Below are 144,179 nucleotides of genomic sequence, written 5' to 3'. Positions count from 1 at the left end.
GTACCTGCCCCCCGGGCAGCGGGGTTCCTGCTGCCTCGTGCCTCCGGGGGCCAGCGCCAGCCCGCTCTCCTCTGCTTCCCTCCCCGCCCCTGGCCACTGACTTCTGTCCTTGCCCAAGTCCCCCAGCCACCAGGGCTCAGGGCAGCCGTGAGCATTGGACAGTCCCGCTCCGAAGGTGACCACCGAACGCATTCACTGCATCAGGTGTGCATCACCTGGCCGCCCAAGGACCCCAGCATCCTAACTACCACTCGGCCCAGCCTCCGTCCAAAGGCTCCCCACACCCAAGGCCCTGAGACCTAGAGAAGCATGTCCAGCTGCAGAGACCACCCCCTGCCACGGCCACAGCCCAGAGCACTCCCGGCGGCAGCCTAGGGAGTTCAAGGGGGTTCCAGGAACACCCCTTGGGAAAAGCTCTCACCCACAGTGACTAACTCCACCCTCGATGCCTCCACCTCTGCGTCAAGGCCCTTTCGGGGGTACAGTGTGGAGGCTGGCCCAGTCCTAAGGAGTGACGGCTCCTGGTGCAGAGCTTCGGGGCGCAGGGACCCCGCAGGCTGCTGCAGCAGACGACAGAGGCCCTGGGGGCACACGGCGTAGGTCTGGAAGCACTTAGCGGTCCTGGGGAGAAGGAAGGCGGCGTTCCCCTGTTCCGCATGTGCTCAGTCCTGTCCGACCCCATGGAAGGCAGCCCGCCAGGCTCCTCTGTCCATGGGATTCTCCAGGCAAGATTACTGGAGTGGGTAGCCATTTCCTCCTCCAAGGGATCTTCCTGACCCAGGGAATCGACCCCACGTCTCTTGCATCTCCTGCACTGGCAGACAGATTCTTCAGGAAGCTCTAAGCCAGAGAGGGCGCACCGTTGGACCCCAGCAGCTCTGGGACTCAGACGCAGACTCCTTCTCCGCACTGGATGCAGGTCTGGTGTCAGCACCGGCTTCTTGTTCTGCCCTCCGAGCTTCTACTACCCCTGTGTCCGCCCTCCTCAACCCCCGTGCTCCAGACCACGTCCTGAAGATTGCGCGTGGGGCCCTCCGGTCACAGAGCCAACGGTGCTGGGCTCCGGAGCCCCCTGGCACCCCAGTTATCCCCCCGACGACGTCCTCGACGCCCAGCCCCCCAGGCACCGGGCGGATGCTGGGTCTGCACCCTTCCCTGCCCTCCCCTCCAGGAGGATGGCCGTCCTCTCCACGGTCCTCGGCTGCCCCGTCAGTCTGTTGTCGGTGTACAAGACGAAGGCAGTACAGCGTGAGGCAGGACGAGACGCTGCTGCGTTTTCTGCCCCATTAGCCTCGTGGCTGCAGCGCGTGGGAGCCCTTCCTGCGTCCTAGTCAGGCCTCCGCGAGGGCTGGGTTGGGCCTGGCGGCTGCCATGGTTTAATGAAACTGACTGCAGAAAAGCACACGGGGACTGCCGCGTGCACGTCAGACACGAATTTGAAATCGCCCGCAACAACAAGGTGGGGCCGGCCCGGCAGGTCCCGCTGTAGGGGCATCGGCCGCAAAGGCTGCCAGGGTCAGTGGGGATGCTGGCCAGCATGACGCATGAGCATGCGGATCTCATGTGTAATGGACGCGGCTCTGAACAGGAACAGGGGTGGCCCAGGTGCAGGGGGCTGCTGGCTGAACAGACTCATCTTTCATTTCCATCCCCTCCTAAGGGGACTCACCTTCCACGAAGATGTCACTCTGGAGCCAGCCCAGGATCAACATTTGTTATCCAAACAGGCTGGTTAAGTTCGTTCATCCCTACCATTGACAGGACACAGCAATATCTTCTCCTGCTTCAGAACAGGCAGGACCACACCACTGTCACCATGGCAACCAGTTTGCAGGGGATGGGCTCAGACCTTGCAAGTGCATCTCTGCCTCCCACCTCTCCCCAGAGTGGCAGTCTCCAGCCCCACCAGGGTCCTGGATCAGACCTCCTTCCAGTCTTTGGGCAGCTTCATGTTACCCCATGCATGCCATAGTTGCCTCCAAAACCTTGCACTATTCTCCATCAAGCTTCTTAAAAAACCAATCTATTCTCAACCATCCCCACTCACTCTTCAACCCACTACTGTCCACTTGATGCTCTCCAGCTCCATGGAAACCGCTTTCACAAAGTTTTTTGAAACCCATTTTGCCAATGAGCTCCCATTTATAAAAGTCTGTCCTTTCTTAGCCTCTATCGCTTTGCCTTCTCCTGGTCTCTCAGGCCCCACCAACACTTTCTTCTTTCTCTCCTCCATGCACTTCTAAACACTCAGTGACGCTCACTGAGATGCCATCTCAAGCCCATGGACCTTTTTTCCTTGCCCTCCTTGGGCATAGCTCATAACTTAAAGAAGTCACCACTTAGCCAACAGAGGCTGCACTCCATCCCGTCTTTAGCTCTCCCCTGAGGGTCGGATGCAGACACCTGGCATCAGCCAGAATCATCCATGGGACGCCTCCATCACAATGCTGCCAACGCAGCCAGGGCCTACCCAGCTCTCCTCCTCCATCTCCACCTTCATCACCCTGCTCCTCCCTGGTTTTCCAAAGGGTTATTTTTTTAGTATAACCATGGCTCATATGCAGATGATACGACTCTAATGGCAGAGAGTGAAGAGGAACTCAAGAGCCTTTTGATAAGGGTCCAAGAGGAGAGTAAAAAAGCTGGCTTAAAACTCAGCATTTAAAAAACTTAAGATCATAGCATCCAGTCCCATTACTTCATGGCAAATAGAAGAGGAAAAAGTGGAAACAGTGACAGATTTTATCTTCTTGGTCTCCAAAATCACTGCGGACAGTGACTGCAGCCATGAAATTAAAAAGACACTTGCTCCTTGGAAGGAAAGCCATGACAAACCTAGATAGCATGTTAAAAAGCAGAGACTTCACTTCACCAATCAAGGTCTGTGTAGTCAAAGCTATGATTTTTCTAGTAGTCATGTACAGATGTGAGAGTTGGACCATAAAGAAGCCTGAGCACTAAAGAATTGATGCTTTCAAATTGGGATACTAGAGAAGACTTTTGAGAGTCCTTTGGACAGCAAGGAGATCAAACAAGTCAATCCTAAAGGAAATCTACCCTGAATATTCATTGGAAGGACTGATGCTGAATCTCCAATACTTTGGCCACCTGATGCGAAGAGCTAACTCATTGGAAAAGACCCTGATGCTGGGAAAGATTGAAGGCGGGAAGAGAAAGGGATGACAAAGGATGAGATGGTTGGATGGCATCACCGACTCAATGGACATGAGCTTGAGCAAGCTCAGGGCGATGCCAAAGCACATCTCAGTCTTCAGCACACACAGGGCAGCCCAGTGTGTGCAGTCCATAAGGTCTCCAAGAGTCAGACACGACTTAGGGACCGAACAACAATTGCCTGTTACTATGGAGTTCTTTCCTTGAGCTTTTCATTTTTGCACACAGCCTGGCCCCCATGGGAATTTCGGTAGCACAGTCAAGGCCCAACAGACATCTCTCCCGTCCCAGGCAGCCCAGAGGCGCGGATCTGAGCAACGGCAGGTTTCTGCAAAGACCTAGGCTCAGGGGTGCTGCCCCTTCGAGAGGAGGTTTCCGTCCTGGTGCCCATTCCCGGGGTTTTAGGAAGCCTCATTCCCGGTCACCCCTCTCCTGTGCTCTGCCCTCTTTTAAGCTCCGCTGTTGTCCCCAGCCCCCACCCATGCTTCCTGGATGGAGTCCTACAAAGCCATTGTTCCCTCCTGATGGAGTCTTGTAGGCTCTGGACTCCTGTGAGTGCAGGAAGAAATGGTCGGAAGCTGCCCGGTGGTCTGGCTTCAGGCCCAGACTGTGGGATTTATTTTGCCGTAAAAATCCCATCTTGTTCTCTCTGTGAGTCACATTACAGAAAGTCTCTTCTCAACTGAATCTAACAACACAGAAAAAGGATTATACAGCATGACCGAGTGGGATTTAGCCCAGGCTTAACATCCAAAAATCAATTAATGTAATACACTATATCATTAAAATAAAGGACAGGAACCACACCATCATCTCAACAGATGCAGGAAAAAAGCACTTGACAAAAGCCAACACCCCTTCATGATTAAAAAAAAAAGAAAGAGAAGGAAACTTCCTCAGCCTGATAAAGAGCAACTACAAAAATTCCAGAGCTAACATCATCCTTAACGGTAAAAGACCAGATGTTTTTCCCTTAAGATCGCCTCTTTTCAGTTCAGTTCAGTTGCTCAGTCATGTCCGACTCTCTGTGACTCCATGGACTGCAGCACGCCCGGCTTTTATCCAGCATTATATTGGAGGTTCTCACCAGGGCAATCGGGCTTCCCCAGTGGCTCAGCAGTAAAAAATCTGCCTGCAGTGCAGAAGATGCAGGAGATGTGGGTTCAATCCCTGGGTCAGGAAGATCCCCTGGAGGAGGAAATGGCAACCCACTCCAGTAATCTTGCCTGGGAAGTCCCGTGGGCGGAGGAGCCTGGGGTCGCAAAGAGTCAGGCAGGACTAAAGCAACTGAACAGGAACAGGCCCCAGGGCAGTCAGGGAAGAGAGCTAAATAAAAAGCATAGTATGGAAAAGGAAGAAATAAAACTATATTTGCAGATGACATGATCTTGTATATAGGAAACCCAAAGGAATTCACTAAAAGCAGTTTTAAAAACTAACGAAAACATTCAGTGAGATTACAGGGTAAGATACAAGACCAATATACAAAGTAACTTCCTTCTATACACTTACTGTGAAAAAATTAGTATTAAGAAAACAATTCCATTTATAATAACATTCAAAACATAGGAACAGACTTCACAAAAGAAGTGGAAGACTTCTACTCTGAAGACTACAAATCAAAGTTGCTGAAAAAATAATGAAGACCTAGATAAGTGGGAGGATACATCATGTTCGTGGATTGAAAAACTTAATACTGTTAATATAGCAAGAATCCCCAAATTGATCTACAGATTCAGCACCGTCCCTGTCAGGATTCCAGCTGGCTTATTTGCAAGAAATTGACAAGCTGATCTTGAAATCCATACGGAAATTCAAGGGACCCAGAACAGCCAAAACAGTCTTGGAAAAGAACAGAATTGGAGGACTCTTCCCGGTTTGAAAACTTACCACAAACCTGCAACAATCAGGACAGTGTGATGCTGGCCTCAGGAAAGACCTCTCGGTCAATGGAATAGAACTGAGTCCAGAAATAAACCCTCACATTTACAGTCAATTGATTTTTTTACAGAGGTGCCCAGACAATTCAATGGAGAAAGAATAGTCTTTTCAGCCAATGCTGTTAGGACCATTGGACTGCCACCTGCAAAAGAATGAGGTTGGACCCCTACCTCACACAGTTAACCAATAATGCCTCATAGACCTAAAAGAAAGAGCTATGCCTATAAAACCCTTAGAAGAAAATAGAGACATGAATCTTCGTGACCTTGCATTAAGCAGTGTCTTGGACATCACATCAAAAGCACAAGCAACAAAAGAAAGCTTAAATGGAACCTCATCAAAGCTAAAAATTTTTTGTTGTAAAAGAAATCATCAAGAAAGTTAAAAGACAACTCAGAATATTGGCAAACCATTTATCTGACAAAGAATTTGTATCTAGAACATATAAATGATCCTTGCAACTCAACATTACAAAGACAAATAACCCCAATTTTTTAAAGGGCAAAAGATCTGAATATACATTTTTCCAAACCAAGTATACAAATGGCTAATATCATTAGCCCCCAGGGAGATACAAGTCAAAATCACAATGCAATACCACTTTACACCCATGAGGATGGCTAAATGAAAGGAAAAAAAAATAAGGAAAACAAACAATCACAAGTGTTGGCAAGAGTCTGAAGAAACTTAAATCTTCTGCTCTCTGCTAGGATTGTAAAATGGTGCAAATACTTTGAAAAAGAGTCTGGCATTTCTTTAAAAGGTTAAATGTAAGAGTAACCATATGACCTAGCAATTCAAAATGAAAACATTAGCGCATACAAAATCCTATACACAAATGTTGATCGTGGCACAATTCAGAAGAGCCAAAAAGTAGAAATAACCCAAATGTCCATCAACTGATGAGTGGATAAAGTGTGGCATAACCATACAGTGGATATCATTCAGCAATTGAAATACTAAAGCATACCACAACATGGGTGAACCTCAAAAATGGCATGCTAAGTGAAAGAAACCAGACACACACACACACACATGTTTGAATGATTCTATTTATGAAATATCCAGAATATGCAAATCCATAGAGAGAGAAAGTAGAGTAGTGATTGCCTAGGATTGGAGAAGGAATTTGGGGGAAAGTGGGCAGTGACTACTAATGGGTGAGATCTTTTGGGAGCAAATACAAAAATGTTCTAAAATTAATTGTGGTGATGGTTACACAACTCTGTGAATATACTAAAAACCACTCAGACATTTTCTTTTTTTACTATTTTAATTTAATTGGAAGCATGTGTTTTAAATAGGTGGATTATACGGCATATGAACTATATCAATAAAGCTGATCTATACCTTATCAAACCAGTCAATGCTAAGTGAAATCAACCCTGAATATTCATTAGAAGGACAGATGTTGAAGCTGAAGTTCCAATACTTTGACCACATGATGCAAAGAGCTGACTCATTGGAAAAGACCTGATGGTTGGCTGGCATCACAGACTCAGTGGACATGAGTTTAAGTAAGCTCCGGGAGATGGTGAAGGACAGGGAAGCCTGGCGTGCTGCGGTCCACAGTGTCGCAAGGAGAAGGACACGACTGAGCGACTGAAAAACAAGATATCACAATAATGCTATAAATATATTAACATATAATGTAATAGTAATAGATCTTTTAAGTCTCCTTTGCAGCTCTCAATTGCTGTAGGCCCTACACAGGAAGGGAATTGGAGGGGTCAGCGGAGAACAAGACCCCTGGCACATCCCCCCGAGAGACAGGGCCCCCCAGAGTAGGGTGGGGAGCAAGGTTCTGGAGTCACCACCTCCATGCTGGCAGCCGGGGTCCTGCTCATGAACTCTGAGTAGATCTCTAGACCGCCTGATGCCTCAGGCCAGCATCTCCCCAGTGAGGGTGAGAACAAGTCCCTCTAATGGGGTGCCTGTGAGGATCAGGTGAGAGAGTCCACGCCAGGCCCTGAGCAGGGCCCTGGAGCCCCGCAGTTGGTGCCCCCAGTGCTGTGCATGCAGGCTGGGCATAAGTGATGAGCAAGGCAGACGGGCACGGAAGTACAGCTGCCCTGTCCTAGGGTCAAGGCAAGCCCCAACCCAGGGCGCCCTGGGAGCCGACGTTCCTGCAGCTTCCTGCTGGGCTTTGCTCCTAAGGGCCCCTGGGCAGGGGTAGTGCTCCTTCTCAGCCTCTCATGGTCTTTTCCCTGTGCCCTGTGAAACCGGGCCCTTCCACAGGTCAGATGTGGGAAGGAAGGAGGCACTCAGCCCTGGGGCCCCTGCTTGGCCAACAGCCCTGCCCCTCCCCTCCCCCCGCTGACACCCACCCCGTGGGCTGCATGCCAACCCCCACCCTCCGGCCCTCTGCCCAGCAGGCTGGCCATCCCCCAACACACAGTGGCCTTGTCCCCAAGGCCCTGCAAGCCATACACAGCTCTGGCACCCCCACGCCCCCTCGGCCTCCAGTGCCCTCCTCTGTTCACTTTTGTTCCCGAGGATGGAATTTATCACACGCTCCCTCCCTTCCCTACGCGTCCCCAGCCCCATCCTGCAGACAGGCGTGCAGGGCTGTCTCTCAGCCTGAGGGTGCAGGACTCACAGGGCAAACATCAGGTGGCCTCATCTCTGTAGAGGAGCTCACAGGTGCCGGGGCGTTTCCAGGAAACCCCAGCCTAGGTGAGATCTTTAACTCTGTATCTAAGTTGCCCCTGAGCCAAAGGGGAGCGGAAGAGGCTCAGATCATGCTCGGGCATCTCCATGGAGGCTCCCCACCACCCCTCACCGCTTCCTCTCCTCTTGCTGCCCTGGTTGAAGGCCCGTGTGTTGCCATGGCAACGTGGCCAAATCTGCTCACCACCACCCCAGGCCGGAAGTCCTCCTCCCTCCAGTGCCTCACATCTTGCTCCTGACCCTCAGTTAGTGAGGAGGCTATACTGAAATAAAACAGCTTCAGACTACATACAGACTGCTTCTGGTATCACACCCCGTGTCACGGGGTGTTTTCAGACCTGAGATCCGGGACCTCAGATCCTCATTGTCATGGCCATCAACAAAGGAAGTCTTGAGTTCACCTGCAAAACAGCTCGGAGGAACGCACCAGAACCCATTGTCAACCCCAGGCAGCTTCCTTCCACTTGGAAATCCGCCCCGTTTCCCATGCTTAGGGCTAAGATGCTAGAACGTTCGGTCAGGTGCTTCCCTCCTTCCCCCTGTCCAAATCTGAACACCGGATTTGAGGAAAGGAAGGGCCAGCAATTCAGACCACGCCAACCAGGAACCACGTCCCGAGACCTGGCCCAAGGACACACTCTAGGAAGGTATGTCCAGCAGCCCTGAAATCACATTAGTAAGGGCATCCCACAGTGCATCCGAGGCTGGATTTTCTTTAGCTCTTAACTCTTTTTTCTATATGTGGGCTCATTTCTTTTCCTCTCTGTTTCTCCCAGATGGACCCTAAGCGTCTGAAAAAGCAGCTTCCCAAAATGCTGAAACTCCTGAAACCAGACGACAGGATTCTGATTGTGGGGACCACAAAGCGACCTTTTGATGCGGAACTTCAATCTTTCTGCAAAGTTTACCAAAAAATTATTTTGGTTCCCAGACCAGACTACGCTTCCAGATATGGCGAGTACCCCCTCACCCCTTCCCGTGTGCAGCCAGCGAGGCTGGGCCATCCGCGATGGCCGTGCTGCAGTGAGGGGCCGGGAGGGTAGCCTTCATCCCCCAGGAGCATCAGAAGGGGGCGTGAGGCCCAGTGTGCCAGGGTCAGCTGGACTCTGAGCTACAAATGCGAATACCAGGCCAGAGGAGCAAAGCGTACACCTCTGTCCTATTGTTAACGTGATCGCTCTCCCCTGGACGGAAAGAAACTGGACAGGGGTTACTATTTTGAGCCTGGAAGGACACAGAAGCCTTGAGGGTGTGAATTGATCTTCCGACAGGTGGATTCGGGTCCCTCCTTTTGTCCCTGTGGTGGTGCTGGCTTTCATCCGGCAGCATTTCTTTTCACGAAGTCAATTTTTACCCCCCAATCTTAAAATATTAGTTCAGGAGAACATTGATTGACTTAAACGCTAAATACAAGAGCTTACTTTTTTCCATTTTTTTATTCTTGAACAGACAGATTCAAAATCCACGTTTTTGGAAACCTATTATTAACAGGGAACCATACCAACAAGGGACCCTGGGAGACAGGGCAGTGAAATGGGGAAGAACCGTGAGATTTGGGCTCTGGGCAGACCTGGGTCTGATCCCAGCATGGCCTCTGGATCACTGGTGACTTTGACAAGTGGGCTCACCTTCTGAGCCTCCCCGCTCTCTCACCTGTAACATAGGAGAACTGTGGAGTTCGCAGGGCGGTGGTGACCCTTATGTGAGATGGCTGGAATGCCCAGCACCATCCCAGCCCCGCAAGAGCACGGGTGGTGGTGGAGGAGAAGGGGGGATAAGGTGCTGGTGGTGGTCGTGGAGGAGGAGGATTTCCACGGCCGGGTGGTAGGTGGCTCGGGAGCCGGCAGTGGTGATGATGGGGTCTCCACGTACCCTGCCGTGTGACAGACCTCCCCAGAGGCTGGAAACAACAACGTGTGCCTCTGGTGGTTCTGAGGAGCCACTGGGTTCAGCAGGGGTTTCCCTCCCCCCGAGGCGTTTCATGACAGCGACTGGAGCTTCAGTCGTCTGAAGCCTGGATAGGCCTGGACATCCGAGACGGTTCCCTCTGTGACTGGATCAGCTGGAAGCTCAGCTGGGCTGGGGGACCAGCTCTCCATTCCCCATGGCCTTCTGCACAGCACCTGGGTCCCCAAAAGCACATTCTGAGAGCAAACGTTTCCAGAGATTCAGGCGGAAGCTGAAAGGATTCTTGTGACCCAGCCTCAGAAGTCACACAGGGTCATCTTCACCACACTCTGCTGGTCAAGAGAAAGTACCAGGGGCAGCCCAAGGTCAAGGACAGTGGACGACAGAGCCTGTGGAGGCCAAAGGGCAGCTCCTTGAGGGGTCATCTTGGCCAGTCGTGGTGGTGGTGGTGGTGATAGATCTGGTTTAAAGATGGTGATGATGGTGATGGTGTCAGAAATCGTGGTGATGGTGACTGCAGTCCTGAGGTTGGTGGTCATGACTGCAGCCTGAGGGTGAGGAAGATGCTGGCGGTCACAGTGGTGCTGGCAACAGAGGAGATGGAGGTAGCAATGGTACGGCAGCAATGGTTAGCACTGATGATAGTAATAAGATCTACTAGGTCAGACTTGGTTTCTGTTAATCCTTCACAGTAACATCACCAAAACAGGATATATGGTCCTTTCTGGTTGTTCTTCAGCTCCTGGCTAATGTGATTTGCTGAAAGAACAGCCCTTTATTCCGCATACATGAGAATCTCTTATTAGCCACTCGGTTTGTAACATGCACTCATTTCTGTCTCCATGAACTGTGGTCCTGACTTCATAAATCAGTGTTATACACAAAGCCCTGGAAGACTTTGGATGCAGTTACTTCTCCATCACCTAGGGGCTTCTCTGTCTTCTGGGGCCTGCAAGCCCTCCACTGGATCCTCTGCAGCCAACCAGCATCAAAGGGAGAAAAAGATCATGTAAATGATCTCTCAGGGGATTTTAGGAACCAGACCCAGGTGGGGCCCACAGCACTTCTACCCATGTTGGCCAGAATGACTTATGTGATCTCAGGTTCGAGGGGACAGGGCCGTGTAGTTTAGCCCAGGAGATGGGTGGGCACCAGCATGCTCTGCCCACCGTGAGTCACTACAGAAGACTCCTTGCTTCCAGCTTCATCGGAGCTTCCTCAGCTCGTTAGGATCGCTCTCTCTCTCTCTCTCTCTCTCTTTCTCTCTCTCTCTGCATTGTATATATATTTTAAGCTATCTTAATGGAATAGAGTAGTGTATTATTAATTTTCAGGAGCTAGAACGTTATTCTTGACTTTGGATTCAGTAGGTTCCACTGTTTGACAAAACCAGAGGCCCTTTAAAAATGGAGCTATTGATGTCTAACGAGGACAATTGTGTTCTTTTGATGAAGCACCAGGCCTCTCTGGGGACTCAGATCACGTGACAGGGTCCAGCCTGAACCCCCTCCCGCAGCCACGAGGGAGAGGACGAGAAAGCGTCCCTTCACCTGTGAGCAGATGATGAACCCGCCATGGCAGCTGTCTTGGGCTCAGGGCTCTGTCCACTCAGCCACGTGCATCTCACATATCTCTTTGCTGGTGGGTGATTTGTGGAGGCCGCCATTCTTGCCAACGTCATAAATGCCGCCTGCTTCCTCCAGTGACCTTGAAGTTACCATAGCCACACTGACTGGGACATCTATCTTAAAGAAAGACTATTACTGTCTTTGCAGTGATCAAAAATGGTCTCTCACAGCCCGTAAAGCCTGGCCTGCAAATTCATAACTTGGGCCCTTGCTTGTCCATCTGTTTGCAGGCAGCAGAGCGCTGAAGGTGTGTGCAACAATCACCATCCAACTTCTCAAATTCCTCCAGGCGGGGAGGGGACAGGTGACGGGGCTGAGAAGCTAAGGGTAGATCAGCCAGAGGAAACATGGTCCTTAAGGTTTACCAAATATAATTCAATATCTACCTCCTTTCCCCAAATCAAGCTGTTTCCTTCAAAATGTCTCTGCAAAGAAAACCCACCCCCTGGTTGATGAATGCCGTGTCTAGTCCCCAGAAATCCCTCTGGGCTTCCATCTCTCCACGTTCCTAATGCTCTACCTCCTGCCTCTCTTCCCTGGGGTCTGTTCCACTAATAACCCAATTCATCACAGGCTCCCCACCCTGGACCCAGTGTCTGCTCGGAGGAGTCCAGCTCGTGTCTTTCGATTTTTCTGGAATTCTAGACTGCAGAGGCCAGAAGCTCATCCAAATCGTATTATTCACCCCCATGTGCTTGTGCAAGACCCCAAATGAAACTGAACTTTAAGAGGTGGTGTCCTCTCAGCAGTCAGGGTGGAATCAGTTTGGAATGGCAAAAGCAGAGCTGTTGCCATTCAGTCGCTCAGCTGTGTCTGACTCCTTTCGGCCCCAGGGACTGCAGCACTCCAGGCCTCCCTGTCCGTCACCAACTCCTGGAGCTTGCTCACACTCATATCCGTTGAGTCGGTGATGCCATCCAACCACATCATCCTCGGTCATCCCCTTCTCCTCCTGCCCTCGATCTTTCCCAGCATCAGTGTCTTTTCCAGTGAGTCAGTTCTTCGCAGGGGACCCAAAGACCAGATTCCTTTCAGTCTACAGAAGGGGAAGGGGATGTAGATCAGCCTGAAGAACTGAGAAGCCCTCTGCATGCACGAGAAGAAAATGAAATACAGCACCAGCTGCAGAGAGCCCCTTGTCTGCCCTCCGCCCTTGAGACTGAAGCTGTCCTGGGTCCCAGTCTGGGGTGTTTTCTGGCTCCTCAGCTTTAGGGGTTTTCACCTGTGCCATAAGGCGTCTTCCCTTCTCAGCTTCCAAGTCACCACTCAGACCTGTTTGCACAGTTTTTAGATGTTATGAATGTGGACAAGAGACAGACTAGATCCCAAGGGGCGGTGTGGTCTGGTGGTGGTTGTTGCTGTGTATTTTTACCACGGGTTATGTTTTCTGATCTGTGACAGTTGTATTTAGATAAGGGTAATCGTTAGCTGCTCCAGGGTCTTTACACAAATATGCTTAGCAATACTCTGTAGTTTATTTCGTGTTAGCTTTGATATCAGTCATTGCTGTTTTAGTGAGTGTTAGCAAACTTTGGTACAAAATGCAGTGTTGCTGCTCTTCAGGTGCTCAGTCATGTGACTCTGCAACCCCGTGGACTGTAGCCTGCCAGGCTCCTCTGTCCATGGGATTCTCCAGGCAGGAGTCCTGGAGTGAATTGCCATCTCCTTCTCCAGATGGTCTTCCCCACCCAGGGATTGAACCCATGTCTCCTGCATTGGCAGGTGGGTTCTTTACCACTGAGCCCCCTGGGAAGCCCCACAAAATGGAATGACTAATAGTAATTACAGAAATAGCAGTAATAAAGCTATAGAAAACAAAATGCCCACGGTGTATCAGAACGGTTTCTTCCAGTTGCTTTCTATACTTTCTTGTCCTTATTTCTCGCAGGAGCCTAAGGATTAAATCTTTCTACTCCTATTTACAGGTAACCTTAAGATGACTTCAGGTTTAAATAAACCCTCCAGGTTTAAATAAACCCCCAGCGTAGATGCAGGGGGTAGATGTTGCTTTAGGTCAGATTGGGGGCCCCTATAGCCCTCGCAGGCTTCACTGTGGCCCTCAAGCCTCGAAGGCTAACCTCCCACAGCTAGAAGACACCACAGGCCCCGTGGTAACATACCCACTTCCCAGCAACTCAGCTCACCTTGGAGCCAAGGATCCCCCACCAAGGAGGACAGAGAAATAACTTGGGGCCCCAAAACCAGACTCTCTTGTGTGGGTCATAGTTATGTCCCAAGTCATTCTATTCCTTGACAGTCATTGGACCGTTTCATTTCACCCGGTATTTTGGGGTCAATGTGTTTGGATGATGTAGTCATTCCACACGCCTGACAGTGCTCAGATCATGCAGGAATCTTCATTTATAAAAGACTGTCTGTGACCTTCCTCAAGGACGGTCGAAACTCTTTAGAGACATTTAGCCCAACCTTCGCCGTGCCAGGGCTGGCTCTGAGATGGACAGCCTTGTCCCTGCCCAGTCCCTTCCTCACTGTCTGAACACATCACAGTTCAGTTCAGTTCAGTTCAGTCACTCAGTCGTGTCCAACTCTTTGTGACCCCCATGGACTGCAGCACGCCAGGCTTCCCTGTCCATCACCAACTCCCAGAGCTTGCTCAAACCCATGTCCGTTGAGTCGGTGATGCCATTCAGCCATCTCATCCTCTGCCGTCCCCTTCTCCCCGCCGCCTTCAATCTTTCCCAGCATCAGGTTCTTTTCCAAGGAGTCAGTTCTTCACATCAAGTGGCCAAAGTATTGGAGTTTCAGTGTCAGCATCAGTCCTTTCAATGAACACCCAGGACTGATCTCCTTTAGGATGGACTGGTTGGATCTCCTTGTGGTGCAAGGGACTCTCAAGAGTCTTCTCCAACACCACAGTTCAAAAGCACCAATTCTTGAGGTCTCAGCTTTCTTTATAGCCCAACACTCACATCCATACATGACTACCGGAAAAACACATCACAGCAGGTCTCAATTTATTTCCATAGAACCTCTCTTACAGAATGCACACGGTATTTGAAGTGTTATGTCTCAAATGTTGTGTGGGAGACCATCCTGTCTCTAAGGTTAAGAAGTACCAGGGATTATTTCTTCATTTGTCTTCACAGCATCCCCATGTCATAAGTAAAATCTCCCCGTTACCCAAGGTCCCACCCACCCAGCAGCCACAGGGCACCATCCAGTAGATCCGTTCATCTGTGCATGTTTGCCGTTGTTGGGGGCAGAGAGTATACGTCTGTTCACAGGACATGTTCTGCAGTGTCGTACGCCTAACAAAACCAAGCCCTGCAAGGCTGATGGAAATCGGACTGTGTTACAATTCCACACGTATAAATCACATACAGAATGACTTTTGTAACTCAAACAAGTCAAGCTCCTACTTAACCGAACGCTGTAAATTTCCAGTTTTGGAAGAAATTTTGAACATCTTCAAAGACTCCACCCTAAATCTCTACTGACCTTTTTTAAAGATTTATAATTGGAGTGTAATTGCTTTACAAGGTTGTGTTACTTTCTGCTGTGCGGAGTGACAGCTAAATATATACATATATCCCCTCCCTCTTGGACCTCCCTCCCCCCCTCCCCACCCCACCCCCCTACGTCATCACAGAGTCCCGAGCAGAGTTCACGGTGTTGTACAACTGCTTCCTGCTTGCAATCTGTTGTATTAATACACATGATAGTATATTGGAAGGAGGTGTATATAGTCACTGGAAGGAGAGGTATACCGTCCCTTTTTAAATTTTTTCTTGTCAATTCACAAGGGACTCAGGGATCTGTAGAACTCAGGGCCATTGATGTGCATGCCTTGTGGGTGAAAAATCCCTCAAGGCAAAGTGTTTGGTTCTTTGGCTCCAGGCTCATACGAATTGGAGCAGACCCCCTGTGCTCTCCTTTCTCGGTGAGAGGCAGGTTTGTCCCGGGGACTGGGTTAACCCTGTTTTCTCTCTGCTGACTCTCATTCTCTGTCTTTGCCATCATCTTGGACACAACAGTTCTGTGGAAGGAGATCATTCAGCGACACGGCGGTGTCATCACAGACACTCTGAGTGTCAGTTGCCTGGCGAAAATCACTGACGGCTTCACACAGGGACACATTGTCCAAGTGGTGAAGGAGGTGCTCACGGAGCGGAGAATCCGCCAGCAGCCCAACAAGCCGCTCACCGCCCTCGAGTTCATCGCCTCTCTCACCAGCATGAATCCCGTCTACCAGGAGGAAGAAGACAGCTTTAAGGTAAATGCAGCACCTGTCTCATCAACAAAGGCTTGTCACACGCAACACCTCCTCCCTCCTCCATTCATGCATTTGGACTCTGCCATATCCAGTGAAATTTGGAAATGTGAAATTTGGGGTCCACAGTATCTTCTGGCCTTAGCAATAAAGTATGTGTCTTCTAAATCTTAGGAAAATTGTGATCCGTTACCTTATAAGTGAAAGTGAAAGTCGCTCAGTCGTGTCCGACTCTTTGTGACCCCTTGGACTATACAGTCCATGGAATTCTCCAGGCCAGAATACTGGAATGGGTAGCCTTTCCCTGCTCCAGGGGATCTTCCCAACCCAGGGACTGAACCCAGGTCTTCCGCATTGCAGGCAGATTCTTTACCAGCTGAGCCACAAGGGAACCTTATAAGAGAACAGTCAAATTGCAGGATTGAGTAGCAGCTTCAAAACTATTGGATTTGCACACACACACACACCCTGTTCTCATTGGTTTTTACTTTCACAATTCACATAATGGAACAGGTTTTGCCTGGAGAAAACCATTCCCTGAACAGTGTACTTCTGGCCAATGCTGATTTGTCTCATATGTGCCCGGGTTCACTTGTGGTAGGAAATTATGAGAAAATCCAGCTGAATTTAGTTTTCTAATTTTTGAACACATTCTGAGATGTTCACAGAATTGTTTTCTTCCAGATCCCTCTGCTATAGGAGGAAAAGAACTAGCCAAGAGTGATGTGCCTTCTCCAAGCACTGTCAGAATTAGCACCCTCACCCCCCAAGGCCCAGGCCAGCAGGCAGCCCTCCAAAGCCTTTACATAACAATGAGTACCGTAGTGTTCTCTTTCTGGACCGGAAGGTAGTTTTCTTGGCCAGCTAGGAATAGAAAGAAGGAAAACTGTATCCATGAAATTATATCTACCACCATCTTGGCCATTCAGTCACCAGAAAGAGAGTTGGAATTTTCATTCAAGCCTCTCATCTCTCATAGCCTGCCTGGGATTAGGAAAATTCCCTCTACAATGTGTCACCTTTCCACCAACTCTAGGAACTGTTCCCCTTCTGCTTTGCCAGTGATGGGTTAATGAAGATGGAAAATATTCACCACACTGGTTTCAAAAATAACCATCTACACAAGAGTTGACAGACTTTTTCCTTAAAGGGCCAGATAGTAAACGTTTTAGGCTTCAAAAACTACACTGTCTCTGTCACAACTATTTAACTCCTCATCCTGCCTCAAAAATGTCCAGACACAGTAAATAAATGAATGGGTGTGGCCGGGTGCCAATGAAACTTTATTTGCAAAAACAGACAACCAACCAGCTTTGGCCCATCAGCCATAGTTTCTTGATCCTTGCTCTGGAAAAGTCAGAATAAATATTTCCAACTCCAAGTTGAAGTTTTTGCTAAGCATCTGAATTATACTCATTAACTATTTAAACCTTATTAGTGTTGATTGCAAATATTAATTCTCTTCAAGTGATATATTCTTGTTAGAAATTCCCAGGTTATTTCTCCTTTGTAAAATGATAATGTTCCTCCCTATTGTGAGGAACTAGGTTTAGGTATTTTCTCTTAGTTGGGTTTTTTACTGTCTGAAATAATCTCTAGAAGCTTTCTACCTGTTACAGGTACTTGAGATCCAGTGACTAGAATCCATCATATTAATCAAAAGAAGGAAATGCTGCCATTTTATAACCTGGGGTGAGAATGCATATGTTTCTTGCATATGCTTCTCATACTCGTTCTTGTTGGTGGTTTTTTTAACTCCAAACTTTTGTATTTTGTATTGGGGTATAGCCGATTGACAATGTTGTGATAGTTTCAGGCGAACAGTGAAGAGACCAGCCATGCAAATACATGGATCTTTTCTCCCCCAAGCTCCCTTCCCATCCAGGCTGCCACATAACACTGAGCATAGTTCCATCACGTTCGTTTTTCAAAGGAACTAAATCATTTTACCACCATCATCACTAACCCACCCCCCCATCCATTTCCACTTCCTGTCTTTTCTCCAGGATTCGCACAACAGCTGGCCCCACCTAGATGTTCAGTTAATTTGTTTAGCGGCACATGGATTGAGCAGATGGCTAGAAGGAATGACACTGTCGCTCTTCCGATAATGAGATTCCGTGGCTGTAGATGCTGGTAACCAGGTCCATCACTGTTACCTTGAGAAGTTTCACCAAACTCTGCTGCTGACAGTTTGTCAGACTGAGGTCTTTCTTGTAGGTTCTCCAGACACATGTACCTGCTCCACGGACGTGATGGAGAACATACTGAATGATAAGAATGTGATAGTCATAAGAGTGTTAGTTAACACTGTTGTGACTATTAGCCAGGCACCCTATGAATGCAGACCTCACCATTGCTCTATTTTGCAGATGAAGAAACTGGGTTATAGTCAGTTTCAAAGAGGTCTACACCCAAGTCCCTGGAACCTGGGCATTTGTCAGATTACATGGCAAAGGGGAATTCAGGTTTCAGACGGAGTAAGGTTGCTAATCAGCTGACCTGAAGACAGATCATCCTGAATTGTCCTCATGAGTCCAGTGTGATCATAAAAATTAGAAGAGGGCATCAGAAGAGAAACAGAAAGAAGGCCACATGAGGAGTCACTGGACCTCCAGGTAGCCCAACACTGCTGCCCAAAGGTGGAGATGAGGCCACCAGCCAGGAGAGCAGGTGGCCTCTGGAAGCTACAAGAGACAAGGGGACGGATTCTCCCCTGGAGCTCCAGAAAGGAATACAGCCTGCAGACACCTTGATTTTAGCCCCATGAGACCCATTTTGGACTTCTGACCTACAAAACTGTAAGATATTAAGTGCTTTGTTTTAAGCCACTGTGTAGTAATGTGCTACAGCAGCCAAAATACAACAGAACCAGGAAAAAAAAAACCACAAGAGGCAAAATGGCTTGTTCCAGGTGACACAGCTTAAAAGGAGCAGAGTTGCAGTTGAAACCTTACTCCGAAGCCAGTGCTGTTGAACACAGTCCATCCCGTGTCTCAGTAAATCAGGAATCTGTCACCTTAAGTGCTTGGCTGCCTCACCTTGCATTGAAAGGTAAGCCAAAGCTAAAAGAAGAATGACAAAGTCCCCAAGTGCCAGAAACAAAGATAAATCCCAAACACAGGGACAGCCAGATGTCTGGCATGCAGCATAGAGAGAAATAGGAATAGAAATCAAAATGGGTTAGGAGTCGTGGAAGATACAATGACAAATCTGATGTCTCTATGACTAGACCTTTGACATCCCAGTATCACCAAGGAGCATCTTATAAGACTTCTAAACATCCTATAAGACTTGGTTCTGAATGTGGGTTTAGGGAACCACATGGAAGCAACTTCAGTACTGCTCAGGAGCAGAGACATAATGAGAGAAAGAGAGGCCAAGACAAACCTGAAAATCAAAATTCCACAACATTTCAGAAAATCTAGTGCTGAGTACAATCTTCAAACAAATATGATCAAAAGACAATAGTTTAAACAAAAATCTAATTACGTTAGATTTTTAATCCATTATGTTAGATTAGATTAATATATTAGATTAATATAATGAAACCGTAGCTTCCATTAGAGAAACATACAAAGTTTTGAAACAGACAGGCAGAAATGGAGTAAAAACAGATAATTATTAAAAAAAAAACACACACAGGAAACTTAGAAATGAAAAATATAGTCACTAACATAAAAAGTCAAAAAACAAGAGAGATGTGAACTCTAGACTGGAGATGGTCAAAGAACAGATTAGTGGAATGGAGGATGGTTCTAGGGATCTCCCTCAGAAGGCAGCACAGAAAAATAAACAGATAAAACCTATAAATGACAAGTGAGAGCCTTTGAAAACATTGGCACCCAACTAATAGTTTTGGAAGAAGAGAGGAAATACCAGAGGAATGATTATTTGAAGAAATACTTGCTAAGAGCTTTCTTAAGTTAAAGACATGCATTCTTAGACTAAAAACAAATTCCACGTGCCCAGCCGAATAAGTAAAACAGATCTACATCTACATGCATTATTGTCCAACTGAGAACAAGATGACAGGCCAGTCTTATGATACCAGATTACCTGCAGAGAAGCAATGGGGGAATCAGATGTCTCCTTGGCAATGATTAATGCCAGAAGAAAGTGAAAGCCTATCTTCAAAGTGCTGAGGAAAAATAACCGGCTGCCTAAAATCTATATCCAGCAAAACTAGCATCCAGGGGATTCCCAGGAAGCATAGTGGTAAAGAATTTTCCTGGCAATGCAGGAGACGCAAGAGACACAGATTCAATCCCTGGGTCGGAAAGATCTGCTAGAGGAGGAAATGGCAACCCACTCCAGTATTCTTGTCTGGAGAATCCCGTGGACAGAGAAGCCTGATGGGCTACAGTCCGTGAGGTCACAAAGAGACATGACTGAGCGCACAGCACACATACATACATACAAACTAGCATCAAGAGATGGGAGAAAATACAGACATTTTAAGAGAAAAACAAAGACTGAGATAGTGTCCTACTCACACCCCTTCAGAGCACGGCTTGGAAATATCAGATAAAATTGAAAAGTCTCATGACCTACCTACAACCCCAGGAATTCTTTTTCTGGGTATATGTCCCAGAGAAGCTTTCTAATATAAGCTTTCTCATATATATTAAACTTGTGAATTTCAACAGTGTTCATAATGACAAACAATTGAAAATCACCTATAAGTCCATCAATAGGAGAATTGATAAATAATGTTTATTATAGTCATTTAAGGGCTTCCCGATGGCTCACTGGATAAAGAATCCACCTGCAGTGCAGGAGACACAGGTTCAATCCCTGGTTCCTAAAGATCCCCTGGAGGAGGAAATGGCTTTCTCCTTGGAAGAAAAGCTATATTAGCCTAGACAGCATATTAAAAAACAGAGACATTACTTTGCTGACAAAGGTCCGTCTAGTCAAAGCTATGGTTTTTCCAGCAGTCATGTATGGATTTGAGAGTTGTACCATAAAGAAAGCTGAAGAATTGATGCTTTTGAACTGTGGTGTTGGAGAAGACTCTTGAGAGTCCCTTGCACCACAAGGAGATCCAACCAGTCCATCCTAAAGGAGATCAGTCCTGGGTGTTCATTGGAAGGACTGATGCTGAAGCTGAAACTCCAGTACTTTGGCCACCTGATGGGAAGAACTGACTCCTTGGAAAAGGACCCTGATGCTGGGAACGATTGAAGGCGGGAGGAGAAAGGGACGACAGAGGATGAGATGGTTGGATGGCATCACTGACTTCGATGGACATGAGTTTGAGCAAGCTCCAGGAGTTGGTGATGGACATGGACTCCTGGCGTGCTGCGGTTCATGGGGTCACAGAGAGTGGGACACAGCTGAGCGACTAAGCATAAGCACAAACAATAGTCATTTAGTGAAATGTGACTATAGAGTTTGTAAGCCAAAGTGTTTCTCAGATTTCAAACAAAAGTGAAGGTTGAGAAAAATGTCATTACAGAGCCAGTTGTGATTATTGAGTGCTTTTTTGATATTTTGGCTCCAGTGTTTCTGTCATATTTTCAACAGTCTCCCTCAGAGTGTTTGAAGCCCTCCCAAGGTTCATAGTTGAGTCATCAGTCCAGCTGATGGTCTTGTCTGAACCACAGGGAGCTACTCACATTACCAAGAAAACCTTGGTAACTTGGGATTAGAGCAAGACTCCCAGGAAGTCAAGTGACTTAGCGGGAAGGGCTCTTGGTTTGACCTGGCGAGTGGTCTCTCTGTTAACTCTTTAAGGTGAAAGTTTCAAATAGTGTAGAAATATACAAAACCCACTAAGAAAGAACATACCTTAAATGCCCAGTGTTTAATGGCTGCTTGCCCCCTTCTTTCTTTTTAAGGGCATACCAGTGAATTCATGTCATTTTGATATTTTCCTAAACATCTGTTTGATTTCAGAACTGGTACGCCAAGACCCCTATGGGTAGAAAGCGAGCCTTGGCATTAACAGGAGGTAACAAAGAAAATGAAAAGGACAAAGGAAAAAAGGAGAAGAAAGGGAAAAAGGAGAAAAAGAAAAAGTAATGCCTTTCTGAGGAGCCGGGGATGCAGGTGTCTCTGACTTGACAGAGGAGACTGACCATTGCCCGTCTGAAGACCCGCACTGACACCCCACGCCCATCAGCCCTGCCCCACTCAGGTCCTCAGAGGTTGACCACCAAGTTAGCTGTCCATGACAACTATTTCTACAGCTTGTAACTGTTTCTTAGCCTATGTAAAGTGTGCATATAATCCAAACTCACTCTTCACATACTCCACAATCTTTCCAAGATGGACACTTCATCTCATCAGTACCAGTTGCCAGATTTAAATGTTGATAGTTAGAAAATATTCTAATTTGACAACTAGTTAAGTTCAGTCTGTCATTGATACTACTAGGTTTTATTAACTTATGTATACTGTATATTATCTTGCACAAATTTTAATAAATTAATTCTTTGCTCTATTCATATCATTTAAATAATGGAATAAAAACTGTTTTTCTTGAACTGACCCAGTAATTTGGCTGCTAAAGCTAAAAAAGGGTTTTTAAATTAATGATTTCAATCTTCTGACTTTATGGGGAGGCTAAGACCCAGGGTCACAGAGCTAATATTTAGAGCATTGAGGCTGAAGTCATTGCCTCAATTCCCAGGTCTTGAGATCTTGAGAAGCACTGGAATACTGGCAGGCCAACAGCTAGATGAAAAGTACTACATGAAAATGGGGTAGAGACATCCCCAGCGGTCCAGTGGCCTTGGGTTCAATCCCTGGTTGGGGAACTAAGATCCCACAAGCCGTGAGGTGTAGCCAGAAATAAAATGGGATAAGAACTGTAGAAGAGAAATGCTAAATAAAGTAAAAAATGCTAAGAAAAAAAAGGATTAAAGCATAGAAAGATGAGGGTCAAAAGATAAATTTCAGTTTTGTATAAACATGAATGGTTATTTGGTAGAAGACAATAAGTGACCCACTTCTCCATTGTGAGAACACAGAGGAAGGAGACAAGCTGAGGTGGGATAAATTTAATTAAATTTAATTCAAGTTAACTGTTGCACAGTTTGGGGCTATGGCACAGAAAGTTCTACAATCTCCTTCTCTGTAGACCAAGCTCCATCTCCAGGCTTTCCCAAGATTTTCAATGGGTTAGATCTTTAATGCCCCCGAAATGACCAGTGGTTCCCAGGCATCTCCTGGCCATCAGCACAGACCCCTCAGCCTGTGTCTGTACAGGACATGGACACAGATTAGGAGAGAAAGAGACATCCCAGGGCCCACGTGCACCAAATCTGCTTTGCATAAACTGGAAAGTGTCTGAATCTGTTCTCTTCAACAAGCCACTGTTCCAAGTGCACTGCCATAGATCTGCCAAAGCAACCCCAACTTCTGCAGACTCTGACCCCTTAACGACCCCAGATCATGTCTGGTCAAGGCTCCAAGAGGCCTGAGGGGTGGACAGACTCCCCACCCTGAGCCCAGAAAACAGGGAAACCTTCATCTCTCCAGCATGGTCCCCCTCTTCTCACGTGTCGTGGGAGAAAACCCTTGGTTGTGACCCCAGATGGGAACTTCAAGGCTCTAGGGTTTGGTGTTCATTGCAAATAATAGAATCTAAATTATAAAGCCATGAGAATCACTATGTCATCGTCCACTGGCCAGCTCATTAAACCATAAGCCTGTCAGTGATCCATGTTTAATTTATTTTTACTTACTTTTTGGTTGGCGGTGCCACTCAGCATGCAGGATCTTAGTTCCCCAACCAGAGGTCGAATCTGTGCTCCGTGCAATGGAAGTGCAGATTTTTAACCACTGGGCCACCAGAGAAGCCCCACAATCCATGTTTAAAATCTGAGGTCCTCCTGGGAGAATGATGCAGCCATGTGCTACAACCCCTGATCTTACCGGATGCAGAGAAATGACAGCCTTTACTCATGGGAGAAAAGGAAAATAAAAGCGTGCAAAGAAAGGAAGAAGGAAGGGACTGTGGGAAGGAAGGACAGACACTTCTGAGCTTGGGCCTGAGCTGTTTCTGGGCCATGATGTGACAATTCATCCCTCCTGAGAACGTTCTTAAGTGAAGGAGACAGTAATGAATGTCATTAACCCTCATTAAGGGAGCTTCTGTACAATGAAATCTGACTAAAGTGGAATTAAAGCTCTCAGTGACTCTGCCCTCAGCCTGCCCTGTTTTTGGACCCAGAACCACTGCAGGCTAACTCAGCATTCCTTTGAGCATGTTCCCGAGACCATGGGGCCTTAAACAGACACCTCCGTCCAGAACTAGCAGGTTTAGGACACCCTAACGCTGAGGCTTCCCAGGTGGCAAAGATGCTAAAGAACTCACCTGCCAAACCAGGAGCCATGAGTTGGATCCCTGGGTTGGGAACATCCCCTGGCAGAGGAAATGGCATCCCACTCCAGTATTCTTGCCTGGGGAAGCCCATGGACAGAGGAGCCTGGTGGGCTACAGTCCATGTGGCCTCAAAGAGTAGGATATGACTGAGCACGTCTGCAAAGTTCAAGTGCAAAATGCTCTAGAAACTATTTTCGAGGTTCTTCCCAATGCTCCATCCATGTGTGGTATGAAGACAGTAATTGTGGGTGGTGTCACACGGTTATTCAAAGAGTGACACCAGCTTCAGCTACTAATGACTTTAAGGGACCCAAACTACTTAGAGAAGTGGCTTCTGGTGCCCTTACAGGTCTGAAGATTTTAAGAGAAGCATAGATGATACTAACAAGCACAGAGAAACCACAAAAGACCAATGGGTTTGAAACCAAGAGGGTAGCTACTTCAACAGGAAGGTTTGGAAAATCAAAGGGATCTTGACCCAAAATACGTCTCCCTACACCACTAGGCTTCCCAGGTGGCACTAGTGGGAAAGAACCCACCTGCCAACGCAGGAGGCAGACGAAGTGATCCCTGAGTGGAGAAGATCCCTGAGTGGAGAAGATCCCCCAGAGAAAGAAATGGCAACCCACTCCAGTATGTTTGCCTGGAAAATCCCATGGACAGGGGAGCCTGGTGGGCTACAGTCCATTCAGTCGCAAAGAGTTGGACACAACTGAGCGACTTGGCACCTTGCACTGTTAGAATCACTCCTTCACTGATGCGTGGTCCCCTTATCCATCCCCAAGTCATTAGAAAGCACAGCGGCAGTATGCAGGGATGTGGGGTTCATTCTCCAAGCCTATCATTGAGCAGCCCCTATGTGCCAAGATGCTCAAGGGAACTGCTTTGCAGTCTAGAGGGGGAGAGGCCATCAATAAAAGACTTGTGTACCGGCTGCATGGAGCCAGATCCAAACAAGGGGTGTGGGGACCAGGGCACCCACCCTAAGACTTAGCCTAAGGGATCCAGCTTAGCAATGATTTCTGGATGGAGAATCTGAGATTCCGTGAGTATATGGCAGGTCTGTCTGATTCCTTAGCTCTTCAAAACGGCTGCAGTTACCGCCCATATAACTACCTAAGAGGGCCTATTTAGGGCCCCTGGCACATGGAATGTACTCCCTATGGGTTTATTGCCTTGTAGACATTTCACAGTGCACTTTGCATATTGGGCTTTGGGGTGATAACCCGGAGCCCAGGAGTCTGCTTCCAGGAGTCCTGGTCTCCGCCCCCTACTCCACCCTCACACCCACCACCACCCTCCAACTCCCCCAACCCATGCCCACTGGAAATCGTCAGAAATCTCTTGCTTCACACAGGGCAGCTCGCCCAGGTCCTCCACATGGCAAGCAGAGACGGGGTCTCACTCTTACCTTGTGGCCTAGAGATGAAGCATCTTAGAAATTCTGTCTCCACCATCAATTCTAGTAGTTTAGAGCAAAGGCCTTGACTGACCCACCGCCCTTCCTGGCTCCGTATCCTCTGCGTCTTCATCGGGCAGGCGTTTGGTCTCTGCCTCGTGGAGCTGTGGTGAGGAGCTATCCCAGCTCTGACCAGTGTGCCCAGCAGAGCCGGGCACCCAGTGAGGTCTCTGTGAGTGCCACCTGCTCTTCCATGGCAGGTCCCCAGCTTCCTGAGATGACAGTGCAGTGTGGTGACGTGATGGGGTGATTGCCCTGAGATACCCTGGCCTCCCCAGGGCCGGTGTGCACGTGCAGAAGCCGGAACCCTCTGCAGGGTGCCCCCACCACCCCACCCCCAGCCCTTCCCCTTGACCGTTTCCCTTGTGAGCCCGTCTGGGGTCTGGGAGGCCTCTGTTGCAGCCTCAGGGACACCGCGGGATCACCTCTAGAGCCCCTGGGTAGAGAGACCACAGCTCCAGCCTGTCCTCAGGTCTCTCCTGGCCCGTCTGGAAAATCAGCCAGCATCTGGGAGGAGGGTTGTGGCTTCTTGGAAAGCCCCGTGGTCTGGGCTGGGCTGAGTTCAGACTCACAAATGAGCTGGGTGACCTTGAGCCAGTCTAACGATATGCACCCACACACACACACAACACATACACTGCACACAGAATCACACATGCCACACACATACATGCACAGACACATAAACACATGGATAGACATAAAACACACATGCACGGATACTCACATGTGTACACATCCCACCCCTATAAACACATGCACACCCACACACCCATGAGCACATGTTCACGTGCACACATGCGTGTACACACCCCCATGGCCCCCACTTTCCCAGCAGGGCTGATGGCAGGTGCCCTTGACGCTGGCATCCCTGAGCCTCAGGGCTCCCCCCCTAGAGCAGCACCAGAGGGAGGCGTCCCCACAGGCCCTCCTGGGCCGGGCAGTGTGTCTACGGGCTGCACTGAGCAAGTGCATTGTAAAGACATCTGCCTCCTGATCCCCATGGGAGGGGTTTTAGGGTCCCCCACTGCAGCTGGAAAAGCTAACGTGCCCCTCCACGGCTCCCCGCTGCACAGGGAGCAGGAATGGCCGCTCAGAAGAACACGGCCACAACAAACCCAAACCAGACTCTCCACTCTCCACACGGAGCTCAGAGAGGTTGTCAGCCTTCCCAAAGTCACACAGCTCCTCCAGACAGCACCAGACCACATGTGCAACTTGGGGGGCAGGGAGGGAAGCTGGACACCAGGCAAGGTGGGGCCCATCCTGGGGGTCCCCAGGGAGCCATGTGTGTTTCCTTGTCTATGAGAGACCTGGGGTGAACCCCATAAACATCCTTCTAGCTCTGAGTTCCTGTTGCCCTTGGGATGGAAGCATTCCGGAGAAGAAGGTCTGTAAGCTGTAACCTGTGACAGTCATCAGGGCCACTAGGTTCACCCCGACTCCTAAACAACTGGGCTCGGACGCATCCCCGAGGAAAGCACCTGAAACATCGCAAGGCAGAGTCCTCTGCCTGCAGCCGAATATTCAGCATCTCTACAGCGAACTGGGGTTGGGGTGGGGGCTACCCCGAGAGAAGCAGACCCAGTGCTGAGGAAGAAGGTGAACAGCTGGAGTCAGAGCTGCTGTGCTCTGCACGTGATTCTCTGAACATCCTGGCTGATTTTATGTCCCAGAATTACAGATTTAGGGCTGGAGCCCTGTCTGGTGAGAGGTCGTCCTCACCCTGGAGAGCAGGGGCAATATTCGTCTGCCCCTGCAGAGTCTGACATGACTAAAGCAACTTAGCACAAACATGCTCTCACCACCTGAAATTGCCTTTGGAGTCTTTCTTCTGAAGGAGAACTTTCCAGTAGTCTTTTATCAAAACATGAACACTTGTAAGAGGGGATGTGCATTCATGATTTTATTGAGTTATGACACAAATACAATAAAGGCACATTGCTCACCATCCAGGATGTGAAGGGGAGGTGTTGGCAACACTTTAGAAGCCCACTTGCAGAGATGTCCAGTCAACAGACAAATGGATAAAAGAAGATATGGTACATATATACAATGAAATGTTGTTGCTGTTCAGTCGCTAAATCGTGTCTGACTCTTTGTGAGCCCATGGATTGCAGCATGCCAGGCTCCTCTGTCCTTCACCATCTTCTGGAGTTTGTTCACGCTCATGTCTGTGAGCCACCAACTCATCACTGACTCAGTGGAATATTACTCGGTTATAAAAAAGAAGGAAATAATGCGTTTTGAGGCAGATTATCATACTAAGTGCAGTAAGCCAGACAGAGAAAGACAAATATCATATAATATTGCATATTTGTGAAATCTAAAGAAAGAAGGTATAAATGAACTTATTGGCAAAAAAGAAAGAGATTCACAGACATAGAAAACGAACTTATGGTTACCAAAGGGGAATGGGGGAGAAGAGGGATAAATTAGGAGCTTGGGATTAACACACACACTATATATATATAAAATAGATAACCAACAAGGACCTACTGTATAGGACAGGGAATTATACTAAAATTGATAATAAACATAGGCAAAAAGAATCTGAAAAAGGATATATGTATATAAATAACTGAATTATATCAATATATGTATATAAAGCTATGACCAATGTACACAGCATACTAAAAAGCAAAGACATCACCTTGCCAACAAAGGTCTGTCTAGTCAAAGCTATGGTTTTTCCAATAGTCATGTATGGATGTGAGAGTTGGACCATAAAGAAAGCTGAGCACCAAAGAATGGTTGCTTTTGAACCGTGGTGTTGGAGAAGACTCTTAAGAGTCCCTTGGACTGCAAGGAGATCCAACCAGTCCATCCTAAAGGAAATCAGTCCTAAATATTCATTGGAAGGACTGATGCTGAAGCTGAAACTCCAATACTTTGGCCACCCGACGCGAAGAACTGACTCCTTGAAAAAGACCCTGATGCTGGGAAAGATTGAAGGCAGGAGGAGAAGGGGATGACAGAGGATGAGATGGTTGGATGGCATCACCGACTCAATGGACATGAATTTGAGTAAGTTCCAGGAGTTGGTGATGGACAGGGAGGCCTTTGGTGCTGTGGTCCATGGGGTCACTAAGAGTTGGACATGACTGAGCGACTGAACTGAACTTTTGTGTATAAACGGGGCTTCCCAGGTGGTTCTAGTGGTAAAGAACCCGTTTGCCAATGCAGGAGACATGAGAGACTTGGGTTCGATCCCTGGGTCAGGAAGATCCCCTGGAGAAGGAAATGGCAACCCACTCCGATATTCTTGCCTGGAGAATCCCATGGACAGAGGAAACTGGGGGGCTACAGTCCATAGGGGTGCAAAGAATCAGAGGACATGATTGAAGCAATTTAGTGCATGTATATAAATAACTGAATTACCATGCCATAAACCAGAAACTAACACAATACTCTAGATCAGCTATACTTCAATAAAAAAATAAATAAATACAAGAGAAAAAAAAAAAAGAAGTCCACTTGCTGGGCTTCTTCTCTGGGTGTGGCACACACGGGCCACTTCCAACATCATCCACCCAGTGAGATGTGGCATTTTCCTCACCAGCCAGGCTGCCAAGTCCACAGGGCTCAGTGGCACAGAGGTCTCCTTGGGCGGTACCCTGGCAGGGCTGGTGCAGAAGCTGATGCCAGCCAGAAACCTCGGTCTCCCCACGGCACACACGGGGCTGAGGTGCTCAGTGCCCAGACACAACCAGGTCCTGGGAGCTCCCACGGCTCCCTGAACACAGCAGGTCACCCCGCCAGGTGACCCGCAACAGCCAGAGCGGGGATGACAGCCTCAGTCCTAGAGGACAGATTTTACTCCAAGTGGAAACTAATTGATTCTGCCTCAGCAACTTTCCCAATTTGCGAGAATTCTGCAACTGACGGATGAGCTGATGGGGAACGTTAGCTTTATATAAAACAGTTAGCCACAGACTTCAAAGGGTTCTCGAAGGTAAATTTAATTACATCCGCCCCAACCAGACATCCAAAATACCCTCGCTTAGCTTTTGTGTGTGTATTTATACTAAGCACAATGCCCACGTCCTGTGACATTAGTATGTCTCTTTACATCATCGAAAATAGGAGTCCTTTGGAACTGGTTAGAGCAAATTATAATGCCCCCAGCCAGGTCCTTTTGTTACACAGCTCTTCAAAGGGGGTGCCTGCCTGGCCCTCTGAAAGCTGTGGGACCACTGGAGTTCATTTGAGAACCCTCTACCCCAAGTTGGTCTTGCAAATTATTTCTGCCCTATGCAGAGTCTCTTTACTGTCCTCCTGGCATCAAGTGACTTTGAATCTTGCATAATACATGCTCACACATACACAGGGAAGGGATTATTGTGCTGCCAGGATTTAATAGTGTTTATGGTAATGAGCTGAGGGGACGCGGGATGACAGAGGTTTTGTGTTCGTCCCTGGAGCGCGATGGTGCCATGTCCGGTGGCGGGAGAGCGTCCGAGCTGTGTGGGCTCGGCCTGCACCTACAGACCAGCCTCCGCCGTCCTCCAAAGGCCCCAGATCCGGACATGGGCGGCATTTGACCTTGGTGAAGCCCATTCCAGCCTCCTCTCCTGGTCCTGGAAAAAGGAGGCGCGATCAGTCAGCCGACACCTAGATGACAACCTGACCACACAGGTTTCTAGTGCGGCTTCATGGGCTTGGCTCCTGAGGCTGGGCAGTGAGCTTGCTGCAGGCCAGCACCAAGGGTCGCTCCACCCCAGACCCTCAGCTCTGTGGAAGGTGGACCCAGGCTCTCTCCCACCAGTAAGGAACCGAACTGGGACAGGCACCCCTGTGTGGATGGCAGCTGAGAGATCGCCACCCCTGCAGAGTCTGGCCTCGCTTCTTGGATGGCCATGACAGCGGGGCTCTGTGCAAAGCCAGCCCCAAAGAACCAGACACTCAGCTCAAGGCTTCTGTCCCCGATGAGGATGGAGACCTCTCCTGTTCTTCAGGGAGCGCCCTGAGAGTTGGATGAAGAGCTGGACCAGTCAGGCGCCTGCCCAGGGGTCCAGCTGAAGGGACACCGGAACAACCCTGGGACCACAGTGCCCTCAAGTGGAGCATGGCCAGCACTGCTCTTGGTCAGTTTGGGACGGGGAACTTGCTCTGTTAAGCCCAGGCCAAGCTGGAAATCTCTTATTCTAAATGTAAAGGCATGTATCTTAAATACATATGAGTAAGTATCACAGGTATAAATATCATACCTATGAATAAGTATCTTTGTTTACTAATAGAATGCAGGCTATTCTGCCATCTCCAATAAACAAATGTACAAATATTCAAAGAATGCCCATTATTATTATTTTTTTTCTTGCCTGCTTGGGTGACCTCCACCCCTCAGCCCATCCCTGCCATCTCATCTATTCTGCAAACATTCACAGGAAATGTCCATCACACGTTTGTCCCTTCCTGGGGACCATGGGACATCTCAGGGATGGACAAGTATGTGTGGAAAAGGGATGGAAGAGTGACCATGAGTGAGAGGAGATGATTATTGAACCGGCGATTCCTTTGGACCTATTTCACGCATGGCACAGGCAGCTACCGACCTCGTGATGAAAGTGGTTCTCAAGGGTGAGCAGACCGAGCACGGGATGGACTTGGGCCAAAGGCGGGTCCTGGCCGTGGGGGGCAACTCGGAGTGTGAGGTTGCTGGGCAGCAGAGGGTCTCAGCTGACTGCCCGGTGCTGTGGTCCCAGCCGAGCCCTCACCTATCCAATAGGAAATTGTGCAAGTAAGATCCCAAAGTCCTACTCTTGTAGCAGGTCTTCAGTCACTAACTTCTCCTACTTGATCATTACTGTTGGCCAGGGTCTGCCCAGGAGGACCACACGTGCACGCTAAGTTGCTTGTCATGTCCAACTCTTTGCAACCCTATGAACTCTAGCCCACCAAGCGCCTCTGTGCATGGGATTCTCCAGGCAAGAATACTGACTGGAGTGTGTGCCATGCCCTCCTCCAGGAGATCAACCCACGGATCAAACCCCTGTCTGTTACGTCTTCCTGTATTGGCAGGCGAGTTCTTTACCACTACCGCCATCTGGGAAGCCCCATGGGAGGACAATGACTTTGGCTTAAAAGATGAACCCGGAAGACTGCTGCTGGCTCTTCCCCCGGCAACCGAAGGACATGTTCTTTATCTCAGCGGTAGTAGCATCAGCTGGCTGCAGCTGACCATCTGGGCCACAACAATGCTGCCACGACAAATATCATCTCAAGCGTAGCTTTTTTCAGTGCCTCGTCTGTTTCTGCTGGATGGATTCTCAAAAGTGGCCCAGCTGGGTCAACATTTCATGCACACAGAAAGTTGCAAGTAGAAAGTAGCGGGGAGTGAAAATCATAGACTACGGGGCTGTGGCCTCCTGCCAGCCCTCCAGGGCTAAGGTCCCCTGGGTCATGGACACCCCAGCAGAGGATGCCTGTCCATCATTTCTGCCATCCTGGAAACCAGCCGAGGACAGGTGGGAGCAATGTCGGGAGAACCAGACCCTGTTGGCGACATCTGAAGGATCCGTGTCTGCAGGAGCCTTCGGAGGGGCCCCAGTTCCGCCCTGGCTCCACCCTCTCCAGGGTCATTCACTAGTGGGAAAGCAGGCAGGCCTTGATGCTTGTGCTGTGATGTGTTAAATAGACCCCAGCCCCTCCTAACCCACCAGACACAGAGGGAAAGAGGAAGGGGCAAGGAAGTCGTGGTCAGGAAAGGGTTGAAATAAACTCCCATCACCTTCATCGGAAGGACTAATGCTGAAGAACTGATGCTTTCGAATTGTGGATCTGGAGAAGACTCTTGAGAGGCCCTTGGTCTGCAAGGAGATCAAACCAGTCAATCCTAAAGGAAATCAATCCTGAATATTCATTGGAATGATTGATGCTGAAGCTGAAACTCCAATACTTTGGCCACCTGATGGGAAGAGCCGACTCATTGGAAAAGACCCTGATGCTGGGAAAGATTGAAGGCAGGAGAAGGGGACGACAGAGGATGAGATGGTTGGATGGCATCACCGACTCAATGGACATGAGTTTTTGCAAACTCTGGGAGATGGTGAAGGACAGGGAAGCCTGGCGTGCTGCAGTCCATGGGGTCACAAAGAGTCAAACGCAACAGAGCCACTGAGCAACAACCTTGAGAGCAGGGAAAGTGCTTCACTCAGACTCCCATTCCCTGCATTCTCTGGCGAGATGGACACCTCTGAGAGGCGGTCCCCTAGAAGCTGCCACAGGGCACGAGGTGTCCTGCTTGTGACTGTCAGCATAGCCCCCGCTGAGGGGATCGCTGGCAAACATCTGAATTTGCATCAGAATGAGGTACTGAGTGGGGAGGGGAAAGGGAAGCTGCTAATCAACAGATGTAAAGTTTCGATGAAGCAACATGAATAAGCTCTAGAGACCGGTGCGCAGCATCGTACCCACAGTCAACAAGGCTGCACGTTTGAGCACCATCAGTTGTGTCCGACTCTGTGACCCCACGGACTGCAGCCCACCAGGCTCCTCTGTCCATGGGATTCTCCAGGCAAGAATACTGGAGTGGGTCGCCAAGCTCCCCTCCAGGGGATCTTCCCAACTCGGGGATTGAACCTGCGTCTCTTGTGTCTCCTGCATTGGCAGGAAGATTCTTCACCACTGAATGATCTGGGAAGCCCAGCAAGACTATTTTGTCTGCTTAAAAAGAGTAGATCTCAAGGGTTCTTACAACAATGAAACAAATTTGTTTTAAAAAACAAGGTGATGGTGGGAGGACTTTCAAACTATCAATACAAGAGGTAGGAAATCACCATTTGACAATGCTCTTCGAGGCTTCAAAATATGCTCGAGGATAGAATTTTAGAGGGAGTCCCTCAGAAACAATAGAGTTGGTTGCACAGGGCAGAGACCTACAGTAACCAGTCTCTGCCTGTATCCCCTCCTACCTCCTGGATGGTGCTCTACCCTCCAACATGATCTGTGACTGGTGATCACAGGATGCAGAGAAGATGCTTGAAACGGGTGCTCTACTGGGGCCATCCCCATGCAAGACACAGAAGAGGCAGATCTTTGGCATGGAGAATCCAGGAATGGATGAATCCATCTAAATGTCTACCCTTGAGTCCAGACACTCTTCCAGTAGGCAACATGGGGTGCACAAGGTAGGGAGAAGATGAGACCCATCTCTGAGGACAGAAGACTAAGAGTCAAGTGCAGACTCCACTGCAAGCCCACTCTCCGGTTCCCCCCAAAGATGCCCCCACTTAATCACAGGGGTATGAGCTGTAACGGAGAAAACGGGTGCTGGATGGGAGGGAGTTATGCAGTGAGGAAGGGGACGTAACTGGTTTTAGCTTCTCTGATCATTTACACATGAAGAAATAGTCGTGAGTGAAGGCTGCAAAGACCCAACATTTCAAGAGATATGATATTAACTAGACAGGCTTAATAGTCAAACAGATTTGGAGAAAATGCAAACGAGTGGAAGATCTGACATCTCCTCCTTTTCCTTCTCTCCTTTTCAGGACTGAGGAGGACTTCCCCAGGGGTACAGTGGATGAGAACCCACCTGCCAATGTAGGTGATGCGCATTCAATCCCTGATCCGGGAAGATTCCGCTAAGCCAGTGTGCCAAAACTGCTGAAGCCAGCACTCGCTAGAGGCCTCGAGCCACAACGGCTGAGCCCGAGTGCGGCCACCTTGAAAGCCCATGCACCCTGGAGCCTGTGCTCCCCAACAAGAGATGCCGCGGCTGCCACGAGAAGCCCATTCACCACAACTAGAGAGTAGCCCCCACTCTCCACAACTAGAGAAAGCCCACGTGCAGCCACGAAGACCCAGCATCACCACAAATAAATAAAGAGAAAATAAATCTTTTAAAAACTGTTTCTTTAGAACAAAAAAGAACTGAGAATTCAACAAGCCTTGCCCAAAACTAAATAAATCTGCATTTGCCCATTGTTTTCTCTTTGCCTTGGCCAATTACATTAGAATATGAGTGTTACCTTATCAAACCATCATCACTGCCCTATCCAGTTGTACATCAACAAGCACACACGTCTCAGCTGACGTCCATGATTGTGAAATGCTAAATCCTGTTGACTTCCATTGACCGTGAAGGAAAGAGCGAAGGTCCCTTGCATAGAATGCATCTTTCAAAGCCTTCCTTCCTGTTGCCTTGGTGAATCCATGTGGAATGGAGATTGTCTTGGTGATAAGAGGAAGCCAAACCAAGAGAATGGGAAAGATGGTATCTTGGGGCCAATAAACTCTCCTTGAAAGTTGGTTTCTTGGAGATGAGCTGGGTACACTATGGTGCTTTCAGCCAGCTCTCCTGCTGGCATTATTAGGTCCATAAACTCTCCTAAGATTCTATGAGCCAAATGGCCTCTCTCCCCGCACAATACCTCCAAGCCCAGGCCCCGACTTCCGTGAAGGGGAGGGATGCTGGCAGCTGAAATGCGATGCTGCTATCACGTGGCCACCTCTAGGATGCCTTAGGGCAGCTGGAGGTCAATAAAATGTCTTGGAATCCTGCCCACCAGACCCCATCTGTGCCTGGGGTCCCTGGGACTTTAGTGAGAACACAGCTTGTAAGATGGGGAGAAGGCCCACTGCACAAAACAGATGCCTATTAACTAGGAAGGGTTCACAGCGGACCACAGCGGAGTTGGGAGGTATTTATGCAGTCAGGAAACAGACCACCAGGGAGGGAAGGGGAGGAGGAGGAGCAGCGGTGGGTCCCCAAGGTGGCCTGAAAGGGAAAAAGCATGAATGGCCCAGATCGGTCTTAAAGAGCCTGCCTGGGGCACCAGGACCCACCAGGGCTCCCAGCAGAACCTGGGTACAGGTGTTGTCTGTGGGTCTTTGCCTGCAGCTCGGAGCTCCTGCAGTGACTGTACCGATATGCATCCCTGAGCAGCCCCTCTCCGTGTCGGATGTGCCCTTGAATCTCCCAGGGATCTTGTTAATATGCAGATTCCTTATCCCTTGGTCAGGATTGGGGTCCAAGATTCTGCATTTCTGAGAAATGTCAACCCACTCCAGTACTCTTGCCTGGAAAAGTCCATGAACTGAGGAGCCTGGTAGGCTACAGTTCAGGGGTCGCAAGGAGTCAGACACGACTGAGCAACTCTTTCTTTCTTTCTTTCTCAGATGATACTGATGCTGCTGGCCCCTGAACACTTTATGAGGAGGAAAGCATCTTGGGCTCCATCCCAGGCCTTGGGAATCAGAGTCTGCCTCTCATCACATCCCCAGGGGACTCACATGCACATACAATTTCAGAAGTTCTGTTCTAGACACTACTTACACATCAGAAATCAGAACAAGGGCATCAGAGAACTTCGTACCCAAGAGCCATGCTTGGTACCCATGAAATGAGCCAACATAGGGACCATGTGAAGCATCACCTTTGCGTTTCTGTCATCAGGGCGCAACTCCGTCACAACTACAGATGCCGCCAGACTGAACACACGGGCCAGGACAAGCAGTTCATTAGGCAGGACTTGTGTTGTCCTTGTATTTTGTCCCAGGGGCTCCCAAATGCCATTCATTCATGTGGCCATTTGGCCATTTGTCTTGTGGCAACAATGCCCCCAATTTTCTCTGATTTTCAAAAGGCAAGACATCAGTGGTTTTTGTTAAAACGTAGATGTTCCAAAACATGGTAACACAAAATTCCAGAAATTACTCCTGACAGGTCAAAGTCATGTGTGTTTCTGTGAAAACTCAATGAAGACACTAAAACACAAATTAACATACTTTGGGAGGCTTTGATTTTAGGCCTGGCAGGAAGCAGGGATTGCTTGCATAAAGGAAAAGACAGAAAAGCATTTTAAAAGTTTACCCACTGATAGAAAAATGCCAAGTATTACCAGCAAAGAGAGTTAAGTAGCTCAGTCGTCTCTGATTCTTTGCGACCCCTTGGACTGTAGCCTACCAGGCTCCTCCGTCCACGGGATTTTCCAGGCAAGAGTCCTGGAGTGGGTTGCCATTTCCTTCTCCAGGAGATCTTCCAGACCCAGGGGTTGAATCCAGGTCTCTCACATTGTAGGCACATGCTTTACCGTCTGAACCACCATGGAAATCCAGCAAAAGGAACCATTAAATTAGTAAGAAGTGAAAGTTGATCTATGCTTTATCCAAAGAGCAAAAACAAAAATTAAAAAAAAAGAAGAAAAAGAATACAGAACAGGGAAGAAGACCCCAATACAAGCTCAGTTTTGTCACTAACGGGTGCGTACAGACCTTTGGGTTCCCTGGTGGCTCAGTGGTAAAGAATTCACCTGCCAATGCAGGAGACACAGGAGACTCAAGTTTGGTCCCTGTGTTGGGAAGGTCCCCCGGAGGAGGGCATGGCAACCCACTCCAGTATTCCCGCCTGGAGCATCCCACGGACAGAGGAGCCTGGCTGGCCTCAGTCCACGGGGTCCCACAGAGTAGGACACAGTTGAGAGACTGAGCGTCAGCACAGACCTTCGGTGAGACTCCATCTGCCCAGACTTCAGTTTGTCCCTCAAATTGGGCATCTGCGTCCACAGCTCCTTCTCAGGTCTAAGAATCTAAGCTTTCAAAATCGAAGCTTTACATTTTGATGCTTTGCTGTGAATTTCAAAGTAGACTTAAACAGATGCATGTCAAATATCATTTTTCGAAAGTGTGAACTGGAAAGACAGCCCACAGAATGTAAGAAAATATTTGTATTGAGGTTTTTTTCAGTTGGGGCTAATTATCCAAAAAAGAGTTGCTATGGATATTTGTGTACAGATTTTTTGTGTTAACATAAATTTTCATTTCTCTGGAATAAATGCCCAGGAGTAAAATTTCTGGGTCTATGAAAATCCCATGTCTAGTTTTATAAGAAATTGCCCAGCTATTTTCTGAAGCAGCAGTACCATGCTACGTTCTCAGCAGCGATTGGTGAGGGATCCAGTTTCTCCGTGTCCTTCTCAACACTTGGTGTTGTCGCTCTTTTATTTTAACCCTTCTGACAGATTCTGCAGAGATATCTCTTTGTCATTTTCATTTCCTGTTCCCTGATGGCTACTGATGCTGAACGTCTTTTTTTGTGCTTACTTGTCATCTGGATTCAGAGAAATATCTCTTTGTGTCTTTTGCCCACTTTCCCTCCTTTTAACTGAATTTGACTAACTAAAAAGCTCCGTGCTGCTTTTAGAGGAATAAGAAACATATATCCTTGCCAGAAAAAAAAAAAAAAAGCAGGAGACATGCATCCTCAAACATTCACGGAAAGACCTGCAGAAATGTCCATGAAAAGCAGCTGAACTTATTAAACAGTCATTGTCGAGAAGCACGTTCCGAAAGCAGAAGCCAAAGCTTCAGTGGTTCCTGCCAGATTTCAGAAGGCTCCAGAAGAATATTTCTGTACGATGCTCTTCAACAAGTTAGCATTTGTTCTTATTTTGGGGGGAGGGGTGCGAGGGGGAGCATGTTCATAATTGGGCTAACACATCCTAGAGGCTCCATCAGAATTTCGTCCACATTCTAATATCCAGGGCTGATTCTAATACCTGGTGCTGTGAGCAGCGTGTTAAGATTCTATTTTGGTGGGAAATGGACATTAGGGAACCCTGGCTTACAATTTTCCAGCCCACAATCATTTCTTCTCTGCTCTGTGTTGCATCATTCTGGAAGATACCTGGGCATTCCAGAAAGGAAACAGATTGGCATTGCTTTCTTTGAGAGAAACCCCAGGGCTGGGAACAGGAACTCCTGAGCAGGGGTAGGGGTCCACAGTGAACGCACAGGGCAGCTCCTGGCACGGCACCCTGATCCTTGCCTCACTCTTCACAGCAGCCGCAGAGGTGGAAGCCACCCAAGTGCCCACGATGGATAAAGGGATAAACAAAATGCAGTCCGCACACAGTTCAGGCTTGGAAAGGAAGGGGACCCTCACAGAGGCCACAACACACATGAACCTCGAAGACACTAGCTGTGAAGCAAGTCAGTCATCAAAGGACAAGTTGTGTATGATCCCGCTTGTGTGAGGTCATAGAGGAGTCAAAGACACAGAGACAGCAAGTAGGAGGCTGGTTGCCAAGGGCTGGGGGAAGGAGCATGGGAAGCTGGCGTTTGATGGGGACAGAGCTTCGGTTTGGGAAGAGGAAAAATGCTCTCGAGGGGATGGTGGTGATGGTTGCCCAATGACGTGTGTGTATTTAAAGCCACCGAACTACAGTCTGTGTGTGTGGTAGTCACTCAGTCATGTCCAACTCTTTGAAAACGAAACGTTTAGAAATGGTTAAAATGGCAGATTTTATGTTATGTATATGTTCCCACGGAATTCCCTGGTGGTCCAGTGGTTAGGACTGAGTGCTTTCTCTGTTATGGGCCCAGGTTCAATCCCTGGTCAGGGAACTAGGATCTCACTAATTAATTTTGGGGGGGGGGGGTGCTCCAAAATCACTGCAGATGGTGACTGCAGCCAGGAAATTAAGACACCTGCTCCTTGGAAGGAAAGTTATGACCAACGTAGGCAGGATATTAAAAAGCAGAGACATTACTTTGCCAACAAAGGTCTGTCTAGTCAAGGCTATGGTTTTTCCAGTAGTCATGTATGGATGTGAGAGTTGGATTTTAAAGAAAGCCAAGCGCCCAAGAATTGATGCTTTTGAACTGTGGTGTTGGAGAAGACTCTTGAGAGTCCCTTGGACTGCAAGGAGAGCCAACCAGTCCATCCTAAAGGAGCTCAGTCCTGAATGGTCATTGGAAGGACTGATGCTGAAGCTGAAGCCCCAATACCCTGGCCACCTGATGGGAGCCGCCGTCCCATTGGAAAAGACCCTGATGCTGGGAAAGATTGAAGGCGGGAGGAGAAGGGGACGACAGAGGATGAGATGGTTGGATGGCATCACCAACTCACTGGACATGAGTTTGAGCAAGCTCCAGGAGTTGGTGATGGACAGGGAGGCCTGGCGTACTGCAGTCCATGAGGTCACAGAGTCGGACACGACTGAGCAACTGAACTGAACTGATATATTCCCACAATTTTTTAGAAAAGAAAAGGTGGGTTCTTTACTTTCAGACTCACATTGATCTCATCTTCCGGGTGACTGTCCAGGTCTGCTCAGAAGCAGCCTGGTTTTGATTCCCCAAACCTCCGGGAAAGAATAAAGTGTAACAACCTGGCAACCGGTTCTCATTACCTTAGGAAGCCAAGACTGCTCTCCTGTTTGCCAGCAGCTGGGGCCGGCTTGATTAGACCCACTGGCAACCCTCCTCTGCCCTTCGAAGCAGCAGGAGAAATCGGCTTTAGAGTAGGAATTTAATGGAAATTCAGGTGTTGTTGGCAGATGAGAGATGTGATGAATTTTGCCTTATCTTCCCCATGCTTGATGGACTCTGCCTTGGGGGATTCAAAGCATTAACTTGGTTCAGATATCAAAGGCTTCCAAGCAAGAATGGACCCTGAAGATGGTTTAATCCAAGCCCAGCTGGGGAAAGAGACCACACAAGACAGCAGGAAAGGATAGACCCAGGCCACTGCCCTCTGACCTCCATCCAGATTTGGACTTTTTGTACTTCTTTTATCACACCATCTAGACCCCCAGCGAGGGTCTTTATTACAGTCAAAGACTCCTGGGAGGAAATGCCTGACTTCTCACCTGTGTCAGGCACGTGCATGCATGCTCAGTCGTGTCTGACCCTCTGGGACACCATGGACTGTAGCCCGCCAGGCTCTTCTGCTCATGGGATTCTCCAGGCAAGAAACACTGGAGTGGGTTGCCATTTCCTCCTCCAGGGAATCTTCCCGGCCCAGGGACTGAACCTGAGCCTCTTATGGCTCCTGCATTGGAGGCGGATTCTTTACCACGGAGCCACCTGGGAAGCCCCTGTGTGAGCTGTCTTCAGATAGATCCATCGTCCTCTGCAGGCAAGGGGGAGAAAGTCCCGCGCTCACAAAGCTCATGCCCACGGTCACCGGGTCCTGATACCGTACCCTTGGCGTGACACATTGACACCTCACCGAACGACCATCACATAATCACAACAGGAGCACTGACCGCGTCCCGGCCACGGCCACACCGTTCACGTGTCAGCGCTGTGCTCCTCCCAGCTGACAGAAGACACCTGAGACGCAGAAAAATCAGTGAACTCCCAAGGCACGCTGCTGGAAGGTGCTGACCCAGACCAGCTGCAAACACTGAGATGGCAAGGGTCCTGCCCAAGCTCAAGGGTTCCGAATGTAAACCCCAGCTCTCTGTGGTCTCAGCTCTTCCTTCGCAAATGGACATACAGCGTGCTGCGGGCAGTGACCCATCACCGTCTCAGGAGTCGCTCCTCCCAACTCAGCTCCAAGTGCTCTGAGCGCCGGAGTGAGAGGACCAGGCGGTGGGTCAGCTGCTGCCCCCTGCTGGACGGCCTGGGCTCAGCAGCCATTTGCGGGGGCTGGGGGAGGGGGGCGGACCGCGGTGGGGGGAGCTGGGGGAGGAGGGCGGGCCCCGGGCCGGGGAAAGAACGCCCCTGTGGCCAGTTCTGTGAGTGGCCAGTGTGGAAAGGTCACCTCTCCACCCATCTCCCCTCCGCTGGTCCTCCTCCCTCCAGGGAATGGATGGAGGAGCTGTGAGCTGGTTTCTCAGCATCACTAAGACAGCCTCAACCAGCTCCCCTGGGGTGGCCCGTGCTGGTCAAGGAGCCCTAGCTCTCTCCTTCCTCCATGGGAGGGCTTCCAACTTCGTCCTGAGTCCGGTGGGGGCCGAGGGAGCAGCCCTACCACACCCTCAGCCCGGACACACACACAGCCCTTTAAGTTTGCGGCCTGAAGTGTATGCAGTTCAAAGGGGACAAGCCTGTCCATTGACCAAGGTGGTTGACCTCTTGGGACTTCCCGTGGGTGGCTGTCCTGAGCCAGACCTGGGAAGCGAGGCACTCCATGTGAGCTTTAGATGATAAAACGAGCCGCTTGCTTTTGCCTTATTTAGACACAGAATTGTTGTGAGCTGCCAAGCTGTCTTCAAGCTGATTTCAGATTCCGTGGCCTTTAAGCTACACCAGGTTGCCAGTATATCATGCAAAGCTACTCTGCGGCAGTGGGTCAGGGCTGGTGAGGAAGTTTTTTTTTTTATTAAAAATTAATTTTTAATTAATTTTGGGGGAAAGTGAAAACGTTGTGGTGCAGGGACATGACTGAATACATCTGTCAAAACTTGGTGATAGGGACTTCCCTGGTGGCTCAGTGATGAGGAATTCACTTATGCAGGGGACACAGGTTTGACCCCTGGTCCAGGAACATCCCACATGCTACAGAGCAACTAAGACCATGCACTGCAACTAGAGAAAAACCCACGCAGCAACAAAGACCCAGCAGAGCCAAAAAGAAATATATAAATTAAATTATTTTTTAAAACTTAATTATACTTAAAGGAAAAATTGAGTTTTTTAAAAAAATTATCTCCTGGAGGGCAGTTTCCTCTTTCGTGGGAGGTTGACCAATTCATGCTCCCTGGTTATATGTGAATCCCCAGATGGAAACCTGGTTACCTGGCAACACCTTTTGCGATTCACTCCAGTGCTGATTTAGTAAACTTTGTGGGCTGTGTGGGCTTCCCTTGCAGCTCAGCTGGTAAAGAATCTGCTTTCCCATTTAAATCCATTTACCATTTAAAGAATGGCTGTGTGCTCATTGCCGGCTTCCAGGTAGCAAAGTGCCCCAAAGATGGAATGCACTAGCTCAAGGATGACTTCTCAGCTCATGGCTCCACCTCAAGGCGGCATCTCCCCCGGCCCCATGGCTCCTCAAGGCAGCTTTCCCATCAGTCAACCTTGTCTTCCTGTTTTCCTCCTTATCTTCTTACCCCAGATGCCCAGTCCTTAACTTCTCTTCCCTGTTATCATTCGCTCCCTGGATAATATCCCTCCTGAAGGCCCCAAATATCTTCCAGTGCTGAGGACTCCTGCTTACACATCTCTTGCCTGGATCTTTTTCTCAGGCTAAAGACGGCGGATGTATCTCCACCTGCCAACTCAACATCCTCCTTGGAAACACAATGGGCAACTCAAACTTAACAAGTCCAAAATCAGACTCTTGTTTCCCCTCCCCCAAAACTTGTTTCTCCCCAGGTCTCCCCCAGCTCAGAGCCTGGGAACGCCATCCTTTCATCACTCTGACCCTAAAATCATCCTTGGCTCTCTCTTCCTCTCCCTGGCCCATCTCTTCCATCAGGAAATCCTGACTCTTTGGTCTTCAAAATATACCCAGACTCCACCTTCCTCTCATCTCGTCCACGACTACTGCCTGGACCAGTGCATCAGTGTTCACCTGGAGTGCTGTGATAGCTTTCTGGTTCCACCGGTGTCCCCTGCAGCCCGCCCTGAGCCCCGCAGCTCAAGCAGGTCAGCCATCCCTCTGCTCCAATGACTTCCCACCTCCCTGAGCAGAAGGTTCAGCGTCCGGACAATGACCATTAAGTCCTAACATGACTCAGCCCCAATCTGCACCCACCTCTCCTCCAGCCTGGTGGCAGCCTGGCTCTTTCCAGACCCGCCTCACGTGTTCTTCACTCAGGGCCTTTGCACCTGCTGTTCTGTTAGCCTGGGATGCTCTGTGCTCGGACATCTCCCTCCCCTCCGTGTTTGCTGACCCTCACCTTTGACCCAGAGCCTAGATGTGTGACTAGTTGTCTTATGAACCATCATATAAAGCCTTGGCAGGCGAGACTAGGTGGTTTACTGCCTCCACTCTGCACCCCCCGATGGGGTCAGGGAAGAGAAAAGACACAGGACACAGACTTGTCCGATGTGATCAGTCTCTGTGTCACCTGACCCCCACAAGTGGGTGGTCCCAAGCTCAGGGGCGGTGGACTCCCACTCAGGGAGAGTTGCTGTCAGGGATGGGGGGGGGGTCCCTGTAACCCCAGGCCATCGGGCAAGGTCCCAGGAGAACAAGCCCTCTCTTCTTCCCAGGCACACGTTCTTCCCCCAGGTGACGATGCCGTCTGGCTGCCAGGGCAGGCGAGGTGATGGCACGACCCGGGCTTATGGATCCGCCCCCCCGCCCATCCATCTGCGGGTAGAGACAGCGCTGCAGAACCGCGTGTTCTCACACACCCGGGCTGCTCTGCCACATCTGTGTGTGACCAACATCCCCTGTTTTCTGTGTCCCTCTCTGGATTTCTCCCAACTTGCCCCTCGGAACAGTCTGAACCCCCCGCAGAGGCTCAATGCCACCTCTCACATCGTCTGCCAGGTCATACATGGACCTCCACCTCCCTGAGTGTCCTGGACGACCTTGCTTGGTGCCTGGAAATTCTTCTCAGTGATTCTGGACTTCGTTACTCTAGACTCGGAGGTCACCAAACCCTTCCGGACTCTACTCCAGCTGCACCCTGGGGAGGGCTGAGGGCGCCAAACCAAGAAGCAATCACCGCCGGAGAACGCAGTCCGTGTCCAGCACTGGCGAGCTCCAGGCTGGCAAATGTGGGCCTGCGAGACCCCGGGAATGGCCTGCTGCTCTTGAGTAGCTGCTGCTGCTGCTGCTAAGTCGCTTCAGTCGTGTCTGACTCTGTGCGACCCCGTGGATGGCAGCCCACCAGGCTCCCCCGTCCCTGGGATTCTCCAGGCAAGAACACTGGAGTGGGTTGCCATTTCCTTCTCCACTCCTACTCTTGAGTAGAAACGACAGCTAACACTGATTGTTGACTTGCGGTTGCTTCCCCGCTTCCCTCCTCCCCTCTTGCCACCAACGGAGAGGGAGCTTCAAGCCAGAATACATTTGAATGGCAAAATAATTTATGCTTCATTAGGGTGCTGGATTTAAAATTAGAAGTTTCCATGCATAATCACATGGACCGTTTACTCTCATTGTTTTGCCACTCATTAGCGACTCTTCTTGGTGACACTGGAGTCTTCAACCTATTTCTAGGCCACCCCTTCCTCCCCTTTCTATAAACTAGACAGAATTCAGCTTCCTAAAATGCCACCCTGGTCATTTTGTAAGCTGACTCTAACACACATTGAGGAGTTGGGCATCAAGTGGCACTGAAGACCTTGCATGCTGACCCACGTCCCCGGCCCACAGCATCACGTCCGCTGCTGCTGGCCGAGTCCACATACCTGTGGTCCCTCTGTATCCCTTTGCTCACTCTCTTCTCTCCATCGAGGAGGGAAGTTTTCTACCTACCAAAACTCTGCCCATGCTTAAGACTCAACTCAAAAGCCACCTGCCCATGAATTCTCTGGTTACTACAACAAGAAGTCTTCTCCCCACCACCATGACTGATGCCCAAGCTGATCAAGTTCCTTATTAAATATTCCTATCTAATTGTCCCTGGAACCAGAGACTTGATTCTACAAGCCTTTGTAGCCCATGACGGGGGCTCACTAAGATGATTCTTTTGGATTAAGGGTAAATGAAAGACAAGCCATGTCTCTCCTTAACCCTTTGTGATAGATCAGAGAACAGTAAGACATGAGATAAGCTCAAAGCACAAAGCTTCACCTACTGTAGGTGCCTCTAAAATTCTCGGGTTCTCGATGCCATCCACAAATTTTCTCTCTGCTCCTAGTCAGCTTCCTCGCCCATCTAACCACACCAGATATTTCTATTACAGTTTCCACTGCTGTATTCAAGCTCTTAACCCTAACCATCTCTCCTAGCCCTCAGCAAATGACTTTGACTCATATTTCAAAGCAAAGACGCCACAAGCCCTCCTCCCTTGCTTTTCGGACCTGGGGACAACCTCCCCTCTGTCCTTGGGGCGTCTGTTCCTTTCTCCTGGCCTCCAGCATCAGGTATCTTCCTGCTTCGGCTGGAGGCCAGGGCTCCCACCTCACCCCGGTGAGCAGCCTATCTGGCCCATCATTTATTCCCCTTTCTGCAACATTTATGACAGTTCTCTGTAGCCTTATACCTCACTGAAAATACCCATGTTCAAACCTCTGCCACCTCACACAGTCACAGGGATGGCATGGTTAAGTTGATGTGTCAGCTTGACTGGGCCACCAAGTGTTCAGGTACTTGGTTAAACTTTATTTCTAGGCATGTCTGTCAGGGTGTTTCCAGACAAGATTGGCATTTGAATCAGAAGACTGAGTAAAGTCAGTCCAATGTGGGCCCCTTCTAACATGGTGGGCCTCATCCAGTCCATTGAGGATCCAAATATTGGGTTGACCAGAAAGCTCTTTCCCGTCTTCTGTAGCATTTTATGGAAAAGTTTGAATGAACTTTTAGGCCAACCCAACAGAACAAGAGGGCAGGGGAAGGGATAATTTGTCCTCTCTGCCTGTTTGGTCCTGGGCCTCAGCCTTTTCCATCCCTTGGATTAGAACTTAAACCACAGGCTCTCCTGGTTCTCAGGCTTTTGGACTCAGGCTAGAGCTGGACCACTGGCTGCCCTGGGTCTCCTGCTTACAGAGACAGTAGGACTTCTCAACCTCCACAATCACGCGAGCCAATTCCTCATCTGCCTCCAGAGAGCTAGTGTGTGTGCTAGTCACTCAATCACGTCCAGCTCTTTGTGACCCCAGGCCTCTAGCCTGCCAGGCTCCTCTGTCCACAGGGTTCTCCAGGCAAGAATACTGGAGTGGGTTGCCATTTCCTTCTCCAGGGGATCTTCCCCACCCAGGTATCAAACCTTATCTTCTGCATTGTGGGTAGATTCTTTACCATCTGAGCCATCAGGGAAGCCCACAGAGCTATTAAAACAATTCAAGTATTTCATGGCATCCGGCCAGGGCGACCCCAGCTTCCTTTTCACAAAACAGATGCTTTTGCCTGTGGGTCTTTGCTGTTTGCAGTCCAGAGCCCAGAGGTCTTCTCCTTTGAACAGGAGGCCCCTGTTAGTGTTTTTGCCTAATTGACTTTGTTTTGAATGTATTGGTTCATTTAGTCCTTTTATAGTTGAGTCTTGCTGACTGGAAAACTATTCTCTCCCTTTTTATATTTTTATATAACTGTATATAAACCACATCTATTATGTGTTCTCTTATAAAAGAAATAGGTGCTCATTACAGAGAAAATATAATGCAGACGAGTGGACAAAGTGAAATAAAATACATCCTTCAAATCTTTAAATAAATAAACACAGAGTTTTCTTTTTTTTACAAATATTGGATCACAGCATGCATTCAGTTTTAAAACCAGATTTTCACTTAACACTAAACTGTAAACAAATTTCCATGCCATGAAATATCCTCTCATCACAGATTTGCATAGCTCTATAGAATTCCACTGAATCAATGTACCATAATTTATTCAGCCAATTTCCTATTAATTGGATATTTGGGTTATTTCCAACTTGCAGGGGTTCATCAAGTGATCCCTCCCAAAGAAAAACTCCACCACAGAAATGGCTCCCAAGCCTCCAAATGATAGTTTTTCAGCTTCAGCAGTTTTTAGATCTAGTAGCCACTGAGAGCATGTTCTGGTCGTCTCCTCTGCCCCGTGGACCTGTGTTCCCCACACTCGTGCGTGCGTGCTGAGTCCCTTCAGTCCTGTCCAACTCTATGCAACCCTATGGACTGGAGCCCGCCAGGCTCCTCTGTTCATGAGCTTCTCCAGGCAAGAATGCTGGAGTGGATTGCCGTGCTCTCTTCCAAGGACTCTTCCTGGCTCAGGGATCGAACCTGAGTCTCTGATGTCTTCTGCATCAGCAGGTGGGTTCTCTACCACTTGGGAAACCCCTCTGCACCTGTACCACACTGCTAATCATTGTCACTTTGTATCATTACCTTCCAAGGAAGGTCCATCTTTTACATTTTTCTCAAAGTTTTTTAAAGTATTCTCATATATGTACAGTATTGGTTGGGGAGGTGATACTTCATCATGATTACAAGAGTATCATTTCTACTATAGAAAAATGAGAAAATTCAGATTTTAAAAAATAATTGTTTAGAGATAGCCACTGTTAACATTTGGAATCTGTCCTTTCAATCTTTCTCCATGCATATAATTTCGTAAGTACTTCACCAAAAATAAAACCTGTAAGAACCTGCCTGCAATGCAGGAGACACGGAAGACTCGGGTTGATCCCTGGGTTGAGAAAATCCCCTGGAGGAGGAAATGGCAACCCACTCCAGTATTCTTGCCTAGAAAATCTCATGGACAGAGGAGCCTGGCAGGCTACAGTCCATGGGCTCGCAAAGAGTTGGACAGGACTGAAGCGACCGAGCATGCACGCAGTATTTTTTTAGTTGATTCACTTGGATTTTCCAAATAACTGTATTATCTGCAAGTAATGTTTGCTCATTTTGATTTCTTTAATATTATTGTTCTTTCTTTCCCCTAGTTGTCACATTGGCTAAGCTTCTTGAAGGGTGTAGAATACTGCTAGAGCTCCCCTTGGCCTCAGGCTTCCACACACCAACCTTGTACTTATGTGATGCTTTTGGCCCCTTTCTAATCTTGTATCTTTCACTCTGGGGGCACTTTATTGGTATCTTTGGGAGAGAATCTGCTTGCCTGGCTTAGGCCCCTCTGGATTCACTTGAGATCTGCCCATCTGAGAATAAGGGACTCTGTGGTCTCTCTGACTCTCTGGAACAGTCAGTCCTCATTGGGTGTGGGTGGGGAAAGTAGGGTCAGGGACTGTGTACCTTGCCTAATTCAGGGATTGCTAGCAAGTTCCTCTGGTTTCAGATCTAAAACCACCGACTTCAGTTGGCTTTCTCAGTAGTGAAGCTAACACTTTGAGTGGCATCTGTCTGATGCCTCCTCTCAGTCGATTCCAAAGTGAGACAAGGAAGATGTAATAACATGATATTGGCTTGCTATTTTGTTCTTAATGGTAGTAAAAACTAATCTCTGTTTTAGCATAAATATGAGGTAGGTTGGCACTTTTAGAAAGATAATCTGTATCATGTAAGAAAGTATTCTTTGATCTAGTCTACTACAAGTTTTGATAAGAAATAGACATTGCATGTTATAAAATAGTTTTCATGTCTATTGAGATGATGTATGGTTTTCTCCTTTGACATATTATGAGATAAAATTTACTAGTGAAAGTAGCTCATTCGTGTATGACTCTTTGCGACCCCATGGACTATACAGTCCATGGAATTCTGTAAGCCAGAATACTGGTGTGGGTAGCCTCTCCCTTCTCCAGGGGATCTTCCCAACCCAAGAATCAAACCAGGGTCTCCTGCATTGCAGGCAGATTCTTTACCAGCTGAGCCAAAAGAGAAGCCTAAGAATACTAGAATGGATAGCCTATCCTTTCTCCAGTGGATCTTCCCATCCCAGGAATCAAACCAGGGTCTCCTGCACTGCAGGAGGATTCTTTACCAATTGAGCTATCAGGGAAGCCCAAAATTTATTAGTAGATTTTTAAAAAAATAAATTTGGCAATCCTACAACAAACTCTACTTGGTCATATAAATTCTTTCAACACATTGCTGGATTTGATTTGCTGATGTTTTACATAGAATTTTTGCAATTATATTTGTAATTGAAATTGGTCTAGTTTTATTATTATTGCTATGATTGCTATCATGTTTTTTGTGTTTCACTTTGGCTTTTTGTGAATATTTTCTTTATTTTTAAACTTTTGTTGACAAAATTGATGTGCTGTGGTTTTCTGTTCCTGCCTTATTTAGTTTTTGTTTCTTTCTACCTTAAAAAATGTTACCCATTTCATTAAGACTTCCAGACAAACTAAAATATATTTTCTTGAAGATTTAAAATTCTATTCCTTATCTACTTATAGCCTCTTTTCTCCCAAGGTTACATATTTTTGCCTTCCTTTTGCTTTTTACTGATCTTACTAGAGATTTTTTTCATATCTTTTTTCAAAATAATGTTGAATTTTTATATCACCTTCAGTTCAGTTCAGTTCAGTCACTCAGTCATGTCCGACTCTTTGCAACCCTATGGACTGCAGCACGCCAGGCTTCTTAACTTAAATTCTTAAATTCTGAAGTTAAACCATCTTAACTATTTTTTTAAGTTATTCTATTTCATTATTTTCTAAATTTATTAGTTCTACTTGGTTTCTTGCTTTCTTGGTTTTATTTTTATATTACTTCTCTGTTGCTGAAATGAATGCTTAATTCCTTTATCTGCATTCTTTCTAGATACACAATAAAAGCATCAAAGGCTATGAATTTTCTTCTGAGAACAATATTAGCTGTCTCACATAAATGTTGTCATACAGCGCCCTCATTGTCGTTCATTTGAAACAATTTCTTACACTGATTTGATTTATCCTATAACTTTTGAGTTGTTCATAAAAAGTACTTATATTTGTTTTAAATATCCAAGTGCTTTGACGATTTTGCCTATCGAAGACTACTGTTACATTTCCATTTTATTCACTTGCAGCCAGAGAACATAAATACATTCACTGGAAATGTACTAATATTTCCTTTATGATCTAGGATATGAACACATGTCCACGTAACCCAGACATGTGAAAAGTCTATGTGCTCTTGATTTAAATTCTATGAAATAAAATATGTATCTACTGCACCTGTGTATTTATCATATAAAAATAGACAGCATATCTACCCTGCCCAAGACACTGGGCAATTTCCTACTGATTTCTGTCCAGTTATTATCTTGGTTAAGAAGAGTTTTTCTTCTTCTCACACCATTATCCAGTTGCAAGTCACTTGCTCATTTTTCTACTGGGCTGCCTGCCTTCTTTTAATAGATTTGTAAGCATTTTCTCTTCAGTGGGCTTGTGGGTACCCGGACCACTAAGAGTCAGCTTCTCTCCTGTGACAGGCCGCTGAGGGGAAGAGCAGAAAGGCTGGGCAGTCCTGGAGACACCAAACATCATCCAAACCAGGCGCTCATTGGCTGGCAGGCTGACCTTTGACACACGGGGTCTGGAAGGTGAGCTAAGGGACCCTTCTGCCCTGGATCAGTCCCCATGGAGGCTCCTGGGGTTGACAGGGGAGTCTTACTCCTGTCTGTCTGGGGGATTTTTTCACTCATCCTCCACCTCCCCCAAATCAGGTCATTTTCTGGGTTCAGAGTATGAAGGAACTCTCAACAAAAGCTGCCCTGAATATTTCTGCCTGGTATCCATTTCAGTTGCTTTTTTCTTTGCAATAGCCTATTGTTATCTTTTTTATATTATAAAGTATGATATATACAGAGAAAGTAAAAAGTGAAGTCGCTCAGTCATGTCCAACTGTTTGAGATCCCATGGACTGTAGCCTACCAGGCTCCTCCATCCATGGAGTTTTCCTGGCAAGAGTACTGGAGTGGGTTGCCATTTCCTTCTCCAGAGGATCTTCCTGACCCAGGATTCAAACCCAGGTCTCCCACATTGCGGGCAGATGCTTTACTGTCTGAGCCACCAAGGAAGCTCCTATATATACATCTGAAGTATATACAGAGAACTTCACACTAAACATACACACACTCGACTGCTCGATGGATCATCAGTAACACCCCTGTAACCCCCAACCAGATCAAGAAGTAAAACTTTACCTGAAATTTCCCACTTTCTCCCTCTTCTCTCTCCTGAAAAATCAATCACTATCTTGATTTACATCCTTATAGTTTCTTTTCACCCATTTTCTAATCTTTATGTAAACAGTGTCACATGGAATTCACTCTTTTGTGTTGGGCAACTTTCATCTATTCAACATTGTGTTTGTGAGAGTCAAGCTCTGTTGCAGGTGACTGTGGTAAATTCCCCTTCATCGCTGAATCCTTCCTGTTGTAGGAACACCATTTATTTATCCATTTTACTGTTAATGTACAATCCAATTGTTTCCAGTTTGAGGCATTAGGAGTGATGCTGTTATGATATTTCCTGAACATGCTTTTTATGGGAATGTGCAAACATTTCTGTTGGGCATTTACCTAGGAGGGAAGTAAGTTTGTACCTAGATGTGAATGCTTCAACTTGAGTAAATAATCCCAGTTTTCTAAAGTGGTTGCACCAGCTTATGCCCTAGTAGTTTTTGGAAATTGCTTCACATTATCAAAATTAAATTGCAGGCATTCTGGAGGCAGTGTAGACATATTTCAGTGGGGCTTTAACTTGCATTTCTTGGGTAACTAATGAAAGTAAACAGCAAATAGATGGGGAAACAATGGAAACAGTGACAGACTTTATTTTGGGGGACTCCAAAATCACTGCAGATGGTAAATACAGCCATGAAATAAAAAGATGCTTGCTCCTTGGAAGAAAAGCTATGACCAACCTAGACATCATATTAGAAAGCAGAGACATTACTTTACCAGCAAAGGTCCATCTAGCCAAGGCTATGGTTTTTCCAGTAGTCACATATGGATGCAAGAGTTGGACTATAAAGAAAGCTGAGTGCTAAAGAATTGGTGTTTTTGAACTGTGGTGTTGGAGAAGACTCTTGAGAGGCCTTTGGACTGCAAGGAGATCAAACCAGTCAATCCTAAAGGAAATCAGTCTTAAATATTCATTGGAAGGACTGATGTTGAAGCTGAAACTCCAATAATTTGGCCACCTGATGCAAAGAGCTGACTCATCGGATGACAGAGGATGAGATGGTTGGATGGCATCACAGACTCAATGGACATGAGTTTGAGTAAATTCTGGGAGTTGGTGATGGACAGGGGAGCCTGGCGTGCTGCAGTCCATGGGGCGTCAAGGAGTCAGACACGACTGAGCTACTGAACTGAACCGGCTGAAAGCAAGGCCCTAGACGTTGATGTGTTGCTGCTGGGAAACCCGCTATGGGGACATGTCCGTGCAGGTCTCTGGGATATGTTTATACTTGGTGGTCTCCCTTTTTCTAGTTGATTTGTAGGAATTCTTTATATAGTCTGAGAGTGAGCACTTTGACATCTTGCAGGTATCTTTCCCCATTTTTTTTCTCACGAGATGATGCTTATGAAATATTTTCCAATTCCTTTCATGACTGAAGATCTGTTTCTGATTTCTCATCCATGACCATTAGATTGGCTGAAAATGGAGTTCCTTGAGATAGTATTTTCCCCTCAAAACTTTGTGGGGATTATTCTGTTCCGCTTTATTATTACATGAAGAAAACGCTACCAATTAGGTAATGTGCGTTTTCTACTATAAACCTGTAAGAGTTGTTCCTTTTTCCTTGAAATGCCAAAATGTCATTGGAATACATTCAGGCATATTTCTAAATATCTTTTCAAAAAGTCTCTTGAAGGCTACTTTAAAGACAATTTAATCTTTTATTTTTAAAGATGATTAAAGAGAATTTTAATTTGGAGAAGAGATATTCTTCAGCTCAGGAAACTTATCATAGCCCATTTTTTTGCTATGGACTACTCTAATACTGAGTTGGCCAAAAGATTCATGCTGGTTTTTTGAAAAATTGTATGCAAAAATCAAACTAACTTTTTGGCCAACCCAATAAACTGGAATAGACGGGGGGGCGGGGGGGTGCTTAAAAAACTTATTGCTCACAGCTCTGGAGGCTGGGACGTCCAAGATCAAGATGCTGACAAAGTAGTGTCATTCTGAAGCCTCTGTTCTGGTTTGCAGGGGGCCGCCACCTCACCATGTGTTTACATGGCCTTCCCTCTGTGTGCCCAGGGAGAGCGGCTCTTCTACAAGGACACCAGTTTTATCAGATCAGCCCTGACGCACACTCAGCACCTCATTGAACCTAAGCCACCTGTTTAAAGGCCCTGTCCCCACCAGAGTCACATAAGCCATTAGGGCTTCAACATATGGGCTTGGTTGGGGACACACTTCAGTCCACAGCATAACTTACTTTGTATTATTTCCTTGTTTACATGTTATATTCTCTCTGCTCCTATTTCTCCTAAGATATAATGAAATTCCTGAATTTGTCTTCAATGTTACTTTTTTTTATATGTCTCTTTTTGTCCCCTTTATAGTCTGAGCATGAGAAATTTTCTGTCTGGTCTTTTAAATCACTGATCTGATTTTCTGCAATCTCCAATCACTGTCTCCATTTCATTTTAAGACTTAAAGTAATGGTTTTCATCTCAGAGCAATCTTCCTTGATCTCCTTTTTTCCGTATACACAGTGTTCATCTAGATTCTCAGTGGCACCATGAATCAGAGATTTTCTCAAATTTTCTCTCGTTTCATGCAGCAACTGTTTCATAAAGAGACATTTGCTCTGATAACTTAAAATAACCTATCCTTTTGCTCCCCTGAATCAGAGTTTGTGTTGGTTTATCCTTGGGTGGGGAAGGAGAGAGGAAACAATGAGATTCGTGGCTTTCTAAAAACAGTAGTTCAGGTGGAGGAATAATTATGTATTATTTCATAGCAAATTACCCCGAAAACCTAACAGCATAAAGCAACAAGCACTTATGATTTTTCAGTTTCTGTGGATGAGGAATCCGGGCCTGATTCATTGGAGGAGGCTCAGCTCAAAGCTTCTCATGAGGTTGCTGTCATATCAAGACTCAACGAGGCAGGCGATTCCACTGCCAGGCCCCGTCAGTGACAATCGGCAGCCTCAGAATATCCACTTTCAAGTTCACTCACCTGGGACCCTCCAGGATGCTGCCTCATCACGAGGAAGCTGGCTTTCTCCAGCAGGAGCAGTTTGAGAGGGAGAGAAACAGCATCCAGAAGAGAAGCTGCAGGCCCTCTGTGACCTAACCTCCAAAGCCAAGCCATCCCCTCTGCTGTACCGTGTCGATTAGGACCAGGTCGCCAAGTCCACACTCAAGGGGAGAGGATGACGCAGTGTGCGGAGATCAGAGATGGGTCAGCAGGGCCATCTCCCAAGTTGCCCACTACAGTTGCATAGATAATGGACCGTGTGTGTCCGTGAGGTCAAAGATTTTCAGACCCAGACGAGAGAAGTGTGTGTGTGCTAAGTCGCTTCAGTCATGTCCAGCCCTTTGCAACCCCATGGACTGTACCCACCAGGCTCCTCTCTCCATGGGATTCTCCAGGCAAGAACACTGGAGTGGGTTGCCATGCCCTCCTCCAGGGGATCTTCCAGACCCAGGGCTCGAACCCGCGTCTCTTATGTCTCCTCTATTGACAGGTGAGTTCTTTATGACTAGCACCCCGAGAAGACACAGTTTAACCTTACAGACATGGTGCTTTTCCATAACAGATTTGTGTAGACTTGGAAAGAATCAGTCACAGGCACAGCCTGGAGCTTCACCAGTGGGCAGAGTGTTTCTTTCCAGGCTTTTGTTCATTTGTTTTGTCTCATTTTTTAACATACGAAGTGAAACTGTTAGTCACTCAGTCATGTCCGACTCTTTGCCATCCCATGGACTGTAGCCCGCCAGGCTCCTCTGTACAAGGAATTCTCCAGGCAAGAATACTGGAGTGGGTAGACATGCCTTCCTCCAGGGGATTGTCCTGACCCAGGGACTGAACTTCCATCTCCTGCATTGCAGGCAGATTCTTTCTCATCTGAGCCACCAGGGAAGCCCCTTTTAACATAGAACCGTCTGGAATGGCCGGTGCGATGCTCCCTTCTGAAACATGCATGACTGAAACTGGAAGGCCATCAGAATGTAACTGAGATGCTGATGTTCTCGGGGCACCGGAGGGGCTCGGGGCCCTTCCCCAACCTGCGGAAGAGGCAAGACCCACCCCACACTCAGCCCAGGGCTCCTCTCCACTCACACCTGTGGTGAGCTGGCCCACCCTTCCTCAGTCTTGTCCTCCCTGTTTCTCAAAGAGATTTCCTCAACACTTTTGTCGTGGCGAGGCACTTCGTCCTTAACTTCAACCAGATATACATCTTCTGCACTTTTCTCCCTTTGCTTTATTTCCAAGACTATCTAAGATGGGAGGGCTTAAAACCTGAAAGCAGGTTACAAACTTTGCCCCTGCATCCTTGAATTGGTCAAGGTCAGAACAGGGGTACACAGACGGCTTTGCTCCATCAGGTTGATTTGCTATTTATTTCTTTCTGGCCACGTTGGTTCTTAAGTTGCCGAACTCTGGATCTCCATCACATCACGCAGGGTCTTTCACTGTGGTGCACAGACTCTCTAGATGTGGCTCACGGGCTCCAGGGCACTCGGGTTCAGCAGTTGTGGCCTGTGGGGTTTCAGTTCCTGACCAGGGATTGAATCTGCCACCTTTGCACTGCAAGGCAGATTTTTAACCCCTGGACCATCAGGGAACTCCCTATCAGGTGGATTTTAACTTTTAACCCTCAGAAGTCAAACTTTCCACCTTACAATATTGTGACTTGATAGGTGAGGCCCTGTCTCCCCCAGCCGACATCAGTGACACCCACAATTAGCTGGGTCACTCTTGAAAAACCGTGACCCCGGTGGTCTCGGCTCAGCAAGGTGTCTCTTGATCAGGAGAACGCCCTCTAGCCACTCGAGATTATTTCAAAGCACTTGCCGTTCTTTCTTTATCCATTTCCCACCTACGTCACAGTCGCTCCTGGGTCTTTGCTCGCAAAGTCCTTTTAATGTTCCCGGTCCCTGCCTCAGTCCTTGGTCCTCTTTGCTTCCCTCCCATCCCTTCCTCATCTTTTGTCACAAGACTGCATCTCAAAAGAAAGAGCAAAATAGAAAAGAAGGAGGAGGATGAAACAAACAGAGGGCAGATTTGGGCCCAGCGGGGGTCTGAATGCAAAGAATGGCCACACAGTTCTGAAGGGCACATCCCAACCCCTGCATCTGCATCCTAGCTCCACCGCTTAGCTGTGCGCCCACCAGGAAGTTACTTCACTACTCCATGACGATGAGAGCCTCTGCCTCGCAGGATGGTGGAGAGAAGAGGTGTTCGTACATGTAGCATCTTTAGAAGACTGCCTCATGTACAGCAGGACTGTATAAGAAGTACACAGTATATACTATATTATATACATATGCTACACTTTTTAGTATATTCTATACCATATACTGCAGTATACAGTATATTATATACCATATACTACAGTTTTTAGTATATTTATTTTTGGGGGCTCCAAAATCACTGCAGATGGTGATTGCAGCCATGAAATTAAAAGATGCTTACTCCTTGGAAGGAAAGTCGTGACCAACCTAGATAGCATATTAAAAAGCAGAGACATTACTTTGCCAACAAAGGTTCATCTAGTCAAGGCTATGGTTTTTCCAGTGGTCATGTATGGATGTGAGAGTTGGACTGTGAAGAAAGCTGAGCACCGAAGAATTGATGCTTTTGAACTGTGGTGTTGGAGAAGACTCTTGAGAGTCCCTTGGACTGCAAGGAGATCCAACCAGTCCATCCTGAAGGAGATAAGTCCTGGGTGTTCATTGGAAGGAAATGATGCTGAAGCTGAACTCCAATACTTTGGCCACCTCATGCGAAGAGTTGACTCATTGGAAAAGACCCTGATGCTGGGAGGGATTGGGGGCAGGAGGAGAAGGGGACAACAGAGGGTGAGATGGCTGGATGGCATTACTGACTCGATGGACATGAGTTTGGGTAAACTCCGGGAGTTGGTGATGGACAGGGAGGCCTGGTGTGCTGTGATTCATGGGGTTGCAAAGAGTCGGACATGACTGAGTGACTGAACTGAACTGAACTGATACCACATACTACAGTATATAGTATATTCTATACCACATAATACAATACTTACTGGGCTTCCCTGATAGCTCAGTTGCTGAAGAATCCGCCTGCAATGCAGGAGACCTGGCTCAATTCCTGGGTCAGGAAGATCCGCTGGAGAAGGGATAGGCTACCCACTCCAGTATTCTTGGGCTTCCCTGGTGACTCAGCTGGTTAAGACTCTGTCTGCAATGCAGGAGACCTGGGTTCGATTCTACTAACTAGTTGTGTCAATAGAAATAGAAATTAACTATTTCTTGAAAGTTAGGTAGAACTCATCAGAGGAACTATCTGGAACTGGGTTTAGGGGAGAGGTAAAGAATCTGCCTGCAATGCAGGAGACCTGGGTTCAATCCCTGGGTCTGGAAGATTTCCTGGAGAAGGGAAAGGTTACCCACTGCAATATTCTAGCCTGGAGAATTCCATGGACCAAACAGACATAGACTATACAAGAATCGGACACGACTGAGTAACCGTCACTTCACAGTATATAGTATAGTATATTCTCAGCATATCAAGAAGTGTCTGGCATATATGAGAGGTCAAAAAGTGTTTATTGATGGGAGAATAAATTAGGAATTTGGAATAAACAAATATACTATACATAAAGTAGATAAACAACAAGGACCTACAATATATAGCATAGGGAACTATATTCAATATCTGTAATAACTTAAAATGGAAAAGAATCTGAAAAAGAATAGGTATAGATATTTTATTATTATTGTTCAACACTAAGTTGTGTCCAATTGCTTGCAACCCCATGGACTGCAGCACACCAGGCTCCTCTATCCTTCACTATCTCCTAGAGTTTGCTCAAATTCATGTTCATTGAGTCAGTGATGCTATCTAACCATCTCATCTTCTGCCACTGTCCCCTTCTCCTTCTGCCTTCAATTTTTCCTGACATCAGGGTCTTTTCCAATGAGTTGGCTCTTTGCATCAGGTGGTCAAAGTATTGGAGTTTCAGCTTCAGCATCAGTCTTTCCAATGAATACTGAGGGTTGATTTCCTTTAGGATTGACTGGTTTGATCTCCTTGCAGTCCAAGGAACTCTCAAGAGTCTCCTCCAGCACCACTATTTGAAAGCATCAATTCTTTAGCGCTCAGCCTTCTTTACGGTCCAGGTAAGCCTCGGGCTGGTGAGTCCACTGGGTTAGACAGTGAGATTTGAGCCAAGAGCACTGAGGGCTGACCTTCAAGGAACCTGAGTGTGGAAGGAGTTCTCCAGGACTTAAGAGTTTAGCAAGGGCCTTTCAAGCTCAAAGGAGCACTCAGTCTCGGAAGTGGACCCATTTCACAGTGGAATTTTGCCACGGTCACTCTGAGTTAACCTGGCTATGCCTGGCGCTTGTCCCTGACCTGAAGTCACAATGGGGTCTGCATATATGCAACTGACCGTTTTCTTAAACCATGACCTTCCGCTGGCAACCAACTTATTGAATTTCCTCCTAAGCGAGGCTGAGACTAAATTAGACCCACACTGTTTGCATTTATTCATCAGGCATTGTTGTCTTGCTGCACAATAGTTCAAGACCAGGAGTATTGATAGAGAAAAACTTCCAAGGCTGGTGGTCTCAAAGACATTATATTCATCTCTCTGCACAGTTATACCAAGCTCATCAGATGCAAATTGCGTGATTCAAGAAATTTTAGATAACATTTATGTTCTTCTATGAGGATCTATGTTATTAGTCTTCATCTAACCAGACTTGTACACACAACTTGATGTAAGTCACATACAATATATCACTGAAACCCATGAATCATGGTTGTTCAGTTGCTCAGTCATGTCCGACTCTTTGCAACCCCATGGACTGCAGCACACCAGGCTTCCCTGTCCTTCATCATCTCCCGGACTTTGCTCAAACTCATGTCCATTGAGTTGGTGATGCCATCCAACCATCTCATCCTCTGTCATTCCCTTCTCCTCCAGCCTTCAGTCTTTCCCAGCATCAGGGTCTTTTCTTGATACTGGGAAAGATCATGAATCATGGTACCCTCTGATGATTATTTAAACCTCCAAGTGGAACAATGAAGCGACCTTTAACTGATCCAGAGAAAGCCAGGATCTCTCTACCATTGATTGCTTAAATATATGCCATACCTTTCAAGGACAGTTGGTGAAGGAGAAAGTCAAATACAAGATTTCCAAGAAGTTCAAGGGGAAATATTGGTACTTGGTCCCTTCCTCCTCAAATGATGGCTCAGCCCGTGTGGGACTGAGGCATGGTGGGCAGTTGGGGATCCCATGAACTAATCAAAAAAGGAAAGACAAACAGAAATCAGAAGATTCCACAGTGAAATAAAGAAATTCGTGTTGCCTTAAATATAATTTGTGTTAGTTACATTTCAATTCCTAATTTATACATAGCAGGTTGATAAAGAATTACATTATAACAAAATTAGCCAGAATAATTAGCATAGTATATGTGCTACTGATTAAACACCCAGCAGATAGCTTGATAATTAAGAGCAGTGAGTGCCATATTTTGAGGCTTTGTCATCTTATTATCTGCCTAACAAGTGCTTCATCTTTACCTCCCTTCTGATTTGAAGTTTGATAGCAATCTCTAATAATCCTCATTTTATTTATTTAAGTCACCTTACCCAAATTCCAATCAATTTCCTGTGATCACTACATTTCCTCTCTTTGTATTGACACAAATGAGCTGGTGTTAAATTTCTTTCCAAATGTAAGGCATCTTATGCTACAAAGCATTTGTGTTTGGAATTTCAGATTTAAAATCTCTTTCAAAACCCATCATTCTTTGGTTGGAGAATGAACCAGAGGCCAACCACAGACTCTGCAAGTTAGTCAGACATCTGAATACAGATCCCCAGAGTTCATTTCTCCTTTCCAGGCAGAGCCCCATTGCCAAAGATTCCAGCAACGTCTCCATCAGGGTCCATCAGCAGCCCCTCAAGTGGTCCTGCCTGGTTTCTCTGAAGACCCTAGCCTGTGATGCCACTGTTCCTCTGCTCGAGGAGTCTGGGGTCGGCTGCTATCCTTTTAACATTCAGCAAGATTTTCTAATAGAAGACCAGAGTTCAATTACCAAAGAATGGAAGGCTTAAAGAGTTGACTCACATTCTTTGTCCTATGTCTGTTGCATCTCTTTCAACCAATACCAGGATGTGTTCATGACTTTAAAGGCAGAGTGAACACACTACCTACATCAACCAGGAATACTTTCAGCTGCAAGTCACAGAAAACACATGAAGAGTACTTAAGGAATAAAGACAGGAAGTCTGGAAATTGGCAGCCTGAGGCTGGGACAAAGGTTCAGAAATGTCATCAAGGAACCATCTGTCTTGCCCCCTCTTTCTGTTCCACCCACCTGAGTATGTTGAGACTTCATCTCATGTCTGTCCCCTCATGACTGTAATATGGCTGCCACAGCTCCACACATCATGTCCACGTTCAAGGAGAGAAGAAAGAGAGAGGAAAGAAGCGCCAGCCACTACCTCCCCTTTCAATCAGGAAAGCAAAAAACTTCCCAGATGCACCAGAGCAGATCATGCCTGCTCTTACTGGCCACAACTGTGTTACACGGGAGGCTAAGAAGTCTAGTAGCTAGCAAAGGAGACTAGGGCAGATATTGCTGACTAAGATCAACATAATTCATCACCAGGGGCCAGGCCCATTATCGCAACAAAGAAAACCCAGGCTTGTTAGGTAGGAGGAAGGAGAACAAATATTGGGTAGGAAGTCCAGGGCTGGCTCCTCAAATACAGATGTAGACGTGTCAGGGAAAAGCATCAGCGTATGGAACAGAAGCTGCAAAGTCCTGCAGAGAAGCTGAGAGGAGAGGGGTGTGTTATTCAGGGTTCTCCAGAGAAACAGAAGCAAGAGGATGCGGGGGGACTGTGTGTGTATATATATAGCCTTAAAATAAAGATACACAGGATTTATTTTTTAAGAAATCAACTCACATAACTGTGGCAACTAGTGAGTCCAAAACCTGAAGGGTAGGTCAGCAGGCTGGAGACCCAGGAAGAGCTGCAGGTCTAGTCCAAAGGCTGTCTGCTTGCAAAATCCCTTCTTGCTTGGGGGGCATCAGTGTTTGTTCTATGAAGGTCTGCAACTGATTGGATGAAGCCCACTCAAGTTATGAAGGGTCATCTGCTTTACTCAAAGATCACCAACTTAAACATTAATCTTATCAAAAAACCTCACAGGAACATCCAGAATATGTTTGACCAAGTATCTGGGGTAGCATGGCCCAGCCAGGTTCACACATAAAATTAACCATCACACAGGGAGACAGAAAAGAAAGAGGTGGCAAGAATGAGACACAAGTTGAAGGGGTCTCTATAAAAGCCATATGAGTACATACATACATACTGGATTGGCCAAAAATTAGTTCAGATTTTTCCCCCAAATCTTATGTATGGGTTTCCCAGGTGGTGCAGTGGTAAAGAACCCACTTGCCAATGCAGGAGACACAAGAGAGGCGGGTTCAATCCCTGGGTCAGGAGGAATCCCCTGGAGGAGGAAATGGCAACCCACTCCAGTATTCTTGCCTGGAAAATCCCACGGACAGAAGACCCTGGTGGGCTACAGTCCATGGGATCGGCACAGAGTCGGACACGACTGATCACAATACCAATATATGTATAACTGAATCACTCTGTGTGCCCCAGAATCTACCACAACATCATAAACCAACTACATTTCAACTGAAAAACTGTTTAATTTTTTTAATTTTAAATATAGAAAAAAAAAAAACTAGGTGAGGGCAGAGAAGATATATCACTGGAGGGCACAAACTTGCACCAGTGAATAAGTAAGTCCTAGAGATCTAGCACACAGGATGGTGATAATAGACAACAGTGCTATACATGAACATCAAACTTTCTAAGAGATTCAAAAAACTTAAGTATCTACACCACAAAAAAAGAAAAAAACTTGCAAATCTGTAACATGACAGAGGTGTCAGCTAACAGTACGATGACAATCGTATCACAATATATAAATGCATCAAATCAACATAACCTACACCTTGAACTTGCACAGTATTATGTGTTTGGTATATTCCAATTTTTAACGTAAGCAAAAATTAACTTTTAAGCTAAACGGCCCAGCCGGGGCCCCTCAGTTCATCAGAGTACCCAGGCACCTCTGGAGTAGCTGTGTTTTGTGCCCAGGTTGATGGAGGAGATACAGGACCCCTAGAGACAGAGGTTATGGGGGGGAAGCCCCTTATCCCCAAGGAATGCCCAGAGACCAGCATCAGTGCCCTGCACTTCCATTGGGCATGGAATTGGATGCTTTAAGCCGAGGTTAGCATCCTTAAGAAGTACAGAGGCTGCCGCTCACACTTAGGTTACTCGTCTGCGTTCACTTATGTGACAACCTTGTCTTCTCCGGACCAGCCAGTCCATCTCTGAATTTAGAAACGAAAGAGTTCCCTGCATTCTCCTCAGTTTCAAGTCAGGTCAATTTATAGTCAACCAGACTCTCTATTTAGATGAAGTGAAGAGGTACAGTGGTGTATTAATAGAACGCTAGAAAATGTTCCTTTCAACAGCACAGATATTTGCAAGCCCAATCTTAAGGAAAAGGATTTTAAACATTCAGGACAGAGTCTCACTTTGACAAAAGAAGATGTTGATCAGCAGTGCCCTGGACAGCTTGACTTTTTACAACCTGTGCTCTCTGCTTCTCCCACTCACAGACGCCTTTACTGGCCCCCTCTCTAGGATGCTATCAGAGGCCTTGGGGAGATTAATTCCCGTCTCCCTGTGGAAGGGAGCGGGGAGGGCTGCTGGCAGGTGGCCAGTCCCCGGGGCTGTAGCTGACCAGTTTCTTCTATTTATAGGCACGCCCACAGCCCTGGCCACACAGCTGCTGGCTTTGGACTCAGTTGAGAAGAACGATTTGGTTAACACACAGGCGACAGTACAATGTCGATCTCTGATCGCCTTCCCGATTACCCGGTCAACTCAGATTTCGTAAGGAAATTAAAGTCAGCCCTGGAAGGCAGGGATGAGGCGAGACTGAGGGACTTGATCTGCGCTGACGTTCGGCACGTGGACGCCGTGATAGAACTGGCCAACGACGACTGGATGAAGGACCCCTCGGCCCCGCTGCCCCCCGGGGTGCTCGTAGGTAACCGCCAAGTATCTGCTGGGTTCCCCACTGTGCACGCGCAAGGGGTGGGCTTTGGAGTGTGGAGGGCGGATGGTTGAAACAGGAGAACGATACATGGCCAGCTCTGTGATTACTATTTATAAACATACGTACACGCTGCCTATATTGTGTATACATATATGTACATAGCATATACCTGTGTGTATATACAGTATGTATCATAGCATATAGCTAAATGTCATAGTATGTATACACATATTTACTATGTATATACACAGTATTCATATACATATACTAGGTTGGCCAAAATGTTCCTTCAAGTTTTTCCATGGCATCTTAGGGAATAAATAATATATATAGGTACCATGTATATAAATATATATAGTATACATACAGATAGATATACATATAAGGTATACTATAAGTATATACATGTATTATATATATATATATATATATTTATATATACTATGTATACACACGTATGTGTGTGTTAGCTGCTCAGTCGCGTCCGACTCTTTTCAACCCCAAGGACTGTAGCCCGCCAGGCTCCTCTGTCCATGGAATTCTCTAGGTAAGAATACTGGAGCGAGTTGCCATTCCCTTCTCCAGGAAATCTTCCCAACCCAGAGTTCAAACCCAGGTCTCTCACATTACAGACAGATTCATTAACATCTGAGCCACCAGGGAAGGCCTTATACATATGCACACACACACACACACACACGCAGTATATATCTGTGTATTACACAGGCAATAATTAAAGCAGTACAAAAAGTTTAAAAAGAGAAAAATTAAACTATGGCGTCAGCATCCCAACACAGGGCCTCTTCTCATTTCCCCACTCTTTTTCTGAGCTAGCCTGTTTGCATGTGTAAGTTCCCTCGACTTACGTTCGTGGGGTAGATATAGTTTTGTGCTCTGCTCTATTGAGTTAATATACCTAAAGTGTTTGCCATGTTGCTACCTGGTCTTCTTAATTTCAATCACCTATTGAGGTGATTAACCACGAAATGCTTAAACCAAATTCCTACAAGAAGGGACTGTGCGTTTACATTTTTACTATCAATAATACTGTAATTAGTGTCTTTATTAGCATTCATATGCTTTTTTTCTTATTCAGGGTTGTGTCCTTAGGATAAATTCTTAGGAGCAGTATTCCTGGGACAAGAATAAATTTTCCAAATTGTTCTCTGAAAGGATTTCTATTCCATCAGTGAGTGTGTGTGTCACATCCCACCCTGAACATTACGGGTGATTAATACTCACATTTAAATCTCCAATTTAGCCAGCGTACCCTGGCCCTTCTCTAATGCTTACTCACCCGCCCTCTCTTTACTGCTCAGGACCAAGCCTTATCCACAGGGTTTGGGTTTTCTTTGCAGACCTGTTCACATGTGACTTGTCTAGTCAGGTCCTTGGGCAATATCTCCTCATGTCTTTATACCTTTTTTGACATTTTGTAGGTCTCCTTCATAGATATAATACCGTTGCCACACTTGCTGAAAATATTTTCCCTGACCTGAGATTAACTTTTAATTGTACCAGGCTGCTTCCCAGCTTGTCAAGTGTGCCCTCCGCAAGTCTGTCTTGACTCCTAAGGGATGTGCATGGCTCCCCTCCCCACACGAGACAGATCCTTTCCCAACATATGTGTGTGAGTGCACACACATGTGTACCATTGCATGCGCGTGTACCATCACACACACACACAAACACGTGCTCACTCATGCAGGCAGGGCACCAAAAGGGAACACACTTGGGCCCTTGGTGCTGGCGAGTGGAGCTATAATGTGATGAAGGGCAAGATCAGAGCCTGGAACTTCCGGGCATGATCAGAGCATGGCACTTCTGGGCATGATTGGAGCCTGGCGCTTCCGAGCAAGACTGGAGCCTGGCACTTCCGAGGGGGTGGTCATCCCTCTGCTCCTCCCTCCCCCAGCCCTCCTCACCCCTCCACCACCTCCGCTTCCCCTGTGCTGCCTTTCACTGGGGGTATAAGCAACCTGCAGAAGGCTTTAGGGAGAAACCAGCTCCTGCTTCTTCTTTTCCGCGGTGTTTCTGATACCTGGGCCCCAGTCAGGGCGAGGGCCCAGCAACCGTGTGCCCAGAGAGCACTCCGCCTCTGTTCCGACCTTAGCTCTGCCTGGATGGGCCGGGTCCTCACCGAGAACGCAGACGGTACCGGCATCAATCCAGAAGCCTGCACTGGGGCGTGGAGGGGACTCTGAACTCCTCCCCTGCGCTTCCCAGGGGTGCTGAGCTCTAGGTTCTGCATTTGCCCTCCCGAACCAGCCTGCCCACTGCCCAGTGCCCGCTCCTGGGGTGACTTGGTGAATCGCGTCCTCCTGGCCCCAAGCTCTCTGACCCCTTGATGGGTGCAGCTAAGGCCAGGCTCTGCGAGGAGCGGGGAGGGCAGAGTATTTGCTCTGGGGACCTGTCCCTGCCAGAGGGCCCCTGTGATCTGGCTTCAACGTTGGGCCGAAGGCTCAGCCCCCAGGTGTCAGCTCTTACCTCTGGGCTTGCCCCTTCAGACACAGGCAGTGGGGCTCCCAGGGTGCCTCTGGAGACCCCATCGCTTCCCTGAGCCCTGCGTGCCCGCGAGATGCCCTGGATCCCCGCCACCTGCGTTCTGCCGGGATTCTGGCTGGAGCGAGTACCCGCTCCTCTTTCACAAACCCATCCCAGGGGGTTAGGGCTTTGTATATTTGAAGTCCCTGAGTTAAAATTTCATTTCTTGTTCTTTAACAACAGATATGTGTGTGTGTGTGTGTGTGTGTGTGTGTTGGTCGCTCAGTCATGTCCAACTCTGCGACCCCGCCAGGCTCTTCTGTCTATAGAATTCTCCAAGCAAAATTACTGGAGTGGGTAGCCATTCCCTTCTCCAGGGATCTTCCCAACCCAAGGATCGAACCCGAGTCTCCTACCTTACAGGCAGATTCTGTTTACCGTCTGAGTTACCAGGGAAGCCCAACAGCAACCTTAATTTGTTCTTTCTTTATTCACTTCATTCTGGGGTGCGCTGGGTCTTCATTGCTGACCTCTGGGTTTCTGCAGTTTCGGCGCACAGGCTTCTCACCACGGTGCCTCCTCTGGTTGCGGAGGGCGGGCTCTAGGCCTCCCGCTTCAGGAGCTGCTCCAGGACGGCTCTGGAGCGCAGGCTCAGCAGTTGTGGTGCATGGTCTTCTTTGCCCCTTGGCCTCTTGGCGTTCCCTTGGATCTCCCCTGACCAGGGATCGAACCTGTGTCCCCTGTATTGGCAGGCAGATTCATAGCCACTGGACCACCAGGGAAGTCCAATCTGTTCTTTCCATTCATTTATTAAATAGCAGAAATATTTTCACAATAGGACACACAGTCAGAGCTACACGTTAATAGAAATTACAGGTAACATCTTACTATTTTAAATAGCTAAATCTCTCAGTATTAATAACATATTTTTACTAATCCAGGATAAAAATCTAGCCTATCCAACAAAAAGTAAAATATCGTTTATTTTCACGTTGCTGATTTCCCTGTGCCACCTTTTTTATCCCCACCTTTTTACTGCGCACTTGAAACCAATGAAATTTGTGTGAAGGGAGCCCTATTCCCTCCCGCAGTGAACCTATAGGTTCTAAATCACACCCGTATATTCTTCTCCCTGCCCAATGGCACAATTCAAAAGGGCAGGGACAGGTCAGTGCTGCTGACAGGCTGTAAGGACTTGGGCTTGTTCTGGGTTGCTTTCGTATCAGGATGCTGGTAACTGAATGATTAAGCGCATGGCCTTAGGGCACATCCTGTTACCAGTGATTTTATTGCAGGGGAAGCAGTCTGGGCTTGAACCTGGGGTGGAGATGCATGAGGCAGCTGACGTGTGAGAATAGGATTTGAAGGCAACATGACAGGTTAGGAAAGAAGATCTAGTTAGGAGGTGATGGAAAGCGGGCGCCCAGGTCCAGACAGTGGGCTAGGTAAGTGACAGACAGAGATAAGTGACAAAGCTGAGAAACGCTGGGAAGGACTTAGCGGGGAGTAGAGGACAGGGACACCAAGTCAGACAGAAATCAGAAGGATCTATGACTGTGACGAGGTTTGAGCTTTTGCTGTGAACCCAGCAGAACGAGGGGAGACTGGAAACAGGAATAACACAGAGGATGGCACCCCAGGAGTGCAGAGCCCACCCGGGGTCGTCACAGGTAGCCTGTCAGGCGCCTCAAGGAGCCTTGGAGTGAAATGCTCCAGCGGGAAGCTTGGGTTCTGCCGCCCATGACCTGTGTGGCCTCAGAGAAGTCGCGTTCCCTCTCTGAGTCAGGGCCTTTACTTGTCACTAGTGCGTGAGGTTTGATTACTGCTTCCCAAGCAGGGGTCCCTGAGCAAAACTCCATGGAGGAGCAGACTTGGGACGTGGTCCCTGGAGACCCATGCTGTCGGAGGATGCTGGAGGACAGGGTAAAGGCTTGCGTGGTTTCACCAGCAGTAGGGGAGTGGCGTGGGAGTTGGCAGGTTTGGGGGAGGGATTGGTGGTTTGCAGACACTCTTTGGGAAATATGGCTAGAATCACTGTTGAGGCCCCGTCCAGCTCCATGCTTCTCTCAAGCCATGATCCCCAAATCTCACTGTCTCGGCCTAAAATGGAATGACGCTGCCTTTTTCCAGAGTGTGGGAGTAAACGGGCTCTTTTCCAGGGGAGGGGTAATTGTGAGTCGTTGGGCAACACACCTCAGAGGAACAACAGCCGTTTGCATTCAGACGGACACGTGGGGGCTTTAGAATGTGTGGCGAGTGGTCAGAACTTGGGGCAACATCTTGAAATGCCGCACGCATTGGGAGTGGATACAGGAAAGAATTTCAGTTCTCCCAAGGAGGAAGGCAAAGACCAAGGGATGATGAGCAGAAAGACGGGGAGGGACCCAGCAAGGGGCGGGCTCTGAAGATGCCCCCAGACCAGGAAACACAGGGCCAACGATCAGGCTGAAAGGCGTTTCAGGGGAAAGGGAGGCTCAATCGTCCATCCCAAGGATAGCCTTGGTTGAAAGAACTCCGAGTACTATTTACAGGATGATAATTTGCAACAGTAAGATAAGTAGCCATTCTTTCTGCTTGTCAACATAAATATCCAGGGACCATGTTTTGCTCAATGAGATCCCCATGCTCGTGTGTGAGCTTATTACTCCTGCAAAATAGAGCAGAAAAAAATAATTATTATTTATTTCTGCAGATCCATGTCAGCATCCCAGTAAAAGCATAGGGAAAAGAGGTACCAGCCAGGAAAATGGCAGGAATGACATGTTCTAGAGAGCCCTTCAGGTGTACATGGGGCCCCTTGCAGGGGGAAGAGGACAAAGGAACTTCAAAATTCAGCCTCGGCAGATAACAGGGCAAAGTGCCAAAAATACTTGCCCTGCCTGGCCATGGGGCAGAAGAGTGGGCCTCAGTCAGGTTTTCCCTTAAACATGCAACTCACCTGTGCCCTTGGGAAGCTGCCTGCTGTCCTGCAAAGATGTACCTGGGATGCCCCGTGGGGCAGGGAAGTGCATGGAAGTCTCTAGCGGGCATTCAGTCCCAGTCAGACTCAGATTGGCCTGCTGTGAGGAACCAAGGAGGTTGTCCTGGAGCTGGGCAGTGTGTGTGTGTGTGTGTGTGTGTGTGTGTGTGTGTGTGTGATGAGGGGAACAAGCCTCAGCTCCAGTTCATCCCCAATCTGCTCCCTCGTCTTTCCCACCTACCCACTCCCAACAAAAACCTCCCTGCCAGGACAAAACCCAGGCTCACCTAGACCACTGTTTCTCCTAGATCCTGTAGAAGGTCACTTCTCTAGAAAGCCCACTCTGCCCACCCAACACACAGACCCACCTCCTCCCACCAGGAGAGCACAAAGCCCTCAGTCTCCGTTTCTGAAACACAAAACCTTGCTGAGCTAATCTTTATACCCACTGAATGTTTCATTCTCAAATATGACCTCCTTGAGGTCAAGACCTTTGCCTGGTGTCCAGAGCCAGGCAGAAGGTCTTAGCCCTCTGTGTGTGTGCTCAGTCATTCAGTGGTGTCCAACTCTTTGTGTCCAACAAGACTCCTCTGTCCATGGGATTCTCCAGGCAAGAATACTGGAGTGGGTGGCCATTTCCTTCTCCAGGGAATCTTCCTGACCCAGGGATCGAACTTGTGTCTCCTGCACCTCCTGCATGGGCGGGCAGATTCTTTACCACTGAGCCACCCGGGAAGTCTAAGAAGGGCTCAAAGTCTGGATGGCCTGCCTGCATGGGCAGGCCAAACTCTTTTGCTAACATTCAGCCAGGTGGACACAGTCTGCACTTCCACAGACACGACTGGAGTGAACTCTTTCCACAAAGAAATATTTGATTCTACTTTCTGCTAAAGCCAAGTTTGTACTGTTTAGTATTAGCAACAGTGGACACAGTCTGCGTTTCCACAGACATGACTGGAATGAGTCATTACACAAAGAAATATTTGATTCTGCTTTCTGCTAAAGCCAAGTCTATGCTGTTCAGTATTAGCAACAATGGAATTATTTGACCTCACCTCTTTGCAACGCCTATCAGCTCACTGACTTGAGAGAACACAGCAAGGGAGAAAGGATGGCGGGGGAGGGGTGGAGAGACCCTGCTTGCCCCCCAAATGCATCAACTATACAATTTGGTAACTGGCGTAATCAAACTACTTAAGAAACAACTGATTACTAATTGCTATTATTAAGGATGTCAGCATTCCATGATTTTGCTGCTGATATATTATATACAAGTCAAGATGCTACTTGAATTCTTGATTGAAATAGAAAAACTAGAGGCATTATGTTGTGTTTGGGGTAATGGTATTTAAGCATCTGGAGGCAAGTTAAAGAAATACTAATTGGGTTTTTATTAAGAGAGCTCATGCCGCCACACATATAGGTGGAGAATAAGTGTGGGTTAACGTAGGATGGACAAGGGCCCAATGGAGTCTGCTGGTGGAATTCAACTCTTCATTCAGTCAGCTCGATATTTAGCATGCCATGTGGTCAGGGCTACACCCACCTCCTTCTGCATGCAGGGGAAGGTCCCCCACGGAAAACTCAACAGTTTAATGTAAGTTAAAAAAAGCACAACTCCCACCTTGGAGGACTCACATTTGAATGAATGACAAGCACGTGTGCATCGACAGTGTAATAGACAAGACAAGAGACTACCAGCAACGTGACCTGGGTTCAAACCTGGCTCTCCCACTATCTGTGTGGTCTTTAACCTGTATGGTCTGTTCTTCTATCTGAACCCTAATTTCCTCACTTAAAACTATAGGATTGTTGGGAATTCCCATGCAGCCCAGTGGTTAGGACTCAGAGGCCCAGGGTTCAATTTTTGGTCAAGTAATTAATCCCACAAACCACACCATGCAGCAAAAAAAAAAAAAAGAAAGAAAAAAAAATGGGATTAGTGGGGTCATCTCTCAGGGTGCTTCCAAATGGGACAAACTGGAACTCTAAGACCAACATGTGGTATTTTGGGAGATGGACAAAAACTCTGTTGCCTTCATGGGTGTGTAGAATGGGCCCAACTTTCATAGGAACTGTCGGCTCCAAGTCAGATGGGCAGGAAAGGTGTCTCCTGGTGACAGGTGGGTTTATGAGCTTGAATCACCAAAGAGCAGCAGCCTGGGCCAGAGCCAGCCTTGTTCTGATCGTTAGGAGAACAAGTCTGCAGACTAGAGCCAGTTCATGCTACAAGCAGCCCCAAGTGGAGACAATGATGGAGGAATCACGTGTAGTGAGGATTCCAGTAGGTCTGTTTCCCAAGGACTGCTGTCTTTCCCATTTTCCTGGCACAGGAAAATGAGGCTCAGAGAGGTTGAGTTCCACATCTCAGGTCCCACAGCTGCAGAAGGGGAAACCCAGAGCTATTCCTGCCTGTAATTGTCCTATGGCTGCGTTCCTATAATTGTCCTATGGCTGCATTCCTATAATTGTCCTATAGGCTGCATGCCTATAATTGTCCTATAGGCTGCATGCCTATAATTGTCCTATGGCTGCATTCACAGACCAGGACACCAGAGTTCTCGCATTCCCTTACAGGGCAACAGTCAATTAGGAGCAGCACACAAACCAGGTATGTTCCCTGACTTACAGTCAAGGGTTCTTGACACAAACCCACCCCAAGACATGTAGCTGGAAGAGCCATGAAAAATGTCCCCATGGAGGCTGTGACAACTCTTAGAATTTACATTACACACACACATACAGCCACACATGCACGCAGACACGACATCAAGAGCATGGAGTCCATCACTTCAAATAGTTCAGAGTATCAAGAAACACTTTTCAAATAGTATTAAGAAATACTTTACAAATAATAAGAATATTAAGGAAAAAAAATGGGTGAATGAGTGGGTGTCTCGGCTGCAGAATAGAAAACAAAAATGGACAGCAGGAAGTCAGTGATGGCGAGGAAGGATGGGGAGACATGGGCTCTGCTGTCTTGGCTGCAGCCCTGATCAGAGCGTGTGGGGGCAGGGAGACCCTGCTCGAAGCAAAATGAAATTAAACCTTTCTAAGTACTTATAAATCAACACCTAATGACACTATCCCACCACCAGCCGGAGCATTGCTCTTATTACTTTGATTCACAAGCCAGGAAAAGATCCAGAATTATGCACAAATTATTGTCCCATCTTCTTAATTAACGCTGATTGCAAAATTCTTGCTAAAGTCCTTGCTAACAGACTCAATTATGCGCTGCCTGAATTGATTCACCCAGATCAAGTGGAATTTATTAGAAATACACTTTCCTACAATAACATCAGATTATCTTTGAATATAGTTAAATTATTTAGGAATAAAATAGTTCCAGCAGCAGCCCTTGCTCTAGCTTCAGAAAAATGTCTCCCACCACCTAGAATGAAGATATTCCTTTGCTTTCCACCAGACACACACCCTAAGCTCTTTTTTTCCCCAGAAGCAGGTTGAATCGCTGTGATGAGATGAGATGTATGCCTTGGAGCTAATGGTCCAGCTTCAAAGCATATGGGCAGGAAGAAAAATCCTGCAGGGTCACGTCTCAGCTTCCCCCGGTATGAATCGTCACTGCCTGTGGAACACGGTGAAATTGCAATTAGACTAAATCAGGATATTTTCAGAATCAAAATTGAGAAACAGGCTAATAAAGACATAATGTATGCTGATGACACACTTCTATTAGCATCATTCCCCAGCACACTGGAGGGGTTCCAAAGAACAAAAAGAAAGGAAGATGAGAGGGAAGGTGCTTCTCTGCCTTTCCAGGAGGGCAGTGGTCCCTGCAATGAAACACCCTGCTCAGGATAAATATTCCAAGGAAACCAACTGGAAACAGCAAATGTACTGCCCGTAGCCTGGTACCAAATACTAAGCCAAGAACCTGGGCATTGAAAAGGGTCTGGGCTCATCCTAGTGGCCGTACATAGTAAATATTAATAGACAGAACAACATATGGAAGACACTAAAAATCTCCTGGACTGTCCCTTTAAAGATGAATGTGCATCTGATGGGCTGTGATGGAAAGGAAGGGGCCCGGACAGAGGGAGCAGATGTGCAGCATACAGCCCACCCCCCGCCAGGGAAGTGGGACCTGGCTGGAAACAAGGTGTGTAAGTCAGAGGAGAAGGAGGAATCCCTGGGCGAGCAAGTTGGGATTGTATTGTGCGAGGCCACAGATTCTAGACATAGGCGTTTACATGTGTTGGGAAAGGCAGTGAGGAGCCATTCCGCAATGGAATGAGGTCATCTAATCTGGAAAACGTTAAAGTCTCGCACAGGTAGGAAGGATAGAGGTGGAGAGACTGGTGCCCTGAGACCAGCTGCAAGCACCCACTTCCGTCCTCCTTTACCACCAGAGTCCCTGTGGCAACACAAGGGGCCCAGCTGGAGAAAGAACAACACCATTCCTCCCTTGAAGCCGGGGTGGCCGCGTTCTCATCAATAAAGGGCCAAACAGCAGCTCCAAGATGACAGAAGAAAGAGTCGGTGAATTTGAAAACAGATTAAAAGAAAGTATCCAGCCTGAAGATCAGAAAGGAAAACGATTGGAAATAAAACGAACAGGGGCTATGGGACAACACAGATCTGACACATTCAGACAGAATCCAAGAAAGAGACGAGAAGGAGAATGGAGCAGAAAAAGGGTTTAAAGGAACAATTGCCAAATGTTTCCCAAGTTGGATGAAAGATATAAATTTACAGATTCAAGAAGGTTAGCAAGGGCCCCCCTGGTGGCTCAGTGGTAAAGACCCCTGCCTGCCAAAGCAAGAGACACAAGTTCCACCTCTGACCCGGGGAGATCCCACACGCTGTGGAGCAACTAAGTCCTTGCACCACAACTACTGAGCCTGTGCTCTAGAGCCGGGGGGCCACAACTACTGAATCCATGTGTTGTAACTACTGAAGCCTTCGTGCCCTAGAGCCTGTGCTCTGCAACAGGAGGAGCCACCGCAATGAGAAGCCCTCAACTCAGTTCAGTTCAGTCACTCAGTCGTGTCCGACTCTTTGTGACCCTGTGGACTGCAGTACGCCAGGCCTCCCTGTCCATCACCAACTCCCGGAGTTTACTCAAACTCATGTCCATTAAGTCAGTGATACTATCCAATCATCTCATCCTCTGTCATCCCCTTCTCCTCCCACCTTCAATCTTTCCCAGCATCAGGGTCTTTTCCAATGAGTCAGTTCTTTGCATCAGGTGGCCAAAGTATTTCAGCTTCGGCATCAGTCCTTCCAATGAATATTCAGAACTGATTTCCTTTAGGATGGACTGGTTGGATCTCCTTGCAGTCCAAGGGACGCTCAAGAGTCTTCTCCAACACCACAGTTCAAAAGCATCAATTCTTCAGTGCTCAGCTTTCTTTACAGTCCAACTCTCACATCCATACACGACCACTGGGAAAACCATAGCTTTGACTAGACGGACCTTTGTTGGCAAAGTAATGTCTCTGCTTTTTAATATGCTGTCTAGATTGGTCATAACTTTTCTTCCTAAGAGCAAGCATCTTTGAATTTCATGGCTAAAGTCACCATCTGCAGTGACTTAGGAGAAGCCCTCACACGGCAACAAAGAGCCCCCAGTCACCACAACTAGAGAGAAGCCCGTACAGCAGTGAAGACCCAGCACAGCCAAAAGTAAATAAAGAAATAAGCAATTTTTAAAATTTTTTTATTTTAAAATTTTTTAAATAAAGAAGTTTACCAAACCCAAAGCAGGATAGACACAAAAGAAAGAGACAGATGTGTGCCTGGTACCCGGATGCTCCACTGTTGTTAAGTCAAATTTGCCATGAGAGTTAAGAGCACATTTCACTGCAGTGAGGGGTGGAAAAGGTATGCAGAGAAAGATGCAATCACTTTCCTATTTGAGGTTCATGTGACTTTCCTGCCTGTAAGCCTGCAGGCGTTCCTTACTGCGTATAGCAAAGGCTTGCAAACTGTTGCCTGTTTTTATAGAGTTTTATCAGAACACAGCCCTACCCATTCATTTACATACTGTCCATGGCGGTTCTCAAGCTACAATGGCAGAGCTGAGTAGTTGCCACAAAGGCCATAAGATGCACAAAACCTGAAATATTTATTATCTGACACTTTACAAAAAAGACCCAGCAACCCCTGTCCAACAATGAACAGTTCCAATTTTACAGCCCGTGTCTGAGGGCTTAAAATATGTGCTGTGAACGAATCCACTCCACCACCTCTCCCGGCATCTCTTCACCCACCCTGTACTCCAGTGACTGGTCAATACGGGTGCTACTCACAGCCCACCGAGGGTAGGGCGTGTTCCATAAAGTGTTCGCTGTGACAATTGACAGCAAACCTTTAGAAACATTGACATCAACTTGACAGTTAACATAATACCCACATGTGTGATTACTGGACGTGGAATTCTGCCTTTCTCCATTTTGTTTTTTCTTGTAATTAATTTTAATTGTATCCTGAAAAAGAATCACTCTATGACAAATTGGGACCAAAAAAAAAAAAAAAAAATCCTTGGACTGCCCTGGTGGTCCAGTGGTTAAGATTCCGAGCTCCCAATGTCCAGAGTGGGAGTTTGACTGTCCCTGGTCCCCTGGTCAGGGAAGAGCCTGTATGCCACATGGCAAAAAATTTAAAAATAATAAAAAAAAAATTTTTTTAAATCCCTAGTCCTTCACCTGAGGTGGTTGAGAAACCCTGGTCTGCCCCAGGCCTCAATGACATCCCCCCCCAAGCCCTCTTGCCCCTCCTGGCCTTGGGACAGGCCGTCTCTACTGCCCTGTCTTCACCCACTCTGGCGACACGCCCACCCGTCCTTCCAGGTGGCCCAGTTCACAGCCAGGTGATGTGGCTTGCAGGGTGTTTGCTGGGCATCCACACCTGTGAGGGGGAGGGGAGAGGGCTGGATGGGCAGAGGGGAGGTTGACCTGCAACCCAGGCCCCCCCCACATCTCGGCCAGGCCCCAGGGGAGCGTTAGAGCTGACCCAGGTCATGCTTTCCCCACATGAAGTCACCATGGCAGGACCCGTCTACCGGCTCCCTCGGTCTCTAGGTCTGCCCCACTGGGGGCTGTCCCTTCGGGAAGGAGGTGGCTCTCTCCCCAGAAGGAGCTCACAGCGGAGCAACAAGTCCTCCCTAATAGCAGCGTCTGGGCAGCACACCTCTGTGTCAACCAAGGTCTAGGCCCTCGACTCTAATCCCCAGACCTGCTGGCGGTGGCTCACTTTCTCCCCAGGTCTCCACTCTGCCTGCCTGGTCTCCTAAGCGCCCACCCTCCAGACTGCACCCTGGGCCCCACCAACACAGCCTTGAGGTCAAGGATGCTTGCCTCCTGTTCAGCCCGGGATAACAGGACACAGGTCCCCCAGCGCAGGCCAAAAGAGGAAAACGGACACCCTCGGGGACCATGAGCCATCTTTTCCTTCAATTCCCTCTGTACTTTACTCAGATGCCACCTTCGGAAAAAGCCTGTCCCACCCCTACTTCCTGTCATTCTCATAACTTCCGTGATCCATTCTCATCTTCACACCTGGACCCCTATCCATCAGGGATCTCACTCCACTTGCCAGCTAATAGCCATCTAGTCTCGCTCTCTCTTACTAAGTGTAGTCCTCCTTAGAGGCAAGGATTTCTACTCTGAAGCTCTGTAGGCCTCTGGTACCTGAAAAATGCCCCCATCCATGTACACTCAATATAGAATATTTCCAAATGGTATAGAAATTTACCCTTCCACCTGCAAACTCTGAAATATGTTTCACTAAACTCTTCTAAAACTTGATTTTTAAAAAAATCTTTCAGGGGACTTTCCTGGTGGGCTTTTGGTTAAGAATCCACCTTCCAATGCAGGGGACTCAGGTTTGGTCCCTAGTTGGAGAACTAAGATCTCACACATCGCAGGACAACTAAGCCCACTCACCACAACTACTGAGCCAGCATGCTCTGCATCGTGTTCTCCAAAACAAGAGAAGCCTGGCTCCACAACTAGAGAAGCCCCTTTGGGCCACAACTAGAGAACGCCCATGTGCCCCAACAAAGACCCAGCACAACCAAAAACTTTTTAAAATTAAAAATCCTTTCACAATTGGATAGATGAAAAAGATCTCTTTTTCTAACTCGCATTTCACATTGGTAAAATTGGATGTTGTGTATATGTTTTGCAGTCATTTCTATTTCTTATCATGCCTTTTATTTTTCTGTTGGAAATTCAAAGTTCTCTCTCTTTTTTTTTTTTGCAAACAGAAAAATAAGGTCAATGAACTTTCAATCGATCAGACATCACTGGGCTGGCTTTGCTCTGTGCAGAGCTGCAAAACAACCAAGAGACCACCAGGCGTACCCCCCCCCCAATTGCAGGATCAGTAAGCTCCTCATTTCTAGGAGGGATGTAAAGGATGATGAGATATAACCATCAGACCAAGCCAACTTCAGGAGAGAAGCATTTTGCTCCCTGTGTGAGATTCATAAAAAACAATCAGTCTGAACAGGCAATTTGTCTCAAGAGGCAGGAGCTGCAATTTTATCATGTAATTAAATCCCCATGACAGTTGTAAAGAAACGCCATCACCTTTATCAGGGAGAGCTTCAATGAGCTGCTCTCCTGCACGGTTCCCCAGAGTCTGTAAATGTCCTTCCAGGGCTGTTTACTCGTGGTTGTGCCCACCGAGGACCAGGCTACTCCATCTCCCCCTCGGCCACCGTGAGGGGCGGCGCTCAAGGGCACCTTCACTTCTGAGCATCCAGAAGAGCCCTCCTGGACTCTGGATGAGAGCAGCTCTTGACCTTTGGATGAGATGGCATTTCTGATGAGAAGTGACCGTGTGGCTTGGCAGGATCTGCCCCGAGCTGGGTCGTACTCTTTGGAAATAAGTTAACGACACCCACCCCCCGCCCCTATTGTATTCTTCCACATGATGGGAATGAGATTTCTTAATAATGTGAAATCAGTACAGACAATTTAAGTCATTATTAATAGATACACTTGGTCTGAGGAAGTGCGATGCTTTAATGTTTTGTTAAATGAGGTGTGCTGTGCTAACATTGTTATTTGGAGAGAAGGTTAGGATACGTCCATGTTTCGGATGCTATGTCTGTGTGACTGGCTTCAGTGAGTGTGGATGTGTCCTGGGCTCCTAAAAGCATAGTCTTACAGGACTTCTCTGGCCGTCCAGTGGCTAAGGCTTCACCCTAAGATGCAGGGAGTGAGTGTTCGATCCCCAGGCTGAGAGCCAAGATCCCACATACCTCCTACCAAAAAACAAAATATAAAACAGAAGTAATATTGTAACAAATTCAATAAATGCTTTTTAAAAAATGGTCCTGAAAGAAACCAGAGCCTTCCATACCTGCCCAGCTTATTATTTTTAAGAAATGTTTTTAATTTTTTTGTGACTTGCTTCTTCCACTTACATATTTTTTGATGTATAGTTGATTTGCAACATGGTGCTACTTTCACAGCAAAGAGATTCAGTTATACATCCATATATATATTATTTTTCAGATTCTTTTCCCTTTTAAGTTATTACAAAATTTTGAGTATATAGACTTCCCTGTGCTGTACAGTAGGTTCTTGTTTATCTATTTTATATATAGTAGTGTGTATGTCAATCCCAAATTCCTAATTTATTCTCCACGGTAACCCTTGGTAGCCCTAAGGGGGAAATTGCTGTCATTTTAAAAAGCTTTAGGGAGGGGGAATGAAGGAGGAGTGGCCTTTAGAAATTAAAAAAAGGAGAGTGAGGATCAAAAACCGTGTGAAAGGAAACCCATAGTAAGACGGGGCTTCCGTGCCCGGCAGGGTGTTATGCTTAGTCACTTGGTTGTGTCTGCCTCAGTTTGACCTCATAGATTGTAGCCCACCAGGCTCCTCGGTCCACGGGACTCTCCAGGCAAGAATGCTGGGGTGCGGGCCATGTCCTCCTCCAGGGGGTCTTCCTGACCCAGGGATCGAACCTGCTTCTCCCTCACTGGCAGCAAATTCTTTACCACGGAGCCACTGGGAGGCCCAAGCCAGGTGGTACGAATGTGAGACTTAGTCCCTGGGTATTTACAGAAACGATTCATGTAGGAAGCAGAAAACTGACCAGGATAACGGGATGATACATTGGCATACTTGAGAAAGTGCTCAGACTTTCATGATGTCCCCAAAGGGGATGACATCTTGCCCCACTGTCCATTTACTCGGACACTAGACCCCAGAAGGAAGCTAGACCTTGGCCTAACAGCCTAGGAAAGAATCCACACAGTAGCCCTTTTCCAAGAGCCCATGGAAACCATGCCTCGTGGCCCAAACACATGGAATGTCGAAGCCCCAAATAAGCAGGCTGACCCTGTAACAAACCCACTAGCTTCACATATCAGGCCCAGCTGGGTTTTCCACAGAATATCATCAGAACTCATCCTCTGATGCTTCTGATGAAAAGAAAATCAATCATTCATCAATTCAATGGCAGGATGCAAAGACCCTGATATCACATGAAAATAATAATTACCATTTGAACACTAGCTTTTGTTTATCTCATTATCATTGCAAGGTGGATTTTTTTTTTTTTCATCTCATTTGATTGAGAAGCAAAAATTCCCTCTTGTTAGCTACCAATGCTACAAGCCTTGGTGGGGGAACAGTTTTTGTGTCTCCCACGGACAAAACATTATACTTGTAAGTCCCTAACATATTCTCTACAACACTATATTCACATCCGGTGAACTACGTGGCCAGCTCTTAGAGAGATTTAGTCTGTTCAGATTCTGGGCTTCCCTTTCGAGCAAGGGCTGCATGTTAGAGGCATCTGGAAAGTCTCTCACTTGGCTGATTCTCAGGCTGTACCCTCCAACCAATTACATCAGAATCTCTCAGGCATCAGTGTTTCTAAAGCTCCCGTGATTCTGGAATTCAGCAATGCTTTACATGTACCATGTATGTTATTTCTCCAGTTTGAGATTTTTAGCAAGATTTTCCTAAAGAATGACTCGTATTTTCTCCATCTTCTCTGAAAGATTTTCAATCTTATCTATGCCTACCATATCTATGCCTACATCTCACTGTATTTTAATGAGATAAACATGTCACAAAATAAAATTATCTTAGTCCACCCTGACTTCTTCCTAGTGACCCCAGAGCTCCAAGTGCCCCCACTTCTTTTCTAAATACTTCCAATCCAACCTTTTCATGATCCATTTAGGGACCTTGCCCAAGACTGATGTCAGTTCAGGCTTTGAGGAATCAAGTTCTCTTCCCATTTGAAAACTAAAATTCTCATCTCCTGGTCCTTCTTCTGTTTTATTCAGTTCCTCAAAGATTTTGACAATTGCTGAGCAACTTTGCATGTAAATTCACTCTTGAAAGAAACTGTTTTTCATATCAACTGAAGCAGGTAGAGAAGATTAGTCATGGGTTGCATCTTGAAGGCTATATGTTGCCTTTAAAGGAAGCTGAGAAGGTGAGAGTGATGAAAATGAGATACAGACAGTCCTCTGCCTATAATTTAATAGAATTATTTCATTTTTTGGTATTGAGCTGTATGAGTTCTTTATATATTTTGGATATCTTACCAGACATCTCATTTGCAAATATATTCTTTCATTCAGCAGGTTGCCTGTCTGTTTCATTGATGGTTTTGATGTGCAAAAGTTTTCTAGTTTGAATAGGTCCCATTTGTTTTTGCTTTTGTTGCCCTTGCCATAGGAGACATATCCAAAGAAATATCGGTTAGACTGATGTCAAAGAAGTTACTGCCTATATTTTCTTCTAGAAATTTTATGGCTTAAGATCTTATATTTAAGAGTTTAATTCATTTTGAGTTTATTTTTGTATATGGTTTAAGAGAGTGGCCCAGTTTCATTTTTCTCCATGTAGTTGTTCAGTTTTCCCAAAGCCATTTATTGAAGAGATGTTTTCACATCACATACCCTTGCATCCCTTGTTGTAGATTCACTGACCATACGTGCATGGGTTTATTTCTGGGCTCTCTATTCTTTCCACTGATCTATGTGTCTGTTATTGTGCCAGTACCATACTGTTTTAATTACGTAGCCTTGTAGCTAAAGCTGTAGTAATTAGAGTCTGAGAGTATGATACCTCCAGCTTTATTCTTCCTCCTTGAGATTGCTTTGACCGGGAATTCCCACATGTCCAGTGGTTAGGATTTGGTGCTTCCACTGGGGCCAGGGTTCAATCCCAGGTTGGGGAACTTAGACCCTGCGAGCCTCTAGGTGTGGCCAAGAAAATAAAATTTAGAAAAATAAAAGGATTGCTTTCATTCTTTGAGGTCTTTTGTGGTTCTATACAAATTTTAAGATAATTTTTTCTAGTTCTGTGGAAAATGCCATTGATATTTTGATAGGAATTGCATTGAGTCTGTATATTGCTTTGCATAGTATGAACATTAACAATATTGATTCTTCCAATTCACGAGCACCAAAAATCTTTGTTTGTGTCACCTTCAGTTTCTTTCCTCAATGCCTTTCCATTTTCTGAGTACAGATCTTTTACCTCCTTAGGTAAGCTTATCCCTAGGTATTTCATTCTTTTTGACACAATTGTAAATAGGATTGTTTTCTTCATTTCTCCTTCTGATAGTTCATTATTAGTGAATAGAGATGCAACATATTTCTGTATATTAATTTTGCATCCTGCAACTTTACTGAATTCATTTCTGGTTCAAGTACTATTTTGGTAAAATCTTTGGAGTTTCCTATATATAGTCTTATGTCATCTGCAAATAGTACCAGTTTTACTTCTTTCTTTCAATTTAAATGCATTTTCTTTCTTTTTCTTGCCTAATTGCTGTGGCCAGGACTCTGTGTTTCTTGAGGGTAAATACCTTTTTGCCTCTGAATCCCCCAAACCCAGCAACACATCCTAGAACATAATATTACACAAATGATTATTGAATGAATAGGTGAATGAATGGGTGGACTTTGGGCCATTGTGGGGGCTTTTTGTTTGTTTGTTTACTTTGACTTTTTTGATGTCATAGTCACACATACAGCTCTTTTTCTTTAGACAACAACCCTGCTATGCTCCTGATAATCTCCGTGTCCTACTTATGAAACCAATTCCATCTACCATGAGCTATTTTTAAAAGCTCTCACAAAGAACCAAGTCTGTTTCTGGACTACTATTCCCTACCCACTGAAATCAAGCTTGGGTATTTAGGGCACTGTTGACAAATATAACACTTGGAAAGCTAAATTTAGCATAGAACACAGGGTAGAATGGCTCTTATCACTGGACTCACCTCCAGGCTTCCACCCCTTTTAAAAATAACCCATGACAACATGCATCAGGTACAAAAGAATGCTCCAGTTTAAAGCACAGTCTTCAGCTGGATCCTGGATTATAGTTGTACATGAAAAGTCTTTCAGAAATGTATCTATTTACAAACTATCAGCCTGAGAATATAACAGGGAAAAATGGCTATGTTTAAAGAAATGAGATATCCAAAGAATTAATATTGCTATTGAAATGAATAAGGCAATGACATAATTGGGAAATGAAAAGGGAAGAGTCAAAGGTTTTGTTTAGTGGACATTCTAGAAGGGAAATGGTCTTCACAGTGATGCATCATTCTCTGTACGCTGCTGTCTCTTGTGTCCAATGAAACCTGTGTGTTCCTTGCAAACATGATCTGTATACTCTAGCGTTGCATTTTCCACAGCACCCAGCAGTGTTCGCAGTCACCCCCATCCCCTACGCTATCTGCCATCCATGTGAGCTCTTCAGCCTTCAAGACACAGTCAGCTCGACCTATTGCCTGCACAAAGGCAACACAGATGAGCAGACAGACGGCCACACCTCTCCTGTCCCCTTCTGTAGAGGAGATGTGGGCTTTACCGTCAGAAGAAGCTCCAGGCCTTGGGTCAGCCTGTGGAATACATTTATGCCTGGAAATCAGGTCTATGATGAGGGTAAAACACATCTTTACTAAGTCATGCTGCTGTTTAGTTGCTAAGTCAAGTCCAACTCTTTTTGACCCCAGGGACTGCAGCCTGCCAGACCCCTCTGTCCATGTCATACTAAAATATTCTTGCCTGGCCCAGGCAAGAATATTGTAGTAGGCTGCCATTTCTTTCTCCAGTGGATCTTCCCTACCCAGGGATCAAACCTGTGTCTCCTGCATTGTAGGTGGATTCTTTACCGCAGAGTCATAAGGGAAGTCCCCTTATTAAATCACGAAAGCCAGTGTTAGTTGCTGAGTCGCGTCCGACTCTTTGTGACCCCAGGGACTGTAGCCCGCTAGGCTCCTCTGTCCATGGGATTCTCCATGCAAGAATACTGGAGCAGGTTGCCATGCCCTTCTCCAGGGGATCTTCCCGACCCAGGGATCAAACCCCGGTCCACATTACAGGCAGACTCTGAGCCTATCTGATACAGCCTATCTGAGCCACCGTAAGAGCCTCCAATTTCCCGTCCACCCTTTACGGCAAGTTCCACTAAGAAAGACCCAGGGTCCTCTGCTGGGTCCCCCTTTTCATGGAAAATCTTGATGAAAGGGGCACCCCAGGGAATATAGGACCAAAATAAAGGCCCAAAACAGAGATCCTGCTCAGGCTTCAGAAGGGCTTAAAGAGAGTAGGGAAGGTCAGTGGGCTGCTCTGGGGAGTGAAGGAGACTGAGAGAGAGGCACGTGGGAAAAGAGGGTGCCTAGGAAGTCCAGATGCGACTAAGGAGAGGCTGCCTCATGAGCCCTGTCCCTTGATGTCGGAGCTTTTTCCCTGCTGTCTCTCTGCTGGGTGTTTGTCTGCAACACCATGCAGTGATGGGTCCCTAGGCTACCGCTGGTACCCAGAGGATGGCGGCCACTGATATCTCCACTCCCTCCCCCCGAGTCTTTGTGCCTAACTCTCCTGGGCACCGGCTCCACAGCTTCCCCTCCAAGGACCAGGCCGCCCCCTCCTGCCACCTTCCTCCCTGCATCCTCTGGGCACATGCTTTGTTACAGCTCACAGCTCCCGGGAGCCCCACTGCACTGGCCCTTCCCAACTTCCTGGCAGGGGAAAACTAAGAACTGGAAAAATATGTGAGAACTGGGTTTTATCTATGCTTCAAGAAAAAATAACCTCATTAGTCTTTGTTTAAATTTTTTATTGAAGTATAGTTCATTTACAATGATTCAGGGTTACAGCAAAGTGATTCTGTTTCATATATTATATGTATGTGTGTGTGTGTGTGTGTGTATACATATCTATATACGTATATATTCCTTTTCAGATTCTTTTCCATTATAGGTAATACAAGATATTGAATATAATTTCCCATGCTTACAGCCTTGTTTATCTGTATTATATGTAGTAATGCGAATCTGTTAATCCCAAATTCCTACATGCATACATGCCAAGTCACTTCAGTTGTGTCCGACTCTTTGCGACCCCATGGACTGTAGCCCACCAGTCCCCTCTGTCCTTGGAATTCTCCAGGCAAGAATACTGGAGTGGCTTGCCATGCCCTGCTCCAGGGGATCTTCCCGACCCAGGGATCAAACCCATGTCTTCTGTGACTCCTGCATTGCAGGTGTATTCTTTATCTCTGAGCCACTAATCCCAAATTCCTGGTTTATTCCTAATTTATCCCTGTCCCTACTTTCACCTTTGGTAACCATAAGCTTGTTTTCTATGTCTGTGAGTCTAACTTCTTTTTTTATAAATAAGTTAATTTGTATCATTTTTTTGGATTCCACATATAAGTGATATATTTGGCTTTCTCTGTCTGACCCACTTCACTTATGGGGTGATGTATGATAATCTCTAGTTCCAACCATGCTGTAGCAAATGGCATTCATTCTTTTTTATGGCTAATATTCTTATTATATATGTGTGTGTATGTGTGTGTGTGCATGTGTGTACCCACATCATCTTCTTTATCCATTCATCTGTTAATGAACATTTAGGTTGCTTCCATGTCTTGGCTATTGTATGTAAATAGCACTGCTATGAACACTGCAGTGTATGTATCTTTTTGAATTAAGAGTTTTCATCTTTCCTGAACAAATGCTCAGGAGTGGAATTGCTGGGTCATATGGTAACTCCATTTTTAAACCTTATTAATGTTTAGACAATAAAATAAGCCCTGAACTAGTAGCCAGTAACTAGTGAGTTACTAAGAAAGAGCTGTTACCATTCATTAAAAAAAAACGTGGCATCTCTCATCTTCAGCAAGAGAGGCACATCTTGGGATCAGTTCTCAACAGCTGGAAGAAACCTGCAGGCCCCAGATGATGGTGCCTTTGGGAATCCCCAGTCTGTCCTACCATGGGGCCTCTGCCCGGGACACCTGTGCAGACCTGGTCATTCGCAGTGTCCGGCTGGGTCTCCCTGACACAGCCTCAGGGCCGACACCGCCCTCAGAACACACATCCGCTCACCACTGGCCACAGCAGCTAAGGAAGAGGATGAAATAAAAGAAGACATCCTACACAGCAGGAAAAAGCTGCCCGCCTATTTCAGGCTGTCTGCCCGCGTGTTGTGGCGAGCTGTTTGGGAGACACACAGATGGGCCTGGCTCTAAGAGTTAACATGTATACAATCGCAAGGGGGTGGCTGAGCTCTTTGGCGTCTTGGTGGTCACATGATGCTGGTCATACCGAGTGACGGTTATCACATCAGAGCCCACAGGAGTTATAAATACACCACCACCCAGCCCCGGCTGGATGACAATTGAGTAATGACAATAGAAATAGCTCACACTCCAAAAGACCATCTTTCCCCTTCCTGGAGAGCTTTTCTGAGATCATCAGCATTGCAATGGACGGACAGCCAGAGCCAGTTCGAGGGAGGCTTCAGATCTTTCAGAAGATGGAAAAAGAGCCTCAAGCAAGAGCTGGGTCGCCGGTCCTCGAGTACCATGCTGCCTTGGTCACAGGAGACCTGGAGCATCTGAAGCCCCTGATGGACAAGTTCTTCCAGGATGCCAACGTGGTGTTTGAGATCAAGAAAGATGAGATGGTGTGGCAGGTGAAATCCCCGGCCACGTTTGGACTGTCAGGTACCTTTGCTCTTTTAAAGTCCTGTTATTTTTAAGGAGCTGCTAACACATGTCTGAACATATAGCTGCAGCATGTAGACTGCTCACCAGGGTGCTGCATTTAACATGCTTGAAACAAAGACATCGAGAAGCCAAACTCTGCGTGTACGATTTTTCAGACAGTTTCTAGGTGATCAAATATGAGCAATCAGATTGGAAAAGCCAAACAGTGGGTGAGGAGTGCCCGTGCGATGCTGGAAGTGGCCTCTTGTCTTTAAAAAGAGATCTGGTTTGGGTGTTGATCTGCCAGAGCCTGGATCTGGCAGCCAGGGGGTTGGGAGATAAAGCACACCCTCCTTCGAGTGCGCCTGGAGCGGGCCCCCGGTGGGCAGGGCTGAGCATTTCCTCTGTGAATCTGTGAACTCCAGGGCAGAAGCGGGCATAGAGCCAGCCATGGGCAGGGCGAGCCCTCAGGAGACGCTCCTCCTGGATCCCAGGGCAGCCCGGGAAGGGGGAGGAGGGGGAGAAACCAGAGGGCCTCAAGTCCTATATGCCTGCATTCTTGCCGCCTGGACGCTGTCGCTATGCACCAGGCGGGCAAACAATGCCCCCAGGTAGAGAGAAGCCCGCTTGCCCCCATCTGGGGTGGACGGACTAGCTGACCACCAGGCTGCAGTGTGGCTTCCTCAGCTGGAGCTCTGCCCTGGCCACCCTTCCACCCCTGCCTCCCGATGCCACCCGTTTACCAAGAGGGTCCACATGTTGGAACCCGTGAGGATGCAAGGCTCTCTGATCAGCGGGCCAAGGGCCAGGGCCCCGTGCTCTTGACTCGTGAGCTCTGGCAGACCAAGAATGAGGAAGGGTGGTTTCCAGAGCACTGACACAGTCTGCCTGCACCTCACACGGGGAGAAGGGAATAAACCCAGACCCTGCCAAAGGGCTAAGCAGCTCAGAGCAGCCAGCAAGGCGGCAGGGGCTGTGGGGAAGTGGGCACAGGTCTAGTCTGGGCATAACCCCTCCCAGCCAAAGGCACCCCAGCGCCTTTCCAGGTCTCCTCTCCCTCACCTGTCCCAGATCCTGTCCCAGACGGGGCATGCATCTTCCTCCAAAGGGCTGTGGGATGATCCAATCAAGAATGCCAACTGCCTGAATGCCTGATTAATGTATTTTTTAATCACATGCCTCATGGCCCTGGACACACTGGCAACATGCTGGAATGATGTAATTTCAAATAGATATTAATGTCAGCTCGTGGTCTGAATCAAAGTTTCCTTCCTCTTTACCGCCTTAATCTTTCCACCCCTAAGTGTGCTGTTTTTCTGTGGCACATCTGTATGACAGGAAATCAGAGCACCCTGGCAGGGAAGGGATGTTGAGTTATTACCGAGCAAAGCGTAGCCCGGAGCGTTGGTGCTGGCCCGTGGCCTCAGCACGGGCTGGGAAGACAGGATGGACGCTGCTGGCCTCCACGCTCTTTCAGCTCAGCCACCTGACTGCTCCACACTGGTCCAGCACCAGAGATGACCCAGCCCAGGCTGAGAACAGGGGCCCCCATGCTTCCTACGGCCAATTCTGCGCCTCGTGAAGGGAGCCATTGGGAAGGGAAGACACAGGTTCACAGTCGCCAGCCCCTGGGTGCCACACCCACGATGGAATGCTGGCCCCCTGGAGCTTGTGGTCCCGGGAAACCATTCCCATGGAGGATGATGCTAAGGGGTAGCTCAGATGGTAAAGAATCTGCCTGCAATGTAGAAGACCCAGGTCCTATCCCTGGGTGGGGAAGATCCCCTGGAGAAGGAAATGGCAACCCACTCCAGTACTCTTGCCTGGAGAATCCCATGGACAGAGGAGCATGGTGGGCTACAGTCCACGGGGTCCCAAAGAATCAGACACGACTGAGAGTCTAACACTTTCACACACACACTTTTCACACATCACGTGGAGGGAAGCCTGCTTCTGTTTTGCTCCCGGTGGCACAGCCTGGAACAGGGGAGGGGATTATAAGAAGTGGATTGCTGATTCAGGTTTCTGGACTGAGAGAGCTGCCTCAGAAGGGGATTCTCTCGGAGGCCCGATAGAAGCTCATCACCGTCTCCAGGGACCTGGAGGAGGGGGCTGGCCCTAAGCTACGGCAGAGCTAAATGGCCATCCACGGCCTCTTCCTATGAGTCCAGGGGAAGACTTTGGCATCTTGGCTGGGTGAACAGAGCTGCTGATGGTGGGTAGAGTAGAGCTGGGAACTTAGCATGCCCTAGTAAATGGAGCACCTGCTTCCTGGCCCTCAGTACGTAAACTTCCTATCTAGGGAAAATGAGTAGAATCAAGGAGGAGGAGCTGGCCCCTACAAGAATGTATTCTCGCCTGGAGAATTCCATGGACAGAGGAGCCTGGCAGGGGGTCATGGGGTCGCAGAGAGTCGGACGCGAATGTAGGTCACTGTTATCATCAAGGGCCAGATCAATGCCTCCATCAAATCAGACCCAGTGAAGACAGGGGTCAATGTAGGACCACATCCCCAGGGCCTCCGGCCACCATCACCCACCACCAGGACGACAGGCCCCTCTTCTCCCAGCAGTACACAACCTCCAGGCTGGGCCTTGGGGACCCGGGGTCAGGCTAGAACCCTGCACTGCATTGAGGTAGGTAATTATGAGTGGTCTTTCAAAACTGCTCAGCATGGGTCCCATGAAGGAGGTGGCCTGTGAAAAGGGTCTCCTCCACAGCTCATTACAGCCACGGTATCGATTCTTCCATCATTATCAGAAGGCATCCCTGCCATGTGAAATCCTGTCCCTTGAAGTGTATTCACCAGGGACAGCTCTCCCCATTTCCAGGAGCGCTCGTGGCCGCTAACAACCTTCCACGGGCCTTTTGAAAGCCCAAAGTTTTCAGAGAAGTGAAATGTATAGCTCCTGCTCCATTCATCCTTCAAGAAAGAGCAACCTTACACACACACAGACACACACATGCGTGCACACACAAAACCCTAAAAAGCGCAAAGAAACAAACCAGGATTGTGCTCAATGCAGACCACCACATCAAAGGGTGCTTCTGAAACCCGGCCACTTCCAAGACAACTAAACTTTCTGAGTCCTTTTCTTGAGCAGCCTTGGTGATGTGGGTCAGTTTGTTTTGTCTGTTGTCTTCTCCTCTTAATGATAAAGGGGGTGAAATCGGGGACTCAAAAAGAGAGGGCTTGGATTCCAGAAAAATCCACAGCTCACTTTCCACCCTCCAGCTGCCCCAATTCAGAGCCTGGAAAGTGTGAATTCCACCTTGAATGCTCCTGCTTGTTCAGCTTTTTAACTCCTCACATCTTCCCTGAGTCCCCAGTCACCCTCATATTTGGCAAAACCCTCTTGCTTGTCAGTAACACGGCGCTGCCCGCCGCGGCCCCGATCTCCTTCTGTCGCTTCTCTCCCCCAGGTCTCCATCCCTGCCCTCTCCGGTCGCCCTCTGTGCTGGGTCGCCCTCTCCTTCCCCACACTGCCTTCCCTTGCTGTCCCCCTGCCCCTCTCTGTCAGGGCTCTTAGACCTCTACCCCTGAGACCTCCCTCCATCCCTCGTCTGTGGTCCAGTCGGATCTCCCGGTTTCTCAGTCCCTAAGTCCCGAGGATCTTTGCGTAGCTCCCCACATGCCCACCTGGCCCCTCCTCCTAACAGATGGTTTCCCTCTACTTCAGTCTTAACGGACACCGCCCCTCACGAGCGCCCCCCTTTCACCTTCCCTCTCCCCACTCGATCCCCAGGCCTCTGGACCCTGGAGTATAAGCGCGAGCTCACCACGCCCCTGTGCATCGCCGCGGCCCAGGGCCACACAGCCTGCGTGCGCCACCTGCTCGGCCGCGGCGCCGACCCCGACGCCAGCCCCGGCGGCCGCGGCGCCCTGCACGAGGCCTGCCTGGGGGGCCACACGGCCTGCGCCCGGCTGCTGCTGCAGCACCGCGCCGACCCCGACCTGCTCAGCGCCGAGGGCCTGGCGCCCCTGCACCTCTGCCGCACGGCCGCCTCGCTCGGGTAAGGACCCGGGGCCCCGCCCTCCGCCCCGGCCCCGGCCCCGGCCCCGGCCCCGGCCCCGGCCCCGGCCCCGACCCCGACCCGGGACCGCCGACCCCTGACCCCTACCTTCGACCCCGCCCCTGGACTCCCTGCATTGCGCGGCGTCGGTTAGCGCCCCAGGCTCCGCCCCTGTAGGCCCCGCCCACGGGCCTGTGGCCCCGCCCCCAGACTCGGGCCCCGCCCACCGACCCCGTCCCAGTCCCGGACGCGCTCCAGGCCCCGCGCCGTTTGCCCCGCCCCGTATACCCCGCCCCCAGAGCCCGAAGCCCGCGGCCTGCACCACTGTCCCCGCCGTCCATCGCAGCCCCGCGGCGGCCACCAGGCCCGCTCCGCCCGCGCCCCCCGCCCGGCCTAGGGCCCCAGCCCGGCCCGCGCCGGTTTAATTAGTGCTTGATTGCGAGCGCGGGGGGGGCGGCGCCACACGGAGGTAATGAGCCGGTGATCACCGGCCCGCAGACGCCCGCGCTGGAGAATGCTAAAAGGCCACTGGCGGGGTTGGAGGCTGAAAAATTAGGGTTTTTAATGATAATTTTATGCAGAATAATTGTCACAGTGTGACATAAATGGTTAGCTCCTCGGGCGGGGCTTTGGAGCCCCACAAGCCAGTCGAGCTGTGCCCGCATATTCTAGCACCACCCCTACCCCCACCCCAGGCCCAGGTGCCGGGGTTCTAGAAGTTCTGCCGGTTCCGGGTCCAGCCCCGTGACTGTCCTTGCGGAGGCCTGTCCGCTTTGAGTCCAGTAAGTCCCGGGAGAGGCGGCAGGTCCCCGTGTTATAGCACGGGCCTTCTCTTGCCGGGTTCCCAGCTTTCCTTGTGTCCATCTTGACGTTTCTTTTAGTCAAAATGTGCTAGTCCCTTTTCTCGGGTTTAAGTTTTCGTGGCCTTCTGTCTCTATGGTGAGGATTAAATAAAAGCATCATGTTAAGTGCAGGCAGGCAGGACTGCTGGGCTCTCAGGAATCAAGATGGGGGCACCACCTACCAATGTCACCCGTGTTCAGAGCAGGGACTCAGGAAGCCACGCGGACCACCAGGAGGCTTGAAGGTGACTGAAAACAATATAATATCTAAAAGCAGCATTACTGAGCTGTAATTGCATGTACTAAGGTGCACATGCTTAAAGTATGCAATTTGATAAATCTGGACACAGGAATGCAGGTGAAACCATCCCTATAACCGAGGTCGCGAACCCAACCATCACCAGCAAAATGTTCCCTTGTCCCACCGGAACCTCTCCCCCACTTCTCCAATTTCCCACTGACTGTTTTTTTGTCACTGTGGTTTAGTCCAAATTTGCAAGAATTCTGTGTAAATGGAATGTAGTCTCTTTTGTCTGACATCTTTCATGCAAAAATCTTACTTTCAGATTTTTTTTCTTGAATCACTTTTTATTTTTATTTTATATTAGAGCATAGTTTGATTAGCAATGTTGTCTTAGTCACAGGTGTTCAGTGAAGTGATTCAGTTATACAAGTCTCTTTCTGTGGTTCAGTCACTAAGTTGTGTCGGATTCTTTGGGACCCCACGAGTAGGTAGATACATATATCTATTATTTTTCAAATTCTTTTCGCATTTAGGTTATTACAGAATAATAATGTAATTAGGTTATTATTACAGAATAACTTAAATGGGTTATTTAGGTTAGAGCAGAGTTCCCTGTGCTATACACTAGGTCCTTGTTGGTTATCTGTTATAAATATAACTGTGTACATATCAATCCCCATGCTTTTGAGATTGATCATACTGTTTTGTGTATCCATAATTCACTCCTTTTCATTGGTGAATGGTATTCCTTGGTACAGAATAACGCAATGTGTCTATCCACTCACATGTTAAAAGACACTTGATCATTTCCGACTTGAGGCTATTGCAAGTAAGGCTGCTGTGAACATTCATGTACCAGCCTTTGTCTGAGTATATGCTTTCATTTCTCCTGGATAAATACCTAGGCATAGCAGTGTCACATGATATGATTAGGAAATGACCAAGCTGTGTTCCAAGTTGGAACTACCATTTTACATTCCCACCAGTTACATATGATTGTTCCTGCTGCTTCCCATGCTCACTAACACTTGGTACAGTCACTCTTTAGCTGTTAGACATTCTATAGGGATTTAGAACTATTCCACTGCAGTTTTGATTTGCATCTCCCTAATAACAAGTGATGTTGGGCATCTTCTCATGCACTTATTTAGCATACATTTATTTTCTTTGGTGAAGTGCTTGTTCAAATCTTCTGCCTTTTAAAAATACCGGGTTGTTTGTTTTTTTCTTAAAATTTGAGATTTCTTTATGTATTCTGGGTAAAAGCCCCTTATCAGGTACATGGTTAATAAATATTATCTTCCAGTCTCTGGGTTATAGTTTCTTTCCTTAAAAGTGTCCTTTGGAGAACAGAAGTTCTTACTTTTGGTGGCATCTGATGCCTCAGATGGTGAAGAATCTGCCTGCAATGCAAGAGACCGAGGTTTGAGCCCTGGATTGGGAAGATCCCCTGGAGAAGGGAATGGCAACCAGTATTCCAGAATACTGAAATACAAGTATTCCAGGAATACAAGAATACAGTATTTCAGTATTCTTGCCTGGAGAATCCCAAGGACGGAGGAGCCTGGGGATTACAGTTACAGTGCATGGAATTGCAAAGAGTCAGATACAACTGAGCGCTTAACCCTTACAACAGATCCATTTTTTTATTTTAGGGGTCATGTTGGGTTATTTTCTCTAAAAAAAAAAAAAAAAAAAAACTTTGCCCAACCATGGCCACAAACATTTCCTCCTATGTTTCCCTCTAAAATTTTAATAACTTTATATGTTACATTTAAGTCTATGACCCATTTTGAGTTAATGTCTGAATATGGTGTGAGGTAGGAATTAAGGCTTTCTATTTTTTCTGTGCATGTAGTTATGCAGTAGTTCCAGCACTATTTGTCAAGGAGCCTTTTCTTTCTCCACGGGTTTGCCTTTGCACTTTAGTTGAAAGTCAACTTAAGGACATATGTATGAAAACAAAACAAAACAAAAAGGGCATATGCATGGGTTTATTTCTGGCTCTCTTGTCAAGTACAGGCAAGACAGGGCAAGGCCTGACTGACTGAATAAAGACCCAAGGAGCCACTCCTAGATGCAGACACTTGTAGCACTTACTTGCACAGTGAGAAGAAACACAGCCACAGGTTCCAGTTCTGCAGGGTCCTTGCCCTCCATGCCCAAACAAAAGGAGACACATTGTGGCGATGTGACTCTCAGGATGCCCTGCTGTAGCACACCCGAATCTGGATGTCAGGTGAGCTTTATAGGCCACAGCTCTGTTCTCAGGCGGGCAGGCCAGGAGTCCCAAACCTCACCAGAACCCAGGAAGTGACAAGAAACATCTCAGGACAGCCTCCCAGGGGACACAGGGAGGCGCGTGGACAAGGGTCTTGTAGCAGCCCCTTAACAAGTTCTGGAGGATCGCAGGGTGCTCTGCCAAGACTTGGACCAGCAGTGGTTCAAACTTTTATTTCTGTGGCCAGTGTGGATACATGCAAGGCCACCAGGGCTCCGTTGCAGAGCTGTTGCTCTGTGTCTCTGTTCTGTTATACCTTGTTCTATTGGTCTTTTTTGACAGCAGTACCACCTTGTACTGAATGCTGTAGCTCTGTAAGAAATCTTGAAGTCAGGTCGCATAAATTCTCCAGCATCATTCAAAGTTGTTTTGGCTATTCTAGCCTCTTCACATTTCCACATAAATTTTAAAATCAGTTTGCCAGTTTCTACCAAAAAAAAAAAAGACCACTGTGTTTTGACTAAGGTTGATGTGACTCTATAGATCAATCTGGGGAGACTTGACATAAAAATATTGAATCTTTCAACCCATGAACACAATAAATCTCTCCATTTATTTAGCTCCTAGTTTCTTTTAGCTTCATTTGATAGTTTTTAGTGTACGACGCTTGGATATATTTTTCAAATTTATCCCTAAGTTTTTAATTTCTGGTGCTTTTGTAAGTAGTATTTTTATTTAAATTTCTGTGGTGTTAGCTACTATATAAATTGATAAGAATTTATTTTTCTGTATTAATTTGAAACCTTGCTAAGCTTAGTATTTGTTCTAGTAACCTCTCATAAATTCCAAAAGATTTCTATGTAAACAATCATGTCATCTTCAGATAAACAGTTTCACTTCTTTTCCAGTCTGGATGCCTTGTTCTTGCTTTATTGCACTAGATAGAACTTCCAGTGCTATGTTGAATAGAAGTAGTAAGGGAAGACAACTTTCCTTATTTCTGTTCTTGGTGGACTGAAAGCTTTAACTATTAAGTATGATATTAGATGTAGGTATTTTGTAGATGATCTTTTTCAGATTGAGAGAATGCCTTTCTATCCCTGGTTTGCTGACAGTTTTTTCTATGAATGGATGTTGGATTTTCTCAGATGCTTTTTCTGCATATATTGAGTTGTTCCTGGAGCTTCCCAGGTGGCACTACTGGTAAAGAACCTGCCTGCCAATGCAGGAGACGTAAGAAACACAGGTTTAATCCCAGGGTTGGAAAGATCCCCTGGAGAAGGAAATGGCAACCCACTCCAGTATTCTTGCTGGGAAATCCGATGGACAGAGGAAATCCCAAGGACATAGGAGTTCACCCTATGTGTGTATTTTTAGTCTGTTAATATAATTATTTACACTGGTTGATTTTCAGATGTTAAGCCAATCTTGCATTTTTCAGACCACAATTTATAAATTCCTGGGTTTGATTTGCTGAAAATTTTAAAACATCTGCATCTACGTTTGTTAAAGGTATTGATCTGCAGTTTTTTCTTGTAATGTTTTTGTCTAGTTTTTATACCTGATTGATGCTGGCCTCAAAAATGAGCTGAGAGGTGCTTGTGTAAAATTATTTTTATTTCTTCTTTAAGTGTTTGGTAGAAATCATCAGTGAAGCTGTCTTGGCCTGGAGTTTTCTTTTTGAGCAGGTTTGCAGCTATTAATTCAATTTAATGGCTATAGTGGTATTCAGGTTCTTTCTTGAGTGAGTGAGCTTTGATAGCTTGTATCTTTCAAGAGATTTATCTCTTTCATCTAAGTTGTTAAATTTATTGTCATAAAGTTGTTTTCTATTATCCTTTTAATAGCTGCAGAATCTGTAGAATCACCACTTTCATTCACGATAATGGACATTGTGGTTTTTATTCTTTCTTCCCTGATCAGTCTATTTTGGGTTTTACTGATTTTCTTTTTTGTTTTACTGTTTTATTTTCCATTGATTTCTGATATGATCTTCATTTCCTCTTTTCTTTGCTTATATTGAATTTCATTTGTTCCTGTCTTTCTGATTTGTAAGATGGCAGCTAATGTCCTTGATTTGATGGGTTTTATTTTCTAATATGACTTCCCGGTGGCTCAGGTGATTGTCTGTGATGCAGGAGACCTGGGTTCAATCCCTGGGTGGGGAACATGCCCTGAAGAAGGAAAGGGCAATCAGCTGCAGTATTCTTGCTGAGAAATCCCATGGGCAGAGGAGTCTGATGGGCCACAGTCCACGGTATAGGCTTTCAGTATTACACATGTACCCACTATGTACTACTCTAGCTGAATCCCACACGTTTTAATAGGTTAAAATTTCCTTCTCAATCAGTTTAAAATATTTTCTGATCTGTTTTTTTCATTTGTTTCTTTTGAGTTTTTTTCTTTGAAAGATAGGTTATATAAAAGTGACTTTGTTTCCAAATAGTTGGGTATTTTTCAGGTATCTTTCCATTATTTATTTCTAATGTAATTCCATTATGGTTAGAGAATTTACTTTGTATCGCTTTGCTCCTTTTAAATTTACTGAGTCTCTTTTGATGATCCAAAATATATTCTATCTTGGTAAAAAAATTTCTGTGCATACCAGAAAAGAATGCATGTTCTACAGTTGTTGGGTGGAGTGTTCTATAAATGTCAGTTAAGTCAAGTTGCCTATATCCTCCCATATCCTTCCTGATTTTCTGCCTACTTGTTTTACATGTTGTTGAAAGAGGGATGTTGAAATCTTTGACTGTAACCCTGGATTTGTCTATTTCTCTTTGTAGTTATATAATATTTCAAAGCTCTATTATTAGTTATCAGTACATAGATGTTTAGCATCATCATGGCCTCTTGAAGAACTGGCATCATTATTTAAAGATATTCTTTGTCTCTGGTAATATTCTTTGCTCTAAAGTCTACTTTGTCTGATATTAAAATATCTAGTCTGACATTAATACACATTTCTTTTGACTAGTGTTAGCATAGTATACTCTTTTCCATCTGCAATAGTAATCTATTGCTATGTAACAAATTACCACAAACTTAGAGACTTCCTACAGCACACATTTATTGTTTCACAGTTTCTATGAGCAGAGTTTGGGCATGGCTTCACTGAGCCCTCAACTGCAGAATCTCTCACAAGACTGCAATCAAGGTGTCAACAAGGGTTAGGGTCTCGAAGGGTCAGCTAGGGAAGGATCTGCTACTAGATTCATATAGTTATAGGCAGAATTTAGTTCTTTAGGACTATTGGACTGAGGGTCTCGGTTCCTGGCTGACTGTTGATTAAAGGCAGTGCTCAGTTTGTGTCTTTATTTTTCAAACGGATCTCTTGGAGTCAGGGTATACCCTAGTCTTTTTTAATCCAATCTGGTAGTCTTTGCCTTTTAATTGAGTGTTTAGATCATTTACATTTAATAAGATTTTAATATGTTTATGATCAAATCAAACAGCCTGTTATTTTTTCTATTCATATCATCCATTCTTTGTTCCCTTTTCTTCTTTTTCTACCTTCTTCTGAATCAACTATTTTTCATGATTCCACTTTATCTCCCTTTTTGATTTATTACATATAACTTTTTGTTCCATTATTTTAGTAGTTGCTTTAGGGTTCATAGTCTACATCTTTATTTTACCACAGTCTGCCCTCAAGTGATGTTATACTACTTCATGTATAATATAAAAAACCATATGACTATTCTTCCATTTCTCTCCTCCTCACCTTTGTGCTATTGATATCATATCTTTTACTTCTGTATATAAGTCTCAGAGTACATTGTTAATATTTTGGTCAGTCAATTACCTTTTATTGAAACAATAAGAAAAAGTTTGTATGTTGATCCACGTGGTTCCCATTTTCAGCTCCCTTCATTGCATCTGGGATCATCTTCTTCCTTCTCAGAGAACGTTCTATAATATTTCTTGCAGTGAGGGTCTGCTGGAGATAAATCCCGTCAGCGTGTGTGTGCTTGGGAAAGCCTTTGTTTCATGTGAGTGCTTGTGAGGCGCTCTTGTTGGGCAGGGGATTCTGGACTGACAGGTTCCTTTCTTTCAGTGTTTTAGACACCGGGCTCCGCTGGCTTCTAACTTGCCTTTTTAATGGGAAATCTTCTATCCATCGTGTTCTTTTGTATATAGTGTCCTTTTTCCTGGCTTTAATATTTTCTCCTTATCACTGACTTTAAGCAACTTTGTCATGATGTATTTTGATGTTGTTTTCTTTATCTTTCTTGTCCTTGAGATTCATCAATTTCTAAATCTGTAGGCTTATACTTCTCATCAAATTTGGAAAATTGATGGCAATTATCTCTTCACATTTGTTTCTGTCTGATCCCTCCTCTGCCTCAGGGAGTCCAAGTGCATGTATGTTATACCACTTGAAGTTGTCCCACAGTTCATTAATACTCTGTTCATTTTTCTCTTATGTAATTGATTTATCATTTGTTCTGAAGTCCCTGATCTGCCATTAATCCCATGTAGTATATTTTTCATCTCAGACACTATAATTTTCAACTTTAGAAGCTCAATCTTAGGCCTTTTTAAAATATCTTTCTTGTCTTTACTTAACATGTTGAGTCTTTCCTCTAGCTTCTCAAATATACAGAATATAATTAAAATAACTATTTTAATGTTCCCATCTATCAATTCTATCATCTGGGTATGAATAACATTTTATTTTTACTTTGTTCCTTTTGTAAATTTCAGATTCACCTAGGCATAATATGTGGGAGATAAGATATACACATACAAGATTCAAGAGTAGAAATGCTTATGAATACATTTTTTGATGATTTTTTAAAAGCTATAAGTAGACAGCCATTCTGCAGGGATACTAAATGAAGATTAACTTCTGCATCATTTTAACTTACAATTTCTATCCTTGAGACATTTGGTAGGTGATTTGCTGGTGTACAAAGTTGCCATCTGATGACAGAATTATAGAAACCCCATCTACTTTCAAAAAGCACAGCTCCCAGGTTTCATTATTGGATGAACCATTCCTACAAGCATTCAATAGCCAATTGTTGAACTCTATGAGGTGCTGGACTTGTGTTACACTATAGTCTATTTCCTCAAGATGCTTTCAATTTCAATGGAGAGGAAGGTAATTTACATCAGTGTGCTAGACACTGGACCAAGAGTATGCAGAATACACTATGTGTGTGGAAGTTGAGGGTGTGGGCTGGTAGATTTCAACTGGAAATTTTCTAGGAGACAAAGGGGCATCAATTTTATTAAAGGACATAAACCAACCAAATCAAAAGAAAATGGGCAAATTATTAGTCAGTTTTACATTTATTTTATTCAGTTTTGATATTTTTATACCTTACAATTTCATATGTTAGAGGTACACATATTGCTACATTTGAGGTCTAGGTTGAACTCTAGCTGTGCAAGCTTGGGCAAGGTATTTCATTTCTCTGTGTCTTGGTATTCTCATCTGTAAAACAGAGATAATATTTGAGCCTTCTACATAGGGTGACCAGGGGAATTAAACGAGCTAGTGTATGGAAAATGCCTAGAAGAGTGCCTGGCACGTAGTTAAGAATTATGCAGGTGCTGATTACAACTGCTGAGGTCTCTTGTACAATCACTGTGCTATCTCATGGGAATTGAAACAATATTTCACTAACTTTAATTAATATGGGGTTTTGTGGTTTCTTTATCTCCATATTTGTTGGTCATCTATGATTTATTTCCAGTAATATTCCTAGTCAAGAGCATACTCCCAATTTTAACATGTGCCTACAGAAAATATAACCCATCTGATGGTATTCCATGTCTAGGAACACACCATGCCTCCCACCCCCTCCTCAAAAGTCATGTCTATATTCAGTTTTCTTCAAAATTAAGTTCTATAAATGCAGCATGGTATCCTGGATTGGATCCTGGAGCAGAACATGAACATTAGTGGGGAAAGTGGTGAAATCCAGATAAAGTCCACAGTTCCGTTAATAGTATTGGATTGATGTTAACTTCTTAATTTTGACAAAGGCACCGTGATAATATATGATGTGGACTTTACAGGAAACTGGGTAAAGAACATTTGCAAATTCTCTGTACTATCTTTTCAATTCTTCTGTAAATCTATAGTAATTTTTAAATAGGATTTTAAAAACCAAGTTTGCTTCATACCTTGGACTCAAATCTTCCACCTTATAGTCTTAGAAAAAAATGTGGCTTTTTACTAAGAAATAAGAACGTATCGCCTACTCAGAACACAAGGGTATTGCAGACCCTAACAGCAGCCCTTAAGACAAGCCAAGAGGCTTACATTCAGTTGTCATAAGGAGCTGAGGCATATGCAGAGCTACTCAGCTTACACAGTGTGATAGGAACTAATTTCCTGACTTCAGTCGGTTTTTCAGAAATCATTCAAATCCAGCACATTGCTTAATAAAGACTTTTAAAATGTCTTTGTATTAAGATGGGCTTTGTAAAGACCTCTTTTCTTTTGTCTTTCTCTTCCTCTTTCTTCTTTTTCTTCTCATTTTCTCTTCTGTCTCCATGTGTCTCTCTACATGAGTCTTTCTCCCTGGTGATTTCATTTGACAGTCTTGACTTATTTAAATCCAAGTTATTGAGGAAAAGTTTAAGATAAGTGATGGACATAGCATAAGTTCAGGCAGAACTATGCAACAGCTGACTCAGAATCCCTTCAATATCAGTGATTTGATGGAAGATGCTGGCAGGTCCCACTGAACACCTCTACAATAATATAGCCAACTCCCTTGAAGGATGAAAGTTAACAGATGTCAGAGAGGGACTGAGCTTTAGACTGCGGCTTTTCAGCTCTGAAGAGTCCCCCTAAAGTTAGACTCCGAGGAGGTCTGGCTTCGGGTAGTATAAACATTATCACTTTGACAGGAAAGAGCGACTTTTTCCAGAATCTTTTTATACATAGTAGATTTTAGGTCATCCTTAATTTTTTTACCTTTCAGTAGAGAGGGGGTCGTTGACCTACATACAGAGCCATTTCATTTTCTTACTCTTGATGACAATGGTCTCCACACCTAGGGACCCAGTTCTGTTCCAACCCCTTTTAGTCAGCAATTCTCCATGGGTGCAGGACTTTAAAACCTTTGAGTCTCTGAGTTCCTGGGATTAAAAAAAAAAAAAAATCATCTGTGCTTCCTTCCAACCCGCAAGCTTCAGAATTCAGAATTCAACACACAAAAAGGAATATCAGAGCTTTAATCTAGGAACCTTTTGAAGAGATTTTCCCAAAAAGAAAAGTTCCAGTAAAGTTACTCTCTTCACGTTAGTAGCCTGCATGCCAGCCTCGCCCTATTTATTACCAGATTCCACTCCTTGACCCTTTTTAAAATTCTGAGATAATTAAAATGAGAGAAGAATTGGCAGAGTCCTGATTCTTTTTCTCATCTAGAGCTGTCTCGATTTATGCAAAAGTGAGGCGAATTCGCTTCCTTCATGAGCCTGTCAGTCAAAAATCATGCACGTTTACTTCTCCGTCCCAGCTGTGTCAATTCAACTAAATAAAAGTTCATTTTAAGCCAGAATTGGACTTGTGGAAGCAGCTAATTATCTTAGGAGGAAAAGATTATTGAAGAAAACTACTGGGCAATTTTTTTTTAAACTCAAACCTGGCAGGATCAAATCTTGGCAGAGAAAAATGAAGTATGCCTTTCCCTGAGGCAAGAAAGGCACTTTCTGGGCCGGATTTGAGCAGGAACAATTATTCTGAGTCCTCACCCCAACCCCAAAGCTTCTGCCTAATAACAAGAGGTTTTGTTGCATGAGCACCAGCTCATGGGCACTGATGCACAATCCAGAAAACAGTCCACTTTCTACACCGCAGATGAGTGAGTGATTCATTATTCACATGGAGAGGAGAAAACATGATCCACTTCCACAGGACTGTGAGGCATCTTGAGGAATACCAAAGAACAAGGTGTCAGTGAGGGGCTGCCCCAACTGGATAATTGGATATTTGTACAGGAACTTCACATTCCGAGCACATGCAAGTGTCTGACTTGCTATGATCCTCCCCACAGGCTTGCAAGGCATGGTTATTCCCAGTTTACAACTTAGAAAGCTGAGGCTCACCAAGAGCCTATGTTTTATCAGTAAAATGGAAAAACATGGGCTCTTGGTAAAAGACTACCACGTAGAAACCATCAGAACCAGGTTCAAAAGCCAATGTTGGCTCTTCCCTGGCGATCTAGTGGCTAAGACTCCCCATTCACAATGCAGAGGGGCCCAGGTTTGATCCCTGGTCAGGGAACTAGACCCCACATGCCACAACTAAGGGTTCACATGCAGCAACTAAATATCCTATGTGCTGCAACTAAGACCCAGCGCAGTCAGACAAATAAATCTTTTTCTAAAAAACTGAGTTAAAAAAAGAAAGCCAATGTCATAAGAGAGATAGATGTTGAAAGATAACTTCTCCCTTGTTAACCTAATTTTTTTTCAAAAACCGCGAATTGTCAGAAAGTAGCTCTGCTCATCTCTGATCATGACCTTTCAAACATGCTCTGTCATAGGTTTATCCTCTTTCCTTGCCGCTTATAGAACCTCAGGTGGATCCCTCACCTTTCTGGTTGCTTGCCAAGTTCTGTTTGAATGCATACAACTCACTCTTAGGAATTAAAACAGGTGATCCAGGCCAAATCCAATCTTTACCCTCTGGGCAAAATCAGACACCTCAAGAAAGATATACAGATGACCAATAAACAAATGAAAGGTCCTCAACATCATTAGTCATCAAAGAAAAGCAAATTAAAGCCATGAGGAAATATTCTTTATGTCACACTCTTTAGGATGGCTAAGGCAAAAAGACAGACAACACCAAATGTTTGCAGGAATGTGGAGCAACTGGAACTCTCATACATTGTTGTTGGGAGTATATAATGATGTAACCTCCTTGGAAAACTGCTTAACCATTTCTTTTAAAGTTAAATATATACCTACCAGCAATTCTACTTCTAAAAATTTATCCAAAAGAAATAAGAACATATGCCCACATGAAAACTTACATTAAAATGTTCATAGCAGCTTTATTCATAATAGCCAAAAAGTGAAAATGCCCATCAGTATCAAAAGGAGAATGAATTTTTAAACTGTGGTATAGCTATGCAATTACATGTGACTCAGAAATAAAATAGAATGAGTTACTTGTGAATGCAACAATATGGATGAATGTCAAAGACATGTTACACTAAAGAAGCCAGATACAAAAATGTAGAAAATTCTAGAAAAGACAAAACATGGGGGAGAAATCAGAATCATGGTTACCCATGGTGACTGACCAGCAGCAAACACAAAGGAACTTTTTGGAGAGATGAAAATATGCTACATCTTGGACATCCCCCATGGTCCAGGGGTTAAGATTCGGCCTTCCAGTGCAGGGGATGTGGGTTCAGTCCCTAGTCAGAGAACTAAGATCCCACCTGCTGTGTGGTATGGCCAAAAAAAATTTTTTTTAATATGTTATGTCTTTATGTCAATGTGCATATGTCAGAGCATATGTCAATGTGCTATGTTGATTACACACATCCTCTGCCAAAATTTGTACAGCTGTACTCTTCAGACATGGGCATTTCTCTGTATGGAAATTTTACTTCACTTAAAAAATATATAAAAACACGTATATAAAACTTTTCTCTCATACAAGAGACACAGATGTAAAGAACAGACTTTTGGACTCTGTGGGAAAAGGCAAGGGTGGGATGATTTGGGAGAATAGCACTGAAACATGTATATTACCATATGTGAAACAGATCGCCAGCCCAGGTTTGATGCCTGAGACAGGGCGCTCAGGGCTGGTGCACTGGGAAGACCCTGAGGGATGGGATGGGGAGGGAGGGGGGAGGGAGGGTCAGGATGGGGAACACATGTCCACCCATGGCTGATTCATGTGAATGTATGGCAAGAAACACCACAATATTATAAACGAATCAGCCCCCAATTAAAATAAATCAGAAAAAAAAAACCATTCTCTCATACAAATCAAAGTTCCCCCACCTCACCCCGATCTTTTTGGTGACTGTTCAGTCATTCTCTTTTCCAGAGGGAGCTGGGGTTCACATCACTACCTAAAATGAGAGTTGTTGTTGTTCAGTCACTAAGTCGTGTCTGATTCTTTGTGATCCCATGGACTGTAGCATTCCAGCCTTCCCTGTCCTTCACTATCTCCCGGAGTTTTTTCAAACTCATGTCCACTGAGTCAGTGATACCATCCAACCATGTCATCCTCTGCCGCCCCCTTCTCCTTTGGCCTTCAATCTTGCCCAGCATCAGGGTCTTTTCCAATGAGTCAGCTCACTGGAGAATACCCTTGAGAGCCCCGTGGACTGCAAGGAGATCAAACCAGTCAATCCTAAAGGAAACCAACCCTGAATATTCATTGGAAGGACTGATGCTGAAGCTGAAACTCCAATACTTTGGCCACCTGATGCGAAAAAGAGAGTAGAGTCTTTTATTTCACTTCTCTCCTCCTTCTCCTCCCCTCACGCTGATGCCTCTGGGTTTCCCCCTTCATCCAATGCTGGGGCCAGGGCAGGAGAGGAAGGTTGCCCATTTCTTGTTGAGGAGGGGATACTAGTGAAGCTTCCAGAAAGTCAGATACTCCTTCAATGGAAAGCAGGGCAAACAGTGGAACTGAATTCTCAAAGTTTGTTCCTTCAGTCATTCCTCAGTCCACCAAAATGCAGAATTTCACTTGCAGTTTGCGGGGGGCAGGGGTGGGGGCGGACACGGGGAATTTGCCTAAAATATCATTAGCAGCCACAACCATTGAACACTTCAGAAGCAAATTAAATGGCAGCCATTGCTCCAAGGAAAACCATAAGGATAGACATGGCCGGGCAGTTTCCTTCTCCATTCTCCCTGCTACCCTTCAGGATTTGTCCGTTCATATCAGCTATTTCAATTGTGAATATCTATGCTTGATAGTCTCACAGCTGAGCATCCTGGAAGAAAGGGAGGGAGAAGAAAATACAGAGCAGAAAGGGGCGGGCGGCAGGTCCCCAGAGGAGAGGCTCAGTAGAAGGTCCAGAGAAACCAAGTGGGAGCTGCTCCTCCATCAAAGTCAGGGCAGCGGCTTCCCCATCATCCTTCAGCTGGAACCAGCCGGGGAGTCAACGCACAGAGGCAGTCTCCCTGTGATGGCTTCATTGGAAAGCATGGCTGTGTTGTCCCCCCACCATGTCCCCTGTGCACCAACCCCCCTGCCCTGCAGTCCTGCCTTGCTCAGCATCCAGCCACACTGCTGCCCCCACGGATGGACCCAGACTTGGCCCCAGCCACCCTGCCCCAGGGACGTGTCTCCAGCCCATCTGCCTCCACGTCAACTCCAAGGAGGAACAGTAGCTTAATGATGATTCGACATGACTGGTTCATGACACCCATTACTCTCAGCGAACACACTGGCCAGGAGGGGTTCGGGCAGCAAGTACAGGAGGACAGTGAAGGGCAGTCAGGAGGGTCCAAGGATTTCCAGCAAGTGAAGCTACTGCTCCGGAGACAGATGCTGAACCCACCTGACAGAGGGCTTGAAAGGAAGGTCTGTTTCCCCTCGAAAAACATGTAACTGACCTTTGTGAATTTCACCCTGGTTTTGGTGCTTCTTTGTCCTTGTTGTTGCATTGCTCTTTGGGTACCATCATCCTCTGACGACTGTTGAAGTCATTCTCTTCTCCAGCAGTAGCTGGGTTCACATCTCAATCAGGAGGTTCTGACTTGACTGTGGGGTCACCGTTCTCTCCTGGGTGTCTACCCTTGAGATCACTGCTTCAAGCCTCAAAAACCACATCCTCACTGAAAACCAGAGAGAATGGAATCTCCGATGCAGACTTGCCCAGAGGGCTGGGTGAGAAGCAGGTTCCTGTTCCCTGCCCGCTAGCATGAGGCCCACCAGCCAGGCAATGTCCTCAGCCTTCTGTGCCTTAGCATCCTGTCTGAAGGTGGTCCAGGAGCCCCATGGAGCGCTCAGAGAGGAGACCCTTCCCCCTGCCTTGACCTGGTGTACAGAGCATGGAGGATGCTCTCAACTTACTGAATGAACCAATGAATGAAAGGTTTAGAGAGAGCTTCTGGGAAACGCCTAGTGCCTTGCCTGACTCACAGAAGGTGCTCAGCAAACAGTACCTATGGGAGGAGCAGCAGGGCGGGATGACAGAGAACTAAGCCAGACGTAGCAGCCGGGGCCTCTGCTCTGCCACCACCTGGTTGGATGGCCCTATCTGAGTCACTGGTCTTCTTCTGAGCCTCAGTTTCCCCACCTACAAATTCCACCTACAGTGCAGACTTGTCGCAAAGCCTAAAGATAACATTCTTCTAAAAAATAAATTAAAAGACCACGTGCGGGGAATGCACTGACGTCCCAGCTCAGAACCAGAGGCTATGAAATACTACTTTTGAGGGTTTTGTGCCACGGGAGGGGTGGGGAGGAGGGAAGCTGGAGAAGGAAAGCCTGGAGCAGGCTCTGTCTCGTGGGGTGCAGAGCAGTTTGGCAGGTGGTGTGAGCGGGTAGGAAGAGGCGAGCGCTGAGGAAGCCGGGCTGAAGCGCTCGGCACCATTTGCATCTGCCCGGTGAGCGGGGATGCGGTGCTATGGAAAGATGCTGGAGGTGGCTCGGAGCTGTGTGCCAGATGAGGGCTGGGAGTCCTACTTCTCTCCTTACAAATAAGTCAAAATGACATTAATTCAGCCGCCCTTGATGGGTTCATCTCTATTAACTCCAGCCTTTTGGCTCAAGCCACTTTTTCTGTGTACTGTCAACCTTGGGCCCCGTAACAGCTTGTCACGATGATCATTATCAAAGACGGGGAGGAGGGATGGTGGGGGGCTGGGGGAGTGTTTGCCCAAGTTGCTTCGTATCAGAGGCTGTTCAGACAACAGTGTCTCCTTCATCTCATAAGACAGAGACAAGTCGTTTTGACATGGTCAGATAAGAATGTACCCTTGGCTCCTGACAGTGACGGTCTCACGCTGTCTGCCAACAGGGAAGCCCATACTGTCTCCAGGCCTTCCGTATTGTGTCTCCCAGGACAGCAGGACATCTGCTCGAGAAAACCTTGCTTGGCAGGAAAGAGCTCAGCCAAAGCAGAGCTTCCCACACAGTCCTGCAGAGGCTTGGGGGACGCTTTCCTGCTGGGCCATTTCTTCCTTGACTGGAGACCCTGACAAACACAAGGTCAGGTCTTTCAGGTCCCCAAGACTGTTACACTGCTCTGCTTGTCACTAAGGACCCTCCACCCACCCCCCACGCTCTCCTCTCCTCTCACCTTCTCAGAGGTGCTGCACTACAGCCTTCCCAAGATCTCTGCTTACACCTGGACAGATCAGTGGAAAATCTGAGAGCATTCTGGAAACCTGGAACGCCGAGCTGACATTCTTAGAATCCATGAGCTGTGGCTGGCGGGGGATGGTTCTGTTATTAATAACCTCTGCTGTTGTTCTGCTGTCAGACTGCAACTCTGATTCACTTTGGAAAGTGAATTTGAAAATACTGGCAAGCAAGAAGGAAATAAAAGCACCCTTCACCCCACCATCCAGAGGTGAACACGCTGGCTTGTATGTTTCCAGGCTCTCTTCCCATGCGTGTACATATCTACTCTTTTTTTTAATAGGAGTGTTCGATGCTGTTTCAAACCTGGTCTTTACACATGACCACTGCAGACAGCTTTCCATGTCATTAAACAGGTTCCCACGCCTTCATTTTTAATGACTGCCCAGTGCGTGCCAGCCAAGATGTGCCCCAGTCAATTCGTTGTGTTGTTTTCTCTCGTGCCTGCGGTCTGCAACTTACATCATGACCTGCTCTAAGGAAGTGCCAAGGTTTAGCCAATTAGAAGCTCTTCATTAAAAATGAAAAGAGTATCCTCGGTCCTCCAGAGGCTGGGCCAGTGTCCTCATTCTTCTGAAAGCTATCTTTGTTGCAAAGAGCAACCTGGCCATCAGCCTGTTAGGCTGCGGACATGGAAAAGAGACCCACTCGTATTTCCCGGTGGACTTCTTCAGAGAGGCTGGGCTGCTTTAAAAAAAAAAAAAAGAGAGAGAGCAGGAGAAAATGTTTGGTAATTGTTTGTGAGCACACACAGGCTCAGTGGCAAAATGAGACGGAACCTTTGATTTCTAACCTCCTGCTGCACTGTTCAAAATTCCTCCCAGAGAGGCACGGAGGAAGCAAACTGAAGCACTCTGATTGTCAAATTTGCATCCTCTCTTAGCTGCTTATTGTCCCAAAGGATGTTTCACATCAAATCGTACTTGTTTGTAAAGATCTTTCACCCAAGACAGACCACTTCTCAAGATACTGCTGATATGGAGGATAGAGAAACATGGAGAGAGGGTTTAAAATATTGCGGGTCCCTGGGTAGAAATATAAACAGATTTAACGCCAGCGGCTTCCAGCCTGGAAACCCTCAAAGGATCCAGTGCAGAGTCCCAGTCAGGTAAATACCAGGAAAAACAGCAGCCACGCAAAGGAAAACTGAAAGACGTTCATTAAGGAAATGCATTTGTTCAACACACTTTTAGGGAATACCAGTAGTGGGCCAGCCCTGCCCTAGGTGCCAAGAAGCTGAAATAAATACACGTCCATTTCTATACCCAAGGAGCCAACCATCCAAGAGAGACATGCCGAGAACACTTGAAACACTGGTGTGACGAAGGCTGCACCCGTGGACGGCAGCTTAGGCATGAGGAGCACGACAACACGGAGGCGTGACCGAGAGGAAGAGGGAGGGAAGACAGGATGCATCCTCAGAACCACACCTGGCCACGCAGGATCCAAGCACAGGATGGAGCATCGGGAAATGAACCTGGCGAGGCCACAGAAGCCGGTTCATGAGCTGTCCTGTGTCCCAGAGGAGGGAGCCTGGGATTTCTTCAGCAAGCAGGAAGATCCTCAGGGTTTTCAGCATGATTCACACTGGAAAGGCTTTTTCTGGGTAGCATGGAGCTCGTTAAGATTGGTACAGGAGAAAAATTAGCAGATTGTCCACTTTGGGCAAGAAAGGATTTGGGGCTTCCACAGAGGACCGTGACAACAGGGCTGGAGGGAGGAAGCAGTTCAAGTGATTATTGAAGAGATGGAATTGACAGGGCTGAGTGACCAACTGAAGGAGATGGAGATTGACCTCGGGGAACTGGGAAAAAACAAAGGGTGAGTAACGTACAGAGCAAGACCCCAAAGGAAGCAGGAAAGGACCACACCGGGCCACAGGATGGAGAGGGAGTCCCTTCCTTAGATACATGAAGTAGCGGAGGACGGTCATGGAGAAAGACTCTGCCAGTTGTCAAGGTCGCCTCAGCGGCACACAGCAGGAAGGTCAGCTGACGCTGGGAGAATTGCACTTGCTGAATAAGTAGGGGTAGACTGCTGAGAAGGCTGGGAGTAGAATCAAGACCTCTTGGGATTTCCCTGGGGGTGCAGTGACTAGGACTTCACGCTCCCCATGCAGGGGCCCGGGTTCGATCCCTTGTCAGGGAACTATATCCCACATGCTGCAACTAACAGTTCACATGCCCACAACTAACGATCCTGCATGCCACAGTGAAGACTGAAGATCCCTCATGTCGCCGCTAAGACCTGGAGCAACCTAAATCATCTTTTTTAAATAAAGAAATAGGGTTTCTTGGGGATGGTGATCAACGTGTAGAACAATCACTAAAGGGCAAGGAATGAGGAGCTGGCCTTCAGTCCCAGGAATTGTGGACCAAAGGGCGCTGAGGACCAGTGAAGCGCAGAGGCCAATCTCCATGACGGGGGTTTCCTCCAGGGGCCAAGTGGGGAAGAGAGGGTGGGTGGTGAATGGCTGCCCATAACGTGGCCAGCTGATGCAGGGGATGGCCATGTCCCCTCCACCCAAAGGAACCGAGGATGCCGAGAAGAGAGAAAGAGAGCTGCCCAGGGAAGGAGTGAAGCCAGGAAGGGCTGAGAGGGCCAGGGGCCAATGGGCCAAGTCTCAACAGAGCAGAGATGAGGAGGGCGCCAACAGGAGGGTGGGCTACAGGGACCAGGGTCTCACCCTCTGCAGTCAGCATGTGGGCCCATTAGACTCCAAAGGTGGAGCAAACACGAGGGCAGAAACATCCCAGGAGGCAGCCCAGGAGTAGGGGCTGACGTGGGGCTGCTGTCCTGTCAGTGCCCATGAACGCCAAGGGCCAGCAGATGGAGGAGGGGCTCGGGAGGGTCTGTGAGACTGTCCTGCTCTCAGGCTGGGTCAGATTCGGTTAGTTCCCCACCAGTGTCCAGGGTCCCAGTCCAGCAGGCCTATCAGCAGCTGCCCCCTGGGCTTAGGTGGAGATGCTCCAAGTCCTCCCAGGTGTGTAAGAAGCTCTAAGGACACTGCCCTCCTGGGAGAGCACAGTCTTGGCACCGGCCTGAGGGACCTGGAGGCGGCAGGAGACACCCACCTCAGGGGGAGACTGGCCTCCCCTGGGAGCCGAGGAAGCCCTGGACAGCACAGTGGAACTTAGCTACCTCCAAAATCCACATTCCGTTCAGGGAGACTTCAGTTGAAACAATGATGGTCCTACAGTTAGGCAAAGTTGCATGTTTTGCCCACGCTTCCAGTCCTGTCTGAGGACACCCCAGTGCCAGTCCCCGCGGTGTCCTGAGGGACCGATAGATGTCCTCCCTGGGAGTAGGGCAAGCCTTGCCTCACACCATCACCAAAAGCAGAGGTATATGTCGGCTGATAAACAGCCCAACAGTTTAAGGGGCCCTCCTTACAACCGTGACTTCCAGGCCCTCAACTGCCACCTGTGACAAACAGCCCAGGAAATTTGTCTTTCCAGCATTTGAACCATATTATCTTTTCCCTGGCGACTCAGACAGTAAAAGAATCTGCCTGCAATGCAGCAGACCTGGGTTGGATCCCTGGGTTGGGAAGATCCCCTGGAGCAGTGAATGACAACCCACTTCAGTATTGTTGCCTGGAGAATCCCATGGACAGAGGAGGCTGGCAGGCTACAGTCCATGAGGTCGCAAAGAGTGGGCCACGACTGAAGTGACTTAACACGCACACATACGGTGCTACTTTGAAAGGTGTGTGCTGTGCTTAGCCGGGCAGTCATGTCCAACTCTTTGCGACCCCATAGATTAGCTCTCCAGTCTCCTCTGTCCATGGGAATTCTCCAGGCAAAAATGCTGAAGTACGTTACCAGGCCCTTCTCCAGGGTATTTTCCTGACACAGATGGAACCCACCTCTCTCAGTAGTCACAAATTACAAAGTTTTAACGCTGCATGTGGAGGAAAAATTTCCTAGCTATTTCCACCATTTAGTAACTGGTGAGCCTTGTAGCCTCCACCACCCCCATCCCTAGCTTCGCCGTCACTGCATTTCTTTTGAGGGCCAGTGTGAACTCCTGTATAGCCTGGGCACAGTGGAGATCTGGATTCCTGACCTTGCCATTTGAGCACCAACTCCCCAGGGGAGACGGGCAGTGGGTCCAAAGCCCCAGAAGCGGTAGGCAGGACGTGCGGGGCTGGGGCAGGCAGGGCGCGGATGCCAGCTCACCGCCCCAACCCAGTGACCGACCTTGACCTCCCGCAGGTGCGCGCAGGCGCTGCTGGAGCACGGTGCCTCAGTGCAGCTCGAGGGCGGCGCCGGCCGGGACACGCCCCTGCACGTGGCGGCGCAGCGCTGCCTGGACGAGCACGCGCGCCTCTACCTGCACCACGGGGCGCGCGTGGACGCGAGGAACGGCCGCGGCGAGACGGCCCTGAGCACGGCGTGCGGCGCAGCCCGGCGGCCCGATGAGCACGCGCGCTGCCTGCGCCTGTGCGCGCTGCTGCTAAGGCGCGGCGCGGCGGCAGACGCGCGCGACGAGGACGAGCGCAGCCCGCTGCACAAGGCCTGCGGCCACGCGCGCCCCAGCCTGGCGCGCCTGCTGCTGCGGCACGGCGCCGACGCGCACGCGCTGGACTACGGGGGCGCGTCGCCCCTGGCCCGCGTGCTGCAGACGGCCGCCTGCGCGCCCGAGGCCGAGCCGCAGCTCACGGTGCAGGAGCTGCTCAACCACGGCTCCCCCACCGTGTGGCCTGACGCCTTCCCCAAGGTAAGAGGGCCCCTGGGACAGGCCGCCACGACTCGGCCTGCAGCCCGATGCCATGCCGGGCTTCTCAGACTTTCCGGGGCCGGGGAACCCCCTGGACATGGGTCCAGGTGCAGATTCTGAATCCGCAGGAGACGGGTGGCGGAGTCTGGGTTTCTAGCAAGTTCTCAGTGAAGTCTTGGGACCACACGTTGAGGAGCGAGGGCTGGGAAGCCTTTTCTAGAGTTCCTAGGAGATCAAAAGGTTGGGGTGTCAACGAGCATACTCGAGTGTGACCTTGCCAAAGCGTCCCCTGGGAGTGCCAGGGACTTAGTTCTATGATGCTGTGACGGCTTAAAATATTTTGGCCAAGATATCTTTGGGTGTAATTGGTGAACAATGAAATCAGCCCCTTCTCATATCTGGTATCCGACTTGAAATTAAATACCCTATGTGGTCATCCACCTGATTAAAGGGATTACCTCACCACACTCCTGTGAAACACTTCAGACTCCTAACATTCCCCAGCTGGGTGTCGGTCAAGTGAAGTGTCCCGTCTAGGGTCAAGGTTGTGCAGGGATCTCAACTCTACTTTGCAGACTTGACTCTGAGCAGCTCCTCGCCTTTCCACCTGTCAGATCTACACTGAAATGAGACAGATGAAGAATAAAGATTTCTTATCAGATGGACTTCCCTGATAGTCCTGTCGTTAAAACTCCAAGCCTCCACTGCAGGGAGCAGGGGTTTGATCTCTGGTGGGAGAACTAAGATCCTGCATGCTGACAGGCACAGCAAAAATAAAAAATAAAATCTAAAATAAATTTTGAAGAAAAAAAAAAAGATTTCTCATCAGAGAAAATAATCAGAGACAAAATGTTTCCAAAAGAAAAGTTCTCAAAATCCTGGTTAGGAGGTTGTCCTCCCCAAAGACTTCATTGAAGGGAGGCCATTCTATTAGATGGGCTTCCCTGGTGGTTCAGAGGGTAAAGCGTCTGCCTGCAATGTGGGAGACCTGGGTTTGATCCCTGGGTTGGGAAGATCCCCTGAAGAAGGAAATGGCAACCCATTCCAGTATTCCTGCCTGGAGAATCCCATGGACAGAGGAGCCTGGTAGGCTACAGTCCACAGGGTCGCAAAGAGTCGGACATGACTAAGTGACTTCACTTTCTTTCTTTTTATTCCATTAGATGTAAAATTGGCTATGCTTAATTTAAAATTTATCCCAGTCTTGCCAATCATATGCGAGAGACATATTTTGGCCTGATAGGTCTTACACAAATAGCTTCAAAACTGTTATTCAAAAAGGATAGTATGCTAGATGATCTGAAATAGTGAGATTCACACAGTTCTCAGATGCCAACTTTGCATTGTGGGTGCATACAGAACACAGCTCTTGTCTCTCAAAACATAGGTGAGACATGGAAAATCCACCCAGACAAGTCCCTGGGTGTTCCCTTATTTGACAAAACAGTATGACAATTTCTTATGCCAACTCTTGCACTGTCTTCAAGTAATTCTCTTGAGACACTCTACTCATGCTCTACTAGTGATTTCAATTTCCTGGGCTCTTGAAAGGGAAGAAATGCCAGCATTTTTATAGTCTATAACATTTATTTTACAGACTTCTATAATATATTCATAAGTTACATTTTGACATTTCCCAATATTAGCAGGCTTAGTCCATCAGCTGGTAAAACAGAAACAAATAAAAATCTCCCACCCCTCCAGTTCACACCATGAACCAAGATGCATCTTTCAGCCCTTTTGTTGTGAAACTGCATAAAGAATGAATAAGAAGGCTTCCCTGGTAGCTCAGTGGTAAAGAATCTGCCTGCCAATACAGAAGAAACGGGTTCAATCCCTGATCCAGGAAGATCCCACGTGCTGAGGAGCAACTCAGCCCGTGTGCTGCAACTCCTGAAACTGTGCTCTGGAGCCCAGGAGCCACAACTACTGAGCAGCCCACATGCTGCAACTGCTGAAGCCTGTGTGCCCCAGGTCCTCTGCTCCACAACGAGAGGCCACTGCAATGAGAACCCCACGCAATGCAACTAGAGAGTGACTCCCGCTGACCACAACTAGAGAAAAGCCCATGCTGCATGAAGACCCCGCACAGTCAAAAATGCATAAAATATATATATATATTTTTTTAAAGAATGAATAAGAAACAAAACAAGAAAGAAAGACTTTCCACGATGAGCCACAGTGAAAACCACCTGGGGCAAATTCTTTTAAAGAGGAAAAAGTCAATATATGTTAGTGGTGACTAGTCATACCCTTTGTTGGCCTGGAGGTCCTTCGATTTGAGTGATCTCCATCCAGGTGTCTGTCTGAGGTGTAGCACCCCAGGCAACATTCTCGGGACAAGACTTGCAGCCCGTGAACTCTGTTTCCAGGGCTGGAGGAATTGCCCCAGTTTGATCCAGAGATGCAGGGCAAGACCCAGTGCCTCCCCTCCGGGCCTCCAGGGGCCGTGTCCTGGGATCCCCTCGGGGAATCCTTTGTCAGCCACTCAGGAATGGAGCCGGGTCAGTGGGGTGCAGGCTGGGTGAGGTTTGCATCTGGGACCGGCTAGTTGCAGTGCAGAGCCAGGGGCCAGGAGAGGCCCTTGGCTCCTGGAAATGATGATGCATCTCCCAGCAAGTCCACACCACTGTGGAAGGAATCGGAGTTTCTCTGAGAAATCTTAATCTCCAGACGGCTTTCACAGGATAGCCTTATGGCCTGCCCTAAACAGGGCCCGGTGCTGGCGACCTGCAGACCTTCCCTCAGAGTTGGTTGAATGAGAGAAGAGTATTCCAGCAACTTCACCGCCCCAGGGCCTGCACTGAATCTTTAGAAATGGGCATCCCACCTCTTTATTCTGAAGATCCCCACACCTCCAGAGGGCATCCCCGCATGGGTGCTAAGGGGGTCCACAACCCCGCCCCCAGGCACCAGCGCTAGGAACAGGTTGTGGACAAGAGCGCGTTCACCACCGCCCTGGGCATCCTCCGAGCCAATGTGAGACTCTGGCCTCGCCGCCCCTCACTCCCCACCCCCATACAACCAAAGCGAACACTCTGGAAATCTGGCAGGAGCATCTCCCTCCACCCAGGCCCCCTGCGCGTGCTCCACCGGGGAAGGGGTCTAATCACCCCGCGGGACATCAAAGGGCAGACCCGACTCGCTCAGCAGCCCCGTGGAGCGCGCAGCAAACACGCTGAAACGAGCCACAAAGACGCTCGGCAGGCAGAACTCAGCGCCATGGCGAGGCGTACACAGAAGCACCGGGGAATGTCACAGAGCACGCCGGCCGTGGGCAGCCGCCGCGCTGTAAATAGATGTAAAGAGACACCCACGGAGCTCAGAATTACTGAGGCAAAAGGTTTCACAGCGAGCTCATGACATAAATCACAGTTCCCCCCCACGCCCAGACAAAGGCGCCAGCACCGCGGCGGGCGGACTCAGAGCAGCCGTCGGAGCCGCGCGCAGTGCGCGGCCGCCGACATCAAAGCGGTGTCACGGCTGGGGACACTGGCGTGTTGACAATGCCAGGCCTTTCTGCCCGGCTGACCGCTAGTTAACACCAGAGTCAGGTCGGGGCGCAAGGGCAGGTGCAGGCGCGGTGTTAGGCTGCAGCCAGGTTTGAATCCTGGAAGTTGGGACGGAAGGGTTCCGCCTGGAGGAGAGCCGCCGGCAGGAGGGCGGAGAAACGCACGCAAGGGTGGGTCTGGACTGGTTGCGACTAGTTGAATTCGCAGGTTGGATGCTTGGTCTAGAATAAGGACTTTGCTCACCTTCTGCTGGCCTTCTGCCCCTCACTTGGGCAGTCATAAATAATTCCCGCTTGGAGGGCCTCCCAGGCTTCCCTGGTAGCTCAGCTGGTAAAGAATGCGCCTGCAATGCAGGAGACCCAGTTTCGATTCTTGGGTCGGGAAGATCCGCTGGAGAAGGGATAGACTACCCTTAGCCCAGTATGCATGGGCTTCCCTGGTGGCTCAGATGGCAAAGAATCCACCTGCAATGCGGGAGACCTGGGTTCCATCCCTGGGTTGGGAAGATCCCCTGGAGGGGAGCATGGCAACCCACTCCAGTATTCTTGCCTGGAGATTCCCAAGGACAGAGGAACCTGGCGGGCTATAGTCCTTGGGGTCACAAAGAGCTGGACATGACTGAGCGGCTAAGCACAGCACATGAGGCTTCCCAGTGGCTCCGCAGTAAAGAATCTGCCTGCCGGTGCAGGAGACTGGGGTTCGGAAGATCCCCTGGAGGAGGAAATGGCAACCTGCTTCAGTATCCCTGCCTGGGGAATCCCATGGACAAAGCAGCCTGGCGGGCTACAGTCCATAGGGTTGCAAAGAGTCGGACACGACTACAGTGACTGAGCACACACACAGACCTGCCCACGAGTTGGAGACATGCCTAAACACCAGTGATGAAAGCTTCCCCCACAGGCATCCTTAAAGCCTTGTTCAACAAACATTTCTAGGAGCAGCTGTGCTCCAGGCTGGAGTTAGTGTTTAGTTGACACATAGAGCTGCCAGTCACCTGGGTGAGATGGCCGTAACTCAGACAACCACATACACCACTATGAAGTTGCTGTGGTGTGAAGGCCCTGCAAACCTTGAAAGTGCCAAACGTGGGGTGGGGGGGGGAGGTGCACGGGGGCCAAACCTGGCTGGGCGGAGGTCCAAGGCTTCTTCGAGCTCTTATAGTGCAATCCCAGATCTGAAGGCTGGAGACACAGCTCTGTGGAGAGGGGAGGAGAAATCATTCCAGGCAGAAGGAACAGCAGGTACAAAGGTCCTGGGGCAGGAGGAACACAACAACTTATGTGGGGCGGGGAGGGGAGGGTAACGCAGTAACTGGAGAGGAACCAGCAAAAGGGAACCAGCTGAGCTGGGACACTAGGCAGAGCCCTCCTTCAGAGTTGGAGCCTTTGTCTTAAGAACAGCGGGAGTCTATTACGTCATCTTAAGCCATCAAGAAAGTGAAAGTGTTTGTCACTCAGTTGTGTCTGACTCTTGGCAATCCCATGGACTAGCCAGTCAGGCTCCTCTGTTCGTGGAATTTTCCAGGCAAGAATACTGGAGTGGGTCGCCATCCCCTTCTCCAGTGACTCCTCCCAACCCAGGGATCAAACCGGGTCCCCTGCATTGCAGGCAGATTCTTTACCAGCTGAGCCACCAGGGAAGTGACATAATCCAATGAGAACCAGGGGTCGGTGGGGGTGGGGGTGACTTCTCTGCTCAGGGGTAGAAAAGATGCTGGTGTAGAGGGCTGCTGGAAACCACAGACTGTCTTGCACACCAGGTGAGGGATGGAGGTAGCTGGAACAAGGGGAAATGGAGGTGAAGGACGAGAATGACTAGGGTTCTAGAAACATCTGCAAATCTCACGTCTTGCCTCTCCTTCTGGTCATTGACCACGCTGCCAATATGGACCTGAAGTTTTTGTGTTTTCTTTTTTACCTAATTATGGAATTTGGCAAGGGGACTTCACACTCCAGTTTCCCAGGGTTTTCTGTGAGGGGAATCTGGGTGGAGCAGTAGTCAAAACCCAGGGCTCCTCCACCTGCCTTCACACAGTGGTGTGTACTCACGGTCCCCCATGTGTCAGGAGGGGTGAGCTCTCAGCAACAGCGCGCCTCTGTTTCCCTGGCTCTTGTTTTATTTCTCCATCCACACAGAAAGCAATGTGCCCGTGTGATTTTTCCCCCCTTAATTTTCTTTCTGCCGCCTCATTAGCCGGAGAGAGCGTGCGCGGACCCTAATGACATCAGCGTTGTCAGAGTGATGCAGCCGCTGCGTCTCGGCAGACAGCAAGGAGGCGGCGGAGATTTTTAAACCATGTTGGCGTAGAAATAATGAAGGCGGCCAGCTGCCTGGCAAACATGAGGGGGCGCGGGAGTCGGGGGTGGGGGCTGGTCAGGGGGTGGGGAGGGCCTGGAGCCCCAAAGAGGTGGAACAGAGGAGAGACAGGAAATGAATTCCCAGAGACAGGCAATAAGACTTTGTCACAGTCCGTGACCCCGGGAGGAGGGGTCTGGAGGAGGGTAGCTCTTCAGAGGATGGGGGTGGGGAGGTCCAGGTTGCATGCAGTCACTGGGAGCCATTGACTGTTTTACTGAGAAGTGAGAGGGCTGATGGGAGTGTAGCTGGAGGCTCCAGGTTGGCCTGAGGAAGATCTGAAGATGCAGGAACTGCCTGCTGCTAAGCTGCTAAGTCGCTTCAGTCATGTCCGACCCTGTGCGACCCCATAGACGACAGTCCACCAGGCTCCCCTGTCCCTGCCTAGAATACCTCAGAAGACAAACAGGCTAGATGTGCAGAGGTCCAGTGTGAACTGCTCTCTTTAACGGGGCATTTCCTCCCAACGCGGAAAAGGGGCCGGTGGGGTTCAGGGGCTGTTGTGCTCCGGGGAAATGCATGTTGTTGGTGGCTCGTGTAAGCCAGAAATACCAGCACGTCAAGAGCCCACCATGGGGTGCAAGGCTGGGAGACTGCACGCCTGCCTGGCTCTCCTTTGCAGCCCAGCCTCCTGTGTTCACTCTCTGTCTCTCTCCTTCTCTAAAGCCCACTTAAGCCTGGCCTTGTGACCATCATGGGTTAGGGAAAAAACAAATTTGGGGTAGGGAGGGGACTAGAGATGATAATGGTGATATGATTATCAGTTTCAAAGAACAGCTGCTTCTGTCTTCATGTTAAAGTATCTGTGACGAGATACACAAGAGGAGGGAGGGAAGGATGGAAGGAAGCAGGAGTGGAGGAGAAAGCAAATCCATGCACCAACAGGAAGACCTCATGTCTGAGTCAGGAAGGGCCAACGCACCTCTGCTGCATGGCCCTAGTTTTCAGGTGATCAGGTGGACATTACAGGCAAACGTTCAAGTGGATGCTGGTGGTGGTGCAGTGCATTGTGGGAGATGCAGTGAAAAGTGCAGAGGTGGAAACTGGGGAACCCAGCTTGCGTAGCAACCTGCTGACTCTGCTGCGGGGAGGCGGGGAGGAAGAGGCCTCCTGGTGGAGCCCAGGTGGCCAGGAGAGTGTACAGACTAGGACCCTCCACAGAGAAAAGGACCATGGACTTCCCCTGCGTGTCCACAGACCGCGTGTCTGGATCTCACCTTAATCAGAAATGAATACAGGGAAAAATAAATGGATTCATGGGGGAGCAGGAAAAAAATGAGATAGCATCATGAGAATAGAGAGGAAATCTGTACCTCTCCTCAAAAGATCCAGAGGAAAATCTGAGAAATTGTATGCCTGTGTGTCATCCTGTATGGAATGCAAGATGATACAGCCTTTAAATCCATAAAACCAAACAAGTTAAGATGAGAAATCAACAGAATGGCATGAAAAGGAAGATGGAGGAGATAAATTTATACCAAGAAAGCAAGAATGCAATGGCAGATTAGATTACATTCAGTTCAGTTCAGTCGCTCAGTCATGTCTGACTCTTTGCGACCCCATGGACTGCAGCACACCAGGCCTCCCTGTCCATCACCAACTTCAGGAGGTTGCGCAAACTCAGGTCCATCGAGTTGGTGATGCCATCCAACCATCTCATCCTGTCGTCCCTTTCTCCTCCCACCTTCAATCTTTCCCAGCATCAGGGTCTTTTCCAGTGAGTCAGTTCTTCACATCAGGTGGCCAAAGTATTGGAGTTTCAGCTTCAGCATCAATCCTTCCAATGAATATTCAGGACTGATTTTCTTTGGGATTGACTGGTTTGATCTCCTTGTAGTCCAAGGGACTCTCAAGAGTCTTCTCCAATACCACAGTTCAAAAGCATCAATTCTTCGGTGCTCAGCTTTCTTTAAAAATAAAGAAAGCTGAGATTACATTAAAGGAAGTAGAAGGCAGAACTGATTCCTAAAGAGAATCAAATCAAGGATGCAAGTGAGGGTGCTGTGCTATCTGTCTGTGTGACCCAGATCCAGTCCCTGCTGTCTCTCTCTTCTACTCTGCATCCTGACAGGTTGTGGGCACTGTGGTTAGGATCTTCGAGCTAACACACAGTCCCGTATAGCTGGCTTCTGGCTGGGTTCAGCCAGGGGAGACACCATGGGAAATTGGAGGTGGAGGGAGGAAAAAAGCCAAGGTGTTTCTCATCCTCTTCCTCCATCCTGAGTAGCTTCTATAGCAACACGTTCATCTCCATGGCTCCAGTATCCCCAGACAGCTCCTTCTCAAAGTCACAGCCTCTGCCAGGCAGCCCCTGCCTGATTTGGTTCCAGCCCCCCTTGAATCTCTCATAACAAGAAGCACAGGCTTCACGATTGGTTATTTCTGAGTCTCAATGACATCACCAAAGAACCATATGCCTTCCGAGCTCAGTAAGTCAGCCTTGCCCTCAAAATGGTCCTTTTCTTGGTCCCTAAATGGCTTCCAGCAACTGTTCCAACCAGTTTCCTGTTCAGATCTAGCCTCTTTTCTCTAGAAACTCTGAGGAAGTCCTTCTCTGTGTTTTATTGACCCCAGTTGGCTTCCTGCCCTTCCCCAAACCATTAAATGGTAACGAGAATAGAATGATCATGATTGAATTAATCTAACTGTCTGGAGTGTTGGGAAGTCAACCACAATGTTCACTACAAAGGACTAATGTTAAAAGATCTTAATTGCAAAAGAAAATAAAAGTCAAGAAACTAAAAGACAAAGTGATAGTCATAAAGGGAAGAGAACCAACTCACAGATAAGTGATGTTTTTGAAGAACCTACAACAAATGGATCAGAAATAATCATCAAAGACGTAATAGAAGAAAACATAACTGTGCTGAAAAGTCTCAAAGTATAGGACTTGAATGGATGTTCTCTACAAATCAATGATGGGAGACACATACCTATATACAGTCTAGCAAAAACATTCTAAAAAGGCACAGAAAAACCTAGCAAAGCATCCAAGTAGAAAACAGGTTATTCCTAAAGGAGTAAAAATCAGGCTAGACTCTGAGTTCTCTGCAGTATTATCATGGGACAATTAAATATCATCTACAGATTTGACCATGCCATGTGGCTTGTGGGATCCAAGTTCTCCAACCAGGGATTGAACCCAGGTCATGGCAGTGAAAGCACCAGATCCTAACCACTGGACCACCAGAGAACTCCCCATCTACAGATTTTTTAATTTTTTAATTGAAGGGTAATTGCTTTACAATGTTGTGTTGGTTTCTGTCATACAACAACTCAAACCAGTCATAGATTTATATATATATATAAACTATATATGTGTATAGTTTAATGTATATGTATGTATAGTTTAATGTATATATATAAAAAAACTATATATATATATATATATATTTATATATCCCCTCCCTCTGCAGCCTCCCTCCCACTGCACCACCATCCCACCCCTCTAATTAGTCACAGAGCACCAGGCTTCCATCTACAGATTTTTAAACAAAATGTTTAGATGCTAAAATTGTATATGCAGCCAAGATAGCTTGCATTTTTCTGGCAAAAGAAAGTTTTAGATATCAAGGTTCATAAGACATGCCTTCTGAGTGCTTTTTTTTTTTAAATAAAAACATACTTCTATTTATCCATTATTTATTCAACAGATATTTATTGAGCACCAGCCATTTGCCAGAGTCACACTAGGTGCTTAGGATACCTAATGAGTGACTAGACTGGGGGGAAAGTTTTGCCGCCCTCATGGAGCTTACATTCTAATGGGGGAGACGAGCATTAAACAATGATTATCTATGCTAATGGGCCAATAATAAATAATAAATGGGCCAATAAACTGATAAGGACTGGGAGAGAGGAACCAGGGTAGGAGGCAGCATGTTTTAAAGAGGGTATTAGGATGGATGGTTTTGAGTAGACTTGAGCGAGGTGAGGGAATCAGCTAAGCAGGTGTCCAGGAAAAGAAGAGCCCAGTAGACAAGCCAAAGTCCACGACTCTAAGACTGGAGTGAGCCTGACTCACGTGGAGAACAACAGGGGAACCAGCGAGGCTGAAGGTGGAGAGAACCCATGGGACAGCATCAGGGGGTGAGAGAGCTGGAGGAGGGGACAGACCGTGGGGTCTCTAGGACACTGCAGTGACTTTGGCCATTGGAGTGGTATGGCCTGACTAACATTCTATGAGGCTCCTTGTGGTCTCCATGCTGAGAATCTACTTAAGGAGAAGCAGAACAGAAGTGGAGAGGTGGGTTAGGAGGTTGTGGCCACAGTCCACCTGAGGGATAATGGCGTGGATGAGGGTGGTGCTCTGAAAACAGGGAATGCCTGGTGGCCTAGTGGCTAGGATTCCAGGCTCTCACGGTCATGGTCCAGGTTCAGCCTCTGGTGAGATCCCACAAGTTGTGCGGCACGGCCAAAAAGGAAAATAAATTATGGATTCTGGATATCTTGTGAAGGTAGAGCCAGCAGGATTTCTTGACAGATTGTATGTAGGATGCGGGATACGTGAGAAGAGGAGTCAAAGATGACTCCAAGGCTTTTAGCCTGAGATGCTGGAAGGATGGGTGTGCCATCAAGGGGTAAGGGGAAGCTTGGGGGAGAGGAGGTCTGGGGCTGGGGGAGACTCAGATGTTCTGTTTTCAATGCCTTAAGTGTAAGATAGAGCCAGCCACGAGGAGATGATCAAGTAAGCAGTTGGATATTCAAACCTGGAGGTTGGGAGGGAAGTCTGACCAACCTGGAGACAGACTTTAGAAGGTTGGTGGCCTCTGGATGGTGTCTGAAGCCAGGAAATTGAATGAGATCACCAGGGAGGGGGAGGGAACAGAGAGGAGGAATGAGGACTGAATCCAAGGCCATCCCAACATGAGAAGACGCGTAGGTGAGAGAGCAGCAGAGGAAACTGGGTAGAAGCAGCAGTGTGGGTGGTGAAGGAATGAACACGTGGCTTCTGGAAGCCAAGGGAAGAACGTATCCCAGTGGAAGATGTGGTTAGCTGTGTCAGAGGTGCTGATACAGCCCCAGGCGAGGCAGAGCCTTGACCACCAGGTGCAGCCAGCTCAGGGGTGCTCTTGGAAAGGGCTGATGGGGTGGGGGTAGGGGAGGCTGAAGGCCAAATGGAACGAGGGTACTCCAGCTGACCAAGAGATGATGGGGAAAGACTGTCTCAGGAATGGGAAACTCAGTCTGCCGATTCTCTCAACTCAACCTCTTAAATACCTCTCAGTCGTCTTTTTCCATCCGGCCTGCCACCAGCTGAGTTTAGGCCACCACCATCTCAGTGGTAAAGAATCCACCTATCAATGCAGAAGACGTAAGAGACCCTGTTTTGATCCCTGGGTTGAGAAGATCCCCTGAAAGAGCAAATGGCTACCCACTCCAGTATTCTTGCCTGGAGAATCCCATGGACAGAGGAGCCTAGTGGGCTACGGTCCATGGCGTTGCAGAGAGTCAGACACGACTGAGCGACCGAGCATGCATGCATCTCTCCCCTGGATTGCAAAAATATCCTCGTAACCCAACACTCTGCTTCCAATATGGCCCTGTGGAACTCTTCTCAACACTGTAGCCATGGTGATAGTTCTAAATTAAAATCTGACCCTGTCACTTCACCACTCATCACCCTTCAAGGGCTTTCCGGTGCCCTGAAGATAAAGTCCAGCTTCTTATCGTGGCCGACAACACTCTTCCGGCTCTGACCTGCTGTCCTCTCCCATCTCAATTCTCACTACCCACGCACCCCCCATGTCAAACCTCACATCACAGTCAATATTTTTTATATATGTATAATTTATTTGCTTATATTTGGCTATGTTGGGTCTTTGTTGCTTTGTGAGAATTTCTCTAGTTGCAGCAGTCAGGAGCTACTCTTCATTGTGATGTGTGGGCTTCACACTGAAGTGGCTTCTTTTGTTGGGGCAGGAGCTCCAGGGAGCTTGGGCTTCAGCAGTTGTGGCGCATGGGCTGAGTTGCTCCACGGCACAGGGGATCTGCCTGGACCAGGGATGGAACCCGTGTCTCCTGCATTGGCAGGCAGACTTTCATCTACTGCGCCACCAACGAAGTCCCACAGCCAGCACTTTCTGTCCCCTCTCACCTCCCATGTTTGAGAATTCTTTTCTATACCTTAAACATCCTAGTCTTCAGAACTCTCCGCATCTTTTGGAACTCCCGTTCTGTGTTGTAGCTTGAATTTCACATCCTCCAGAAATCTTTCTTTGACCAACTCACCACGCCATTGCAAATCTAGATCTGACTCAGGTGTCATTTCTAGCACCTGGTGATTCCTCCACCAGAGTACTGTGGCACCTACATATTTATTATTATTACTACTACTACTACTATTATTATTATTATGAGGCTATGTTGTTTGGGACTGTAAAATTCTGTGAAGTCAGGGCTTGCCTTTGTATCACACAAACATAACACAATCTCTAACTGCTAGTGAAGTGAAGTGAAGTCACTCAGTCGTGTCTGACTCTTTGTGACCCCATGAACTGTAGCCTACCAGGCTCCTCTGTCCATGGGATTTCCCAGGCAAGAATACTGGAGTGGGTTGCCATTTCCTAGGAACTTGATAAATATCTGTGGAACGAATGGCTTAAACAATCTGGCTAAAATAAAGAAAACTTAAATAATTGTAAGGCAGTTTGCAAAACTAAATGCAACTACCAAAAATTATTTCTGAAGGAGATACTTAACATAAAATAAGAGCTTGTACTAATTATAATCTGGAACACAAACTTCAGGTATTATTAAGGAGAGAGAAGGATTAGTTAAGAGAGGGAGACATCAGAGAAGGGATCATGGCACATCTAGAACACAAAAGATGCTATTTTGATGTTCAGAGAAATATAGGTTATTTTTTTTTATTTTGAAGGTAACCACTAGTAAAATCTTAAAGAAGAATACAGAATTCCAAAATATAAAAGATAAATACAAAGAAAATACAAACCTGTATAACAGAAAGCAGACAACAAAGGAAACAAGAAGCATAAAAAATCATAAAGAATAAAATGAGATAGAAATAAGACAAGGTAGATTATAACAATAAATGTGAATTTCTTGTTGTTGTTGTCCAGTCACTAAGTCATGTCCGACTCTTTGCAGCCCCATGGACTGCAGCACACTAGGCTTCCCTGTCCTTCACCATCTCCCAGAGTTTGCTCAAACTCACACTCATTGAGTCAGGGATGCCAGCCAACCACCTCATCCTCCTTTGCCCTCTTCTCCTATCGCCTTTGGTCTTTCCCATCATCAGGGTCTCTTCCATCATCAGGGCCTTTTCCAATAAGTAGGATCTTCACCTTAGGTGGCCAAAGGATTGGAGCTTCAGCTTCAGCATCAGTTCTTCCAATGAATATACAGGGTTGATTTCCTTTAGGATTGACTGGTTTGATCTCCTTGCAGTCCAGGGGACTCTCAAGAGTCTTCTTCAGTACCACAGTTCAAAAGCATGAATTCTTCGGCACTCAGCCTTCTTTATGGTCCAACTCTCACATCCATACGTGACTACTAGAAAAAGCATAGCTTTGACTATATGGACCTTTGTTAGCAAAGTGATAGCTCTACTGTTTAATACACTGTCTAGCTTTGTCATAACTTTCCTTCCAAGGAGCAAGTGTCTTTTAATTTAATGGCTACAAGTCACTGTCCATTTGGAGCCCAAGAAAATAAAATCTGTCACTGCTTCCAATTTTTCCCTTCTATTTGCCATGAAGTGATGGGACAGGATGCCATGATCTTAGTTTTTTGGATATTGGGTTTCAAGCCAGCTTTTTCACTCTCCTCTTTCACTGTCATCAAGAGGCTCTTTACTTCCTCTTCACTTTGTGCTGTTAAAGTAGGATCATCTGCATATCTGAGGTTGTTGATATTTCTCAGCAATCTTGATTACAACTTATGATTCATCCAGCCCATTATTTCATGACGTACTCTGCATAGAAGTTTAATAAGCAGAGTGACAATATACAGCCTTGTTGTACTCCCTTCCCAATTTTGAACCAGTCCTCTGTCCATAGAATTTGCTATGCAAGAATACTGGAGTGAGTTGCCATGCCCTCCTCCAGGGGATCTTCCAGGTTCCAGGGATAGAACCTGAGTCTCTTGCATCTCCTGCATTGGCAGGCAGATTCTTTATCATTAGCACCACCTGGGAAGCCCCATGAGTTTTTTTTAAGCTACCCTATTACCAATATAGAGACTCTCAAACACTTTAAAATAACATGAAAAAAAAGGTTATAATTAAAGAGTAGGCAGAGGCAATTCTTGGAGAAGGAAGTGGCAACCCACTCCAGTATTCTTGCCTGGAGAATCCAATGGACAGAGGAGCCTGGTGGGCCACAGTCCATGAGGTCATACAGAGTCGGACACGGCTGAGTGATTTAGCAGCAGCAGCAGCAGAGGCAATTCTAGCAAAAACTGAAAATAAAATGATACACTGATCATATGAAGTACAGAATTCCAGGGAAGTGCACAAAATAAGAAGAAAAGATTCACTTGACATTGATAAAGGACACAGTCCATAGTTCCCTGATAGCTCAGTTGGTAAAGAATCTGCCTGCGATGCAGGAGACCCCGGTTTGATTCCTGATTCGGGAAGATCTGGAGACAAGATAGGCTACCCACTCCAGTGCTGTTGGGCTTCCCTTGTGGCTCAGCTGGTAAAGAATCCACCTGCAATGCGGGAGACCTAGGTTCCCTACTCCTGGGTTGGGAAGATCCCCTGGAGAAGGGAAAGGCTACCCACTCCAGTATTCTGACCTGGAGAATTCCATGGACTGTATAGTCCGTGGGGTCACAAAGAGTCAGACATGACTGAGTGACTTTCACTTCACGTCACAGTCAGTAGTGAAGAGATAATCGTTAAGAACCTTACATGCCAAAAAACATTATGTTAAAATGGAGAAGCTAACTGAAAAATAATAATTCTAGATGATTTTTAATTCATATCTCAGTCTTTTCCATAGATGAAATGGGAAAAAATATTTAACAGTTTCAAATCATACAGGTGAGTATACACGTTGAACTTCGAGCCATGCAAACAGAATACAATACTAATACTCCAAAATCAGACATATTTAAAGCTGTAATATAATACACCAAAAAATCAATAGCAAAAGTCAATTCTTAAAAACAATTTAACTTTTTAAAACTTTCATTGCACACTCCCAAATGAATATGGCATCAAGAGTTACTTAATTTGCAGACTAAGAAAGAAAGACAGTGACAACCGTGTGACTCAGAACCAATGGCTCTGACCACACCTCTATTCAAAGGAAGCACTTTAAAAATTACTGTTATTGTGACGTAAGGAAAAACACTGCAGGCGGATTCTTTACCAGCTGAGCCACAAGGGAAGCCCAGGAATGCTGGAGTGAGTAGCCTGTCCCTTCTTCACCGGATCTCCCAGACCCAAGAATCGAGGAAAAGCTATGACCAACCTAGACAGCATATTAAAAAGCAGAGACATTACTTTGCCAACAAAGGTCCGTCTAGTCAAGGCTATGCTTTTCCAGTGGTCATGTATGGATGTGAGAGTTGGACTGTGAAGAAAGCTGAGCACCGAAAAATTGATGCTTCTGAACTGCGGTGTTGGAGAAGACTCTTGAGAGTCCCTTGGACAGCAAGGAGATCCAACCAGTCCATCCTAAAGGAGATCAGTCCTGGGTGTTCATTGGAAGGACTGATGTTGAAGCTGAAACTCCAGTACTTTGGCCACCTGATGCGAAGCAGTGATTCCTTGGAAAAGACCCTGATGCTGGGAAAGATTGAAGGCAGGAGGAGAAGGGGATGACAGAGGATGAGATGGTTGGATGGCATCGCCAACTCAATGGACATGAGTTTGAGCAAGCTCCAGGAGTTGGTGATGGACAGGGAAGCCTGGCATGTTGCAGTCCATGGGGTCGCAAAGAGTTGGACAAAACTGAGCGATTGAACTGAACTGAAGGAAAAACATATTGCCAAGTTAATTGAGCGGTCAATCCAATGAGCTAGGAAGAGAAAAGGAGAAAAGGATTAATAAGATGAAGTCAAAAATTAATGGATTGGAATATTTTTAAAGAGAATTGATCAAAGAAATCCAATAGCTGATTTCTTGACAAAAAAATAATTAAAATAGAATTCCAGCAAGACATTAAATATGCAAAACACAGTGCAGAGACAATCACAGTGAATTTCAAATGAGAAAGGGTGCTTATTCCTAGAGTGCGGATAACTGCCCCCACCCAAATTTGTTCTCCACCTGCATGGACCCATCTGCAAGTCTCCTCGCTCTCTACAGGGCAGTGTCCCAGAAGCAGGGGAGGAAGGAGAGTGAGGTCAGAGGGCGTGTTCACTAGGTACCCTCTCAGCTTGAGGTTGGTGTGAGTGTCCCTCGCCAGAGATCTCTGCTCCTGGTAAGACACCCCACCCCACTCTCTCACCCCGCAGGCCCAGGGGCGGGAATCAGCGCCACTGCCAGCTCTGAATCAGCGCACTGTTCCTCGTGGTTTTTCTGCACACACACCTGGCTCAACAAGCCCTGTATCAATAACCCTCCTGGAATAATCCTACCTTAAATGTGCCCTCTGTTTCCTGTTACAACCCTGACCAGTACACATGCAATGCTGAATTTCTTTTTCCAGGAAAATATAGATGAACAAAATTAAGCCAAGAATAAATCAAAATAAAATATGCCAGTAACTGTGAAAAAATTGAAAATATTATCACCTGCAGCTAAAGGTTCAAATGCAAAGTCCATCATGCTTTCTTATTTCCTACAATTATCTACTTTTCAAAACCTCCCCAAGTATTAAAAAGATAGAAATCGTCTCACTTTTACTGAGTTAACACTTGAGTGACATTAAAATAGACAGTAATGTTAATAGCTCAAAAAGCTAAAACTGTAAACCAAACTTATTTATTAAAAGATGAAAAATATCTTAACAAATTGAATCTACCATTCTATTCGAAGACCAGCCAAACAGAGACTGTTTTATGAAACAAAAATAGGGCAGTACTGGATCATCTTTTTGTAGTGACTTGGCTAGAAAACATTAAAAGCTTAAATCATAAATCTATAATACAAAGATATTTCCTTAACTTAGAACCAAGTATTTATCCCCTTCATGGATCACAGCCTTGCCATGGCAACTGCTGCTGCTGCTAAGTCACTTCAGTCGTGTCCGACTCTGTGTGACCCCATAGACGGCAGCCCACCAGGCTTTGCCGACCCTGGGATTCTCCAGGCAAGAACACTGGAGTGGGTTGCCATTTCCTTCTCCAATGCATGAAAGTGAAAAGGGAAAGTGAAGTTGCTCAGTCGTGCCCCACTCTTCGAGACCCCATGGACTGCAGCCCACCAAGCTCCTCTGTCCATGGGATTTTCCAGGCAAGAGTACTGGAGTGGGGTGCCATTGCCTTCTCTGTGCCATGGCAAACAGGCTTACATAACTTGAGGAAGCTATGAGCCATGCCGTGCAAGTATACCCAAGACGGACAGGTCATGGAGACAGGTAGTGGAGAGTTCTGACAAAATGTGGTCTACTAGAGGAGGGAACCCACTCCAGTATTCTTGCCTGGAGAACCCCATGAATAGTATGAAAATGCAAAGAGACATAACACCAGAAGATGAGCCCCCAAGTGGGAAGGTGTCCAATATGCTACTGGGGAAGAGCGGAGGGCAGTTACTAATATCTCCACAAAGAATGAAGCCGCTGGGCCAAAGCAGAAACGATGCTCAGTTGTGGATGCGTCTGGTGGTGAAAATAAAATCCAGTGCTGTAAAGAACAATATTGCATAGGAACCTGGAATGTTAGGTCCACAAATCAAGGTCAATTAGACACGGTCAAGCAGGAAATGGCAAGATTGAACATTGACATCTTAGGAATCAGTGAACTAAAATGGACGGGAATGGGCAGACTTAATTCAGATGACCATTATATCTATTACAGTGGGCCAGAATTCCTTAGAAGAAATGGAACTATAAGGAACTATATTCCTTATAGTCAATAAAAGAGTTCAAAATCCAGTACTTGGGTACTGGACAGAAACTGTAAGGCCCTAAAAGAAGCAGAAGAGATTAAGAAGAGATGGCAAGAATACACAGAAGAATTACACAGAATGGTCTTAATTACCCAAATAACCACAGTGGTGTAGTCACTTACCTACAGCCAGACATCCTGCAGTGTGAAGTCATTTGGGCCTCAGGAAGCATTATTACGAACAAAGCTAGTGGAGGTGATGGAATTACAGCTGAGCTATTTAAAACCCTAAAAGATGATGCTGTTAAAGTGCTGCACTCAATATGTTAGCAAATTTGGAAAACTCAGCAGAGGCCACAGGACTAGAAAAGGTCAGTTTTCATTCCAAACCCAAAGAAGTCAAAGAATATTCCAACTACTATAGAACTGTGCTCATTTTACATGCTAGAAAGGTTATGATCAAAATCCTTCAAGCTAGGCTTCAGCAGTATGTGAACCGAGAACTTCCTGATACTCAAGCTGGGTTTAGAAAAGGCAGAGGAACCAAAGATCAAATTGCCAACATTCGTTGGATCATGGAGAAAGCAAGGGAGTTCCAGAAAAGCATCTATTTCTGCTTCATTGACTATACTAAAGCCATTACTTCATGGCAAATAGAAAGGGAAAAGTGGAAGCAGTGACAGATTTTATTTTCTTGGGCTCCAAAATCACTGCAGGTGGTGACTGCAGCCATGAAATTAAAAGATGCTTACTCCTTGGAAGGAAAGCTATGACAAACCTAGACAGCATATTAACAAGCAGAGACACCAGTTTGCTGACAAAGGTCCATATAGTCAAAGCTATGTTTTTTCCATTCGTCATGTATGGATGTGAGAGTTGGACCATAAAGAAGTCTGAGCACCAAATAATTGATGCTTCTGAATTGTGGTGCTGGAGAAGACCCTTGAGAGTCCCCTGGACTGCAAGGAGATCAAACCAGTCAATCCTAAAGAAAATCAACCCTGAATATTCATTGGAAGGACTGATGCTGAAGCTGAAGCTCCAATCCTTTGGCCACCTGATGGGAAGAGCCAACTCGTTGGAAAAGACCCTGATGCTGGGAAAGACTGAGGACAAAATGAGAAAGAGGCAGCAGAGGATGAGATGGTTGGATGGCATCACCGACTCAGGGGACATGAATCTGAGCAAACTCTGGGAGATAGTGAAGGACAGGGAAGCCTGACATGCTGCAATCCATGGGGTTGCAAAGAGTCAGACACAACTTAGCAACTGAACAACAACACAAAATTTATGTGAAACTACTATCCAAGATTATGGTGAAAGATTAGAGACAGTCCTATTAAATTTAGGACTAACATGATGATGCCCACTATCAATTACTGTTATTTAACATTGACTTTTAAAGCTCTAGTCAATGTAATAGGACATGGAAAATAAATGTTAATATTGAGGAGGATAAAATATTGTTACTTGCAAAAATGATTGTCTATCTGAAAAATAACCTTAATTTTACCGTCTGAGCCACCAGGGAAGCCCTGAAAAATAACCTTAATTTTAAAAAAAAAAAGTATACTTATAAATCAACGGGGATTCCCTTGTGCCTCAGCTGCCTGCAATGCAGGAGACCTGGGTTCGCTCCCTGGGTTGGGAAGATCCCCTGGAGAAGGGAAAGGCCACCTACTCCAGTATTCTGGCCTGGAGAATTCCATGGACTGTATAGTCCATGTGGTCGCAAAGAGTCGGACACGACTGAGCGATTTTCACAATGGAAAAAAAGAACACACTATAGAGAAAATGAGCAAAAGACATAATCTAGCAATTCATAAAAGAAAGACAAATGGTTGACAAAAATAAATATTTCAACTTGTATCTATCAAATTTAAATAATGAGATGATCTGGGTAGGAAGAAAGAGGTCCTCTCATACTTAGTTCTTCAAAAAGGGTAACAAATTAGACACTTACAGTTTGGCAGTATGTTTTAAGACCTTTAAAATATACACAGTCATTGACATGCAGTTCTCCTTCCAGCAATTCAGTATAAGCAATCTAAATAAGAATGGCTGGACACAGAATTATATTCAGAGGTATTCATTGTTGCTAAGATCAAAAAATATTGATTCAACTTACAATAGTTAATTCATTGAATTCATTATGATACATTCATACAATATTATATGGCTACTAAAAATAATGTTTAAATGCTCATTTGTAAGTCTTGAATTGTTCACAATCTATTTTGATGAAAAGTCAAGTTTCAAAACAATATGCAAATCACTAGCTCATTTTGTCATATATACTAATGCCTTTCTAAATACATAAAACCTTAGTATATACAAAATGTTGATAGGTGTTATATCTGAAAAAGAGAAATCTGAAATTTTTGAATCTTGCTTGGGCTTCCCTGTGGCTCAGACGGTAAAGAATCTGCCTGCAATGCAGGAGACCCAGGTTCGATCCCTGGGTCGGGGAGATCCCCTGGAGAAGCGAATGGCAACCCACTCCAGTACTCTTGCCTGGAGAATCCCGTGACAGAGGAGCCTGGCGGGCTACAGTCCATGGGTCGCAAAGAGTCAGACACGATTGAGCGACTGACACTTTCACTTTCACTTTCACTTTCCGTATCTTAAAGGGGCGATACATCTGAAAGAAGCTAGGTAGTGGTTTAGACACTGTGTCCTGTCTGACTTTTGCCACCCCATGGACTGCACCCCTCCAGGCTCCTGCCAGTGGGATTTCCCAGGCAAGAATACTAGAGTGGGTTTCCATTTCCTCCTCCAGGGGATCTTCCCAACCCAGGGATCGAACCTGGTTCTACTGTACTGGAGGCAGATTCTTAACCGACTGAGCCAGCAGGGAAGCCCAGAAAGAAGCCAGGCAGGTTGTAAAGGGGGCAACTGCCTTGAGTGTGTTCAGGAGCCCCCGTGAGCAGGATGCTGGCCAGGCATGCAATTGGTTCTGACTGTTGTCTACTGTGGTTATTTGGTGCCTGACCTCAGAAAAAAAATTGCTTAACCTCAGTTTTCTCAACCAAGACATAAACAGAACAGTTTCACAGCACTTGGTAAATACTAAACCTCAAAAATAGAGAGTAATGAATTTGCCCTCTTGTTATTTAGTCACTAAGCTGTGTCGTGACTCTTTTGCAACTCTGTGGACTGTAGCCCACCAGGCTCTTCTGTCCATGGGATTTCCCCAAAATCAAATCTAAATTCCAGCAAGCTTCTAAATCCAACTACTAATTTACAGAAAGCAGAGAAAAAGCGGCATCCCACAGGGATACAATCAGCAAAATCCCAACAGTGAGAAACTCCACAGGACAAATAACCCAGTTTCTTCAACAAATAAATCACACAAAACAAAAAAGAGAGATCTGAAAATATGTCGTATCAACCAATGTAAAGGTGTTGGTCTTATCTGAATTCTTATTCAAGCAAACAAATGATTGATTTGATACAATGGCATTTAAGAGAAATTTGTGAATTTAAACATATAGTATATATTAGATGATACTAAGAAACCGGCTTCCCATGTGGCACTAGTGGTAAAGAATCCATCTGTCAATGCAGGATAGATGGATACAGGTTGGATCCCTGAGTCGGGAAGATCCCCTGGAGGAGGCCATGGCAACCCATTCCAGTATTCTTGCCTGGAGAATCCCATGGATGGAGGAGCCTGGCGGGCTGTAGTCTATAGCGTCGACAGAGTCAGACATGACTGAAGTGACTTAGCATGCATGCAGTAAGGAACTATTGTTAATTTCTCAGCTGTTACAATGATTCTGCATTTGTGTTTCTTCTAAACGTCCTTTAAGAGACACACAAATGTTTATAGATGACATGACAGGCTACACCGAGTTTGCTTTAAAATAACCTGAGGGAGGGGCCTGGAAACGTGGCGAGGGCGGGATGGGCCCTGAGCTGACGGTGGACACACGAGGGTGTACCCTACTGTTCAGTCCACTTTTCTGTGCTTTCAGACTTCTCCATGACGACAACAAAAGAGTTCTACTTTTAAAAAGCAAACGCTCTTTCCATCTTTATGATGAAGCTGATGGACTTAAATTGCAGAATTTGCAAATCAGAAAACAAGCAGAGCCAGTAGGGACTATCTATGAAAATAAAACAGAAAGGCCAAGGGGAGAAAAAAATTCAACAGCGAAGCAACTCTTCTCCCCCAACTTCCTGACACATCAGAAAACAAGCCAGAAATTGGGAACGCCATCCTAGTGCAGACAGACTCCTTCCCCACCCCCCACCCCCCAGCCCACACCCGCCAGCCGTTCTGATTCCTTTTCTCTGAACAGCTCTCCAGACCAGAGAGCCTGCATCAGCATATCCCTCCTGGGAACTCCTTGGCCCAGACTGCTCCGGGACTCCGCCAGGGGCCCAACCACGACCCTATTGTATTGTTACTGGGATGCTGTTGTTCCCTGGGAGGGTCGAGAGGTCACACAGCCAGGAAGTGGCTGAAGCGGGATGCAGGCACCCCCTCCCAGCTCCCCAGCCTCTCCCACCTGGACCCAAAACCCACCCCACCCAAACTGTGCCTCCCACTGTTTCCGACCAGGTGCTGAAGAGCTGCGCCGCGGTCCCTGCGGTCATCGAGGTTCTTTTCAACTCCTACCCTCAGCTCCGCGTCTCTGAGTCCTGGAAGGAGGTGATCCCTGAAGAAGTGTTTCAGGTGAGGGGTGGCCCACTCTTCCTCCGTTATTACAGACTGTCGTCTTACTTACGTTCTCCATTGGGATTTTGTGCTCATATTCAGGAAAGGATGAAATATCTGGGGAAGGAAAGAGAAGGGCAAATCAGGGGCATGTCTGAGTGTTTCTGTTTTTCTTCTGGAGGCTCAGTACTCACTCAGCCCACGGGTCTGGTTGGGGTGTGTGGGCTGCAAGGACCACCCTGGCTTAGGAAGCTCAGGGCTCCATAACCAGTGTCCAAGGGAGGGTGGGCCACAGAGATCCAGAAACCTGTGTGTCCACTTCAGCTTCTGACATCTCAGGATACGACCGAGGCAGCTGCGGGCCCTGCATTCATACACGACAAAGTCCACAGGTGACTGTTGGTTAAGAAAGGAACTTTTTTTTGTGTAGAAGCCTCTAGAAAATGGCCCCTCATGTTTTATTGACTTGAGTCCTGTGCAGATTGTACACATGCATGCTAATTCGCTTCAGCCATGTCTGACTCGGTGCGTCCCTATGTCCCTATAGACTGTAGCCCTCCAGGCTCCTCTGTCCATGGGCTTCTCCAGGCAAGAATACTGGAGTGGGTGGCCATGCCCTCCTCCAGCTGATCTTCCTGACCCAGGGATCGAACTTATATCTCCTAGGTCTCCTACATTGGCAGGTGGGTTCTTTAGTAGGTTCTTTACCACTAGGGCCGCCTGGGAAGCCCCCTATGCAGATGAGGAATTCGAGGAGATGACCTGTATTATCTGAGATCACCCAAAACAGACTTCCCTCTGACTGGGCAGGAGCCACCCTACGGAAAAGTGCCCAGACCCGCTTTGGGTAGGATCTGGTAGTTCAGACGGTAAAGAATCTGCCTGCAATGCAGGAGACCCAGGTTAGATCCCTGGGTTGGGAAGATCCCCTGGAGAAGGCCATGGCAACCCACTCCAGTATTCTTGCCTGGAGAATCCCATGGACAAAGGAGCCTGGGAGGCTACAGTCCACGCAGTCAAAAAAAGTGGGACACGACTGAGCGACTTACACACACACAAACACACACACACAGAGTGACTTACACACGCACGCGCACACACACACACACACACCATCAATAGCCATGAAAGGATTCCCCATGCCATCAGGGCTCTTCTCTCTGGGAAAAAGGAAAGAAGTGTGCCAGTTCCACGTGCCCAGACTGACACTCCCCGCCATCTTTCAGATGCACCGGGCTTTCTACCGGTCCCTGTTCGCCTTGGCGCACACGCCCCGCTGTCTGCAGCATCTCTGCCGCTGCGCCATCCGGAAATCGTTCGGCAGAAAGTGCTTTTCTCTCGTGCCTCTGCTGCCCTTGCCGGAGACCCTGCAAAATTACCTGCTTCTGGAGCCAGAAGGGGTTCTGCGCTGACACCCAGCATGTGGCCCGGGACACGGAGCTCTTCTGACGGGCCTCGGATGGGACCTCCCACCCACCCAGTGCACAGACCTCACCCCGCTGCAGGCTCACCTGGGCGCGGAGTTGGTAATAAAAGCCCTTTCTCCCTCTCTCAGGGTTGCTTGTGAGAATTGAAACTGTGAATGTCATAGTACATGTATCACAAAGTACCTTTCCACAGTTCAGTTCAGTTCAGTGGCTCAGTCGTGTCCGACTCTTTGCGACCCCATGGACTGCAGCACGCCAGGCCTCCTGTCCATCACCAACTCCCGGAGCTTACTCACACTCATGTCCATTGAGTCGGTGATACCATCCAACCGTCTCATCCTCTGTTGTCCACTTCTCCTCCTGCCTTCACTCTTTCCAGCATCAGGGTCTTTTCAAATGAGTCAGTTCTTCGCATCAGGTGGCCAGAGTATTGGAGTTTCAGCTTCAGCATCAGTCCTTCCAATGAATATTCAGGACTGATTCCCTTTAGGATGGACTGGTTGGATCTCCTTGCAGTCCAAGGGATTCTCAAGAGTCTTCTCCAACACCCAACACCACAGTTCAAAAGCATCAATTCTTTGGTGCTCAGCTTTCTTTATAGTCCAACCCTCACATCCATACATGACTACATGGACTGCCTTTCCACAGAGGTTGAACTAAAAGGTGTATGTATTTTTCCCAGAGTTGGTCTCCCTGCTCATGATGATTCAGCCACAGTCCTGCTGTCCCCACTCCCAGCCTTCAGACCCTCTGACTTAGGGCAGGAAAACATTACACCCCTTCTAGAGCTCAGCCCCCCGGGAAGACTCTGCCCCCCAAACATGACAGACATCCACACGCAGAGAGGAGGACGCATGCTTCCGTAACGAGAGCCCTGCCCAGGGGCCCACTGGTGCTTCCAGGTGCATCAGCGCCCAGAGCCCCTCGGAGGACACTGGTGGGGTGGTGGGCAGACACTTTGATCCTGTGCGAGTCTTCTGTCCAACGGCCCCAGCAGACCCAGCTGATCCAGCTGTGGGGGACAGTCCAGGATGCCAGATACAGACGCAGGTCCGTGGCGGTTGCCCTCAGCTCAGCCTGAGCATCCATAACAGGAGGAAGCTCTAAAGCCTAGGACTGGATTCAGTTCAGTTCAGTTCAGTCACTCAGTCGTGTCTGACTCTTTGCAACCCCATGAATCACAGCACGCTAGGCCTCCCTGTCCATCACCAACTCCCAGAGTTTACTCAAAATCAAGTCCATTGAGTCGGTGATGCCATCCAGCCATCTCATCTGTCATCCCCTTCTCCTCCTGTCCCCAATCCCTCCCAGCATCAGTGTCTTTTCCAGTGAGTCAACTCTTCGCATGAGGTGGCCAAAGTATTGGAGTTTCAGCTTCAGCATCAGTCCTTCCAATGAACACCCAGGACTGATCTCCTTTAGGATGGACTGGTTGGATCTCCTTGCAGTCCAAGGGATGCTCAAGAGTCTTCTCCAACACCACAGTTCAAAAGCATCAATTTTTCAGTGCTCAGCTTTCTTTATAGTCCAACTGTCACATCCATACATGACCACTGGAAAAACCATAGCCTTGACTAGACAGACATTTGTTGGCTAAGTAATGTCTCTGCTTTTTAATATTCTATCTAGGTTAGTCATAACTTTCCTTCCAAGGAGTAAGCATCTTTTAATTTCATGGCTGCAATCACCATCTGCAGTGATTTTGGAGCCCAGAAAAATAAAGTCTGACACTGTTTCCACTGTTTCCCCATCTATTTCCCATGAAGCAATGGGACCAGATGCCATGATCTTAGTTTTCTGAATATTGAGCTTTAAGCCAAGTTTTTCACTCTCCTCTTTCACTTTCATCAAGAGGCTTTTTAGTTCCTCTTCATTTCTGGACTGGATTAACCACGTTTTTATATCTTTTATATTCTGGTGCTTTGACACCTGGGGCCTTTCGGACCGGGACTGCCCCCCCGCCCCACCAGGGTTAGCCAGTTCTCAAAGACAATAAACAATGTACCCCCAAGCATCCTTTTCAAATACAATTCAACCAGTGCAGGGCTCACCCCCTACCACCTCCCTGGTTCTCCTATCCCTATCCCCCTCACCGCCACCCCAACCAGGGCCACCCAGACACCTGAGGGCAACCCCTCTGCCTCTGAGCCCACTGCAGTTACTGAGATTAGCCAGTCCTGTGCCCAGGTATCCATCCCCATGGAAACTGCAATCAAGGCTCCTGCCCACATCTCCTTCCCCTGCCCCCACCTCCTGACCAACCCTGGTTCTCCCCCATGTGGTGTGGCCCTTCTCTTGGGAACTGTAATAAACGATCTCTTCGCTGGTCTAAAGATCTCTCTTCTCATCTGTTGGCCTTGCATGCGTGTGTGCTGTCGCTTCAGTCATGTCCAACTCTTTGCAACCCTATGGGCTATATAGCCGGCCAGACTCCTGTCCATGGGCTTTTTCCAGGCAAGAATACTGGAGTGGGTGCCCATTTCCTTCTCCAGGGGATCTTTCTGATGCAGGGATCAAACCACTGTCTCCTTCACTGCAGGCAGATTCTTTACACTGAGTCACCGGGGAAGCCCTCTGTTGGCCTTACTAGACCTCAAATATTAAACCCCATATTTTAAAAGAAGGACTCTGTGAGCATCCTCTGAGGATAAGCATTGGCTCCATTTCTCTGCAGTTTGAGCCAGTGCACAGTGCAGCTGGGATGAACCTCAGGAGTGGCGGGGACACCATCCCACCGTGGCAGTCTGGAAGGGCGCTTCACACCCCAGCAGATGACTGCTGTCTAAGGTGGGATGTTGTCTGCACCATGCGTGAAGCCCACTGCAGTGCTGGAGGGCACCTGGCAGGGCCACCCACTGAGGGTGGACGTCACAAAAGGAGGAGGCAGGCTGGGTCTTGGGGGATGGTCAGGTTTCAACACAGCGGGTCAGGCCAAGGGAGGCATAGGACAGCTGACCCACCCACACCCTGCCCTTTGAGATGGACAGCTCACCTGACCTATGTAAGCCCAGCTCAAGACCTCACACACACACACCTCACCTCGGGCAGATGGCTCTCCCCAAGCCTCTTCCACACAGACGATCAGGAGCCACCACTGGGTCAAAAGGAAAGTTGAACAAAGGCTGGGCTGCAGGAAAGTGCATGCACTGTGGAGGGACAGTGATTGGGTCCGAGGGGAGGGTCCCCATGCTTTCACGACTGGAAGGAGGCAGGGCTGGAGGAGCTGGGAGGCAAATCGGGAGGACCTCGGCTTCCAGATCAAGGGTTCTGAACTCCCCTGGACAGGCTGTGAGGAGCCATGGAGCAGCAGGTGAGAAGGTGTGGTCCCAGCAAGACATTATGTGTGTGCCTGCTGTCACTTCAGTCATGTCCAACTCTTTGTGACCCCATGGACTTCAGCCTGCCAGGCTCCTCTGTCCATGGGATTCTCCAGGCAAGAATACTGGAGTGGGTTGCCATGCCCTCCTCCAGGGGATTCTTCCCAACCCAGGGATCGAACCCAAGTTCCCCGCATCTCCTGCATTGCAGGCAGATTTTTCACCTGCTGAGCCATGGGGAAGCCCCAGGGAGATACTGGGAAGTTCCTTTGTCCTGGAAAGGGATGCAATACACTGGAGGAGTCCACGGTGACACCCCAGACGTAGGGCTTCAGGTCCAGGCTGCTCCACCGAGCAAGAGGAACCGTTCCTTAACCAAAGTTGGCTGCAGTTTGCTCAGGTGGGAAGTGAATGCACGCGCACCTCTCGGAATGGGGTAGGACTCAGCGAGATCACGCATGACAGCAGCAGGCTTCTCCACTCTGAAGGGATCTTGTTAAAATGCGGATTCTGACTCTGGCATCCACAGTGGGGCCTGGATTCTGTGGGCCTGGGAACTTTAACATCGCTAATGAGCTTGGGTGACACCCCTGCCCCTGGGTGGTCCTACTGAGTGCACAGAGCAAAGCCTTAGAGCCAGAAGTGGTCCAGAGAAGGAAGACCATAAATGGTTCCTTCTATTATTATGATTCTTTTATTATTAGAAGAAAATAGCCTAATACTGGGATAAAGACTGTAAAAACGGAAAAGCAAAGTGACGTTATTTATGAGAACAAGTGAGGAAGGCAAACAGTAAGAAATACAGCCCCAGGCACCACTCAGGAGTCCTGGCCTCGAAGGATTTTGCAAATGAGAATCTGAGTGAACCTGCCAGCCTGACACAGCCTATTCTTCAAGCTCCCCTCTCCATCTCACCCTCCTCAGAGAACACTTTGGTTGTATTTCTGAAATGTACTAAATTTTAAATATGTTTTGGAGTCCTGCCACAAAGTAGAACTCTTTTAAAACCGTACCACATAGCTTTCAGGACTGTAGTTCCCTGACTAGGGATTGAACCTGCACCCTCAGCAATGAAACCATGGAGTCCTAAACCATTGAACTGCCAGGGGATTCCCCATATTGACTTCACATTTCTAAAACTCTGACGAATAATGACCAATTAGTACATTTCCAAAACATACTTCCCCCCAAATTACTGCTTAAAAACAACATGATTCTCACAGTGAACCTCAGACACCTCCCAGTAACTGCCTGAAATTCCTCCAGGGCTGAAGAATTTGTTTTCATTATTTCATTCCCAAGAATTTTATTGGACAGCAAGCAAGGAAATCAAACCAGTCAATCTTAAAGGAAATCAACCCTGAATATTCATTGGAAGGACTGATGCTGAAGCTGAAACTCCAATACTTTGGCCACCTGATGCAAAGAGCTAACTCGTTAGAGAAGACCCTGATGCTGGCAAAGATTGAAGGCAGGAGGAGAAGGGGGCGACAGAGGATGAGATGGTTGGATGGCATCACGAACTCAGTGGACATGAGTTTGAGCAAGCTCCTACAGATAGTGAAGGACAGGGAGGCCTGGTGTGCTGCAGGCGATGGGGTTGCAAAGGGTCAGACTCAACTGAGCAACTGACCAACAGCAAAGCAAAAACTAAAATAACTGAAAAATTTGTGATAGTGATGACTGGGTCTAGTCCTGGCCTGTGCTCCACGTGGGAGGAAGTTCCAAAATGAAGGAGACTTGCAGAATTCCACATAGATAAGAGAAAGAAAAGAGGGGAGGAGAAGGACAAGACTAAGAGAAGGAAGAGAGGAGGGAGAGAGAAAAGATATTGGGGGAGAGAAGTAAGTTAGCTGAGAAATATCTGAAACTACCTTCTGCTTTAAAGCTAGAATTATCTTGGCTGACTTCTTTTCCAAGGGAAAAAAACCTACCCTGGTATTTCTTTTATTAAAGAGTAAAAATGTTTTCCATTCTTAAACAGTTCACATAGAACATCATTACTTTTCTCTCTGAGTATATTACATAAACTCAATTCCATAAGACCTAAACTTTCTTTAATTTTAAATGTAGTGTTTAATGACGCATTCACATGGTTCAAAATTCAGAAGGTAATAAAAGAGCAGATGCTCTTTCCACTAAAAAGGAAAAAGATAGCAGAGGAATATTTTCCCTGCAACTTTATTATCTCTGGCTATACAACTGCCATCTGACCACAGAGAGTCACCCTGGTTCTAGTGACTCCAGATGTGCTAAAAAGGATTCCTGATTTATGGCCATGAGTACATGGGACAAAAATGGTGGTGGTTTGGGGGTTATCTTAATCATCAGATGGGATGGAATTCATTGATAGTATTTCAGACTTTAATTCCTGCTAGCAATTTTCTTAAGGAAAAAATAAAATAACTGTGAAAAAATTTGTAGCAGGGATGAAAATACAAAATGCACACATGAGGTTCTCCGCCAGCGATGGTCCTGAGAAGATTCGCCCCTCTGCAGCAAGAGTCACAGACACAGCCCACAGGCAGGCAGGGCACAGACAGGGCCCCGTGTGACGTACCCTCTGCCTAAGATTCTGAACAGCCTTGGGCTCCTCTCTCTAGCGTACTCAAAATCCATCTAATTTTAAGTTACATAATAGGCATCAATTCCGCATGTTTTGAAGAAAATCAAAACGATGCTTTAAGAAGCATTTGCAAATCCCAGTAACTGTATATAAGCACCACAGTTGCCATCTTTGAAATAAAACCTTGTTTTCATGTTGATAGGGCAGGCTGTTGAACTTTGGCAAAGGACACTTAACCCTCTACAAAAGCAGTGTAAAATACAGGCTTGGAGAATGAGCCGATCTGCTCCAGTGACCGGTCCTGACAGCGGACGTCTGAGAGAGCTTAATCACTGCAATTGTGGATGTTATTAGCTTGCCAAGTGCTTTTCATCTCTTAAGGGCTGCCCAAGGACCAAGTGATAAACCCGGAATATTGCATCTTTTATTCCATTATTTCAAGAATAAATTATTCCTTAGTCAAATTTTCTATGTGCATTTTGGATATTCATAAGTCCCAAAGTTTCAACTAGGATCAATACTGCATCTTATTTTTGGCTTTCAGTAAGCATTTCAAACCCCGGGGCTTGTCTTGAAATTGTCAGCATCTTTCTATTTTAAAACAAAAATTAATCCCATTACATTGCTAAAATAAGCCTAAGGTCAGTTTCTAGGGTCCAGCCGAAGGATTCCAGTCTTGAAACTTATTTTCATGAAGTCCTGCAGGTGGCGCCATAAGCAAACGGTCTTACCCTGCCCACCCACCGGCTCTCCCCAGATTAAAAAGAGAAGAAAACAAGATTTTGACTCACAGGATAAAGGGGAGGAGGGTATAGGAAAACTATAGAATCGTGACGTATCATATAGAATTGTGCTGCAATAATTTTTAAAAATCGTAATTAAAATATTGATTATGGCGTTGCCTACTTCCTTTGTATTAAATATGCGCATTTTATAGGCAATGTGTTTCTAAATAAATATAATTTTAAGTTGACTCTTTTATGATGCCATAATGACAGCCCAATCCTCATTTGTGTGTTCAACGTGTCCTTTAACAAAATTATACATTCACCACTGCGATGTAACTAGCTGGGTTTTCAGCCTTCATCTCATCTTCCAGAATGGTATTTCTTCTGTCCTAACACTCTGCTTAATCACTCCAATAAAAAGAGTAGATTTCTTTGTAATGCAATTTGTAAGCAATAAACATGATTGAGAATGCAGTATTCGCTGTCGACTATGTTTAATGCAGGGTTTTAATTCGGTGTGTAATTATTCATTCAGTAGGCACTTTTCCCATTCACATATCTTTTCCCGGATCTGGGAAAAGTTGGTTAAGTTGGGAAAACATCGGGGCAACAGGACTTACTCCCACTTTGGGCAAGCAGGAGTTTGATACAGATGTTACAGGAAAAGACATTTTTCTTTTATCTGCTAAAAACAGGAGGTCACATTAACTCCTCTTACAGACACATAAAAATGTGATTATGGGTTCTAAACAGAACGCAGTGGGCTCCTAGTTAACACAATGAGATTTCTAGGAAGTGATGCATAAATTCTTCAAAAATGACACATTTCCACGTTTCATTCCAATTAAATTACTGAGGCAGCTAACAGCGATGAGCACAGAGAACGGGGGTAAAATGAAGGTTTTCTTCTTGTAACTGTATCTCTGTGAAAGTATATTTTTATGAGAAGCAGTTAATATTAAGCTATTATTTTTCAGCTGCGCTGGAAGGGATATCTCGACTGTCTCTTGTCGAGCTCTCCCTGGAAGAGGCTGCTCCTTTGTTTCTTGGGTTTGTTAATAAGAAGAGAGAATTGCTTCGCTGGCTTCGCCCGCCCCCGCCCCCCACCCAGGTCTCTGGAGCGAAAGGGCCCAGCCCGAAAGGGGTCCCAGGTGTCCGTCCCCAGGGTCCCAGGGTCGGGCCCGATACTGCCCACAGGCCTGCGGCCGCGTGACTCCAATATGCCCGGAGCTCCACTTGGAACCGCGACGCGGGGCCGGGGGTGAAGGGTGCCAGGAACCCCGCGCCCACCCGCGATCCGCGAACACGCGGGGCCGGTCCCCCCCAGCGCCCGGTGATCCACGTCTCCGGATGATCAGTGTCCTGGGACCGGCCGCGCGGGGGGTTCTTAGCCTAGCGGTGCGGGCAGGGGTGTCTGGACGGGGGGAGACCTGTCTGGGCCTCTCGGACTGCCCCCCACCACCCAGCCCCGTCAGGAAAGCCTGGGCGCGTGGGGCCCCCGCCCCGGGACTTCTGGGTTCAGGGCTGCTCCCCCGCAAGCAAGGCCGGAGGAGCGCGAGGCCGCCCGGAGGGAGGCGGGAGGGGGCGTCGGAAGACAAAAGGCTGTGAAGCTTTAAATTCAAAAAAAAGATGTCTTCGAAAGCCTCGTCCTGGGGTTTGAAAGGCGCTCCGAGGACAGCGGCAGAGCGATCCCAATCAGAAATGCGATTTGAAGTCCTAATGAACTTGATTGCGTGAACATTTATAATCCCCCATGGCCCTAAATGAAATCAGATATAATCAGAAGATACAGGGAAGGGAGTGTTTACAGCCGACGCCGGGCGGCTGCGGGACGGGGAGACGCGGCCCCGGTATTGATGTCGAAAATGATGGATAACGCGGGAATGGCAAATATACTATTTGTCTAATGGCTCGGCAATTAAATTCCCCTGTAAATGACCCATGCCTCATTTCATCCTAATCTATGGAATTTTGATTGAATTCGTCAGCTCTAATTGAAAAATACTGCACTTTAATGTCTGCATTGCAGTTTCAGGACGAGAGTGGTTTTAATGAGACAGTGCCCCCCTGACCCGGGAATATTTGAGACTTTTATTCGGAATTTAAGGCCAGAAGATTGCTCAGCTGAGCGCTGCGATACCCGCCGCGGTATCCACGTCCATCTATCTCCAGACGCGATTTAATAACCGCACTCGGGGATAAACGCGGCCCCGACCCTCGCACCCATGTGGCCGCCAAGGGCGCCGCATCCTGAGATGAGAGCGGAGGGGCCTTTAAGGTGATGCCGTGGTGCGCCAGCGGAGGGGGGCTTCCAGGGAGGGGCCTGTCCCCGTCCCGGCCCCCGTGCCCAGTCGCTCTCCACCCCCCACCCCCAAGCACCGGGCCCCATCACTGACCACGGCCTGCGAGACTTCCCTGGCCAAACCCAGGCGTCCCTCGGGGAGGAGGTGGCCCAGCTGGCTGCGACCCACGCGCGCCAGGAAATGGGGGCGGCCTCCGACGCGCTTTATATGCAAATGACGAAGCGAAGGCATCCCTAAGAAATTAGCTACTTGCCGAAGCATATTTACTAGATTGAAATGAATTAAAGAGAAACACTTTTAAGTCGTGCAAACGAGATAATTGGGCCACATTAAAACTGGAGATGTTTGCTCCTTTCTCCACACTCTTCCCCCCAAAAAATCAAGTTGAGGGGGGGCGGTAAAAATCGCCCCCCTACACACACACACCTGAGACGAGACGATCAGGCTCCCGCTGCTCAGAGAACGGACGTCTGGAAGTGCGAGGGGCTGGTCCCCGTGCGGACCTGACCGGGCGGCCCTCGCGCCGGTGTCTGGGCAGCCCCGCTCCCCGGCTCCAGGGGGCCGATCCCGGCCTCGGCCCGCAGGGCGCGCGCTAGAGCCAGGTTCCTGCGGCCGCCGACGCAGGGCGCCGGTCCGCCCTCGGGCCTCGGCGGGCGGCTGCGTCCCGCCCCCCAGCTTCGTCCACCTCGGTGTCCCTACGGTGGGATCAGGATGGGACCCTGGGGAGAGGCGTTTG

At 47.2% G+C, this 144,179-nt stretch overlaps 2 protein-coding genes across 3 annotated transcripts in view; both read left to right on the top strand.

Moving 5' to 3' along the window:
* IQCA1 (IQ motif containing with AAA domain 1) overlaps positions 1-22,039 on the top strand; it is a 191,040-nt gene extending 169,001 nt beyond the window's left edge. Inside the window, exons 17-19 of the mRNA XM_043462063.1 lie at positions 8,562-8,739; positions 15,317-15,555; positions 21,454-22,039. Coding sequence (XP_043317998.1) covers positions 8,562-8,739; positions 15,317-15,555; positions 21,454-21,579 — 543 coding nt within the window. The 3' untranslated portion in view covers positions 21,580-22,039. The remainder of the gene's footprint in view (positions 1-8,561; positions 8,740-15,316; positions 15,556-21,453) is intronic.
* Positions 22,040-62,599: 40,560 nt separating this feature from the next.
* ASB18 (ankyrin repeat and SOCS box containing 18) lies at positions 62,600-134,651 on the top strand. 2 transcript variants are annotated; one of them, XM_043462062.1, is made up of 6 exons: positions 62,600-62,843; positions 85,146-85,268; positions 88,997-89,264; positions 110,104-110,608; positions 133,007-133,120; positions 134,329-134,651. In XM_043462062.1, the coding sequence occupies exons 1-6, from the start codon at positions 62,639-62,641 to the stop codon at positions 134,512-134,514; spliced, it is 1,401 nt and encodes a 466-aa protein (XP_043317997.1). In that variant the 5' UTR covers positions 62,600-62,638; the 3' UTR covers positions 134,515-134,651. The 2 variants fall into 2 exon arrangements, with proteins under 2 accessions (XP_043317997.1, XP_043317996.1); XM_043462061.1 differs by lacking the exon at positions 85,146-85,268.
* Positions 134,652-144,179: the final 9,528 nt, after the last annotated feature.

Source organism: Cervus canadensis, chromosome 2, assembly GCF_019320065.1.
Source record: "Cervus canadensis isolate Bull #8, Minnesota chromosome 2, ASM1932006v1, whole genome shotgun sequence".
NCBI classification, from domain to species: Eukaryota; Metazoa; Chordata; class Mammalia; order Artiodactyla; family Cervidae; genus Cervus; species Cervus canadensis.
This window is presented reverse-complemented; position numbering and strand designations above follow the sequence as displayed.

What these genes read in the sequence shown, in the direction of transcription:
- ASB18 (XM_043462062.1), top strand. Translation starts at nt 62,639, where the DNA reads ATGTCGATCTCTGATCGCCTTCCCGATTACCCGGTCAACTCAGATTTC. An exon ending in GGCCACGTTTGGACTGTCAG is followed by an intron (nt 85,269 to 88,996) that starts GTACCTTTGCTC and finishes CTCGATCCCCAG; the next exon opens with GCCTCTGGACCCTGGAGTAT. An exon ending in GGCCTGACGCCTTCCCCAAG is followed by an intron (nt 110,609 to 133,006) that starts GTAAGAGGGCCC and finishes GTTTCCGACCAG; the next exon opens with GTGCTGAAGAGCTGCGCCGC.